Source organism: Neoarius graeffei, chromosome 6 (assembly GCF_027579695.1).
Source record: "Neoarius graeffei isolate fNeoGra1 chromosome 6, fNeoGra1.pri, whole genome shotgun sequence".
Lineage (NCBI taxonomy): Eukaryota > Metazoa > Chordata > Actinopteri > Siluriformes > Ariidae > Neoarius > Neoarius graeffei.
In genome coordinates this window covers 52,487,699-52,631,877 of record NC_083574.1, presented here as the reverse complement: position 1 = coordinate 52,631,877, position 144,179 = coordinate 52,487,699, and the positions used below count along the sequence as shown (strand labels likewise).

Here is a 144,179-nt window from a genome sequence, read left to right as displayed (position 1 = left end):
GAGGCCGCTGTTATTTCCTTTTCATGTCGTGTTTATTTTGGCCTCTAGAGGCCGCCACTGTTCCTGTGTTTTGTGTTTGTGTTAATTGCCTAATTATCTTCACCTGTGTCCTTAATTAGTTTGTCTATTTATACCCCTGAGTTCAGTCCTCTTGTCACGGAGTCTTTGTGCTGTTATGTTTATCTCCAGTTTCCTTTGTACTGTGTTTTTTGATCTTCTTAGCTTTTGTATTTTTGCACTTTGCTTTTCTTTTGGATTATACTCTTTGGTTTTTTTTTGTCTTTTGTTTTGCCCTGTATATAGTGTATATAGTTTAAATAAACCTTTTGATTCTTTTTCTACTTCCGCCTCACGCCTCTGCATTTGAGTCATCCCCCTGGTGGCCTAGTGGGGGTTTGCTGGATTATTACACCAACGAACCAGGTTCGAATCCCAGCAAAACCCTAACACCCCTATTTATACAAATAGGAGTCATTCAGGATTCAGCCATGTTTTTGCTCCGTGTTTTTGCTCGACCCAAGTTCTACAGTAGGCTAGGCGAGGCCGTCTGCTTTTAATGGAAGTAGCCGAGCCTAGGACGTTAAACCATATTTTCACGTTATTTCTTGATAAGGTGTTTTCACATTATCACATGAAAATATCATGAAATTACGTGATATGTTATTACATGATAAATATATTGTAAAAACGTGATAACTCTGTTAACAATATCTTTTCACGTAATTACTTGAGTCTAAGCCAATTTTTTTTTTGAGTGTGGCAGCAATACGCTTCCGCAGATCATAACTCGAACTCTTGCGATATTTTTTTTATTCGTTTAAAGATTTAAAACACTTATTTTATTATGATGTGTGGTATAAAGGATTCTGTGCCAAAATACTATTTTGTAAGATGTTTACTTGTGTTAATTTTTTCGAACAAAATAAAACAAATTAAGAAAAAAAAATGTTCCTACCTACCGACCTTATTTTAGTATTTCATGTTACCTGAAACACACTTTTTTTTTTTTTTGGCCTAATGTTAGCTAGGTCTGACATTAGTTTTGTGTAAAGTCGGCCACAAAAGTTAATATTGATTCACCGTCTGTCAAGGAAAACATTGCTATTGGCTGAAGCTTATGATTCAAATATTGAGGATCTTAAACATGAGTTACATCAGACGAGGAGAGTACTAGACAGAAAAAAGGGGGAACAGGAGAGTCCTACCACTCTCATGGAGTTCACTGTTTTTGGACCCATACCAAGATGATGTTGTTGTTGTTGTTGTTTTTTGAGTTGTTCAGGTTGTGTAAAATAGCGGTTGTCTTGCCTGTGAGCAGTGCATCCTGTGAACGAAGTTTTTCATCTCTCAGGCTCATAAAGACTTATTTGCGGTCGACTATGACAGAAAAGAGACTATCAAGTTTGGCTGTACTCAGCATTGAATCAAAGCGCACAAAAGCATTAGATCTTGATAAATTTGTGAAGCGTTTTGCTGAGCAACATGGAAATCGCCACATTCAGCTGTTGTAGGCATGACAAGTTCATGTTATGCTCACTGGTGAGCCTTTACAAAGCGTGAGGAAAAAAAACTATAAAATGTGACACTGGTGTAAATGGTTTAAATCATGCTGAACTTGAAGCAATGTTGTTATTGTTGTTTTTTAGTGTCTGTTCTTTTGCATATACAGTATAAAACTGTCCAGAAACGGTATAGACCTCATCTGAGAATGTGTGTTCTTCGTGAACAATAAAGGCATGAGATTAAGTTTATCTGTATGAGTTTGTAAATGGCAGTCTGTGCCCTTTTGTAGTGTGTACATACTATTTGTCGTCAAACTGTGATTAAATTCAGTATATATACATGTCTGTAATATGTATTTTTGTAACGTAGACTACGAAATGTACTTTTGCGCGCATGCCGTGTCCCCGTGCATCCTTCTCACCTTTTTCACCCCTGACCAGTTTGCATGCCTGAACAGGTATGTCTCGTCAAAAGTTAATTTGTGCAATTTCTTGCCTTCTTAATGTGGTTGAGTTCAAACAGTAAATTAAAAAAATACAGTAAATAGCCCTATTCCACAACTGTAGTAATCCATATTATGTCAAGAACTGCTCAGCTAAGTAAAGAGAAACGACATCCATGTTAGGACTAGGACTGTTTTGGCCTCTAGAGGCCGCTGTTATTTCCTTTTCATGTCGTGTTTATTTTGGCCTCTAGAGGCCGCCACTGTTCCTGTGTCTTGTGTTTGTGTTAATTGCCTAATTATCTTCACCTGTGTCCTTAATTAGTTTGTCTATTTATACCCCTGAGTTCAGTCCTCTTGTCACGGAGTCTTTGTGCTGTTATGTTTATCTCCAGTTTCCTTTGTACTGTGTTTTTTGATCTTCTTAGCTTTTGTATTTTTGCACTTTGCTTTTCTTTTGGATTTTACTCTTTGGTTTTTTTTTGTCTTTTGTTTTGCCCTGTATATAGTGTATATAGTTTAAATAAACCTTTTGATTCTTTTTCTACTTCCGCCTCACGCCTCTGCATTTGAGTCATCCCCCTGGTGGCCTAGTGGGGGTTTGCTGGATTATCACACCAACGAACCAGGTTCGAATCCCAGCAAAACCCTAACAGAAAGACTCCGTCATGACCGACTCAGCAGAGGCTGCTTCAACTGTCTACCCGGCCAACCTTCAGGGAATTATGGCAGCTTTGACACGCTTCGGAGCGACCATGGACGCTCATGGACGTACGCTCACCAGCCAACGTGAGGCCCTCGCTCGCCACGAGGAACTGCTTCAGCAAATTGGGAAAACCCTGGCACAGCTGACATCTCTGCCTGCATCTCCTGCTCCTGATCCAGTTCCTGCTCCTGATCCAGCTCCCACTCCTGCTCCAGTGCCTCCTGCAATGCTGCCTTCTTCACCTCGCGAACCCAGCCTTCCTGCACCACAGAGGTATGACGGCAAGCACAGTGAGTGCCGAGAGTTCCTTACCCAGTGTCAACTCACCTTTGAGCTTCAGCCTACCACCTACACTACGGATCGCCGCAAGATTGCCTTTGTGATCACCTTATTAGCTGGTAAGGCGCGAGCCTGGGCTACTGCTATCTGGCAAAGACAGGGACCTGAGTGCTTTGATTTCCAGCTGTTTTCTGAAGAGATGCTTCGGGTCTTCGATCAGGCAGACATCAGTACCGACGCAGCCCGAAAGCTCATGTCCATCCGGCAAGGAGGAAGCGTCGCAGATTACGCCATCTCGTTCCGAACACTCGCAGCAGTAAGTGGATGGAACGAGACTGCCCTGGTGTCAGCCTTCCACCATGGTCTGTCTGACCCCATCAAGGACGGTCTGGCCTCTATTGGATGCCCAAGTGACCTCGAAACCCTCATCTCACATGCTATTCGTCTGGACAACAGGATGAGAGAACGCCACCAAGCCTTGAGCCCCCCCAGCCTCCCTATCTCTACCTGGAGACCGTCTACCTCCTTCAGTGACTGTCCAGAACCCATGCAAGTGGGTCGTACTCGCCTCTCCGCATCTGAGAGGGAGCGCAGAAGGAGGGACAAGTGCTGCATCTACTGTGGCAAGCCTGGTCACTTCCGAGCATCATGTCCCGAACTCTTGGGAAAAGGACCGCCCCGTCCAGCCGAGGGAGGGTTGTGACGGGGCCTACCCTCTCTCCCGGACTCCCTGGCCAAGGAATCTACTTCCCGAGGTCTCCTTTCTGGGATTTATTGTACGGACAGGCCAACTCCAAATGGACCCTGCCAAGACCCTGGCCGTCCGGGATTGGCCTACTCCCAAGTCCGTTAAGGAGGTTCAGCGGTTCTTAGGATTCGCTAACTTCTACCGCAAGTTCATCAGGAACTTCAGTTCTGTGGCAGCACCCATGTCAGACCTCACCAAAGGGACAGGTGGATCTTATGGCTGGTCTCCTCAGGCAGAAAAGGCGTTCAAAGACCTCAAGGACCGCTTCTGCACGGCACCCATTCTGGTTCTCCCGGACACCTCCCAACCATTCATCGTGGAGGTGGACGCCTCGGACAGTGGTGTCGGCGCGGTGCTCTCTCAACGTTCGGAAGGAAAGCTGCACCCCTGCGCTTACTTCTCCCACCGCCTGAGTCCTGCTGAGTCCCGGTACGATGTGGGGGATCGAGAACTGCTAGCGGTCAAACTGGCCCTTGAGGAGTGGAGGCACTGGCTGGAGGGAGCACAACATCCATTCCTGGTTTGGACTGACCACAAGAACCTGGAGTACCTCCAGCAAGCCAAGAGACTGAACCCTCGACAGGCTAGGTGGGCCCTGTTTTTCAGTCGGTTTGACTTCACCCTCTCGTACCGTCCCGGCTCCAAGAACACCAAACCTGACGCACTGTCCAGGCTGTTCTCTGCCACTAACAGGGAGAATGAAGTCGGGCCTATTATCCCGGTGTCCCGGATTGTGGCCCCTGTCCGCTGGGGTATTGAGGAGGCTGTTCGACGAGCCCAACGCCAGGACCCCGGTCCTGGGACGGGGCCACCGGGCCTCTTGTACGTCCCACATCAAGCCCGGGCCAAGGTTCTCCAGTGGGGTCACTCTTCCCCTCTCACCGCCCACCCGGGAGCTCGGAGGACCCTGGACTTCCTGAAAAGACGCTTCTGGTGGCCTAACATGGAGAAGGAAGTAAGGTCATTTGTCCTGTCCTGTGAGGTTTGCACCAGAACCAAGAACCCACGACAGCGTCCCCAGGGTCTCCTGCATCCTCTGACCATTCCCCGGCGTCCCTGGTCCCACGTGGCAGTCGACTTTATCACGGGTCTCCCTGAGTCACAAGGTAACACGGTCATTTTGGTCTTAGTTGACAGATTCTCCAAGGCCTGCCGCTTCATACCACTGTGCAAACTCCCCTCTGCTCTTGAAACTGCGAAACTTTTGTTTAATCATGTCTTCCGAGTCTTTGGTCTTCCACAGGACATCGTCTCAGACCGAGGGCCCCAGTTCTCCTCCCGAGTGTGGCACGGGTTCTGCAAGGTCATCGGAGCCACTGCCAGCCTCTCCTCTGGGTTTCACCCACAGTCCAATGGTCAGACGGAGAGGCTCAACCAGGACCTGGAAACCACCCTGCGAGGCCTGGCTATGGATAACCCGACATCGTGGAGCACCTGGCTGCCATGGGCGGAGTACGCCCACAACACCCTGCAGTCATCGGCCACCAAGCTGTCGCCATTCCAGTGCCAATTCGGGTTCCAGCCACCTCTGTTCCCGGACCAGGAGGAGGACGCGGGGGTGCCCTCGGTCAACCAATATGTGAGACGGTGTCGCAAGACCTGGAGCAAGGTCAGGAAGACCCTCATACAGACCTCCAGAACCAACCAGACTCAGGCCAACCGCCATAGAAGACCTGCACACGCTTTCCGCCCTGGGCAGCGTGTTTGGCTGTCCACTAAGGACCTTCCACTGCGGGTGGAGAACCGCAAGCTTGCTCCTCGCTACATTGGCCCCTTCAAGGTGGTGCGCAGGGTGAACCCTGTCTCCTACCGGCTCCAGTTGCCCCGGACTCTGAGGATCAACCCCACTTTCCATGTTTCCCTGTTACGGCCCGTACTGACGTCTACGTATGCCCCTGCCCCTAGGAACCCCCCACCCCCCCGCATCTTCCAGGGGCAGACTGTGTTCACTGTGAATCGCCTGCTTGACTCCCGCCGGGTCCGCGGCGGGTTGCAATATCTGGTGGACTGGGAGGGCTATGGTCCTGAGGAGCGCTGCTGGGTTCCTGCTCGGGATGTCCTTGATAAAGAACTATGTCGGGACTTCCATTCGGCCCATCCGGATCGCCCTGGGAACGTCAGGAGACGCTCCTAGAGGGGGGGGTCCTGTTAGGACTAGGACTGTTTTGGCCTCTAGAGGCCGCTGTTATTTCCTTTTCATGTCGTGTTTATTTTGGCCTCTAGAGGCCGCCACTGTTCCTGTGTCTTGTGTTTGTGTTAATTGCCTAATTATCTTCACCTGTGTCCTTAATTAGTTTGTCTATTTATACCCCTGAGTTCAGTCCTCTTGTCACGGAGTCTTTGTGCTGTTATGTTTATCTCCAGTTTCCTTTGTACTGTGTTTTTTGATCTTCTTAGCTTTTGTATTTTTGCACTTTGCTTTTCTTTTGGATTTTACTCTTTGGTTTTTTTTTGTCTTTTGTTTTGCCCTGTATATAGTGTATATAGTTTAAATAAACCTTTTGATTCTTTTTCTACTTCCGCCTCACGCCTCTGCATTTGAGTCATCCCCCTGGTGGCCTAGTGGGGGTTTGCTGGATTATCACACCAACGAACCAGGTTCGAATCCCAGCAAAACCCTAACAATCCATCATTACTTTAAGATATGAAGTTGGCTTTTAGTTAATAAAATAAAGAAAAAACACTGAAAGAGAAAGTGTGTCCAAATTTTTGACTGGTACTGTATATAATGTTATGATGTACATCAGTATCCAGGGTGTGATTTGTCAAAAAAACAAGGGGGGATGGGGTTTTTTTTAATCATGAAACGTCACAAAATTAAGGTAACAATAGGCTAACAGCTCAATAACATCCGATGATATCAAATGAATAACACTAAATGAAAACGAACACTAAACCAGAGATAGTAAATTCATCTTCCTATCTCTCTGACTAAATACACGAACACTAACACACAACAAAGTTCGCATTGCTTGTCGCGTTGCTGTGATGTTTCCCTCCGGATTAAATGGACAGTGACTCGAAAATCACTGAAATACATGAATACTAAATGAACAGTTTGCTCTGATGGCGCAGTTCATGTGGCCTTTTCTGCTTTCCCGTCGGTGCGCTATCCGCCGCGTTTCGCCCTTCTTTAATCCGCATTTCTGCAAATTTCTCAGCAGGGAAGGAACACACGTCTGGCCCATTGACAGCGAGGAAAAGAAGGCTGTCAGTGTGGATACATTCATTCTGTTGCGCTCATCAGTAAGGATGTGATTCATGGTGCTAAATCCACGTTCACACTCTGATTATCTATTTGCTGGGGATGTTCGTAAGGTTACAAACTTTCTCATATCCAAATGAGGGACACTTTGTTCCGGGTGCGGACAAGTACCGGTACAGGCCCTGTACACGCACCCCAGCGCCCCAAAATAGTTACCGAATCGCCTTTAGGTGAGGGTTTCAAATGTAGGCCACTACAAATTCATTTCTAAAATAGAGCTTTTAAAAATTAATAGACCAATTAATGGATATTTTTAAGTAACTTAATGCAAAATAACAAACAATTCTAATATTATTGTCTCATTTTTCTCTTTTAAACTTTGGCCAAATAATTCATCAGGCCATATTTATAAAGGCAATGTCATAAACTGAAAAATGATTTGCTGTAGCTGTAAAACCCTGATATTTGCTTAACTGTCCATTTGAAAACCCTAAGAACCTTCTGCAATGCTTCATAGCAGCAGAAGAAGAGAGAAAGACATCACAAAGGCAGGAGTGAGGCAGAAAAGCTCCCCTTCTATAGGCTGAGGTCTATCCTGTTTCGGAAGGGTTTTTTTTAAGCTATCTGCTATCCTTATCGAACAGTTAGGCTGTATCCACTGGCTGCACCATCTGCTCTAGTTTAATTTGATGCCTATTTTGTCAGTATAGCTTAAAAATTCAGGATATGGCAACAGTGAATGGTTTTAAATCGCAGATGACCGCGACTCTCGGTAATAGCGCTTCTCACGGCAATTATGCGATTTACACCACAGCATTGGAGTGAGGGGCAGGATCTGTCCCTGACGGGACAAATTAAAATTACCCAAAAAACGGGATGTCCCGCCCAATACGGGACGGTTGGCAACCCTAGACGTTCGTGAACATCAAAGCTGCCACTTCGGGTCATTTTGAAAGTGAGTGCAATGTAGACCAGAGAAAACTGTGTCACAACATGCCTGTCATGTCAACTTTTTTTTTTGGTTTGTTTGTTTGTTTGTTTGTTTTATTGACGGGGTTGTCCCCGAGGATTTTTTTTCAGCAGAGATAAAAACCAGAGGGGGGGATGATCCCCACCATCCCCCCCAGCAAATCACACCCAGTCAGTATCTGTGACCATGAGTGACAACTAAAAGTAAGTTATATTTAGAAAAATAATTACCTAGTTGATACGAAACCAGTCATTTCTTTAGCTGGAAAGCTGAAGTTTCATTAAAAAAAAAAAAAGAATCTGAAACGTGTGTATCAAAAGGGTGATTTGTGTAAGTTTTCGACGTGGAAATTGTATTTTACATGAAGGCAGTTTTGTTCCATGTCTTTCCTCGGGTATGTGTTGACATTTAGAAACCACCTTATTAGTCACTCGGAAATACATTTCTTAAGGTAGATCCCTAAGCTAGCTAATTTGTTCAGAATAATTGGATGATTAATGGCCTGAAAATGGGTTCTCAGTAGACAAGTGTGGGACAGAGGCACTGGCGTTTATATGTGCAGGTGTTTGATATTGTATTAAGGAGTGTGTGTGTTTGAGGGCAGTGTGTGCCTGTGTGAGATGAGCTGCTCGGCGGTAACCATGTGCAGCAGTAGGTCAGTTCCTTTGTGTCAAACAAGTCAGAGGGAGAAAAAAAATGATGTCTGATTTCACCTGTGCGATCTGATCCACTGTTATTTTTGCACACAAAAGAAATAGCTTTAGCTACTCTGTGTGTTTGTGTGGCCTGCTAGAGATGTAGAGCAGAGCATATCAGTCATACAAGTGACTCGTGTGTGTGAATCCGGCTCCGGCATTATTAAGTGGCAACAGTAGGGGCAGGAGGAAGTCCCCTTGGGGTAGAGTGCAATGTGCAGGTTGTGGTGCACTGTAGTGAAACAGGACACTGCCGCAGAGAAAGGGAGAACAGGGACATGGACATGGACAGACCCTGGCTGGGTGCAGGCTTCTTGTGTAAGTGTTGGGTTATATGTGTGTGTAAGTGCGTGAAAGTGAGAGAGAGAGAGAGTGAGGTGAGGGAATCCAGGGGCAGGGCAGGGGGCCGTTTATTTGTAGCCCACTCCCAAGTGAGTTTCCTGTCTCTGGGAGGTGAGAGCTGAGAGCATATGAAGCTTTAAGACAGCCCATCTGTTAGTCTCCGGCCCTTGGAAGACTGTCAAGCGGGTCTAAAAATAAGCCACACTAAAGTGCACCAAGCGGCAAAGGTGATTTTTCATTTTGTGTTAAAAACGGAGCAGAGAGGGACAGGCCTGTGTCCTGAGAGCAAAGCTACACACACTGCTCTCTCTCTCTGTCTCTCTCTCTCTCCCACCTCCCTTCCCCTCTCTCCTACCCACCTTAGTGTTTCCTCTTCCTGGTTCTGCCCAGTCCCCAGTCCATAGCTATTAAATGCTTCTTGAATCACACAGAATGTAGAGTATGTGTGTTTAAATATGTTAGAAGAAGATTCCCAAGATTATCAACAGCAGTCATACTGAACATGTACGGAAGCCGAGAGAGGCCCTTCATATAATCCTTTTTTTTTATTCACCTTGTTATCCCGAGATAACGACATAATTAATTCAGGATCTCGAGAAAACAAAACAGTTATTTCATGATCTCGAGTAAACAGCTGAGAAATGGTTCATTCAGGTGCGCCGACACTTGTGCTGACTTTGGGGCTATTTCTCACATTCTGTATAGACGCAACTTTGGTCATTAGAATGTCTGGAATAATCGATCACCTAATAAGGCAGTATTTTGATCAGGGGTTGACACAGGGAGAGATTGCATTAAGTCTTTTAATAAGGGATAATTTCAAAATTACTCCGCGGCACCTCCGCAGAAGACTGGCCCGGCTTCGTCTCTACCGGCGGAGATACAGTGATCCAGCTGAGATCATGAAATAATTGTTTTGTTTTCTCGAGATCTCGAAATAACGGTTTTGTTTTCTCGAGATCTCGAATTAGTTGTGTTGTTTTCTCGAGATCCTGAATTAATTATGTCGTTATCTCGGGATAACAAGGTGAATAAAAAAAGATTATATGAAGGGCCTCTCACGGCTTCCGTAAACATGTGAGCACCATGGACAAGAATTTTAACTTTTTCCTGGAATGAAAAACCTGTGTCCGTAAAACTTGCTTGTAATAGAATATATTCCATTATTCTGGTTCTTGGGGTAGTCAAGTAACGTGGCAAGACATTTTTCTACAGAATGTTTTTATAAAATTCTTCAATCAAAGGTTTTTGTGAATTAAGCTTGAAATCTGTAGAATTCATCCTTTCAGCAAGGAGACTGGGGCGGCACGGTGGTGTAGTGGTTAGCGCCTCACAGCAAGAAGGTCCTGGGTTCGAGCCCCGGGGCCGGCGAGGGCCTTTCTGTGTGGAGTTTGCATGTTCTCCCCGTGTCCGCGTGGGTTTCCTCCGGGTGCTCTGGTTTCCCCCACAGTCCAAAGACATGCAGGTTAGGTTAACTGGTGACTCTAAATTGAGCGTAGGTGTGAATGTGAGTGTGAATGGTTGTCTGTGTCTATGCGTCAGCCCTGTGATGACCTGGCGACTTGTCCAGGGTGTACCCCGCCTTTCGCCCGTAGTCAGCTGGGATAGGCTCCAGCTTGCCTGCGACCCTGTAGAACAGGATAAAGCGGCTACAGATAATGAGAATGAGATGAGATGAGCAAGGAGACTCCTTTTTGTGGTTGTGTGTTATGTCGTGTGAGTTGGATGGCCCACTGACGCTGCAAGACCTTCAGGAATCTGCAAGTAACCCCAATTTCTCTATTTTTCCCCCCCTGGATTTCCCCTTTGGTATGACTTTTTCTTTAATATCAGGCTCTTCCTAAGACAGGAGTTTCTTATTTTAGGTAATATTCTAGGCCACATTACAAGTATATAAGTCTGCTTACTTTAGTAGACCAATAACGTCTGAGCATTTCATAATGGAATTAAGTTATTCCACAAAATCGAGTCGTACATGAGCTGATAGCCGATGAGGTGCGTAGCGCCGAGGTGGCTATAAGCCATGTTGTTAGGGGTGGTGAGATAAGGATCCACAAGCAGAACACAGACGGTAATCCAATAAATCAGGTGAGTTAATTCAGGGAAAAGGGCGTGGCAAAAAGGTAAACAAACGGGACAAAAACAAATGACAAAAAATAGTCCAGGGAAAAAGAGACAAAAAACTTGACAAAAACACGAGACAGGCAAGGACAAAAACGCTAGAGCAAAAAACCATAAACAAGAAAAAACCCTTAGTGCAAAAAACCATGAACTAGAAAAATAGCTTGAGCAAAAAAAACATGAAACGCAATAGAAGCACAGAAACAGCTAGAACAGCAAAGCAAGACGTTCTGGCAAAGTCAGAGTCTGAGAACGGTGTATTTATAGGCAGCGGTTAAAACCAGGAAGTGAATACAGGGGAGATGGAATTCCCGTCCCAGATCTGGATTGGCGCTGGCCTGAGAGATCCATAATCTCCGGAGTGGAAGTCCAGGGCGGAGCATGACACATGTACAATGAGACTGAGTGGAATAACTGTTTTATTCTATCCACATTCACTGGGTTTTGAGAAACAGAGCATTTTTATTTTTAGCAAATTCGATAAATAAAAACTTTATACAAAATGTCCGACAAAATCATTTCCGCTTAGAATGTAACCAAACGGGTGAAATGACAGGAGCAATTTGTGAAAAATGCGATAATAATAATTCTTGAAAAATAAAAAAAGATACATTCTAACCGTCAAAGACTTTTATTCCATATTTTGTTGCTTTTTTTTTATTTTTGGGGGTTTTGTTTTCAAGTAGAGTTTTTATTTCGTCCTCGTGGTTCAGCAACACGCTCCACCATTTTGTTTTTCTCTACTCACGGTATGTGAGCTGATAGCCTAGTAGTAGAGTAGCCAATCAGAGCATGCGATTGCTCATATCCAGTGAATGTGGATAGAATAATTGGGATTATACTGTCTGTCATGAGACAAAATGACAATGTAGAAATTTTGTTGGGAGTCTATGTGTGTGTGTGTGTGGGGGGGGGGGGGGGGGGGGGGGGTGTCAACATAGTTTGCTAAATTATTTACAAATAAAAACGTGGCATTTCTGACTGCACAAGTATTTACTCCTGCTGCTGCTATGAAATGCTATGAATTAGTTATTTTGTAAAGAGACATAGTTACAGCATCAACATTTTGACTTCCTAATGAAGAATTACATATCATTAGCATATACTGTCAGTAGCTGATTTTTTTTTTTTTTAAAGATATTTTTTGGGCTTTTTGCACCTTTATTGGATAGGACAGTGTAGAGACAGGAAATGAGCGGGAGAGAGAGAGACGGGGAGGGATCGGGAAATGACCTCGGGCCGGAATCGAACCTGGGTCGCCCGGATTTATGGTATGGCGCCTTATCCACCTGAGCCACGACGCCCCCAATCAGTAGCTGATTTTAAGGTTCTGGGTTTGTTGCTCTATTTTGCTCCCGAGTGAAATAACAGGGACTAGCCTGTGTTTTCCCCCAAATATTTCAATTGAATTGCAGTAAAATCAGGAATGAGTTGAATTTAGAACACTTTGGCGGGCCGGATTAGAACAACACACAGGTCATTTGTTTGACACCCCTCTTCTGCCCCTTTTCTACCAAAGCAGTTCCAGGGCTGGTTCGGGGCCAGTGCTTAGTTTGGAACCAGGTTTTCTGTTTCCACTGACAAAAACTGGCTCTGGGGCCAGAAAAACCGGTTCCAGGCTAGCACCAACTCTCTGCTGGGCCAGAGGAAAGAACCGCTTATGTCAGCGGGGGGGCGGAGTTGTTAAGACCAACAACAATAACAAGCCCACGAAAGATCGCCATTTTTAAGCGACGAGAAGCAGCAGCTGTACAAACGCGAAGTCAGCCATTATTATTATTATTGTTGTTGCTGCTGCTGCTTCTTCCTTGTTGTTTTTGCTTCGATATTCGCGCCAAGGTTTATGCAAACGTAGCGACGTAACCGACGTATACAGCGACGTAATGACGTGGCTTCCCTTAGCACCGCGAGCGATGGAAAAGCAAACTGGTTCTCAGCTGGCTCGCAAGTTGAACGAGTTGTGAACCAGCACCAGCACTGGAACTGATTTGGTGGAAAAGAGACATTTCGTGTTCGAGTTCTACGGTTGTAGTTTTAAATTTGTCTTATATAGTGTCATGCATATCAAACATTTATTGATGGAATTCATGGAAGAACAGCTGCCTTAGACTTGCAATATAAGTGAGTTTTAAGCAAACAGGCTTTTTATGTTTTTTCTCAATTAAGGGAAACGTAGTATTTCTTGTTTGTGGCATCTCACATATGCTACAGGTACTGCAGATAAAGATTAGGTTATACACTCACTGTATTCTAATTCTAAGATTCCTGTTCTTGGCTGCAGGAGTGGAACCCAATGTGTTCTTCTGCTGTTGCATGCTGAGATGCTTTTCTGCTCACCGCGGTTGTAAAGCGTTACTATGAGTTACTATATCCTTCCTGGCAACTCAAACCAATCTGGCCATTTTCCTCTGAGCTCTCTTATCAACAAGGCGTTTGTTTCCACCCACAGAACTGTCGCTCACTCAGTGTTTTTTGTTTTTCGCACCATTCTGTGTAAACTCTAGAGACTGTCGTGTGTGAAAACCCCAGGAGATCAGCAGTTTCTGAAATACTCAAACCAGTCCATCTGGCTCAAACCAACACCCATACTACAGTGAAAGAAAGTCACACTTCACTGTGAGATCACAATTTTTGCCATTCTGATGTTTGAAGTGAACATTAACTGAAACTCTTGGTTTGTATCGGCATGATTGTATACATTGTGCTGCTGTCAAGGGATCGGCTGATTAGAGAACTGCATAAACCAGCAGGTGGATGGGTGTAACTAATAAAGTGGCCGGTGAGTGTATAAGGATGTTGGTTAGGTTTGTTAATTATGAATGTTAGGTAATATTCTTTTTTATTATTATTATTATCACCTCCACCAACTTTGTTGAAGGAGATTATGCTTTCGACTCCCTTTGTTTGTATGTTTGTTTGTCTGGTACCAACGTAACTCAAAAATTAGTGAACGGATTTCGATGAAATTTTGAGGAAAGTGGCCAAGGAACAATTGATTATTTTGATGCAAATTTGAATATATGGCTTGGCGGAGGTATAAACTCTACCGAGTGCCTTTCTAGGTATTATATGTGAACAGTATTGGTCAAACAGTGTCTACAGCATACTGTACAGAAAGTGTGTGTGTGTGTGTTTATGTTCTGAGACCCTCATATCACAGTGAAGTCCAGTGACAGGCCTAGTTTACTTACTGGACACCAACCACATCTCCACTTCCTCCTCACGCTATCATGACAATACCTCCAATATACTCACAGCATTGTCTGTCTCTTTCTCCATCTTTTTCTCTTTGAACAGAGCTAGCCAACACATTAGTCTCACCGATACTGCACCGTCCCCAGAGGGCACCACAGAGCCAGGAGCTGGGGGCCCTGCAGTATATACACGTGCGCACAGAGGCCTGATTGAAAGTGACATGACAGCAGCTCCGGTCCGGCTGCGTGCACATGCTCATATGTGAAAAGCGGCAGTGTTGGGAAACGCAGATTTGATTTTCCTTTATCTCTCTTCCACCACCCCCCACTCCGTCTCCCACTCTTCTCGTCTCCCTCTCTCCTCCTCCCCCTTAGCGGGCGCAGCAGTCTGGCGGTCTCTGCATTAGTAATGGGACTGGGCCATATTTCCCAGGAGTGTGCAGCTCCGCAGGATTTAGCCTCTCTTTTATAACCAGTTTAGGAAAACAATGACAGCGTAGATATTGACTGAGCTCCGAAGGGCTGTTCTGCCAAGCGCACAGCCGCCACCACCCCCCCAGTCCTTGTGATGACGAGGGGGTGGAGGCGGCTGTTCTACCTGGTGGGCATCCCCCCTGCTGGAGCACAGCAGTGGCCACGCTGAGCACTTGGTGCAGATGTAGTGTAGCTGTGCGCAGCCATGCAAAACTGGGGAGATTCTTGTGAAGACCCAAGCAGGTCGTATCTCAGGATTATAGGGATATTCTGGGGGGGGGGGGGTCAGCTTACTGTCTACGTAACGTATCTGAGCGTCTGAGCGATTACCTCAGGCAAGAGAAAAGCAGCGAAAGTTATTGGGACGCTTGTTGAGTAAACAGTTTTTCTGTTTGTTTTCTCAGTACAAGGAAACATAGCGGAATCGTCTCATCTCATCTCATTATCTGTAGCCGCTTTATCCTTCTACAGGGTCGCAGGCAAGCTGGAGCCTATCCCAGCTGACCACGGGCGAAAGGCGGGGTACACCCTGGACAAGTCGCCAGGTCATCACAGGGCTGACACATAGACACAGACAACCATTCACACTCACATTCACACCTACGGTCAATTTAGAGTCACCAGTTAACCTAACCTGCATGTCTTTGGACTGTGGGGGAAACCGGAGCACCCGGAGGAAACCCACGCGGACACGGGGAGAACATGCAAACTCCGCACAGAAAGGCCCTCGCCGGCCACGGGGCTCGAACCCAGGACCTTCTTGCTGTGAGGCGACAGCGCTAACCACTCCACCACCGTACCGCCCATAGCAGAATCGTATTTGTGGTAATTGTTGTACATAAAATAGAAATTATGGAATTTGCACGATGCCTATGAAGCTGTTCAACCTGCTCGACTGTTGTATTGAAAGTACGATGGATGTACTGAAGGATTTTAGGAGAGTAGTGTAGTCCACTTTCCATAATGTTTAACTACACGTCCTCTCTCTCTCTCTCTCTCACGCTCTCTCTGCCTCTCTGAGAATATATCAATTACAGCTGCATAGCACTGATGTCATACTGCGAGTCATTATCAAATTCAGAGACACACACTATTCTAGTGATCGATCGCCTGTGGCTTGATCAATACCGCTACCCCCCGACAAGGCACTCGGATGAAGAGCGCAAACTGCAACCCGCCTAGAAACGTGTGTGTTCCAACACACTGATTAACTAATTTAAAGAAGTGTTGCTGGCATGATCGCCTCTGCATCAGCCACAAACCATGGACGCAGGCAGGCACGATGTTTGACACGGATATGTGTGTTTTCTGTTTGCGTTTTTTCGACAGAATGTACCTTGCTGGAGGTTGATGCTGAGCAGGTCTGTGTAGTGTCTGTTTCAGACGATCACTGTGTGTGTTGGTGCAAAGTGTTAAGTGTGCGTAGTATCCCAGCGGCGTATACGTTCATGTCAGAGTGCGTATGTGTGTTGTTTATTTGCTCAGCTCCCTCTGCTCGTACTGTGCAGTTTCCATCAGGCCACTGCAGTTGCGGTGTAACCCTGGGCTCCAGGGAGCCTCACTGCCTCTCAATCCCTCCTCCTGCAAATCAATAGCGCGCCACACAACCCACTGCACCTGGGGGACAAACACACACACACACGGACACCGACACACATACACTATGTGTATAAGATTCATACAACCACATATCAAGGGAAACGTAATAATTCCTCCGAATCTGATCATTACTCACAGTATGAAACTCTTCTACTGCAACAAATAACTAGCCTTTCTCACACATTTCATTTTACGTGACGTACATAAGTATGCACTTTCCCACAAAGTAGCGTTCTTCTCCTCCATCATTATCTCTGATCACTCCGCAGTTAAAACCTCTCGCACGTATTACGATAACAGAACCCTAAGATAAACCCACGGCCGTTTAGTTTCGCTGAACCACCGCTGTCCTGGAGTCCAGTTAGAAAGACAGGACTTGACGACAGGACAGGATGGTTTATTTTTGTGCAAGATGCTGCAGTCCTTCGTTTTTGTCTCCCCCTGTCCCTCGTCATTGCCCGTCGTGAGGGAACGCAGGCAGAGTTAGAAGCAACGCTGACCTCTGCTGTAAGGGGACGGTAATGCAGGCGAAGAGACGCAGCGCTAAAAAGTGGTTTGCTCTCATAATGGGGTCAGTGGCTCCCAGAGAGATACGGCTCCATGCTGGAGAGGGCCCCCTCCCTCCATCTTGTCCTCTCTTCTTTGCTCTTCTCTAAGCTGGAGGAGCAGGAGATCAGAAAGAAAGACAAACCAAATGGCTTGAACACTCCTCGGTCTGAGGTTTAAGACCCAGTGGCATGGCCCTCTTCTGAAACCACATGGCCCTCGTGCCAGCAGTCATTTACAAAAATATGTATCCTCAGATAAGAGCCATAAACTGCTTTTTGCTGCTTTATATTTCCTCATATCACAGCGGAAAAACGCAAATCTCTCTCTGTCTCTCAGAGAGATTAATCTTGTAAAGCAGCTTTGAGAGGGAAATGTGAATGAATGTCCATTCTTCGCTGGGAATTGGGTTTATGGTGCAGCTGGAGAGAAACCCACTGTCCACTGCGCCCCTGCACTTCCTGCTGCTATTCGGGCTAAACCCTTTATGATCCACTGATGAACTTGTGCACCATTCTGAACCGAGTTGGTTCACTTTGTGTTCTTGCTCATTTTCCCTTCTTTAATCAGCCTTGGCATGTGCATAATTGTAGCACAAATACGGTCCACCAGAGGTGTGATTCGTTGTGATTATAAATTTACACGCTGCACTCAAGGGCCCATAAAATGTGGGTCTCATAAGGTACTGAGATGATGCTTTAAAATATTCATAAATATGAATTTAAAAAGAGACATCCAAATAAACAAAACTGTTTTTTTTTTCCTGTGGTTGGCATGGACAAGAGGAACTTTAAAGCAAATATTAAATAAATAAAATATTAAAAATGTATCATAAATAATATGGTGTTTTCTTACCATTCTGGGAAATAGGAATAAAGAATATGTGTGTATTTAAAGATTCTCGATGTGTGATGAGCTTTGCATAATATGAAAGGCAAAAGGGGAAAAAAAAGGAAAAAGAGAGAGAAGAAAAGAAAGAAAGGCACACATGTGGCTAGAGAGCAGGTACTCCCTTATCAAAGAGGGGGTGCTGGCCCTAAGATGGACAGAGAAGCCTGGCGGGTGGCTTGAAAGAGAGATGGATGGAGGGAGGGGGTGGTGATGTGGGCACGTAGCTTATTATTTCTCTCCTCATGGGTTCTTTTCTCTTCCTGTGCAGAACCACACACTGAGCCAGCACGCGCAGTGAGCCCGAGCCCCGCAGGACTCCCGGTTCAGCCCGGAACCCCAACCCAGGCCCGGTGGGGGACGCCCATTTCAACATCACAGCCAATCAAAGTGTCATTTGCTACTCACATGTAAAACTCTAACGATTCCGCCACCAGGCGCAGCTATTACGAACGGTGGGGAACGAATATTAATGGGATATGCTATTAAAAAAAGAAAAGGAGAAGGGGGAGGAGATGAAGAAGAAGAAGAGAAAAAGGTATTCTACGTGCAGTATTTTTTATCGTCCCTGCTTCCCATTTGTGCATTTTAATTTTTTTTATGATTTTTTTTTGGTTTTGTTTTTGAACAAAAGAGAAAATGGAAAAAAGAAATTCCATCTGTCTATGATTTTAGTCTCTAGAAATGCTTCACTTCACTTACCATGTCCTCTGTTGCTTATTGTAGACTTCATTGGTGCCATTTTTTTTTCCTTTAATGCATTTTTTCCCCCCTCTTTGTTTTCGTACCTTTTATTTCTTGCAGTAAATAGGTACTTGTGCTGTGTTGTGAATGCTTGCCAGTCGTAATATCTTTTTTTTCTCCTTTCTATTATTATTATTATTATTGTTATATATATTTTCCTTTTTTTCTAATTACAGTAAAAAAAGACAAAAAACATAAATTGACAAAAACATAATGGTTTTGATGGAATTTTGCAGTTCATGGGCCTTATGGTTGTTGTAAAAATGAATATCATTGATTTTCAGTTCAACTGGATGATGTCTGCTTTTTAAATGTGAATTAACCAGATTGCAATAAAACTAGTACAGTTGAAAATAAACAAATAAATGAATCATGAATAAAGGGACAACGTGCGTCTTGTGTGTCTTTTCACAAACCACACAACAGATCTGACGCTGCAGCTCTGCAGTCTAATACCTCGGCTGCTCTCTCCTCAAGGGTTTCTTCTGTTCTCCTCTCCAAACTCCTAATCCCTTCTGCTTTCTCTTTTCACACTTAGACACTTTCGAGTCTTATATAGTTCAGGCTAAATAAAGAACATCTTATGTAGCACGAACGGACGAGCCGTCAAATACGTGACCTATGTACGCTGACAAGAACGGTCTAATTAATTAACAGTAAAGTACAGGAATTGCTGTAACACTGCGTACATCACTCGTAGTGTACATTTAAAGAAGTATGCACGTGGGTATCAGATCTGAACCAGTGTGGAAGATAATAGAAAGTTTTATTGGGTAGTTCTTCGGGAACAGAATTACATTCACAGCAAAATGTGGGCTTTTTTTTAGTTGCAGTACTCGAGATAATGGTATTAAATAAAAATTTCACACTGTATGGGGTATCTTTTGACCCTAAAAAACATAGAAAAATTGGCTATGTTTAACTCTGAATGCAAAATCTTTTACGAGGAAAGAAAAGTCAGTAACGGAATTACGTCAAAAAAAACCCTGAACTTTCATTTCTTAAAATTCAAACCAAGCTTTCTCTGACATGACATTGCTATAATTGGGGTGATGATTTTTAAATATGGTTTTCGGTACATTTTGCCTTGGATTCCATACTTTAGCAATATCACTGAGCTGACAAGTTAAGGTAGCTTTAATAATTTCATAATTTTGGCCTCTCTGCTGAAGAATAGTCCCCAAGCATAACTACATCATGACTTGTTTATTTCAATGCATTGTGGGGGATCGCCGGGGTTGGTAGTTGTGCAATATAATAGCCTAGTAAACTAGACCCACCCGCCTAGCGGCCAAACATATTTTTGCCTACGAGTGGGTCTAGCCTCGCACCATATAAACAAAAACACCCCGGGCATCAAATCGTGCCCGCCAATCACAACGCAAGGTTTTTGTTTGGATTCTTTGGCGGGCTTTTGCAGGAGTGACGACAAAGCTGCGCGACGCTGGAGAAAGCGCAACAGGAAAGATGGCTACGGCTAGTGAACAGTGCGCGTTCGACTCTGCTTTGGAATCAGTTTTAGAAGAATTAGACTTGGAGTTTTCGTTGAAACATGAGCAGGAAGAGGCTCTCCGCTCATTCCTTTTCAAGAAGGACGTTTTCGCTGTTTTGCCGACCGGCTATGGCAAAAGTCTGATCTACCAGCTGGCTCCGCTCGTAGCCAAAAGGATGGGGCTAGTTTGTGCAGTACGAAGAATTAATAAACAGCTTTGAAACATTACTTTTTGATTGTTTCTTATTTTCCCGGTATTTTAAATTTAAGGGAAATTATTTCACCAAACACCACTAAATAAAAACTCTCAAAAACAGTTTAAGCAAACACTTGAAAAACACTTGGAAAAAAAATGAGTGTATGTGGTACAGACTCCAAACTTGTGGTCATTATCTCCAAACTTCTTAATATCTAGAACCTGTTTATTAATTAATACACATTTTGAAAAATTATTTATTTCAAGGTCTCCCCCACTGCTTTCTGTCACTCTGACTACGTCACAGTCACTGTTGCGCTGATTGGTCAGAGCGTTGGCCTATACGCACAGAGACAGTTTGAAAGACAGTGGTTTGTTCCTCCCACCCCCTTCGGAAATGTCTACGGATCGAGGCCAGACTAAATATTCACATTTAGTCTGGCTTGCCAGGCTAGCAATATAGTGGATGTTAGATTAATGTGATGTGAGAGGAGCGATTTTGCCGTGCTCTGTCGTGGAAGACAATTAAATTGGGGATTTAAGGAGGTGGATAACATGTTGAGGGTTTATAGCAGGAAACACAGAATCCAAATCAAGCTTGGTGAGAAGGTAAGACATAAGTGACAAGAATTCATACAAGCTAGAGAGTCTACCATACTGTACAACAACAACATCAAATCTCAGAATGTCTTATCAGAACAAGTCTCATCTCATCTCATTATCTCTAGCCGCTTTATCCTGTTCTACAGGGTCGCAGGCAAGCTGGAGCCTATCCCAGCTGACTACGGGCGAAAGGCGGGGTACACCCTGGACAAGTCGCCAGGTCATCACAGGGCTGACACATAGACACAGACAACCATTCACACTCACATTCACACCTACGGTCAATTTAGGGTCACCAGTTAACCTAACCTGCATGTCTTTGGACTGTGGGGGAAACCGGAGCACCCGGAGGAAACCCACGCGGACACGGGGAGAACATGCAAACTCCGCACAGAAAGGCCCTCGCCGGCCACGGGGCTCGAACCCGGACCCTCTTGCTGTGAGGCAACAGCGCTAACCACTACACCACCGTGCCGCCATCAGAACAAGTGATTAGTTAAATAAAACTTGATATCAGGAAACATTACAAAAAAAAATATTTGGAAACCCGCTGATCTGCCGTATCATGTTCAGTATAAATGCTTTTTCTTCAGTAAATGCCGCTAGTGAGGTACACTGAATGTTATACAGACCCGAAAGATAACCCTTTGTGGTTTGGGAGTTTTATCGGTCCGACAGGCTCGTTCGGCTGCCAAGTGCTTCGGTATGTTGAAAGGCAAAGGCTGAAGAATGCGGCTGTGTTTTACAGGCTTTGGAATATCGCTAGCTTCAGACGATGAACAGTGTCAATTGTTATAATCTTCTATAACTGAAGGCCGTTCCACAGACCATGTGAATATTGCTGGGTCACGGTTTAAGTACGTCTTTTTCCCACCAGAGAAATGTAAGCTACAAACACTTGTCCAGTTCGATTCAGTTCAAAGGTTTCCATTGCGGATTAAACTTATCCATTTCTTTCTTCTCTTCTCCTCGACTGGCAGCTGATAAAAGCTCAAATTAGGTGTTCTCTTTGCTGTGGAGACACAGTAAGGCACATAGCAATTCACTTTAGGCACGGTTAAAACCAGTTAGACAGAACAATGCGGTGTTTAACAAAGGCGAAAGTAAACAATACGGCGGCACTGACCCCGGGTATCGCCCATATAATGCATTGTGGTAAACAAGCGATGATGTAGTTATGGATTAGGCTTATTGCCTTATTATACAGGGGGCTGCAAAAGTAGGTATACAGTAATGAAAAACAAAATATTTGCACAAAATGTTATTTTATTGATTATACAAACATATCAATAATAACATATCAATAATAAACATATTAATCCCTCAAATGTTCAAACTGTTTGCCCCCGCCATTCACACACTCCACTAGTTGAGTGTGGACACCCATGCACACTCTGGCACAAAGGTCTTTATCAGCATCAATTTCCTGACAAGCCTCCCGTATGAACTGAATCATGGCATCAACAGGGTTTTCACACGCAAGCCACGTTATCTTTTACACATCCCCAGAAAAAGAAGTCCATAGGGGTGAGATCCGGCGAACGTGGTGGCCAGTCAACGGCTCGCCGACGTCCAATCCACCTGTTGGGAAATACTTTGTCAAGCAGCGCACGCACATTGAGTGCGAAGTGCAGTGGCGCCCCGTCCTGCTGCTGCTGTTCGCGTATAATCCTTACTGTATACCTACTTTTGCAGCCCCCTGTATTTTGGAGGGAGTTGGATGCTTTTAAAAACCCTTAATGCATTTATAAGAGAATGAGGTTTTAATTCCCACACTCTTGCTCCTCTTCTTATTAAAACAGAAACATTTTATACTCTATTAGAACGTTGGAAGGATGATACACTCATTTAGCCTGCTGCTGTAATTTCAAAATTTGTGGGAATCATACGTATTTGACTGTACGAACCTATGGCTGAGAATGTTGGTTATACTTAAAGCATTACAAATTAGTTTCCATCAATGAACAGTTTATAACTTCAGCAAAATTGACTTCATGTTAAAACTGTTAATGTTATAGTCATGCTGTCTGTTGTTGCCCAAATGAGGATGGGTTCCCTTTTGAGTCTGGTTCCTCTCGAGGTTTCTTCCTCATGTCGTCTGAGGGAGTTTTTCCTTGCCACCGTCACCGCAGGCTTGCTCATTGGGGATAGATTAGGGATAAAATTAGCTCATGTTTTAAGCCATTCAAATTCTGTAAAGCTGCTTTGCGACAACACCTATTGTTAAAAGCGCTATACAAACAAACTTGACTTGAATTAAGAACTTCAGAAGGAACATGGTGTAAAATATTTGTATTAATCAGTATTTTTTACAATAAATGAAAGGAATCAAGTAATCAACATGTGCGTAAACCAATGTCCATACTATCAATGAGGAAGTCTACAATAAACAATACGAACCAGCGTCTTAATAAACATGTCGGTGGTTATTAATCGGCAAAATTCAGAACTGCGGTAAAGAAGCAGGTTGCACTGTTTACACCTGGAGTCCACAGTTCAGGACATTTCAGCATTTAGTTACAAACTAGATGTAATTACAGTTCTGCTAATTTCATAGAATTCATTTTCAGTTGAACAACTGGACTGAATAAACATTAGTCCGGGTGAATTTAGTGTTCAATTACCTTTAAACAAATGTCAGTTAATACAGTTCAATTCACTAAATACATAAATATATGTAACTGCACAGGTACATATGTATACTTACGGTATATTTAACAGTTATTCACCGATATTCACTGAGCCTGAGGCAGGCAATTGTTTTAATATAAATACACAGGTGATTATTTTTTAAAAATTATTTAAAATTTCAAAAGCAGCATGTAAATGTAATAAAGGCGCCACGCGGACTTGCGTCACTTATCTATGCCAAGTCACATAAAATACTCTGTTTTGAAACATTCATCTCATTATCTCTAGCCGCTTTATCCTTCTACAGGGTCGCAGGCAAGCTGGAGCCTATCCCAGCTAACTACGGGCGAAAGGCGGGGTACACCCTGGACAAGTCGCCAGGTCATCACAGGGCTGACACATAGACACAGACAACCATTCACACTCACATTCACACCTACGGTCAATTTAGAGTCACCAGTTAACCTAACCTGCATGTCTTTGGACTGTGGGGGAAACCGGAGCACCCGGAGGAAACCCACACGGACACGGGGAGAACATGCAAACTCCACACAGAAAGGCCCTCGCCGGCCCTGGGGCTCGAACCCAGGACCTTCTTGCTGTGAGGCGACAGCGCTAACCACCACACCACCATGCCGCCTGTTTTGAAACAAATAAAATAAATCACAATTCCACCTTACCTTTGAATGGTTTTAGACCAAACTGTCAGTGCATTTACATGCACATCCAAATCGAGCTACTGTCGGTAATTGAGCTAAGGGTCCCAGCAGGGGTGCCAGAGAAATCCAATCCTACATGCACACAAGGAAATCGAGCTATTGTGTGAGGTACATTGTGCACCCGAGCCACAGGTGGCGCTACACGCCCATCGTGTTGGTACACTTCCGGTTGTCGTCATGAAGAAGAGCTATTCAAGAGTATAAACAAAGTTATCAGTTCCGTGTTCGTTCGTTCTCCTTGTTCCTCCTGACCTCTTCTGCTGCTCGCTACTACTACTGTTGTCATGCCGACCGAGGCTGTTGTGTTTCCCGCTTGTGGTCTCGTCACTCATCACTTCCGGAAGGGGCAGTGCTGAAGTAAGTAGCTCGACTACGTAGCTCGATAGGGTTTACATGCACTAAGTAGCTCGGCAAAAATCGCATAATCTAGGTCGCATAGCTCGATTACGAGAAATCCAGTTCGGTTCGATTTCAGCCGAGCTAAGGTGTTTCCATGGCATTTAGAACTTCGATTTCAGTCGAGCTACGGCAGAAATTCGATTTTCTCTATGTGCATGTAAACGCACTGATTGTAGCATCTTTACTGCTTTTAGGAACAGCATTTTCTTTTATAATGTGTAATTCTTCCTCACTTACAGTGACAAAGCAATTGGCCGCCATTTTGCCAAGTCACTCGAGGTGATTATCGAGAAATAGTCTGAATTTCTTGACCTATCAGCAAATGCAATTTTCTATAATCACCTGCATATTTATACTAAATAAGTATATACAACTGCAATATAAATTAAGAGAACCTTAATGTAAAGCACTACCCTATTATTAAACCTTCTCCAGAACTACAGAATAATTAGTAAATATTAAATGAGTGTTATTGTTAGATTCTGTAATGGTGTGCATCCAAGTTTTGAGAACAGAAGATTGAGTCAATAATCCCTGTGTATCTGCCGCTCAGTAACTGGTTTCCTCTCAGATCCGGGAGTGACATCACTGACACAGAGACCAGTTCAGAGATGTTTCTCAGTTTATTCCAAGTCAAACAGTCAAGTCAAGTCAAGTCAAATTTATTTGTAATACATTTATTTATTTATCCCTGATGAGCAAGCCTGTGGCGACGGTGACAAGGAAAAACTCCATCAGACGACACGAGGAAGAAACCTTGAGAGGAACCAGACTCAAAAGGGAACCCATCCTCATCTGGGTGATAACAGATAGCGTGATTATAAATCACTTGCTTCTATAACTGTGTCCTATATAGTCACAAAGTACAACTGTGAAACCAGGAAATTCATTATAGTTCTAACATGAAGTCTGTTTTGTTGAAGTTATAAACTGTTCATTGATGGAGACTTGAGTGCAAAACTGTTCATGACAACCGCAGTCCTAAAGTTATCATGGCAACTGTAGTCCTCAGCCATCGTAGCAAAACTGTACGATGTGTACTTTATTTTGATTCCTTTTCCAAGTGCGACTTTTAGCACTTAGCCAGATACATGAATGTATTAGGCAGACTTGTAGTACTTGAGTCCAGGACTCGGACTCGGATCTGACTCGTGCCCTAATTTTAAGGACTTGTGATTCAACTTGGACTTGAGCACTGATGACTCAGACTCGTACATTAACTGCATTCGGACTTGTAAATTGCAGACGAGGGCTCGGATTTTTTCTTGATTTTTTTCGTAACGTCATAATAATTTGCCCTAAGATATTTATATCTACATTAATTTTGTACTAATTTTGTGCAAGAGCGTCACACCTGCATGCCTTGGCGCGTGCATCACATAGACTCTTGGGCGCGCTCCGGACAGCGCACGCACCAAGCGGACTCTCGCTATTGCACCATAAACAACTCACACCTGCACAGGATTAAGGTGTAATCAGCACGCCTATATAAAAACTGTGAAAACACACTTACATTGCGAAGTATTGAGTTGCATTGCTGACACGTTACTGAGCCTTATTTCCTTGTTTGGTTTCCTGATCCCTGATTTCCTGTTTCTTGTCTTTGATTCTGCCGAGTCTACGATAGCCTGTTTGTTCCTCGCTCAACCTATTAACTGTTTCACTGTTTTATGATTTTGCCTGTCATTCTGTATTGTTTACCGTCTTCACTTGTATTAATAAACACACCTTCTGCACTTACATCCATCTCCCAACCATCTCTGACAGAATACTTCACACTCCCTGACAAAGAGAATGCGCATTCACCTGTTCATACATCATGTTCAGGAACAAACTAATGTTAATGGCGCTAAAACAGGCACCGTCAAACGGTGCGGTTGGAGTCTTGTTCTCTGACTCAACTCAAATTTTTTTTTAATGACTTGGACTTGAACACTGGGGACTCGAGACTGGACTCGGACTCAAAGTTTAGTGACTCGACTACAACACTGGTATTAGGAGACTAAAACAAGGGCAGCACAGTGTGACGTAGGATTCTGCACGTCTTCCTCATTCCATCCTGGATCCAAGACGTTTGGCCAAGTGGCTTCATCAAGTAAAGCGAGAAAACTTTACTCCGGGAAAACACAGCAAATTGTGCAGTGATTGCTTTACAGAAGATTGTTTTGTGGAGGATTTGTATGAAAAAAAATCACTGGGAACAAGTGAGATATGAGACAGAAGCGACAACTGAAGCCAGACGTGATCCTGACTTTGTTTCACCACAAAACACAGACAGCACGACAGCATACCACGTCACGCATCAAACAGATGGAAGATAAGTAGGTAAATAGCTCATCTCATTATCTCTAGCCGCTTTATCCTTCTATAGGGTTGCAGGCAAGCTGGAGCCTATCTCAGCTGACTACGGGCGAAAGGTGGGGTACACCCTGGACAAGTCGCCAGGTCATCACAGGGCTGACACATAGACACAGACAACCATTCACACTCACATTCACACCTACGGTCAATTTAGAGTCACCAGTTAACCTAACCTGCATGTCTTTGGACTGTGGGGGAAACCGGAGCACCCGGAGGAAACCCACGCGGACACGGGGAGAACATGCAAACTCCGCACAGAAAGGCCCTCGCCGGCCACGGGGCTCGAACCCAGGACCTTCTTGCTGTGAGGCGACAGCACTAACCACTACACTACCGTGCCGCCCCATAGGTAAATATATTTTTTTTTTAAATAAACAGGCAATAAACTAGCCACTACTTTATTTTGATTCCTTTTCTAATACTGCGTTGCCATCATTTTTGTGGAAAAATGCAAACAAATTGACCAAGAAGTCACGTTAGACCATAATATTATATTATAGTCTAGTAGAGCATGCACTTGTAGACCTCCATTGTGCTCGCAGAAAATGACATCACACACAATGGAGTTATGGCGGCCTCCCTGACAAAAAATATTCCCGTCTGTTTTCATCACTTTAGCGGTTATGTCGTTAAGAACAAATTCAACACGCAGCTTTTTTATAGGGCAGCACGGTGGTGTAGTGGTTAGCACTGTCGCCTCACAGCAAGAAGGTCCGGGTTCGAGCCCCGTGGCCAGCGAGGGCCTTTCTGTGCAGAGTTTGCATGTTCTCCGCGTAGGTTTCCTCTGGATGCTCCGGTTTCCCCCACAGTCCAAAGACATGCAGGTTAGGTTAACTGGTGACTCTAAATTGACCGTAGGTGTGAATAGTTGTCTGTGTCTATTGGCCCTTTTCCACTACCCTTTTTCAGCTCACTTCAGCCCGACACGGCTCGCGTTTCGACTACCAAAAAACAGCACGACTCGGCTCGCTTCAGTCCTGCTTAGCCCCTAAAACTCGCACCGTTTTGGAGTAGGGCTGAAGCGAGCCAAACCGTGCCGAGTGAGGTTGGGGGCATGAGCAGACACTCCCCTGTGCACTGATTGGTGAGGAGGAGTGTCCTCACATGCCCACACACGCCCCGCGAGCACGCTGGGATCTGTAAACACCGCAAACCCGGAAGAAGGAGAATTACGAATTACAAGAATTTCTGAAGCCTTATGCGTCTCGCCTCATCTATACACTCTTGCCAGTATCTGTTGGCGTTGTCGGTGACAACAAGCCACAGCACCAAGACCAGCAACATTAACGACTCCATGTCCTCCATGTTTATTGTTTACTATCCGGGTTGTGAGACTACCGCTTAAAAGATCACTGATGTCACTGTTTGCGCCGCTTAACGACATCACCTGACGTCCACCCACTTTCGCTAACTCCACCCAATGTGTCCACCCACTTCCAGCCAGCACGGTTCAGCGCGGTTGTAGTCGAAATGCAACTTCAATAGCCCCACTCAGCTCGACTCAGCCCAACTCGGCACGGCACGGCTCAGCCCGACTCAGCCGCGTTTGTAGTGGAAAAGCGGCATATGTGTCAGCCCTGTGATGACCTGGCGACTTGTCCAGGGTGTACCCTGCCTTTCGCCCGTAGTCAGCTGGGATAGGCTCCAGTTTGCCTGTGACCCTGTAGAAGGATAAAGCGGCTAGAGATAATGAGATGAGATGAGACATAAAGACCGACTTTTAGCTCAATTTGTTTATTTGCAAGATATTTTCTTTTAGGAAGAAGGGAAGCAAATGTTTCACACATTGTTATAAAATATATTTCCTTACAAATTGCTAAGTAAAAAGGGTCATTCCAATCAAACATTCTTCAAAGGAACAATGTAATTCAATTAAAAAGCTGATTGGAGACGGGAAAACACATAAAGAAGTGCAGCAAATTATAGGACACTCAGCTAAAATGATCTCAAATGCTTTAAAATGGCAATAAAAACCCGAAACATGCAGAAGAAAACAAGCAACTACTGTTAAGAAAAGTCAGAATGGCAAAGATTCAGCTAATCATCACCTCCAGAAAGATTGAAGATGATCTAAAATTAGATGCAAGTACTGTTACAGTCAGAAGACGTTTGATTGAAGCTAAGATATCAGCAAGAATCCCCCATAAAGCACCAGTGGTGAAAAAACAGCTTGTGCAGAATCAGTTAAAATTTGCCAAGGAACACACCGATTGGCCCAAAGAGAAATGGCATAATATTCTGTGGACTGATGAGTCTAGTGGTCATCGATAGTATGTCAGACAAACCACAGGTACTGAATTCAAGCCACAGTACACTGAGAAGACAGTGAAGCATGGTGGCGCAAAAATATGGGGATGTTTTTTGGAGAGGGGGTATACTGTTTGTTTGTTTGTTTGTTTGTTTTTACCTCAGTCCATCCGTCCGTCCATATCTCCGTATTTCTCTGTCTGAAACACCCTTTTTCTCAGCAACCACAAATCATAGCCACTTGGTACTTGGTACCAAACTTCAGCTTGGGGTTCTATACCGTGTGTACCATTTTCAGGTCTGTCGCACATCAACTTCCTGTTTACCGACTGAATGTATTTACGAAACATATAGCATGGATTTACAAAATTTTCTTAACACTTTTCTCAGCAACTACAAATCACAACTGCTTGATATTTGGTACCGAGCTTCAGCTTGGGGTTCTATACTGTGTATACCGTTTTCAGGTCTGTCCCATATCGACTTCCTGTTTACCAACTGAATGTGTTCACAAAACATATTGGGTGGATTTTGAAGCTATTTCAAGAAGCAAAATGCTATTTCAAAATGACAGTTTACCAGGATGCTATTTGAAATCCCTGGGGAGAACACTGCTCTTTACTTACTTGTTTCAGGGTTAATTATTTGTTGAAGTCAACATTTATAATAAGCGTCCTATTCCTTCGATTGCTTGCATACTAAGCGAGAGCAAGGGGATACGTAAGTGAGCAGTAGCGCACAGTTGATCTTGTTCATACTATGGTGTTGGGCCTATTTATCGTATACCAGGGATCATGGATCAGTTTGAAGACATCAAAGTACTTGCAGAAATTATGTTGCCATATGCCGAAGAGGAAACGCCCCTGAAATGGGTGTTTCAACAAGACAACAACCCCAAACACACGAGTAAGCAGAGCATTTTTTAAGGATTTTCCACTAGGAGACCAACTGGTCTGGGCAATACAATCACAGCCCCAGAGTCCATGCGGCTGCACCGCTGCGGCATATTCTGTGATGCAAAATGGTTCACCAATCACCATACAGACAAACACACTACAGTGACTACACAGCTATCAAGAGCAATTACCAAGCACAAATGTTATATCAAAGACACTCAAAGTTACACAGTAATGACATCGGATTCTGACATCAGCCATCTCAGTAACAAAATTTTAGTTTTGTTTTTCTTAACTAACATGATCTTGCGTGTATATCTTATAACATAGATCTTCGTTTTCCTTGTTAAATGTATACTTACATGGTACTTGGTTAATTAATTGCAACTGATTGAACCAAATGATAAGACATAACTTGGTTTAAAATTTGGTCTCCCAGTGAAGCTGGTTTGGCATTGACTAGGAGACCAAATCTGGCCACTGGGAGACCATTTGGTCTCCCAGTAACTATGTTAAAAAATGCTCTGCGAGTAAGCGAGCAATATCTTGGTTCCAGGTAAAAAGGATTGAGGTAATGGAGTGGCCAGATCAATCCCCTTGACCTCAACCCCATTGAAAACTTGTGTGGTGACATTAAAAATGCAGTTTCTGAAGCAAAACCGAAAAATTCACAGGAACTGTGGAATGTAGTTCATTCATCCCGGGCTGAAATCCCTGTTTATAGGTGCCAGAAGTTATTTGACTCGATGCAATGCAGACGGCAGCAGTTATCAAAAACAATGGTTACGTAACTAAATATGAGTTCAGTTTGAGTTTGAGGAGAAAAATGTAGACACTGGAATTTTTAAACAGATGAATATTCCTTTTCTTTCTTCCTGTTAAAGAATAATGCAGACTTGATAAAATTTGTTCATGCTTTGCTTTGGAATTAATTGTGTAATGTTTCCACTACATTTGAAATATGGAAACAAAAGCTATTAAAATATTTCATGTATTCACTTTTTTTTAAATGCTGCACTGCTATTTATTTGAACACAACTGTAAAGATGACTGTGAAGAAAACAATCAAATTTCCCCACTCATTTATGATACAGGGTTGCATGTCAGGTAAAAGACCAGAGAAGATGGCAATCATTACCATAACAGTCAATGCACAGGTGTACATTGATATTTTGGACGCTTTTCTCATTCCGTTGGTAGAAAATAGTGGTGGTGGTGGTGGTGAAGTCAGTTTTCAGGTTGATAATGCATCTTGCTACAAAGCAAAGAGTGTTAAAGCTTTTCTTCAGGAAAGGCATATCATCTCAATGACATGGTGGAAATTAAAAAAAAAGGCCCATGATAAGGCTCTGTCCTGCAAAGCTGATCCGTCAACAGCTATTCGAGGATTTTGGAAGCAGCTTGATGGAGAATATTGTTTTTCATTAGTGAAGTCCCCAGGTCAGGTCAGGTCAGGTCAGGTCAGCTCACTCTGCTACTGGTAACATGTAACCCAGTACAACCTGCCGCATGGACGGGTAGTTGGCATCTAAACCGGCTCCCCCACCAGTGTTCTCCGGTTCACTGGTGAGGAGGGTGGCATGTCACCCAGCAGGACTAAAAACAAGACCTGTCAAAGGGCGGATGAGCTCCTCGTGAGCCAACGGCCAGCATGCAAAATGGGAGTCGGAGTCCCCAAGGCAGTTCGTTGTTACCTCCAACTTCGTTCTGGCAGCTCCTGCGACCTCGCTGCTGCCAAACTGTAACAGCTCTGTTGTTCCGTTGGATCCACTAGCGTCGTGGAGAGGGGGGGCATGCTACATGGGCTACAGCTTGTCCTCCATATCATTTTGCCCAGGCTTACATCCACCTGGACACTGATGTCAAGTCTTGGGAGATGATTTCAGTAGATCGCCTAAAGTGGAAACACACCCTAAACCAGCAGCTTCAAGCAGGTGAGACTAGGTTATTAGAAGAGGCAGCGGCCAGGTGGGCACACCGTCGAGAGCGCAGTGCTTTCAACCCAACAGTAACCACCTTCCTATGCAACCTTTGCGGCAGGGACTGCCACTCACACATAGGGCTCTACAGCCACAGCCATAGCTGCCAAAGTTCCATGGATAGATAGAGGACGGATGTTATCCATAGTCAAAATGTGACGACCGGCGGCCCATGATGAGTGAAGTCCATGGCATCATAAAATCCTGAGAAGGAGCAACAAAATACTAATCGTGATTTTTTTTTTTAATGAATGCATCATTTTTCCATCAACATTGAGTGATTCCATAATATTATCCTCAACTTCCATTCATTATCTAGACTCTTTATTCATTGCAGGTTACAGGAGAAGCTGAAGGCAATCCCAGCTGACTTCAGACAAGAGGTGGGGTACATCCTGGCCAGGTCACCAGTCTATCACAGGGCTAACACAGAGACAGACAGCCACCAGTTGACCTAATCCACATGTCTTTAGAATATGGGAGGAAACTGGAGTACCCAGAGGAAACCCACACAGACATGAGGAGAAACTGTAAACTCCACACAGAAAGGCCTCAGGCGGCCAGCAGGTTCGACCCCAGAACCTGCTTCCTGTTTTGATTTACTGAAGGTTTAAATTAGTTATAGTGGGGGGAAAAAAAAAAAACCAAGAACACTGAACCAACAGAAGCTACTTAGTAGACGTTTGTATAATTGTTTGTTTAACAGCTTTTGCCAGTACAAAAAGTCCAGCTATCTTCACATTTTCAGTGTTTCAGAAATATAATATCTCATCTCATCTCATTATCTCTAGCAGTTTTATCCTGTTCTACAGGGTCACAGGCAAGCTGGAGCCTATCCCAGCTGACTACGGGCGAAAGGCGGGGTACACCCTGGACAAGTCGCCAGGTCATCACATGGCTGACACATAGACACAGACAACCATTCACACTCACATTCACACCTACGGTCAATTTAGAGTCACCAGTTAACCTAACCTGCATGTCTTTGGACTGTGGGGGAAACCGGAGCACCCGGAGGAAACCCACGCGGACACGGGGAGAACATGCAAACTCCACACAGAAAGGCCCTCGCCGGCCACGGGGCTCGAACCTGGACCTTCTTGCTGTGAGGCAACAGCGCTAACCACTACACCACCGTGCTGCCCAGAAATATAATATGAAGGTGAAATTTAATCAGAGGAGAAATCTCAAAGCAGTCTAATGTTTAGGATACAAATTGTTTAAAATTATTCTAGCAACATGAGTCATGTTTCATGTTATACACTCACCGGCCACTTTATTAGGTACACCTGCTGGTTTATGCAGTTCTCTAATCAGCCGATCCCTTGACAGCAGCACAATGTATAAAATCATGCAGATACAAATCAAGAGCTTCAGTTAATGTGCACTTCAAACATCAGAACAGGAAAAATTGTGATCTCAAAGTGTGACTTTCACTGTAGTATGGGTGTTGGTTTGAGCCAGATGGACTGGTTTGAGTATTTCAGAAACTGCTGATCTCCTGGGGTTTTCACACACAACAGTGTCTAGAGTTTACACAGAATGGTGCAAAAAACATTGTGTGAGCGACAGTTCTGTGGGTGGAAACGCCTTGTTGATAAGAGAGCTCAGAGGAAATTGACCAGACTGGTTCAAGCTGCCAGGAAGGCTATAGTAACTCATAGCAACTCTTTATAACCATGGCGAGCAGAAAAGTATCTCAGCATGCAACAGCAGAAGACCACATTGGGTTCCACTCCTGCAGCCAAGAACAGGAACCTAGAATCAAGAACAAGTTCCTATTAAAGTGACCAGTGAGTGTACTGTATGTCACATGACATTTGAGATAAATAGCAACAAAAGAAAGAAGAGTCCCTGAAAAAAATAAAATAAATCCGTGTTCCCTTAACCTGGTCTCATAATAACATGATATATTTGGAGATGAGAGAATAAACCATAAATCCTACTCCCTTTCACTTAATACTGTATATGTACTCTATATGTGATATGACATGTGTATGATCTAACTAGAAATAGCAATGCAGTTTATATAGCTAAAGTGAAGCTTCAGTTGTTTTGGAAATGCAGTATTGGTATATAGGTTCTGATCCCTCCAGAGGGAACTGCAACATTTTCCAAGATCAGGTTCAATAAACCTGTTCAAAAATTTCCAATAAAACAAAAAGTTGCTTATGGCAGTCCATTGTGGTCAACGGCCCAATCCCAATTCTAATTTCTACCCCTACCCCTCCCCCTTCCCCTTCCCCTCCGCCTTCCCCTTGGCCCTTCCCCTTGAAACTGAGCTACAAGGGATAGGGCTTGAAATTCAACCCTTACGTACTGGGATAGCCCTTCAACGATCGCATACGTCATCGCGTACCTCCGTCAGCGTTTACGTTAGCAAAACGCGACCAAATGCGTCATTGGCTGCGACCAGCCGCTACAGTCAGAGCCAGAAATCTCTGCTGGCAGGGTGTGATTTGTTAACTAACACCACTGAATGGGATATCTTTGGCGCTTCGTGCACCACATCCGACAGAATGAGGTGTCAGAACACTCATGTAAACAATAAAAGCGAGAATAACAGAACAAAACGTATGCAGTAAAGCAACCGAAAACAATACTCACTCTCAAAGCTTTTTAGCAGCAGCTTGGATTTCAGAAATTGCTGCTCATTCTCAGCTCGAAAGCGAATCAAGCGGCGTGTTTCCTCTGGATAACAACTTAAAACACGTAAATAATGGAGAAAATACATTTATGACAATCTTTCGCCGCGGGAACCGCCATCTTTATGAAATCCGCATGAAATCTCGCTGAAATCCGCATGGCATTGTGGGAAATCACTCAAACCCCTTCGTTCGGAGTCTGCTCCAGGAAAATCTCCGTTTGGAGGGGTACAGAAGCCCTACCCCTTCCCCTACCCCTCCGCGTTAACTGGGATTGGGATACCCCTACCCCTTCACGTGAACGCGCAAAATGGAGGGGAAGGGCCAAGGGGTTGGTCCAAGGGGTGAAATGGGATTCGGCCAACAATGACGTTTCATCTTCCTCCCCTCCAATGTCCATCCCCTCAATGCCTTCCATGGGCCCGCATGTGAGAACGGAGACCAGTGCGGGACCCACAAATCCGGAGGCAGATGGTGCAAGGGAAGACGCCGGCTGGGGCAGTTGGGTGGAATCTTCGGGCTGCGTGCTTCTCCTCCCGGTCTCTTGTGCGCTTCTCTTCAAAGCGCTGGATTCCATTCTTGACTGTGCTCCTCCAAGTGGTCCGGTTGGAGGCAAATGTCTCAAGGTCTCCGGGAGGGATGCCGCATGCGTTCAGGGACAACTTCAGGTGGTCCTTCCATCTCTTCTTTGGGTGCCCACGGGGGCGCTTGCTTCAGCAAGTTTGCCATAGAGGACCAGGTGAGGAAGGCAAGAGGAGTGCATGCAGATGATGTGTCCAGTCCATCGAAGGACACGATGGAGGAGGACGGACTCGATGCTGGAAGATCCCACAGTGCTGAGGATCTTGGTGTGCTGGACGCGATCCTCCCAGGTGAGGCCAAGGATGTGCTGAAGGCATCGGATGTGGAAGGCTTCCAACATCTTGACTTGCCTCCTGTACAGGGTCCAGGCCTCACATCCATACAGGAGGGTAGAGACACAGACGGCATGGTAGACTGAGACTTTCGTCTTGATTCATAGGTGATGATTCGTGAAGACACATTTGCGAAGACACCCGAAAGCAGAGGACGCTTGGCAGATGCGGCTCGTGATCTCCCTGTCCAGGAACAAATAAAACAAAACAAAAAGTAGTCTACACTAAATCAACACAAGCAAAGTGCTACTGCTACCATATTTAATCTCTAATCATTTAATCACAATTAGATTGGATTCAAGCTGGGAACGTTTTACATTTTATTGAATTTCAACATTATTTTGAAATGCCTTTTATTATAGTGTAGTAAGCATTAATACTGTAACAATCCGAGTATAATAATAATATAGTCATGATGGAATCACGTTCATTAATGACAATAAACATAACATCTGTGCATAATTTTGAGTAAAAGTCATCAATTTGAATTAGACCATCAAAGCCGTGGACTTTTTTTTAATTTTAATTTTAATTTTTTTATTTTTGTCTGTTTTCGGAATGAAGTAGCAGTCACACTTTCCTTCTTCTGTCTGTTCACCACATCGATCTGGGGTGGGTTTCCCAAAAGCCTCTTAACGCTAAGAGCATCTTAACTAGGAGCGAGAGAGAGTGTTCATTGTGATGCTCGTGCGACCATTTAATGATGATCTTTGTGCTACGATGCTTTTGGGAAACCCCGCCCTGATTCTTCCCTCTTCACCTGCCTCACTACTGCAAGCGGCCAACTCAGCAAGGGAATATCAATATCTTACAAACCTAAGGGAAAATGTCAATACTGTGCTGCAAGGCAATTGAAGAAACGATATTGATATTGTCGGCAATTGTAAATGGGTCCGTCTCAGAAACTGGTCTCTCATTTGGGACAAAATTTTCTAATTTTACTTTTTTTTTTTTGCATTTACCTAACACTCAATGTTTCTTTTGTCATGTTTAATAAAAATAAAGATAGTATTTTGCTTTATCTGGCCTCCACTGTGGAATTTTTTTTTTATTACAATTCAAATGCTTTCGTAAAATTGATTTACATATAAAATAACTACATCATGAAGAATTAAAGCCCCTCCTTCACAGATGAGTGAAAATATTGAATAAATTTCCTCTTTTTGATTGCTTGGGTTAAAAATGCCAAGTTATGATGACTGAATTGATTATTCATGTAAATATGAATAATATGATACATTTTGGGTATTTGATATGGCGAAATAGGACAATAGGACATAATGGAAAAATCAAGAACACACCGGAAAGCTGAGAATAACGGCGGTGGTAAAAGAACAGCGACTGTACCGGCTGAAGGTCGCGCGGGTCTCTGCTGCAGCGCGCGAGCAACGGGACATCACTACCGCACCGGATGGAGCGCGAGGCGGGAGCGGGGCAAAATGACTGGCCGTAGATTCTATCAAAAGTTCGATCTAAATTGACCATGGTTGCAAAATATTGGCCAAAAATACACAAACACTACGAAATATGAAAGTAAGATGAAAAAGAACCATTCTATTGCCTTATACTGCAAGACTAAAACAAAATAAAACTGTCAAAACTCACCTTTTCAGTGATAATGTCTGAACAGATCACTCGCGTAACAGAGACCGCAAATGGAAGCACGATCAACTTCTAACTGTTGGAGTGGAAAATTCCATTCTACACATACAAATTGTTAATGTGTGTCCTTCCCCGCACACAAATAACATGCTACGGTAAAAAATAGACCACAACTCATTTTATAGCTCAGAAATTCATACAAGACCAGCTACCATCGTAACATATTCTGTAAGAAACATATTCTATACCTAACTTTCAGCTTTCGTTTTAAAAAACAAAATTGCAGATTTATAACTAAAGTTTTATATGGCGTAGTGAGTTTAAGTTACTACTTTTGGTGAGGTAGTGACCTTGACCCTGAGGCTTTCCGTTTAGATCAAAACACACGATCGTATTGGTTTTGGGTTTGCGGAAAATGGAGTTATAACGGTGATCAAATATTTTGCATGACGTTTTATTACAGTTATGATTATTCTGTGAGCGCACCAATCCTTAGGTGTATAAAGTTACAACTTAAAATACAATTAGTGATAACTGTAGACTTTGCAGTGGACTACAACCTTTTTAAGGGAATGTGATGTAGTCAACCATTTATCATGTCCCAGATCAAGCCGCCATTTTTCCACAAATTTGCAGAATTTTTGCCAAATTTTGAAGAGTGTTCACAAAGATTAAGTTTTATCTGTATTATTTATTTCATCATTTTATTTCAAATTAAAACCAACATCACCATTCAAAACCGTATAGTTTATTGACTGTGAGTATATTTAGTGGGGTACCCCCACAGTACCCAGTTTCTGAGACCGACCCAAATATATATGCTCTCCATCACCAGCAAGATTCTCAGCAAAGTCATCCACACAAGACTAGTACAGGCACTAGAGAGTCACATCAGACAGGAGCAGGCAGGATTTAGACCAAACCAATCCTGTGCAGACCACATTTTCACACTGCGGCAGATCCTAGAACAGAGCAAGGAGTGGAATGCCCCCATCTACGCCAACTTTGTGGATATGGAAAAGGCTTTTGATAGTATCCACCGTGACTCCTTGTGGAAGATTCTTTGCCAGTACAGCATCCCAGAGAAGGTGGTGAACATTGTGAAGATGCTGTACCAAGACTTTGTATCAAAAGTAATTTGCAACACAGAACTGACAGAGGCATTCCACGTAAACAGCGGTGTGAAGCAAGGATGCATTCTCTCTCCGTTTCTGTTTATCCTAGGAATGGACTGGATCATGAAGAAGACAGTTGCAGAGGGAAGAAGAGGAATCCACTGGACACTCACCTCATGCCTGGAAGATCTGGATTTTGCGGACGATGTAGTGCTGCTCTCACACCGACATCAAGACATGCTGGCCAAGATCACCACCATGGCAAATACAGCAGAGCAGATTGGGCTGAAGATCAGCGCCAAGAAGACCAAGCACCTCAGAATGAACAGCAGGATGGAAGCAGCCATTATCACCAATGGGAAAGAAATAGAAGATGTAGAACACTTCACTTATTTGGGATCAAAAATGAGCAGGAATGGCAATACAGAGGAGGAGATCAGAGCATGAATTTCCAAAGCCAGCCAGGTGTTTACAGCACTGAGAAGCACTTGGAGAGCGAAGAACATCAGCACCACCACAAAGATCAGGCTTTTCAAACACAACATCCTGAGCACTCTTCTGTATGGCTCAGAATCATGGAAAATGACCAATACCATCAGCCACAAATTGGAAGTCTTCCAGAACCGCTGCCTCAGAAGAATTCTGAAAATATTTTGGCCAAACACTATTCCCAATGCTGAACTGCACCAAAAAACTTCAACAAAATCCATCACACAAGAAGTTCAACTGCGCCGATGGAGATGGATTGGACACGTGCTGCGCATGCCACCAGCGTCACTACAGAGAGTAGCCCTCAGATGGACTCCAGATGGCCGGCGAAACAGGGGCAGACCAAAAGAGACCTGGAGGAGGACTGTGGAAAAGGAGATGAAGGAGCAGGGATGGACCTGGGGTTACCTAGAGAAGTGTGCTTCTGACAGACCACGGTGGCGAGCTCTGGTGGCGGTCTTATGCGCATCCATGCGTGAAGAGGATTAAGTAAGTAAATATATTTTTAAAAATTTGCTTAAAAAGAAGGCATAAATGTAAGCATAGTAGGCCAATCGCACAACTCCATCTTTTACAAAATCGAAACATTTGTGACTATCCCCAAGCATAACCAGAAGGAACCATCAAACCAGGAGGAAAAGTTTTCCAAAAATCCATCCATCCATCACCTGTAGCCGCTTATCCTGTCCTACAGGGTCACAGGCAAGCTGGAGCCTATCCCAGCTGACTATGGATGAGAGGCGGGGTACACCCTGGACAAGTCGCCAGGTCATCGCAGGGCTGACACATAGACATAGACAACCATTCACACTCACATTAGATAGATAGATAGATAGATAGATAGATAGATAGATAGATAGATAGATAGATAGATAGATAGATAGATAGATAGAACCCCGATTCCAAAAAAGTTGGGACAAAGTACAAATTGTAAATAAAAACGGAATGCAATGATGTGGAAGTTTCAAAATTCCATATTTTATTCAGAATAGAACATAGATGACATATCAAATGTTTAAACTGAGAAAATGTATCATTTAAAGAGAAAAATTAGGTGATTTTAAATTTCATGACAACAACACATCTCAAAAAAGTTGGGACAAGGCCATGTTTACCACTGTGAGACATCCCTTTTTCTCTTTACAACAGTCTGTAAACGTCTGGGGACTGAGGAGACAAGTTGCTCAAGTTTAGGGATAGAAATGTTAACCCATTCTTGTCTAATGTAGGATTCTAGTTGCTCAATTGTCTTAGGTCTTTTTTGTCGTATCTTCCGTTTTATGATGTGCCAAATGTTTTCTATGGGTGAAAGATCTGGACTGCAGGCTGGCCAGTTCAGTACCCGGACCCTTCTTCTACGCAGCCATGATGCTGTAATTGATGCAGTATGTGGTTTGGCATTGTCATGTTGGAAAATGCAAGGTCTTCCCTGAAAGAGACGTCGTCTGGAAGGGAGCATATGTTGCTCTAGAACCTGGATATACCTTTCAGCATTGATGGCGTCTTTCCAGATGTGTAAGCTGCCCATGCCACACGCAATAATGCAACCCCATACCATCAGAGATGCAGGCTTCTGAACTGAGCGCTGATAACAACTCAGGTCGTCCTTCTCCTCTTTAGTCCGAATGACACGGCGTCCCTGACTTCCATAAAGAACTTCAAATTTTGATTCGTCTGACCACAGAACAGTTTTCCACTTTGCCACAGTCCATTTTAAATGAGCCTTGGCCCAGAGAAGACGTCTGCGCTTCTGGATCATGTTTAGATACGGCTTCTTCTTTGAACTATAGAGTTTTAGCTGGCAACGGCGGATGGCACGGTGAATTGTGTTCACAGATAATGTTCTCTGGAAATATTCCTGAGCCCATTTTGTGATTTCCAATACAGAAGCATGCCTGTATGTGATGCAGTGCCGTCTAAGGGCCCGAAGATCACGGGCACCCAGTATGGTTTTCCGGCCTTGACCCTTACGCACAGAGATTCTTCCAGATTCTCTGAATCTTTTGATGATATTATGCACTGTAGATGATGATATGTTCAAACTCTTTGCAATTTTACACTGTCGAACTCCTTTCTGATATTGCTCCACTATTTGTCGGCGCAGAATTAGGGGGATTGGTGATCCTCTTCCCATCTTTACTTCTAAGAGCCGCTGCCACTCCAAGACGCTCTTTTTATCTTTTTATAGGTCATGTTAATGACCTATTGCCAATTGACCTAATGAGTTGCAATTTGGTCCTCCAGCTGTTCCTTTTTTGTACCTTTAACTTTTCCAGCCTCTTATTGCCCCTGTCCCAACTTTTTTGAGATGTGTTGCTGTCATGAAATTTCAAATGAGCCAATATTTAACATGAAATTTCAAAATGTCTCACTTTCGACATTTGATATGTTGTCTATGTTCTATTGTGAATACAATATCAGTTTTTGAGATTTGTAAATTATTGCATTCTGTTTTTATTTACAATTTGTACTTTGTCCCAACTTTTTTGGAATCGGGGTTGTAGATAGATAGATAGATAGATAGATAGATAGATAGATAGATAGATAGATAGATAGATAGATAGATAGATAGAACTTTATTGATCCCTTTGGGAGGGTTCCCTCAGGGAAATTAAAATTCCAGCAGCATCATTACAGAATAAACAGAGAATAGAAAATAGAGAAAACTTCTAGATAAATTACGTATTAACATATCTCATCACATTTCATTATCTCTAGCCGCTTTATCCTTCTACAGGGTTGCAGGCAAGCTGGAGCCTATCCCAGCTGACTACGGGCGAAAGGCGGGGTACACCCTGGACAAGTCGCCAGGTCATCACAGGGCTGACACATAGACACAGACAACCATTCACACTCACATTCACACCTACGGTCAATTTAGAGTCACCAGTTAACCTAACCTGCATGTCTTTGGACTGTGGGGGAAACCGGAGCACCCGGAGGAAACCCACGCGGACACGGGGAGAACATGCAAACTCCACATAGAAAGGCCCTCGCCGGCCACGGGGCTCGAACCCGGACCTTATTGCTGTGAGGCGACAGTACTAACCACTACACCACCGTGGCGCCCCTGTATTAACATATACAAATATAAAAAATAAAATATGAAGGGAAAAAAGAAAAAATATAGCAGGAGAGGTATTGCACATTTATATTGCACATTGTCCAGTATTGCTTTTTATCAGGCTAGGCTACTGCTCCTTCCCGTCCTCTGTCCTCCTGTTACCCCTCCTCCCCCCAGAGAGGAGTTGTACAGTCTGATGGTGTGAGGGACAAAGGAGTTTTTGAGTCTGTTCATCCTGCACTTGGGAAGGAGCATTCTGTCACTGAACAGGCTCCTTTGGTTGCTGATGACGGTGTGCAAAGGGTAACTAGCATCGTCCATGATGTTCAGTGGTTTGTCCATAGACCTCTTCTCTGCCACCATCACCAGAGAGTCCAGCTTCATGCCGGCCACAGAGCCGGCCTGCCTGATCAGTTTGTCCAGCCTGGATGTGTCCTTCTTGGATGTGCTGCCCCCCCAGCACACCACGGTGTAAAACAGGACACTGGCGACCACAGACTGATAGAACATCCACAGGAGTTTCCTGCAGATGTTAAAGGACAGCAGCCTCCTCAGGAAGTACAGCCTGCTCTGTCCCTTCCTGTACAGGTGGATGGTGTTGCAAGTCCAGTCCAGCTTGCTGTCCAGCCACAGCCCGAGGTACTTGTACTTGGAGGTACTTGGAGCCACAGCCTCCACGTCGACTACCTCGATCAGAACTGGTCGTGACCTTGTTCTGGACCTCCCAAAGTCAATGACCAGCTCCTTGGTCTTCAAGGTGTTGAGCTGCAGATGGTTCCTGTTGCACCAAACAGCAAAGTCCCTCACCAGGCTCCTATACTCCTCCTCTCTGTTGTCCCTGATACACCCCACTATGGTTGTATCATCGGCAAACTTCTGAATGTGACACAGCTCTGAGTTGTAGCAGAAGTCTGCGGTGTACAGGGTGAAGAGAAGAGGGGCCAGCACCGTGCCCTGGGGTGCTCCGGTGCTGCTAATCACAGTGTCAGACGTGATGTCCTTCAGCCTGATGTACAGTGCTCAGTGTAAATGAGTACACCCCCTTTGATGGATCACTCTCCATCCAGCATCCAGTCACTAAAAGAGGTCATTGTTGAAGAATGGAAAAAGATTGATGTTGCAAAATGTCACCAACTTGTTCATTCCATGCCTAGAAGACTTGGTGCTGTCATTAAAAATCATGGAGGCCATACAAAGTACTAGATGTGGTAGTTTTTGTTGTGGGGTGTACTCATTTTTGCACCACCCTAATTTGAGTAAAACTGAAAAATGTGTAATCTAAGTTTATATTATTAACCTTACTTTCACATTAGAAGTTAAACAGATGCTATATTAAACTTTGTCTTTTCAACCTTTTGGAAATTGTTTGTGTTCATTGAGATATTGTTTAAAATGTTACTTTTCAAAGGGGGTGCACTCATTTACGCTGAGCACTGTACTGCGGCCTGTCGGTAAGGTAGCTGGAGAGCCAGGTGACCAGGCAAGGGTCCACTTGCATCCTGTTCAGTTTGTCCTGAAGCATAAGCATTCACACCTATGGTCAATTTAGAGTCACCAATTAGCATAACCTGCATGTCTTTGTACTGTGGGGGAAACCGGAGCACCCGGAGGAAACCCACGCAGACACAGGGAGAACATACAAACGCCACACAGAAAGGCCCCTGGGCTCGAACCCAGGACCTTCTTGATGTGAGGATACAGTGCTAACCACTACACCACCATGCTGCCTGTGTTTTCCAAAAATATTGACAATAATTTACAGAGAGAAAGTTGACAAGGCAGTCTTTAAAGTGCATATCATGGGTAAATTCAGGAGCAAGATCAATGTAATTCTCCTATTTTATATTAAACTTTGGTCAAATATCTGTCACATTTTGTGCAATTTTTTTCACCTTGCACAGTACCAGAAAAATTCAGTTGAAATCAAGCCATTTGAGGCGAATTGGTCCGCCTCTGAAAAAACTTGGCATTTGGATTTCCCGGGAAACATTGATTTTCATGACGTCGCGTGCGGGACGCCTCCTTCTGAATCCTACGTCAGCGCTGGTTTGTTTATGAGAAAACGACCTGGTGTTTTTCTGCAAATTTCTTCAACATTATCGCATAATTATTAAAATGGTTAACAGATGTATCGTAGGAGGGTGTAGCAACATTACATTCTTCATCCAAAGGTGAAGTAACATTGCGCTCAGGTGACAATTCCGTATTTCAATGCAAAATCGCTTGCTGCTAAACTTGGTCTACACAGGCTGTGCACTGAAACTGCGCAAGCTCGCGCAGCCTGCTGGCGCTTCCGCAGGTAACGTCACGAATCTGGCTCCAGACTCCCTTGGGATTTTTTCAGACGTGTTTTGTTATTTTATTTTTTCCTGCTGTAGACAGATGGCCTTGTGCAAAATTGCCCTTCTGGATGAGTGTGTAAAGGGACATACTTTCATATAAAAAAAAAACAACTAATTTGCCAGAGGCTCCAACTCTCCCGCCATGGGTGGGAGATCTCCCGCTTTAGGGAACATTTAGAAAATCCTCCCGACCTCCCGCTGACAACATAAAAATCTCCTGCCTGCCCTTACTACACATGATTAGTTAAAAAAAATATATAACTTGATATACGGTATTTATGTTGACGAAAATTAATAGCTGACTTTCCACTTTTTGTGTGTCTGACATTGTATGGGTGGACTCAAGTGTGTACCCAGCGATATATGCCGATTCCCCAGTCGGTACACTGATCGACGTAACGGGGGGATTGAAGTGAATGCCAGAGGCATGCGCGCGCAGATCAAGCGCGCATATGAACTGAGCGGAATTCGGTGCGCCGCAGGGTACACACTTGAGCCCACCCAATGTCTTAGCAGTTACCGATAAAGCATACAGATGGTGCTATTAATGATACGCGCGAGAGAACGAAAAAACCCGTGACACTCAACCATTTTGTTTGTTTTTTTGCGTCTGCATTTCTCGCCTGCTCGTCTTTAACTTTATGTTCTCTTGAATGAGATAATGAAACGAAGTTCTGTTGGTGGAAATGGCGAAAGCCAAACTACAAAGAAAAAAATATCAGAAAATCACCAAGATAAAGTTCGGATCGCCCGTTGCGATGGTCGCCAGGGACGAATGGCAGACTATTTTGGACGGCAGCAAGACAACCCTATATCTGACAAGGTTAGATCACCAGACCAGACGTTAGATTCTAACCAACTTGTCTGACTTTGACTAACTTAGACATAGAAATAGAATATTATTAGAAGAACATTATCATCAGAGGGTCTACCATTGGCAATTTCATCTCATCTCATCATCTCTAGCCGCTTTATCCTGTTCTACAGAGTCGCAGGCAAGCTGGAGCCTATCCCAGCTGACTACGGGCGAAAGGCGGGGTACACCCTGGACAAGTCGCCAGGTCATCACAGGGCTGACACATAGACACAGACAACCATTCACACTCACATTCACACCTACGCTCAATTTAGAGTCACCAGTTAACCTAACCTGCATGTCTTTGGACTGTGGGGGAAACCGGAGCACCCGGAGGAAACCCACGCGGACACGGGGAGAACATGCAAACTCCACACAGAAAGGTCCTCGCCGGCCACGGGGCTCGAACCCAGACCTTCTTGCTGTGAGGCGACAGTGGTAGGTAAAATTAGGTGTTTAACAACCTGTTAAAAATGCACCAGAATGCAAGAAATGGCATCTAATTAATTAAAAATTTTCTGGGCCCCCCCCCATTAAAAATGCTTCTGATGCCCCTGATTTTATATATATATATATATATATATATATATATATATATATATATATATATATATATATATATATTAGGGTGCATCAGTTACCCTCACTTTCAAAAAATCTGATGCATTTTTGTTTGGGAGTTCCTTTTCACCAATAAAGACATCCTGTAAAATTTTTTGACCATATTCAAAAGTCTAATGGTGGCACCATGAGGTTCATTTTTTGCCAAAAAACGCTTATTTTATGTTTTCGCATAACGTTTGAATCACAATGTTGGACTCCATTTATTGATTTCTTGTGAGCCAGAGATCATGTTAAGAACCTTTGCAGGGGATTGAGAAGCATTAATGTGATTCATAATCCATTTGTATTGTTTAAAAGTAGTTGAACAATGATTCAATGAACAGCTAAAACTCAAACTGTGCTTGATAATATATTTAGAATATGTACTAAAAATGTGTATCTAAGATATTTGGTATACTCTATAAGGTGCCATAATGTTTCATGAAAAGTGATCGAAATTGTCATAAAAGTCATAAAATAGCAGCTTTTTCCAAAACTTGGAGCTCCTGGTGCCACCATTAAACTTTTGAATTTTGTCAAAATATTTCACCCAGTGCATTTTCTTACCAAAAGGAACATAAAAACAAAAACGCATCATGATCGGAGGAACTTTTCATTTTTAGGGGGCAACTGATGCATCCTAATATATATACACTACCGTTCAAAAGTTTGGGGTCACCCAGACAATTTTGTGTTTTCCATGAAAAGTCACACTTTTATTTACCACCATAAGTTGTAAAATGAATAGAAAATATAGTCAAGCCATTTTTCTGGCCATTTTGAGCATTTAATCGATCCCACAAATGTGATGCTCCAGAAACTCAATCTGCTCAAAGGAAGGTCAGTTTTATAGCTTCTCTAAAGAGCTCAACTGTTTTCAGCTGTGCTAACATGATTGTACAAGGGTTTTCTAATCATCCATTAGCCTTCTGAGGCAATGAGCAAACACATTGTACCATTAGAACACTGGAGTGAGAGTTGCTGGAAATGGGCCTCTATACTAGCCTAGTAAACTAGACCCACCCGCCTAGCGGCCAAAAATATTTTTGCCTACGAGTGGGTCTAGCCTCGCACCATATCAACAAAATACCCCGGGCATCAAATCGTGCCCGCCAATCACAACGCAAGGTTTTTGTTTGGATTCTTTGGCGGGCTTTTGCAGGAGTAACGACAAGGCTGCGCGACGCTGGAGAAAGCACAACAGGAAAGATGGCTACGGCTAGTGAACAGCGCGCGTTCGACTCCACTTTGGAATCAGTTTTAGAAGAATTAGACTTGGAGTTTTCGTTGAAACATGAGCAGGAAGAGGCTCTCCGCTCATTCCTTTTCAAGAAGGACGTTTTCGCTGTTTTGCCGACCGGCTATGGCAAAAGTCTGATCTACCAGCTGGCTCCGCTCGTAGCCAAAAGGATGGGGCTAGTTTGTGCAGTACGAAGAATTAATAAACAGCTTTGAAACATTACTTTTTGATTGTTTCTTATTTTCCCGTTATTTTAAATTTAAGGGAAATTATTTCACCAAACACCACTAAATAAAAACTCTCAAAAACAGTTTAAGCAAACCCTTGAAAAACACTTGGAAAAAAAATGAGTGTATGTTAAGTATGTGTTACAGACTCCAAACTTGTGGTCATTATCTCCAAACTTCTTAATATCTAGAACCTGTTTATTAATTAATACTCATTTTGAAAAATTATTTATTTCAAGGCCTCCCCCACTGCTTTCTGTCGCTCTGACTGTTCCTCCCACACCCTTCGGAAATGTCTACGAGCAGGGCCGTAACCAGGATTTTTCAAATACCGAGGTCAAACATTGCGATACATCTTATTTGCCAAAAAAAAAAAAAAATCCTAATATGGTGACTTTTCATACATTTTGGAAACGAGTCAAAATCACAAGCCCAACAAGATGAACATGTAGGTGAACATGTTTATTTTAACAATTTCAAAACTGCACGATCACAAAAGTATTTTGTGTGCGTGAGTGAGTGAGTGAGTGATGGAGTGTGAGTGAGTGAGAGTGACAACGCAATCTAGCCGAGCCTGAATGGACTTCAATTGCTTTTTAAAAAATATATGCCCTTTTCAATAGCAAAATACTAGACGGTTATTGGACAAAACCGACTAAAACGCCACATTCGGAGCCTGAGCCTCACTGGAGATGGGAGTCAATAAGAGGGGCGGGACAACACTTCCCGAGAGGAGGCTCATCTCCAGCTGGTGATTGGAGGAGGAGCTGTGAACGCGGCTGGGCTCTTCATGATTGACAGAAAGCAGTCAGAGGTGGTACATCATGTCGTAAATAAAATGTGAACATAATAAGTTTGCTACCCGTTTTCATTTCCGTTCGAAAATACAACCAATGATCAAAACAATAGTGTCTTGTGTTCACGTTAGCCTATAGTCTGGTAAGTTAGCAAAATAGCTCAAGTCTCGTCAGCACCCAATAACTTCATAAACAACAGGTCACGACTGTCCAGCCTTTTCTGATCTGAAACGCACCAAATCAAATCGAGAGAGAGAATAAAAGAGTTTGTGCCGCCTGGAAAACCAAAATCCTATCTAGCTAAGTGGCTTCCACTGTTGTTGCTTGAAATGCTAATTAAAATTGCACTGTTAATGATCATAAGCATTCCGGCACATAACTGTCAGTGACTGGCAAAATTAACTCCCCTTCTTCCCTCACTTGTTGACTTTCCAGAGCTGAGTTTGGTTTGTTTTAGTGTAGTAGACTTCTTCATCTTATGTCAATTTTCAGATTCCACGACTAATTGACAAACTGCCTGGCTGCGGAGCCGGACCTTGATGAGAACACTTCTCAGCTCTTGTGTATCCCGCGGTGCTGAGCTGACTATCGCGAGGCTGCCGAATATGAAATGTTTCCAATGTCGGATATTTCAGCTTCGTTTAAAAATGATTATGTGGACTTTATTTTTAGACAAACAAATGAGAACAGGGGGATGCAAGCTGAATTTAGAATTTTCCACCGATCAAAGTCAGAACGATTTTCATCATATATTAATTTCACATTCTGAGTGAAAAAAAATACCGTGGGGAAAAAATGCCGAGGACATGACCTCGGTGTCCTCAATGGTAGTTACGGCACTGTCTAGGAGCGAGGCCAGACTAAATATTCACATTTAGTCTGGCTTGCCAGGCTACCTCTATACACCTATTGCACCAAAACCCAGACATTTGCAGCTAGAATAGTCATTTACCACATTAGCAATGTATAGAGTGGCTTTCTGATTAGTCTAAAGTGATCTTCATTGAAAAGAACAGTGCTTTTCTTTCAAAAATAAGGACATTTCAAAGCGACCCCAAAGAGAGAATCTCCCTCTTTGCAATTTCCTAAGTTAGAGCCTCTGAATTCGGTCCAGGATATGCACTGGGAGGAGGAGACTGTGAAAGAAGAACGTGATGAAATGCACATACACGAGTTTATTTATGTGACGGACCGCTTGGTGCGCAGCTGTTTTAGTTCCGGGTAGGAATCAGTGTTGGCTCCGTTAGCTCTGGGCTGTAGGTGTGTCACTGTACAGCACAGCAGTGTTACTTCCTGCCGAGCGCTTCAGTGTAAAGTTGTCATTTATGTATCGCACCTGAGGAGAAGAAGCAGCAGCTCCGTGACGAGGGAGAGAGGGAATGGCGGCAGCGTTACTGTCTGAGACGGAGATCCGACACCGCTCTATGGCGGAAGAGGACCCGAACGGGAATGAGCACGGCGCGGCCGCCCGGAGTAGCGCACCGCGCTGGGGACCGCAGCACGCCGGGGCCCGTCAGCTCGCCCAGCTCTACTCGCCCGGTAAGACCAGGAACACACACACACACACACACACACACAGGAGGCATGAGAGTTTCCCAGAGTGTGTTGCCAGGGGCGCCGCCAGAAATGTTGGGCCCCATGAAAGATTAGAATTTTGGGCCCCCAACTTTGCCCACCCTCGTCACAATTGCACTATTGTCATTATTTGACTTTTGATAGCCCATGGACCTTGAGTTTGTCTTATCTCATTCATCTCATTATCTGTAGCCGCTTTATCCTTCTACAGGGTCGCAGGCAAGCTGGAGCCTATCCCAGCTGACTACGGGCGAAAGGCGGGGTACACCCTGGACAAGTCGCCAGGTCATCACAGGGCTGACACATAGACACAGACAACCATTCACACTCACATTCACACCTACGGTCAATTTAGAGTCACCAGTTAACCTAACCTGCATGTCTTTGGACTGTGGGGGAAACCGGAGCACCCGGAGGAAACCCACGCGGACACGGGGAGAACATGCAAACTCCACACAGAAAGGCCCTCGCCGGCTACGGGGCTCGAACCCAGGACCTTCTTGCTGTGAGGCGACAGCGCTAACCACTACACCACCGTGCCGCCACACCTTGAGTTTGTGACTTTTGTTATTACATTTTATGTATTAACCTACCAGGGACTAGATGAAAACTGGTCAGTGAGTAATTCTGGTGCATTTACAATCACAAATGAAAATTCAAGATTTTGCCACATGCCTTCTTGTGCTAGGACAATTGGTAGCAGTGGCAGCTGGTAGTCTTTCAAACGGGAGGCTGGTCGGTTACGATATTTCCAGATTTTAAAAGAAAAAACACATCAAAACACATCAATTTTGCCCATACTCTTGCCTCTGATTTGGCTGATTGTTGGCAGCGTCACAAACTGTGAAATAACAGGTTCTTTTGGCCCATTAGCCTACTGTCCAATATACATGATGGTGGTGTTGGGGGGGAGGGGTATATTTTAACATTTTATATTTTAAAATTGTGGCATGTTGTTTAAAAATTGATCATTATTGAAAGCAGCTCTTTGTCAGGAACCTCAGCAGTAACAGCAGAGTGTTCTGGAATAGGCACAAGCACTGACCTTGGGGAGCCAAACATAGAGCTGGGTGCCACACATTTCATTCCAGGGTTGTTTCTAGAAAAATTTAGTATGAGGGCGCTCACCATGGCGAGGGAGCGAAGCGGGGGGAGAGATGGTGCCGGTTGTCCCCCCCCCCCCGCCATGCAAAGCCTTTGAAAAATTCTCCAATGGGACATTCTGAGGCTATCTGAGAGGGAAATTGTAACAAATTGTCTGTCAACATTGAGAAAGAAAGAAGTAATCTTCTTCTGCCCCGGACAGTCTTTGGCTTTCTTCTGCTTCATGCCGCAGGATGACATCTTTAAATGCCCAAGTGTCAACAAAAACAACTCGCGAACTACTTCTGTCAAAAGCTCCGGTGCCAGTGGGTGAAAGGTCATTCAGTCTCGAGAAATCTCGCTCTACAAGTCAGCTGACCTTGTATGTAACCCATGTCAAATCTCGCGAGAGCAGCCGCGACAAGTAAACAACTAAACATAGCGCCTCAGTCTGGAAAACGCCAATTCGGATTGTTTTTGCACCGTCTGGCGGTGTATCTACTATGATTGGAATATTTTTGGAGCAATTATAACGTATTTGATGATCAGACACATTGTCACGTAGTGTTGCTGGGATGTTTTCACGGAGTCGGTAAGGGGGCGCACGCCGAGAGTAAGAGGGCGCAGCGCCCCTGTTCCCCCGTTTAGACGAAAGCCTGCATTCAATGACACTTTCCCTATATTTTACTTATTTTGACTGAGAAATGTTTTATTGACAATTTTGATAACCCTTCACTTTTAATCCAGGTCTGTAGTGTGAAATGTTCTCGGCTGTGTTTTTGTTTAAAAATGTTTTCCAAATTGTAGCTGTGTTTAATTCATATCCAGAAAAATATATATTCCAATATAATATACTAAGCATAAACATTTTAAATAGATTCTATATTTTTGGTCCATCCATGACATATTACTAAAGTAGCCTATTTACTGTTGTTGATGTGGGTCACTTGCTGTTAGCCAATTCACTTTCTCGTACCAGGAGAGCTGAAAGGAACGAGTATTATTCCCTACCTTTTTCACCAAGTCAATTTGAGGCGTTGGTCTACCCTGCTCTTTAATTTTAATTTTTTCCTCGAAAGGAAGACTGGCAAATGGCTTTGCCAAAATTAAATCAGCAATGCTTGGCCTCCGTGCGCAGCTTTCTTGCTAGCTGACTAACCCCCTCAAGTTCAAGTTCAGTCACTCAAATAAACGAAATTTCTGGAACTAAGATAGCAAACTTGACAACACTATATTTACACTTTATTTACAATGAAAATATATACAAACTAAAAAAGCTGGTAGAAACCGTATGTAATGAATGAAATCGAAATGTAAGCTGATCTCTTACAATACACCACAGCACTTGAGAATCCGCATGGGACTGAACTGAAATTCACCGCTGCCTGTCTATATTTGAAACGAGCTGTCAATCAAAGAAAATATCCGGCCGCTTTCACCAATCACCAGTCTCCTCGCGGAAACTGCCATGTCCCTCCCACTGTGAGGCTCGGAGTCCGTAGGCGGGTGTTTTCGCAGTATTTGTCCAATAACCGTCTTGCATTTTGAGATTGAAAAGCGCATAGCTCCCAAATGCCATTGAAGTCCACTGAGGCTGGGCTGCATCGCGCTGTCACGAGGGGGAAAAACTCACGCACACATTAAAGTTATAAGGGAATGATTTCGCACTGTAGTTGGGTTGAGCACATGTATTTCTATGATTCTGGATCTGAAATAGCAATGTTATAAGGTCGGCTATAACATAAGCCTAGCACAATTCATCCTACACGATGTTCGTCATTTTTAGAGGAGGCTGAGCCTCCCTCGTTGTCTTGGAGCAATCGCCCGTGATTGGTAGTGATGAGGGGCCTGGCTCTGTTATCAGCAATGCATACAAGTTAGTTAATGCATGAAAAAGTTTGATGCATTTAAATGAACTCCATACTCAGTAGCCTTACAAATGTTACCCATAAAAGACAGGAAACATTATAAATTTATTTCAAAGTGACACGGAGTGACATTTCAATTTGATCAGTTACGTACGTATTTCTTCATATGTTGTAACCTCTATCCCTCTTTTATGTGTGCTGTGCTTTCTCCAGCTCCTCAATTTGAAACCAATGGTTTAGAACGTGTGAACATTCCACACACGTAACCATGTCAAACACTTGACTGGTGCCTGTTATCAGCAACACTTTAATCTAGCAAACTGTATATGGCGCTCACTCATTAAAAACTTCAATCCTAAAGCATTTATGGGTTGTATTGCTGCTTACCTCCTTCTCCAAAGGGGGGTTCAGTGGTTTGGTAGGGCGGAGGTCCCCCTGAGGCTGAATGTGCTTATTTAGGGCACCCCATTAGTTATGAAACTGGTTATTAGCACTATTATCACCAGCATAACGTACAGTAATATTTCATCTTGTTTATCACACAAGTCAGTTCAGTTATTAAAATGGAAAAAATGTCACTGTACAAACTGTAAAAGTGTTCTCTTGATCGGCTAATCCAACCACGTTCATACTGTTCATTTACCATTCGCTAATATTTTGAACACACGTGAGCGATAGCTACCTTTCTTTGGGAAAAACTGAGTGACCAGTTGCCTGCCTCTCCGGTCCCTCTCAGCTTTCAGCTGCCTTTCTTTATGTTTTTGACAGCCACTCTTCATATTTAGCGATCATAGACTGTACGCACTCCACTGCTGGCTGGCTGCTGCACCGCGACACAGCAGCAAGTAGCGTTGCACTGATCAGCACACAGATTTAACGCATCGCGCTTCTACCAGAACTGGACCGTACCATTTCGCAAAAGGGGGAGGGTTAAATGACAATATGTTGACGAACTCAAGAAATACAGACCTGCCAACCTTTACACATTTTGCTTAGCAGATACGCATTTAGACATCAAACTACGCTGCTACGATTTAACACTTCAAAATACGCAAAAAGCCATTGATGGCTTTGAGTTCAAAGATCTTTAATATTCCGGTTCAACCGTCTGTGCATTCGTGCACTAGGTAACTCGTCTATGGGTGTAACCGCATTGACCAGCAACCTGTAGAGAAAAGAAGACTTCGACCAATCACAGCGCTAGTTTTAAACTCTTCAAATAGGCCTAGGCTATGAGGCTAAGCGGAGAGCCGAGGAACTGTCAAAACGAAAGTAACAAAATTGATTTTCATCCCTCTCGGTCGATCTTCATACTGTGACTGGTTTTACAAGGGAGGGCGGTGCTAAACACCGTTTCGAAGGTAAATGGGCAGGGCAAGGGTATTGTGAATAAAGCAAGGACAACCATCCTAACGTCATAGTTCAAAGCACAGTGTTCCGCCTTATCTGAAGGAAATATTTGTTCCAGCTTGTTTTGATATTTGACCCAGGCTTCTCAATCCAAAAAATATTGCATTGCCTAAAGTGAAAATATAGTGGCCTACTGACGTTTCCATCCAGTCAACCGATAGACGCGTTAAAATCTTCTGAACTAGGCTACTCGTGCATGTGAGATTCAATGAGCAGCGCACGAAGTGTTTTCACATAAGTGTGTGGTGGATGATGTGTTTATGTGCGTGCCTTGCAGTTAATAATACACATGATGTCAGATGAGGATACTGACAGAGAGAGAGAGAGAGGGAAGCAAATCTAAAAAGAAGCGAGTCTATGCCCCTCAGAAGTTCCTAACGAAGTATCAAGATCAATGGCCATGCCTCCGCCCCCTAAACTGCCTAATCATGCGTTTTCCACAGTGTGCAATTATGATTTTGACATTAGCCATCAAGGAAATACAGGTAATAATATTGCTAACATAGAAATGCTTGCATTTATATACATGGGCCATTATTTTTTCCAAATTAGGCCAGGTCAGTGAATATGAATATTATAAAGGCTATGTTATTGGATAGGCCAGAGTAGCCTATAATTTTTTCTGTAAGTGTGGTTATCAGTTTGCATTTACTAAATATTAATATTGAAAAATATATATTTATATAGGTACTCTGGAATATTCACTTTCGATGTTTAGTGTAGCCTAGTTCAAAGTGTAGCAAGGAGCAACAGAATCTCCTTTTATGGTCAAAACTAAATTTATGAAAAAAGGATTGTGTGTGTGTGTGTGTGTGTGTGTGTGTGTGTGTATTTTGCAGACTGCCAGCGTCTGTTTTAAAAGACATAGGCTATAGCCCTTTGGTTTTTCTGTTATCTATACAATATAATGCTAAATGTCAAAAGGGACATAGCATGCTATTTGGGATTCTTTGTTGTTTATAATTCCCAATGTATTTAAGACACAATATGCCAAAGGCAGTACATTGGTGAAAGCATTGGAAATATATTCATGCCTTTTCATGAAAAGAGTTCTTGTTTTCTTCATAGTCTACTTGTATGTTGAATAACTAGATATGGTGGTGAGTGGTTACTCTGTGCTTAGTAATACATTGTTCACATGCTCACTCATTACAATCAATACTGATCAGCAAATGTGCCTGACCTCACGCCATGCTGCGCTGCACCGACGCGATATGTTGCTACTCAGATTTTTTTGCAAGGTTGGCAGGTATGGAAATAGACAACCTTGTTCAATTAGCTCATTTTACCAGATGGAATATTGCATTGTTGTTATTTCAAAAGTCTTATTTAAATCATTAAAAGCATATTATCAGCCCCTTAAAGGGCCCCATGGCAGTGCTGGGCCCCTAAAATTGTTCTAACCTTTCCCCCCCAGCGGCGCCCATGTGTGTTGCTAAAACCAAACGCCAAATATTAGCAATGAAAAGGCCAACACAGCGAGCTTATGATACACTTTTTAGAGAGGCTGCGTTTGAGTTCACTTTCATTCAGTTTTATTCATACAGCGCTTTTAACAACAGCCACAAAGCAGCTGTGTGGATTAATGTTTTATTCAGAGCCCTAGTGAGCAAGCCAGAGGTGACTCCCTGAGAGAACATGATGGAGAAGAAGAAACATTTATTTGTCACATGCACAGTGAAATTCATCCTCTGCATTTAACCCATCTGAAGCTGTGAACACGCACGCACTCGGAGCAGTGGGCAGCCACACCAGAGCGCCCGGGGAGCAGTCAGGGGTTCGGTACCTCGCTCAAGGTACTAACGCCCCACGTTAACCTTTGGACTGCACCCGGAGAACACGCAAACTCCACACAGAAAGGCCCTCGCCGGCCACTGGGTTCGAACCTGGAACCTTCTTGCTGTGAGGCGACAGCACTAACCACTACACCACCGTGCCGCCCCTATTTATAAAACCAGTTTCTGTGACGGGGCGGCACGGTGGTGTAGTGGTTAGCGCTGTTGCCTCACAGCAAGAAGATCCGGGTTCGAGCCCCGTGGCCGGCGAGGGCCTTTCTGTGCGGAGTTTGCATGTTCTCCCCGTGTCCGCGTGGGTTTCCTCCGGGTGCTCCGGTTTCCCCCACAGTCCAAAGACATGCAGGTTAGGTTAACTCTTGGAAAAAACGCAGTTCAGTGGTAGCCGTTTTCTCCGCTTTCCCCTGTGCGCGAGGATAGTGGTGCATTATAGGATGCAATTAAAGGTATGTAGGACGTTACAATGTATTCTTTCCTAAAGTTCTGTGAAGTTTCATTGCAGTCTGAATATTCTAAGGTATATTTTGAAGCCCCTGTTTGAGGGATGTGCAAGTTGATGATCCATCCTGACAATGTGACCATAACTACGATCAATAAAATTGAATATTTCTGCCAAGGATGGACCGATTTTGAAAAATGAGGTGTCCTTTTGTTTATCTCCTGCTCCATCTTGTCATTAAAACAGATTTGTCATATTATAATTTTGAAAATATTGTTAAAGTGCGAAAGGCGGGGTACACCCAGGGCAAGTCGCCAGGTCATCACAGGGCTGATACGTAGACACACACAACCATTCACATTCACACCTACGGTCAATTTAGGGTCACCAGTTAATAACGGTTATTAACTGGTGACTCTAAATTGAGCGTAGGTGTGAATGTGAGTGTGAATGGTTGTCTGTGTCTATGTGTCAGCCCTGTGATGACCTGGTGACTTGTCCAGGGTGTACCCCGCCTTTCGCCCGTAGTCAGCTGGGATAGGCTCCAGCTCGCCTGCGACCCTGTAGAAGGATAAAGCAGCTACAGATAATGAGATGAGTTTCTGTGACACTGGGATTATAAATCACTCCTCATCTCTAACTTGTACTATAAAGACAAGTTGAAACGATGTCCAATATGAGCATGTTGTGAATAACAGTCCTGGGATAAACACAGGAAAGTCACAAGAGTAGTTCTTGGGTACGAGAGCATCCTTCCTTCCTTCCATCCATACATTAAAGCAGATACTCAGAGCCATGGCCTCACTTTTTGTTGATTTTGTTTTGTTCTTGAGGCCTCAAGAATGGCACAGGAATAGTTATGTGGTTGGTAGAAGAGAGCAACTGGACTTGCTTGAAGATTCTTGAAAACGTTTCACCTCTCATCCGAAAGGCTTCCTCAGTTCTGTCTGACTAATAGGGAGAATCTTCAAGCAAGTCCTGTTGCTCTCTTCTACCAACCACAGATTACTATGTACCTGGATGACTGAGAATCTTCACAGACACAGGAATAGTTTTAAGCGTTAATAATAAATCTAATATAGTAATTTTTACGATTAAAGTGATTCATATAGGTAGCGGGCTGAGTGACGTCCGTAACGTCACAGCAGGAAGTCTGTCGGTCTCATCGCCATTTCCGCTATACTAAAACACAGAGCTGACTGCAACTCCGATCCTCCATTTTGAGCTAATTTATCGCCATGACACGTAGATGTGTTGCTAGCCAGTGCAGCAACACAACAGAAGGTGGATTTGCGTTGCATTCATGGCCCAAGAATGTTCAAACTGCAAAGATTTGGACGCGTTTTGCGAGAAGTTCACGGGCACATTGGGCGCCTACGAAGTGGTCTCTCCTCTGCTCTGCACATTTTACTGAAGACTCGTACGAGACCTCTGATCTGTTGAGGAGCGTTGGCTATAAGCCCGTATTGAAAGAGGGTGCAGTACCAACAATTAAAGAAGAAAAGAAAAAGAAAGTATTTATTTTTTTAAAGCGAGTTGAGTTGCACCAGTTCTCCTGGAGCATGAGCCGAGGGTTGTTGCTAAAACCTGGGACGGGACATATCGCTCGGGCAGTGACCTCCCTGCGGTTGTTGCTAAAACCGGTGACATCCCGTCCCGGGTTTTAGTAATTGCCTGAGCCAAGCAGTAATGGCGGAGTACTCTGTATGGAGAGAGTGGAGCAGCTTTCTTATTTCTAAACTGGATCTTGCTGCCATCTCGCCCTTACGTGGAAGAAGTGAATGAACAGAGAACTGAACGAACAACTGAAAGTCAGATTGTTTCGAAACAATCGGCCACAAGCTCGGCCTTCAAGAAGCGAGAACACAGATGGGTAAGCTCCGACTGTCATTAGGATTTAAAAAAAAAAACTCGTCGTTTACCTGCATTTAGATTAATACATGTAACTTGTATTGTGTGTTTAAGTTACCGGTGTAAGATTATTTAATTTGCTTCAGAATGTGATTGTCTCAGTTTATCTGATTATTTAATTAGCTTTTTATGTTTTATCAGTGAAAATGCATGCATGTACATGTCTGTTGCATAAGTTATAACACCTATCCTGTTTTAATGAGAGTCAACCCACAATCAATGAAGTCAAATCAGTCTTAGTTGAGCAAGTTGGTAACGGGATTTCTTACTTTCACCATAAATTTTTATTTATATGACTTTGGTCTATAGCTGTAAAAGGCCTCGGCCTTAAAACCGGTTCCCGCTGTGACGTCACGCACTCGGGGCTGGCTGGCTCAGCGGGGCAGCTCCAATGCCAACTTTGCGGTTGGTTTTAACTCTCAAAAATGTATATTTATTTTTTATTCCCATTTATGCAGCATACAAGAGTCAAGGATGGAGATACAGGGTTTTTTCTAGAAAAATTTAGTATGAGGGCGCTCACCATGGCGAGGGAGCAAAGCGGGGAGGGGATGGTGCCAGTTGTCCCCCCCTCTCCGCTGTGCGAAGCCTTTGAAAAATTGAGGCTCCAATGGGACATTCTGAGGCTATCTGAGAGGGAAATTGTAACAAATTGTCTGTCAACATTGAAAAAGAAAGAAGTAATCTTCTTCTGTCCCGGACAGTCTTTGGCTTTCTTCCGCTTCGTGCCGCGGGATGACATCTTTAAATGCCCAAGTGTCAACAAAAACAACTCGCGAACTACTTCTGTCAAAAGCTCCGGCGCCGGTGGGTGAAAGGTCATTCAGTCTCGAGAAATCTCGCTCTACAAGTCAGCTGACCTTGTATGTAACCCATGTCAAATCTCGCGAGAGCAACCGCGACTAGTAAACAAACATGGCGCCTCAGTCTGGAAAACGCCAATTCGGATTGTTTTTGCACCGTCTGGCGGTGTATCTACTATGATTGGAATATTTTTGGAGTAATTATAACGCATTTGATGATCAGACACATTGTCACATGGTGTTGCTGGGATGTTTTCACGGAGAAAAGATTGTTTTGAGAAAGATTGCATGTTGTGCAGTAGCATATAAGTGCATGGCCTAAGTGTGACTTGGGGTTCAATCGGCATTTCGGTAAGAGGGCGCACGCTGAGAGTAAGAGGGCGCAGCGCCCCTGTTCCCCAGTTTAGACGAAAGCCTGGAGATACTATCCACTCAGAAATGTATTTAAAAATAAAGTTTCTACGGCTACGTTTACACTAGACCATATCTGTCTCGTTTTCTTCACGGATGCACTGTCCGTTTACATTAAACCGCCTGGAAACGGGAATCCGCCAGCGTCCACGTATTCAATCCAGATCGTGTCAGCTCCGGTGCTGTGTAAACATTGAGGATACGCTGTGCTGAGCTCTAGCTGGCATCGTCATTGGACAACGTCACTGTGACATCCACCTTCCTGATTCGCTGGCGTTGGTCATGTGACGCGACTGCTGAAAAACGGCGCGGACTTCCGCCTTGTATCACCTTTCATTAAAGAGTATAAAAGTATGAAAATACTTCAAATACTGATGCAAATACTGCCCATTGTGTAGTTATGATTGTCTTTAGGCTTGCCATCCTTCCACTTGCAAGTAGTAAGTGATATGCGCTGGGATCTCACACACAGCGGCTCAGTCCCGAATTGTGGCTTGTGCACTTCACTCGCGCGCTTTGTGAGCTGCGCAGGGCCGGAGTGCGCACCCTCCAGAGGGCACTCGCTGTTCAGGGCGGAGTGATTTGGAGCGCAGGATGCCTGCGGAGCCGAGCGTATCCGCGTATTGGCGTTGCTGTGTGCACGGCTAACGGTTTTAGTGTAAACGCGAATCGTTTTAAGAACGTTAATCTGATGATCCGCTGATTTGACGTAATGTAAACGTAGCCTTAGTATCTTCTTTAAGGTGAGTGTTTGGTATAAACTGTTTTCAGGAAGTCTCCATCCACAGCAATCTCCTGCTCTGAAGAACAAGAGAGAAACAAATACTGAAATACCACTGGTGAATATTTGGTGTTGCGGGTTATGCCTTCACCCTGAGCCTGACTTTTCAGGTCAGTCAGCTGGTTTATGATGGCTGTATATCTCAAGGGGCTCCTAACATACACCATTTATCACATTATTGCATATAAAAAATGGCACGGGTCTAAAACTCATGTTAACATGTAGCGTACGACTTGTCAAAATTGTATGTAATATTTGTCACTCAGCAACAACTTCTTGTTGTCTCTCTTCCTTTTCAGTACATATTGGGACGTTCCGTTTTGTTAACTCTGTTCCATCGTCAGGGAAAAATGAGCAAAATGTTTTAATCCACGTTTAAAAGCCGAATCCACTTCGGGCTTGAAAGAAAGCTCAGTTTTTATGTCGGAGGATTAGCAGTGGAAGGAAAATGTCTATTTGACTAGAGAAGGCAGCTTTCGCGTTTCCCAGTGTGCTCCTGGACCTGCAGGACCCGGAAGCAGTCCTGTTGTCTGTGGCCGGAATGGGTGGCTGCTTTTAAGTGCAGTTTAAAAAAAAAAAAAAGAGGGGAGGGGGAAAAGGTCTGTTTAATTTGGAATGCTATTAGAAGTGATAATGATCACTCCATTTTGAGACTGTTCATCTCCAGGCAGTTCAGCCAGCACATCAGGCATGTGCTGCCACTGGCAGGCCCTGTTAATTATTTGGGGAAGTGTGGGGTGGGCTAGTGCACTGCTGCTTTGCAGGGTTAATAAGTTAATTTGGTAATGCGCGTCTCTGTTGATGAGGGCAGTGGGGATGGAAATTTTGGATGAACGGAGTCACCCCCCTACCGCACCCTCTTCTGTGTGGCGGATGGTTGAAATGGTTATTTATAGAAGTGAGGCACTGTGTTTTTAACATGCCATGCTCATTCAAACATGCTGTCCTTTTTTTTTTTTTTTTTTTTTGGGTCGTTCATACTTTTCTCCGGGCTGTAGTGTTGGCAGCGTTAATTAAAGATACTTGTTGGTTTCAATTTTGTGTGTGTGTGTGTGGGGGGGTGTTGAGGTTGAGTACACCCTGAAACACATTAAATATGTTTATGCCAAAATATGTGATCATGTTTGGTGATTCTAGTGCCAGTTTGTTGGTTGCTGCTATATTTTCGTTAGATTTGTGAACAAGTTGGTGCATGCAGTTTATTAGGAGAAAGCATTTCGACCTGCTTAGATGGGGCGGCACGGTGGTGCAGTGGTTTAGCCTGGCTAACGTGACTTCAAAGCTCTACGAGCTATTGGTCTGGCCAAGATATTCAGCCCAACCGTTTCCCAGAGCCCGTGGTTGACCCGCCTCCCTGAAATGCCTCAGTTTGCTACTGGTCGAAGCCAGAAAAGGCTGTGACGAAGCTTAAACCAATCACATCACTCTTTCCTCTGACGTATGTGACGCAACGATAGGATTCTCACTGAGCCCCATTGACTGGGCTACTAGCGGGGCTAACTGGTAGATTAAACTCTTACCGAAGCCGGTCGGGAGCAAGGCGAAAGCGTCCTTCCTTTCAATAAATACCTCCAGGGCTGCTCTTTGCTCCGTTTTCAATGAGAACTTCCCGTTGAATGCTTTCAATACAGCATGATTCTGTAAACAATCTATGGCTTCCGGTCACAGTTCTACTACGTCACTGCCTTGAGCACGCCTCTACCCAGGGCCGTTGGAGATGCTCAAAGTTGATTGGCTCCCGATTTTTCGGGAGCTTGGAAGAGCTGGAGATAGCTTGCCTGGCCAGACTAAGCTCGCAACAAGCCCTCGTGTTGCGTCACGCTTAGGCTGGGCGGGCCCAGGCTAGCAGTGGTTAGCACTGTCGCCTCACAGCAAGAAGGTTCCGGGTTGAAACCTTACAGCCGACGGAGGCCTTTTCCTGTGGAGTTTGCATGTTATCCCCGTGTCTGCATAGGTTTCCTCCAGGTGCTTCAGTTTTCCCCACAGTCCAAAGATGATGCGAAATACCCAGCTACTGGGGTTGTACAAGCCAGGTTGCGTCAGGAAGGGCATCCGGTGTAAAACCTCTGCCAAATCAAATATACGGAACAGATCCGCTGTGGCGACCCCGAATGAACGGGAGCAGCCGAAAGATGATTTTCAGCTGCCTTAAACAAACATAATCAAGTTTTGCTCCTAAAAGAAAAAAAGTAAGGTAATTTTCCCGCATCATATTAATGAGAAATCTAATGTAGAAATGGAAGACCCCCAAATGTTGGCCTTAAAGTTTCAGAATGCAGGGCACCTACATGTCGGTGTACTGCATGAGACTCCATGCGATGTTCAGGGCAAGGCTGCAACTTGTAATTTCCTGCTTCCAACCAGTAAAAACCACCAGAAACACCCCTGAACATGAAATCCGGCATCATTTTGGGGTAGACTTCTCAACCGCCAGTTCCTTCCCTGTTAACGGAGCGACGTCAGACCTTCATGGCTGTGCACACTGAGCAGTGTAAAGGACCTGTTCTCTACTTCTAAACTAGTTTAAACCAGTATTGGCTTTACAGACACAATATTTGGTTAAATCTGTAACATAGCCCATGCTAATCTCTGTTTTGAGAAGGTAATCATCAACCTTCGAGTTATCGTTTATATAACTTTAGCTGGTTAGCTTACACGACTCGTTGTCTTCTGTTGTTACTGTGCTGCGATTTCAGTCCAAAATGTTGCATGATTGATTGTTTGAAATTCACTGTAGTAGAACAGTACCAATTCAGACAGCATTGTGGGTAATGTAGGAAATCTCATCTCATCTCATTATCTGTAGCCGCTTTATCCTGTTCTACAGGGTCGCAGGCAAGCTGGTGCCTATCCCAGCTGACTATGGGCGAGAGGCGGGGTACACCCTGGACAAGTCGCCAGGTCATCACAGGGCTGACACATAGACACAGACAACCATTCACACTCACATTCACACCTACGGTCAATTTAGAGTCACCAGTTAACCTAACCTGCATGTCTTTGGACTGTGGGGGAAACCGGATCACCCGGAGGAAACCCACGCGGACACGGGGAGAACATGCAAACTCCGCACAGAAAGGCCCTCGCCGGCCCCGGGGCTCGAACCCAGGACCTTCTTGCTGTGAGGCGACAGCGCTAACCACTACACCACCGTGCCGCCCCCTAATGTAGGAAATGTTTGACCAAAAAGTCAACTCTGAATTTCATTACGAAATAAATTTTGGACACCGTTAAAGATCGTACTAATTATAAAGACTAATGTGGAAGTCGTTCAGGATGGATTTTACCGTTAATTAAGGGACGCTAACTTGGATTTGAACCTTCCCATGTAAAACATCAGGGTGTTGTGTTACATTAGTGTCCAAGTATTAAACTTGGACGGTTCAGAGTGCTTAGAGAGTTCACGTCCTTGTTAAGAAAAGAGGACGGGAGTAGCCTGGACCGCTGAACATTATATAAGCAGGTACTTCAGAGATGGGGGGGGGGGGGGGGGTTGTCGTCTGTGTTACCCAGATGAGGAGGCTCAGGGGTGAGATGGGATTGATGAGGCTTTGGTCTGTTCTGTGTTGGCTCCGCGTCATTACTGCTACCCCGGGAAGGCGGAACAGCTGGACGCCACTTCCCGCCATATGCCTGCATCTCATGCACCGCTGACTGCACCGTGTGTTTCTTTAGCCCGCTTTATAGATTTAATATGAAGCAAACAACAGCCTGAGGATTATTTGTGACTTCCTCAGGATCCTCAGGCCGGACGCTGGATGTTACACACCTGGACTCCTCGAGTCTGTGTATATCGTTGTATCCATAGATCACACGCTGCTGGTGCAAAAGGCTACAACTCTTTACGTTTGCTCCACATCCATGTTCAAGTCTGCTGACTTGAGACGCGTGCATCAGGACGATTCTGTGCGACTGACCAAAAGATTTGCTGGGACACAAATCTCTCGCTTACCTCAGTACTGTCCAGAAACAAATTGTTGCTGGTGCTTACAGTTTTTATTCCTTGTGAAGGAATTCTTTTTCTTCATAATTTGGGAAACTGAGCAAACAATGTTAATGAATATTTCCAATCCTTCTGTCCACATTCACTGGATATGAGCAATCACATGCTCTGATTGGCTACTCTACTACTAGGCCATCAGCCCATATACCGTGAGTAGAGAAAAGCAAAATGGCGGAGCGTGTTGCTGAACCAACCGAGAACTAAATGAAAACTCTACTCGAAAACAAAACCCCCAGAAATGATCAAGTACACTATATTGCCAAAAGTATTTGCTCGCCCATCCAAATTATCGGAATCAGGTGTTCCAATCACTTCCATGGCCACAGGTGTATAAAATCAAGCACCTAGGCATGCAGACTGTTTTTACAGTTTGGAGCTGCCCCTTCCTCTTCCAACATGACTGTGCACCAGTGCACAAAGCAAGGTCCATAAAGACATGGATGACAGAGTCTGGTGTGGATGAACTTGACTGGCCTGCACAGAGTCCTGACCTCAACCCGATAGAACACCTTTGGGATGAATTAGAGCGGAGACTGAGAGCCAGGCCTTCTCGTCCAACATCAGTGTGTGACCTCACAAATGCGCTTCTGGAAGAATGGTCAAAAATTCCCATAAACGCACTCCTAAACCGTGTGGACAGCCTTCCCAGAAGAGTTGAAGCTGTTCTAGCTGCAAAAGGTGGACCGACGTCATATTGAACCCCATGGATTAGGAATGGGATGTCACTTAAGCTCATATGTGAGTCAAGGCAGGTGAGCAAATACTTTTGGCAATATAGTGTATGTAAAAGAAGCAGAAATGGCTGAAAGTATAGTCCGTCCGTCCGTCCGTCCGTCCCCCCCCCCCCCCCCCCCAAAAAAAAAGAAGAAAAAAATCTCCTGTTCCACACTCCAGCCCAGTCCGTGGCAATAATGCACCTTTATGTTGGTTTGCCAACCGCCAAAAAACCCTGAAGAAGCAGAACAACACAAAAAAAAACAATAAAATATAGAATAAAAGTATTTTATTTATTTTTCAAGAATTATTATTACAGCATTTTTCACAAATTGCTACTGTCATTTTGCTGGTTTGTTTACATTTTAAGCAACGGAAATGATTTTGTCGGAGGTTTTGTATAAAGTTTTTATTTATCGAATTTGCAAAAAATAAAAATGCTCGGTGCTACGTGCCTCATCGGCTCTCGGCTCATGTACGACCCGATTTTGTGGAATAACTGTTAAATATAACTAGTAGAGTAGGTGGGATTGGTCAAGAGTCCGTGGAAGAGAACTGGATTGGTCAGAAGTTCTATATATATACAGGTAAAGCTCCTTGTACAGTTTTCTGCCTCCCTGTAAGTAAGTAGCTGTACTGCACACTGATTCACTAATGCACGTGGAGCTGCCGCTTATCAGTTGTTTAAACACCGCAGTGTTTGTTTATGGTGGCTATTCTTGAGATAAGACCACTGAATGTCAATACGTTAGATTAACACAATGGTGTCAATTTCCATCTCATCACTTTGCTTGGAGAAACACTTTCTTTGTATTCTCACGTTGCGTCGAGTGGGAAGTCATTTTAAAGCTCCAGGTGGCTGTAATTGTGTTTCCCAGTACAGAACTCAGTCATTCACTGGAGTCAAATGTTCTAGTCCATTCTTAGCTCTGGTCATAAGTCAGAAGTGACAGTGTAAATATAGTCCATACTTCAGCCTGGTCTCAAACTGGCTTTCAAAAGGTCCGGAAACATTTTACAAAAGTGACTTTGAAACAAAATACAAAACGCCCATTACCAGGCACAAAGTAGCAACAAACACACATTTATGTCTAACAAATATATTTCTTGTTGATTTATTGGCAGATTTGTTTTAGATCTGTATCTTATGCCGCTTTTCCACTACCAACGCGGCTGAGTTGGGCTGAGTCGAGCTGAGTGGGGCTGTTGAGGTTGCATTTCGACTACAACCGCGCTGAACCGTGCTGGCTGGAAGTGGGTGGACACATTGGGTGGAGTTAGCGAAAGTGGGTGGACGTCACGTGATGTCGTTAGGCGGCGCAAACAGTGACATCAGTGGCCTTTTAAGCGGTAGTCTCACGACCCGGAGAGTAAACAATAAACATGGAGGACATGGAGTCGTTAGTGTTGCTGGTCTTGGTGCTGTGGCTTGTAGTCACCGACAACGCCAACAGATACTGGCAAGAGCGTATAGATGAGGCGAGGCGCATAAGGCTTCAGAAATTCTCGTAATTCGTAATTCTCCTTCCGGGTTTACGGTGTTTACAGATCCCAGCGTGCTCGCGGGGCGTGTGTGGGCATGTGAGGACACGCCTCCTCACCAATCAGTGCACAGGGGAGTGTCTGCTCACGCCCCTAGCCCCACTCGGCTCGGTTTGGCTCTCTTCAGCCCTACTCCAAAACCGTGCGAGTTTTGGGTGCTGAGCAGGGCTGAAGCGAGCTGAGTCGTGCTGTTCTGAGGTAGTCGAAACATGAGCCGTGTCGGGCTGAAGTGAGCTGAAAAAGGGTAGTGGAAAAGGGCCATTATGAACTGTGTTTAGGATTTCTCTCCCCTCAATCCCCCGCTGGCCGAAAGCCCTGAAGGGGGTTGTCATGGCGATGTCTGTCCGTCCCAGGAAATGGTTCTCACCTTCTGAAATCAGCTCCTTTCACAATTTTTGGAGGAATTTCACAAAACTTCCTAGAAGGCTTTGTTATAGGACAGTGATGCAGGGCTTTCCACTAAAGCTCATACTAGCCAGCCATGACAAATAAGTAGCCAGCCGGGGGGGGGTGTAGTAAACACAAAATAAACTCCTGTGCACGCAGTTCCCAGGATTAAATGTATTTTCCACAGACCATTTATTTATTCACTTTACTCAAATACAAAGTAAAATGGCAGTAAATCTTCTTTCTTTTCTTGCGTATTGCATCATGAGGCGTTCCTGGCTTGTAAATCTCTTATTTTCAGTGCATGACACATTCACGCAGCTGAGCATGCTATGAGTTAACAACGACACCGGTCTGCAGTGGTGGCTACACAATTACACACTCCGCGAACATTTCTCCATTTGTGTATGAAAATACACTCCAACCACTCAGTTTGGTTTCATTTACAACCAACGGTGTCTTTTGATGCCAGCACGTAATTGAACGAGAGAAGACTGGTTTACCGGAGACAAAATAAGCGTCATCTCTGCTTCTGTTCCCTCCGACGGCCCCAACACACTACTGCCTCCGCTGAGTGCGCACACACCGCATGTCGGGGCCACGGATGAGTTACTCTCCCTTGATCAACGAAGTCGGCGGGGAATTTGTGGTGGTTATCGGTACAAACAGCGCGAATTAGGGGTGGGCGATATATCGCGATTTGCGATATATCGTTATGTTTTATGAACACGAAAAAGATTTTGGCATATCGTATATATCGAGATAATGCTCTAAATTAATGATTTCGCCACTGTGCTTAATTTCCTTCACTGTGCTATGGTGCTGCCCGCCCCGCCTCCTTCGTGTGTTTGTACCCCCTCCCCTCGCGTGTAGGCGGCGTGTTAACTCATTCAACATGGCGGCGCCCACAGAAAGCCCGGAGGCGGCAGAACTCGTACCAAAAAAAGGACAAATGGCTCCATTATATGGAGATATTTTGGTTTTAAACCATCGGACGAACAACAGAAAGAGGTCTACTGCCGGAAATGCAAGAAATTGGTGGCAACCAAAGCGTCGAGCACCACGAACCTGTTCAATCATTTACAGGTACGCCACAAACTTTTGTACGAGGAGTGTGCCAGGCTGAGAGTTAATGCAGTGAGATGAGTTTGAGTTTTGTTTTTAAGGAAAAGGAAGGCAATATGTATCATTTCTATAAGTCAAATTATTCTTTATGAAATGAGTTTTTTTTTTTTTTGTTATCTTAAATGTTTAAGACACACTTTATAAGAACTGCCTACCCTCAGGTTTTATGTTTGTAATTAAAATAAGGCAATATATTACTTCCTTGGTTTGATAATTCATGTTAAAAATGGTGCACAAGCACTTTACTAGTACCTGTCTACCTCTAGGCACTTGGCTGCCTACCTGTTTGCACTTCAATAAAAAAAACACCTTGCTGAATTTGGTGTGTCTGTTTTTTGGGGGTTGTTTTTCCTGCATAGATATCGAGATAAATATCGTATATCGAGATATAGCAAAAATATATATCTTTTTTTTTTTTTTTCCTCCATATCGCGCAGCCCTAGCGCGAATCACAACTTAAATGAGTGCGGTTCAGTTTGACATTATTGTCAGTCCATTAGATAAACATTTGATTTTATTAAAATCGAAAATTAATATTTAGAGCCGGTGGGCTACAAATATAATAGTCATTAAAGTAGCCCGCTGGACTTAATTGTGTAGTCGGCTGTATGGCCGGCAGCCGGCGCTTGTGGAAAGCCCTGGTGATACGCATATTGCAATTTCGTTTGCAACATATTGTAGCAATGTATTGGCTGAGCCGGACCACTTGACCACACCGTGGCGTATGTAGTTATGTTACAGAGCCAGGAAGCGTACTACAGAGGGTAACTGAAAAAGCCAAGCGCACACATCTGGAGGGAAATTTCATACGTATTTTACAGGGAAATGGTGAGTAATTTATTCGCTGAGAATGTAAATTTCAAAATTTTCTTGGGTGGCATGCCCCAGACCCCCTTAGCATTAGCATGCCTTTGTGCTTCACCGCTGCAAATTCCGAAGCCACCCACTACTATTTTTTTTTAAAGCAAATTTAGAAAGCTGCACATGCAACAGTGTTCATACAGTATTTCAAATGTGCAGAGTTATTGTTGACCAAATACTTTCTAGTTCCTCACATGAGCTAAATCAGATGGAGAGCTATCCGTTAGGTATTGCTCCACATGTAAGTGCCTCCAAGAGCTCAAAGATACTGATTTCAGTTAGTCAGGTGGAAGCAGGTTTTCCAGCTCAGGCACATTTCCAATTCAGCAAGAGCTCAACTCTGCCCCCCTGTCAGCAACCCCTCTCCTTTCTGTTCTGCATGTGTGATGTACACTCAGCCAAGGCTATCTGAGCTGATTAATAATTTAATCTACCTCCTTTCCTCCAGACCTGCACAGCACACATTGACTGCCTCTGGATCCCTGACCTCAAAGTCAGTAGGGCATGGGTTCAGGACCCAGCTGGCTGCTTAGTTCACCTCCTGTACACCTGAACTAACCGGGTGACTCCAGCAACCGTGGCCACCATGTGTGGCTGATGTAACAAAAATATCATGATACTTGAAGGCATCATTATGTACCGTCCCCAAGATGTTGGAATGCCAAGGCCAATTGCTTTGATTTTACTCTACACTGAAGATATTTGGGTTTGAGATCAAAACATGAAGACGACCAAAGCTGGATCAGAATTTCAGCGTTCATTTCCTGATGTTTACATCTAGATGTGTTTAAACAAATTGGAATATGGCACCTGTGGTGTCGGACCACCAAACCTCTGGGTGATCAAGAGTATTGGAACAGATAATCTTACCGTAAATAGCAACACTTTGGCTGCATATCCCTTGCTTCCGGCGACCCACTGACATCAGACTGTATTCTTCTGTTGTGATGCTTTTCAAGAAGCTGTACATCAGCTTCTTTCAGTTGTTTGTTTTGAGGGTTTTCTCCTTTCAGTTTCCTCTTCAGGAGGTGAAATGCATGATCAGTTGGGTTAAGGCCTCGTGATCGACTTGGTCAGTCGAAAACCTTCCACTTTTCCCCCTTGCTGAAGTCAAAGTTGTGTTGGCAGTGGGTCTTTGGTTTGCATTTTGCTGCACGATGTTCTTCCCAATTAGATTGGATATCTTTGGCCAACCTGCTCCATGTCTGGTTGTTAGTACACCAGTGGTTTTTGTTTTCAGGACAGTCCAAATGGTTGTATTGGCTATGCCAGGGTTCTCCAGAGAATCTGAAGTAGCCTGCTAAAAAGCCTGCACAAAAAAAAAAAGTTGATGGCTCTGGAATTTGTGGTGGCGAAGGCAAAGGTGCACTAATGCTAGGGGGGTCTGGGGCATAGTTCGAATTACGTGGGAGCCAATGGGAGCTGAGCTCCCATTCCTTCAGGCTCCCATGAAAGAAGCAAACTTAATTTTCTGTGGAAGTCTCTCAAATACGTCATATATCACCATAATAAGCTTGAATAGCCTATGTCACCATATAAATATAAATAAAACTCGTTTCATTTCCAGTCACCATGCAGCCATAACTTTGTATTGAACGTGTTATTAAACCGCAACATGTACGGCTGTACTTCACCACCACACCACTATGCGCGCAAACTGAAATTGCAGCCTGCGAAATCGAATGTGAAGTTAAGTCCGAAGAAGACTTGTCCTCTATCTCACAACGATCTTCCTTTGTGTGAAAGCTGTGCACTACAGTGCGCAAAAGTGCGCTGGTCCAGGAGAGCGAGTATGCATTGCTTTTTTTTTTTTTTTTTTTTTTTTTAAATAGAGACCCCCATAGGGTCAAATTTATAATTCGAACCCTGGTCTGGGGGCATGACACCCCACCCCAGAAAATTTCGAAATTTACATGCCTTCTGATACATTCTTAGCTAATAAATTACTCACCATTTTCCTGTAAAATACTTGCAAAATATGTATGGACATTTTCTCTCCAGGTGTGTGTGTGTGCTTGGCTTTCTCAGTTACCCTCTGTAGTATGCTTCCTGGCTCTGTAACATAACTACATGCGCTACGGTGTGGTCACGTGGTCTGGCTCAGCCACTCATAGCGCGAGAATCGATCAACAAACACGGTGTCACTTCCGATCATGTTAGATCCAAATCGAAGACAATTTCTTGGTGGAATAATTGGATTTGCAGCAAATTATAGGCAGCAGAGATGATAAATCACTTGAGCATTGAAAGGAAAGGTTTTTTTTTTTTCTTTTTTCCTTCCTGGGATTGAGTAGCCATCGCAGACCATCTGTGTAGGTGGAGAAAACCGCCGGTTACCAGTGCTTGTGGACATCTCTGCTATGCCCAATGTTTGTGCAAGGGCTGTCATTAATTGTTCCCTCACTTCTCAGCTACAGAATGACCTGATTTTCTCCCACAGGCAGCTATCCGATCTTTTTTTTTTTTTTAATAAACAAAGGATGTAGTGTCGCAGGCGAAACCCGAGAGTAGACATTCAGAGCTAGTGATTGTTTAAACGGTCTAACAGGACACACCTGGCAGCAAGAAACACTTGCCTTTCATATGTTCCAGTATTGGTTGGTTCAAATGGTGCCATGTTCTAATTTGTTCAACCCCTCTAGATATAGACATCAGGAAATAACAGCTGAAGGTTTCATCTCTCGTCTCCTTCATATTTTGAGCTCAAATCCAAATGTCTTCAGTGTATAGCAAAAACAGTTGAATTGGCCTTGCAGTTCCAGTCCCTTCAGGGGGGATTGTATAGGTTTGCTAACAACCTGCCAGGAAACAGTAATCTCATCTCATCTCATTATCTGTAGCCGCTTTATCCTGTTCTACAGGGTCGCAGGCAAGCTGGAGCCTATCCCAGCTGACTACGGGCGAAAGGCGGGGTACACCCTGGACAAGTCGCCAGGTCATCACAGGGCTGACACATAGACACAGACAACCATTCACACTCACATTCACACCTACGCTCAATTTAGAGTCACCAGTTAACCTAACCTGCATGTCTTTGGACTGTGGGGGAAACCGGAGCACCCGGAGGAAACCCACGCGGACACGGGGAGAACATGCAAACTCCACACAGAAAGGCCCTCGCCGGCCACGGGGCTCGAACCCAGGACCTTCTTGCTGTGAGGCGACAGCGCTAACCACTACACCACTGTGCCGCCGGAAACAGTAATGTTACAGGAAAAAAAAAATCCATGTTGATTTTTAAATGTCTGTAAAAATAAATAGTTAAAGATTGAAATGGAGGTGAATTAAAAATGTAAAGCGTTTTCAATCAGACTTTGAAAAAGTGCAAATGTGATTTATACGAACGCCAGGGAAGCCTGCATTAAGATCTCGAATCTGTGTGCATCGTCACTAACCTACGTCTGTGTGCACTTGCGAGAGATTTCGGAGTTTGTCCTCATAAAAAAGATCCAGTATGCAGAAGTACACGTAGACAAGCCAAGACAGCCAAACACATTAGGCCTGAAAGCCCACAGCCTGCCATTAATATTTGATGGAGCACTGTATTAGCTTTTCCAAGAACTCCAGGTGACTTTGACAGTTGGGGATGGCGACTGTAGGAAACCTGCATAATTACGATTATCTGAATTCCATTTCTGAGCTTTTTACTCCCTGTGCGTTCTTCACTCAGCTCTGTATTTAGTACCAAGTTCTCAGCGAAGTGGCCCCACTGAGATTTATTTTTTTTAATTTAATACAACCCCGATTCCAAAAAAGTTGGGACAAAGTACAAATTGTAAATAAAAACGGAATGCAATGATGTGGGAGTTTCAAAATTCCATATTTTATTCAGAATAGAACATAGATGACATATCAAATGTTTAAACTGAGAAAATGTATCATTTAAAGGTGCAGTACGAGATTTTGGAATAACGGTTCCCGCAAGCCATATTTTGAAAAGAAACACGCCTGCCCTCGCCATGCTCCCTCCCCCCGCATCTCCAAAGCACATGAACGCGCATTGCCAGTTCCCGAGCGTTCATGGTTGTCGCGAGGACTGTTTGCATTAGCTCAGTGTGTTTCAACCACTGTTGGCGCGGAAGGAGAGATCATCAGGTGTGCCGTGGCGTCTTCTCAGGTAAGACTGAACAACATCGTAGTGAAAGTAACCAACTAACATGATTATCATTTCAAGAAATATTTGTCTGCATACTACATTAGAAGTTGACTTTTCACTTGTTTTCATACTTGTTATACCTAACCTAATTGTGGTAAGACTGATATGTCGGGGGTTCTGTAGCAGTCACCGCCCTAGCCCAAGCAGTGTTCATGGCTAAGGTTCATGTTGATGGCTCTAATCTGCATTTTACTATTGTTTTTTCGTGGAACAGTCCCAATTCATAAATAAATAAGAGTTATCGTTTGTGCCACGTACAGCTAAGCTAACAAATCGTTTGTATGCATGAAATAAATACCATGGAAAAACTACCATCAAGGACGTAATACGACTATACGCGTTAGTATAACAATCCGTGTCAGCTAACTTTGCAAATCATGCTAACTTAGCAAAACCTACATTGTGGTCCGTATCATCGGTTATGCTCTCGCTGCCAGGGTGTACACTTGTTAAAACGACAACACTGTCCTATCTGAAAATGTAATAAATGCATAATGTTATCTTACCTATCGAGTAGAAACAGGGCCACCATTGCATCGGTTTGAAGTCCTTTTTGTTGTTTGAGTCGCCGCCAGCGGTCGAACGCTGCGCCAACGTTCACTCTGGTCTTGACTCGTCCTTTTTCATAAAGTTTCCTGGCAGTTGCCTTTTCGAATACAGATTTTCATTTTCTTTTTTGACCAGTTGTGTGTGTCTGTTCTGCCATAGTGTTATGTAATTATTGTAGGCCAGTATCTAGATAAAATGGGCTAGTATGGTAGGCTATCTATCCGTTACTTTGAAATGGCTTAGTTCACCTGGAGTGGTCCCTGCGCATACTGTACGCGCAAGGGTGGGGGTGGCGGGCTTCAGTCTGATTGACGTGTCAGTATCCAATCATTTTGAGGTGGTTACCTCGATAGGATTTGATGGCGTTTTTCCTTTATTTTACACTGTAGACTGGATTAAAATATTTCGTTTTTGGGTCAAACCTTCTATTGTACTGCTTGCAACATGGGTGTGAGGAGCTTTTCAAGCAATATGGTAAAAAATACTCCTGAAAAAAATCTCGTACTGCACCTTTAAAGAGAAAAATTAGGTGATTTTTAAATTTCATGACAACACATCTCAAAGTTGGGACAAGGCCATGTTTGCCACTGTGAGACATCCCTTTTTCTCTTTACAACAGTCTGTAAACGTCTGGGGACTGAGGAGACAAGTTGCTCAAGTTTAGGGATAGGAATGTTAACCCATTCTTGTCTAATGTAGGATTCTAGTTGCTCAACTGTCTTAGGTCTTTTTTGTCGTATCTTCCGTTTTATGATGCGCCAAATATTTTCTATGGGTGAAAGATCTAGACTGCAGGCTGGCCAGTTCAGTACCCGGACCCTTCTTCTACGCAGCCATGATGCTGTAATTGATGCAGTATGTGGTTTGGTTTGATTGATTTGATTACTTTATTCTGAACAATAAAGAAGAAAGATATAAAAATTTAAATAAAAAATACAATAATCAAAACATCATAAACAGAATAGCGTAGCCACAAGGTAATAACATAACAATGTTCAGAAAGGATTAGGAAGAAGTAATAACTTATCCAATCCTAACCCTCTATACCACCGCTAATCAAATGTCACTTTCCACCATAATAAACTATATATATACAAAAGAAAACAAAAGCAATAAACAAAAAAGAAAACATACCAAAACATACCGACATGGTATAATATCGATCAAATCATATATACAGATACTTATGTTATGCATATAGACACACATACAATACAGTACATACATATACACATACCTATAGCTATACACTAAATACAAGAAGACCAGTCACAGACTTGCTCTCAGTTTCATCATCACCTCTATAGTCTGCCTGTCCTCATTCTCATATATTTTTATTAACATGTTTTTATATAATTTTTTAAACAGTTTTATGTTGGTGCTATTTTTGAGTTCATTATCCAGACCATTCCACAATTTCACCCCACAGACTGTTATGCACATACTTTTCATAGTTGTTCTAACATTTACTCTCTTAAAATTCATTTCCCCTCTCAGGTTATACCCACCCTGCCTTTCCATAAACGTATTTTGTACCTCACCCGGAAGAAGGTTATGTCTTGCTTTATACATAATTTGTGCAGTCTTGTGTTTAACCAGATCAGTGAATTTCAGAGTGTGTGCTTTTACGAATAATGCGTTTGTATGCTCAAGATATCCCGTATTATTGACAATTCTTATTGCTCTTTTTTGTAATGTGCATAACGGCTGCGGGTTAGATTTGTAGGTATTACCCCATATCTCCACACAGTAGCTCAGATATGGAAGTATGAGTGCATTATACAGAGTATGTAGTGATTTATAGTCCAGAATGTGTCTTGATTTCCCCAAAATTGCAGTAATCTTTGCTATTTTTGCTTTAACATGATTAATATGCGGTTTCCAGCAGACTTTATGATCAACAATCACACCCAGAAATTTTATTTCATAAACTCTTTCTATGGTTATGTTGTCAATTTTCAATTCAACTTGAGGGTTCGACTTGTATTTTCCAAATAACATAATCTTTGTTTTACTCAAATTCAATGACAATTTGTTTACGTTAAACCACCTTTTTAATTTATTCATTTCGGTTGTGATTGTTTCCATAAGCTGCTGTGCATTGTCCCCGGCGCAAAAGATGTTTGTATCATCAGCAAATAATATGCATTTCATTATACTTGATACATTACATAAGTCATTAATGTACAATATAAACAGTTTAGGACCTAAGACAGACCCTTGCGGTACTCCACATGTTATGGGCAAATACTCAGATGTGTGATCTCCAATTTTTACAAATTGTTGCCTGTTACTTAAGTAGCTCCTCACCCAGTCCAAACCAACCCCTCTGATACCATACCTCTCTAATTTTTTGAATAGAATGTTGTGATTTATTGTATCAAATGCTTTCTTTAGATCTATGAAAATTCCCATAACATGTTTTTATTGTCTATACCATTTGTGATTTTCTCAATAAGTTCCATTAATGCCAGGGCTGTTGATCTGTCTTTCCGGAATCCATATTGACTGTCAGCTAAAAGTTTATATTTTTCAATGAAGTTGTCTAGTTTTGCTGTGAACAGTTTTTCGAGGATCTTGGAGAACTGAGAGAGTAAAAAAACTGGCCTGTAATTTGTGTAATGGTGTCTATCTCCACATTTATATAAAGGTATAACTTTAGCTATTTTCATGTTGTTTGGAAATTTACCAGATTGAAAAGACATATTACATATGTGAGTAAATGGTTCTGCAATTTCTTCAATAACTTTTTTTTTATTAAACTCGTATCAATATCATTCCAGTCAGTGGAGGTTTTACTTTCACTTCTCCTTACAATGTCTATGACCTCTTTTATGCCAACTGCACCAAGGAATATAGATTTAGGATTTCACTCCCATCGAGCAGCCTCCGCCCTTCCAGGTGTGTCTGTATCTTGAATCTTTTCTGCCAAATCTGATCCCACATTTACAAAGAATCTATTAAAACCATTTACCACTTCATCCATATTATTTATTGATCTGTCATTCTGAATATAATGATCAGGGTAGCTTGTGTTTTTGTTTTTAGCTCTATTCCTAATAATACTATTCAGTACATTCCATAGCCCCTTCATATTATTTTTATTACTATCTAATAATTTATTATAATATTCCTTCTTACATGTCCTCATAATGCTGGTTAATTTATTCTTGTATTTTTTATATTTAATTTCTGCCTCAAGTTCTTTTTTTTTTATTTTTATTTTTTTTATGAATTGTCTATACAGCGTGGGTTTTTTTTTTTTGTTTTTTTTTTTTTTTACAGGCATTTTTTAATCCTTTGGTGATCCATGGACCATTTGCTTGTTTTTGTCCATCATTGTACTTCCTTACAGGACAGGTTTTATCATATAGTGTTTTAAAGATATTTAGGAATCCACTGTATGCTTTGTCAATATCTTCTTCCTCATATACGACTCTCCAGTTCTGTTTAAGTAATTCACTCTTAAGTATCCTTATGTTTTCTTCGGTTCTTACCCGTTTGTATTTCAGCTGATTCATATCCTTAGGTTTCCAGTAATTACAGTGATAGACAATAAATACAGGCAAATGGTCACCGTCATTATATAAAAGCCCACTTTCTGTATTATTTTCCATACTGTTTGTAAATATCTCATCTCATTATCTCTAGCCGCTTTATCCTTCTACAGGGTCGCAGGCAAGCTGGAGCCTATCCCAGCTGACTACAGGCGAAAGGCGGGGTACACCCTGGACAAGTCGCCAGGTCATCACAGGGCTGACACATAGACAACCATTCACACCTACGGTCAATTTAGAGTCACCAGTTAACCTAACCTGCATGTCTTTGGACTGTGGGGGAAACTGGAGCACCCGGAGGAAACCCACGCGGACACGGGGAGAACATGCAAACTCCACACAGAAAGGCCCTCGCCGGCCATGGGGCTCGAACCCAGGACCTTCTTGCTGTGAGGCGACAGCGCTAACCACTACACCACCGTGCCGCCTGTTTGTAAATATATTATCTATTAATGTGACACAATGAGAAGTAATTCTACTAGGTTTGGTGATTTTTGGGTATAAACCCATACTGTACATTGTATTTATGAAATCATCTGTCATTTTATGCTTTTTTGGATTTAACAGATCAATATTATAATCCCCACAGATAAACACAGTCTTCTGCACTGAGTTAGAAAACATATTTTCCATCCAGTTTTCAAATATATCGATACTTGATGCTGGAGTTCTGTACAAACAGCTCACAATTGTATTTTTTACTTTTTCCATACAAATTTCCACTGTGATACATTCCACCAGATTATCAACAGCTGCTGTCATACTCTCCACCACCTTATACTTCAGTCCTTTGTCCACATATATTGCCACACCTCCTCCTCTCTTTTTCACTCTGCTTATATGATTTAGATCATAACCCTCCATCTCAAAGTCCACACCTCTGTCAGTGCTGATCCATGTCTCTGAAATTGCTATGATGTTGAATGGGTTCTTAAACTGTTTCAAATATTCTTTAATATTGTGGAAGTTGGCATATAGGCTTCTGCTATTGAAGTGGATGATTGATATGTTATGCTTTGATTGGAAAGTTGCGTTGTAGTGCTCATCTGTGTAATAACTGCAGCTGTTTTCTAGATCATTGAGTAAATTGTTATCCGGATCAATATCATGTTCTATGTCCTGTATTTTATGTTCTGTATATACAAAGTTTTCTAGTCCTAATGTGTGTTTATTATCAGGAGTTGTCATGGTTATAGTTTAAGGATACCTTGTTGTTGTACGTTTTTCGTTAATATTTGCTCAGCTCCTCCAGCTCCCTGATGACTAGTACTTTGGCTTGTTCTGGTGTTCCGTTTAACTTGATGTATATTTTGCAGTTTGAAGTCCATGTAGATTGTATTTTCTTCTGTTTTCTGAGTAAACGGGCCATTCTGGCAATGTCCGCATTTTTCTTTGTCAGGTGCTCATTGATGTAAACGTCTGATCCCTTCAGCCGTCTTCCCTGTTTCAGCAGTTCGTTTTTGTGTTTTCTATTTGCAAACCGAACTATTATTGCCGGTTTTGTCTTCTCGTTTCTCCTTGGGAGCGGGTGACAGGCCTCGATGTTCTCCCTGTCTAACTCAACTCCCTTTGAGCGGAGAAACGCCGCCACCTGTTGCTCCACCGATGCCGCGTCCTCTTCACTCGGCTCCTCTCCGTTCCGCATCACCACTGCCCGTGCATATGAACGAGGTTTCACTTCCAAGCCGGTGATTATGGCTACGTTCACACTGCAGGCTGAAGTGACTCAAATCCGATCTTTTCGCCCATATGTGACCTGTATCCGATCTTTTATTGACAATATGAACGACACAGATCCGATTTTTTTCAAATCCGACCCAGGCCGTTTGGATATGTGGTCCTAATTCCGATTCCTATCCGCTCTTTTTATATGCGACTTCAGTCTGAACCGCCAGGTCGCATTCATCCGACTTACACGTCATCAACAAGCCACAAACATCACTATTCTGCACTGAAGTAGGCGGCGGGTCTCTCAAAAAAAATTACAACAACATGGCACATAATCACGGGCGCAGATAGAGGGTGGGACTCGTCCCACCCAGATTTAAATTCACCTCGTTCGGTCCCCCCCACTTATAGGGAGGAAAAAACATCTATGCTGTCTTTCTTTGCATAAGGCAAACCTCACGGAAAAATCAAAAGACTAATTACCATTCGGTTTATTGAGGTGCACAGCAGTGTATACATAGTTGCAACAACTCACATAAAACAAAGACTGATATTCGGTTGGTTGAGCTGCGCAGACTGCACAGGTTGCGAGCTCGAGCTTGGTTGCTATGGTAACCCACAAGAAGTTTGACAGGCATATCGGGGTTGGGGTTGGTTTGCTGGCAGCTTTGTCCCCCCCAGTTTTTTGTCCCCCCCAGTTTTTTGTCCCCCCCAGTTCAAAAAACGTATCTGCGCCCCTGCGCATGACATCAATGCGAGGGACGCTTCGGGCTGTGAAGGTTCTGAATCTTCTCAATGGAAGGACGCAGAGGTTAGGGAGCTGATTTCCATTTGGGGGGATGCAGCTATTCAAGCTAGATTGGATGGGTCATACCGCAACCGGGCGGTTTTACTTCCGTAAACACTGGCCATGCTCACTGCGTGTGACGTCGTCGTATCCTGCAATGCGCATGCGGAACACTTTTAGGTCGCTTTTCGTTCATACTGAGGATCACATACAAGTCGCATATATTTGTTAATGTGAACGACCTCACAAAAAAATCGGATTTCACAAAAAAATTGGATTTCACAAAAAATCGGAATTGAGCATTAAGCCTTGCAGTGTGAACGTAGCGTATGATGTCGTTCATTCTGGTATATTGCTCCAGATCGGCCACCCGGTTCTCCAGCAAGTTAATCCGCTTGTCCTTCTCGGTGATTTTTAGCCTCAAGGCTTTAACTTCCTCCACCAGGCTCATGATGGTTTTCTGCTGTTGTCTAACAGCAGAAACCTCCTCCGTCAACATGTCGAGCGATCTTTTAATATCGTCGACCTCCTCAACCTGTGCTGTATTCTTTTTTGGTGGCATGTCGCGAAGCGAGGAGCGAAGCGCAGGAAGAACAAGCGGGGCGGCAGCAGCGCGGCAGGAAAATCTGAGGCTTCAGCCGCGGCCCGGGCCCGCTCTCGGCGTGTTCCCGCATGTTTAGCATTGTCATGTTGGAAAATGCAAGGTCTTCCCTGAAAGAGACGTCGTCTGGATGGGAGCATATGTTGCTCTAGAACCTGGATATACCTTTCAGCACTGATGGTGTCTTTCCAGATGTGTAAGCTGCCCATGCCACACGCACTAATGCAACCCCATACCATCAGAGATGCAGGCTTCTGAACTGAGCGCTGATAACAACTTGGGTCGTCCTTCTCCTCTTTAGTCCGAATGACACGGCGTCCCTGATTTCCATAAAGAACTTCAAATTTTATTCGTCTGACCACAGAACAGTTTTCCACTTTGCCACAGTCCATTTTAAATGAGCCTTGGCCCAGAGAAGACGTCTGCGCTTCTGGATCATGTTTAGATACGGCTTCTTTGAACTATAGAGTTTTAGCTGGCGACGGCGGATGGCACGGTGAATTGTGTTCACAGATAATGTTCTCTGGAAATATTCCTGAGCCCATTTTGTGATTTCCAATACAGAAGCATGCCTGTATGTGATGCAGTGCCGTCTAAGGGCCCGAAGATCACGGGCACCCAGTATGGTTTTCCGGCCTTGACCCTTACGCACAGAGATTCTTCCAGATTCTCTGAATCTTTTGATGATATTATGCACTGTAGATGATATGTTCAAACTCTTTGCAATTTTACACTGTCGAACTCCTTTCTGATATTGCTCCACTATTTGTCGGCGCAGAATTAGGGGGATTGGTGATCCTCTTCCCATCTTTACTTCTGAGAGCCGCTGCCACTCCAAGATGCTCTTTTTATACCCAGTCATGTTAATGACCTATTGCCAATTGACCTAATGAGTTGCAATTTGGTCCTCCAGCTGTTCCTTTTTTGTACCTTTAACTTTTCCAGCCTCTTATTGCCCCTGTCCCAACTTTTTTGAGATGTGTTGCTGTCCTGAAATTTCAAATGAGCCAATATTTGGCATGAAATTTCAAAATGTCTCACTTTCGACATTTATGTTGTTTATGTTCTATTGTGAATACAATATCAGTTTTTGAGATTTGTAAATTATTGCATTCCGTTTTTATTTACAATTTGTACTTTGTCCCAACTTTTTTGGAATCGGGGTTGTATTAATAATAATAATAATAATACATTTTATTTATAAGCGCCTTTCAAGGTACCCAAGGACACTGAACAGTAAAAAAAAAAAAACGAACAATAAAATAACAATAATAAAATAAGAAATCAATAATAATAATGTTATTAAAAATCAAAGAGAAAAAGCCAAGCTAAAGAGATGTGTTTTAGCTGTTCTTTGAAAGAGGACAGTGTTGAGCATTGGCGCAACGCTAGTGGCAGGGCATTCCACAACTTGGGGCCATTTACACTGAAAGCCCTGTCACCCATAGAACAGAGCCGAGAGTAAGGGACTGCTAATAGGTGGGCATCTGTGGAGCGAAGCGTATTTAAAGCGTATTTAAAAATCCACTCCACTGTTCATTTTTAATCACATCACAGCATCTCGGATACAAATTCGATTCTGATGGTCAAAGTTTGCTTTTTAAATGAGGAAAACAAGCTGGAGGCAAAGCAGTAAAGGGATGCGCTAAGACGCATCTCACTGCTGAGAGTTTTGGCTGCGTCTTGGGAGCACCATGGCCTTCACTTAGGGTCAGCCTCGTCAGTCGTCACATTAATGGACAATTTTGCACAGCAAATTCAAAATCCGGAATATGAGTAAATGGAAGCAAAGGACTTTTTAGTTCTTTTTCCACTGACCTGAGACAGAGAGCTGGAACAGTACTCATTATAGCTGCAGAATGAGAAATTTATTCAAGCTCACTGGATATAAAAATATATAACCTTTGAATTTCATCCAGTTTTAGACTTGGAGGATTTTTTTTTTTTCTAAAAACAAAACACACAAAAAAAGCACGACCCTCTGGACCGTAGAGCTGGTTAAGCTGACCATGTCCGAGAACCATGGTTTATTCAAGGTGTGTTCATTCTATCGGATTTTATTCATTATTCTTGGTCAGTGGTTTTGAAATATTTGTAACTGCGGTCACCTGTCCACTTTATTAGCAACCCCTGTACAGCTGCTGGTTCATGCAGTTTCCAATCAGCAAGGAATCTGAGGTTCCAGTGGGCACAGGTTCACTGAAGACAAAGGTGACGACGGAAAAAGACCAGGCAGTGTTTTCCTTCGATGAGCTTGAGACCACTAGCCTCAGATTCCTGTTCTTAGCTGAAAGAGTCGAACCCGATCTGGTCTTGTGCTGTTGTAGCTCATCCACTATCAGTTTCGAAATGTTGTCCATCAATGTTCCCCTGGGTTCTGAAAAATATTCTCCACTTTTATCCTTGAAAAATCAAGTCAAAAGTATTCTTCACTTTTTCTGATTTGTTTTCCCCCCCTTCACTTAGTCTGTATTTTCTTAGTTATCAACTTATCAAAGTGAACTTAATGCAGGTTTATACCAACCAAACTGGCACAATTCAAATATTTGTACAGATACAGCTCGGTCTCTCCATTACAGGTAAAATTTGGGCTCCACTCCAGCCTTTAATAATAAGAGACTTGATTTTGGGCAGCCTGTGCACCATCAAGCTAAAATGTTTGAGGTTATTTTTTTTTAGAATGGCATTGTTCAAAATAGGTATTAGGACTCCCTTTAGCCTTCAACACAACTTGATTTACAGTTGAACAGAGTTGAGGAGTCTTGGACTGACCAACGACGAAGGGGATCCGATTTTCCCATCGATTTATGCACTGAACACAATGACGCTGTGTTTTACATCATACATTGCCACAGGGACTCGACACGCCACACCCTTGAAACACGGAGGTCTCTCCAGTCACTTGCTGGCTGATGGCACTTTCACTTTGGTGGTGGTGATGGGGGTTTAAACCGACCCCTGTATTACTGACTGTCCCATGTGCTCGGGGACGGTAGGGGCTCTGAGCGTGCCTCCCTCGTGGCTGTTTCAGGCCTTAAACCATTTTCAGTGCTCGAAGAAGCCCACCCAAAAACCTTCATCAGCTTAGACTGCGCCATTGTTTGGTTCATGCAGAGATAATTACACCCCCACACCAGGCCGGTTAAGACTCATTGCGATTGGTCAAAAGCTTGGCGCTCATTTGGTCATTGTGTCATCGATTTCTATTGGCCACAAGCACATACTCATTGTCGACACACTGGCTTTTCAAGAAAGGGATTTCTAGAAAAGATGACATGATAACGATGACCAATACATTCGTCACTATGACAACTGCTAGTAATTTTCTCTTCGTCACTGAATTGTTCGTCAATGATGAGCGTGACGAGCACCAACGGAAACCCTGTCTCTTCTGAGATGCTTTTCTGCTCATCACAACTGTAAAGAGTGGTAATTCAAGTTGCTGTAGCCTTCGTGTCAGCTCCTCAACAAGGAGGTTTCCGTTTACAGAACTGTTGCTCACTTTTTTTTTTTTTCCCTTTTTCCACATCTTTCTACAAAAACTCTCGAGACTGTTGTGTGAAACTCCTTATCTGGGATTATCAGAAATGCTCAAACCAGCCTGTCTGGCACCAACAACCATGCCATGGTCATTCTGATATTCGATGTGAACATTAACTGACGTTCTTGACCGTATCAGGGCTCGACATTAACAGTAGCCCGATTGCCCGGTGCAACCATTCAATAGATTCAGACAACCAGACTCTCACAAATGCTTGCCCGATCAGGCAACTACCCAAATATGTCAACTTGCGTGAAAAACGATGTTTATTCATTCATATTATGATGAAATTCCATCACGATTTGCGATTGTTTGACTCGGAAAGACCGCATCCATGTTATCATTACGGGATGTTCAACAACTAGCGGAATTCACATTTGCACATCGCGGGCTCATAATGCAGTTTCCCATTGCTAATAATTATCGCGTAGTGCATATTCAGTGTTCGATTCAGACCCTCCAGGATTTCGCGATGTTGCGATTTGCAAATTCAACCAATCCCCGCAAATTCAGGGCGATGTTGCAATTATTATGTCCAATCACCGCAACTTTCCCGCAAATTTGACCAATCGTTGGCGTCGTCTTGAGGTGACATCGACAAACTACCCTCTGCCTTACTTCCATGTATACGTTCAAGAGAAGAGTTCGGGCAACCAGATTTCTGCAAATGGTTGCCCGAATGGGCAACCATGTCTCAAAGGTTTTTTTTTTTTTTTTTTTTAATTATTTTTTTTTATTAATGAAAGATACAGTTACAAACTTAGATGAAAGACATTCGTTTTTCACTTACATTTTCCAAACTATAACCCCCTTTCCACCCCCCACCACCAACAGAACCTGTGTGTTTTTGTATGTCACCAGTCAAACAAAAGACAGTAAGTCACTTGTACAATTCTTATACAAAAACAAACAAAAAAACACATGTACATTATCCAGTAATACCAAACCATACCAGTGGTACATCAAAAAATATTGCAGACTTCTTTAGGCCTATGCCATCAGACTATCTTGGTACTTTACATGTCATTACAGAGACACAGGAAGGGTCTTAAGTTTTTCAAAATATGTTATTACAGGGTTCCAGATACCATAAAAAGGTCAACAGACCCTCTAAGTGCATACTTAATCTTTTCTAATTTCAGATACATCATAAGATCAGTCAGCCATACTGATACTTTTGGTGGGTATGGGGATTTCCAATTTAAAAGAATTTGCCGTCTGGCAATCAAAGTTGAAAAGGCTAATACATCTTTGTACCCAGAAAGTCTCACAGAGTCACCTGACACAGTTCCAAAAATTGAGGTGTACATATTGGGCTCATATTCTATTTCTATAATTTCAGATATCGTTTTATAAACCCCTGACCAAAATTGATCCAAACTTGGGCATGACCAAAACATGTGAGTCAATGTCGCTGGAATACTATGACATCTACTACAATGTTCATCCATGCCTGAAAACATTTTTGCCAATTTAGCTTTAGAAAAATGCATCCTGTGTAAAACTTTAAATTGGATTAAACTTAGACGAGCACAGGATGTAGTCCCATTGACCCTATGTACAGCTTCCTCCCATACACTATCCGGTATTGCCTCTCCAAATTCATCATCCCACTTTGGTCTAATCTTATCCAGGGTATTATCACCATGGGAAGTGATGATATTATAAATTCTAGAAATAAGTCCCTTTAAATTAAAAGACACATCCAAAATATCCTCCAAAACAGATGGATCTGGTTCATTTGGAAAATCAGTCGTATTACTACGAATAAATTGACGAATCTGTAGATATCTAAAATGATTTGAACGGGGGAGATTAAATGTTTCACACGTCATTGAAACTTACAAATACACCTTCCTTATAAAAATCTTTAAATCTGACAAGGCCTTGTCTACCCCATTTCAACCATGTCTCAAAGTTAACGTAGAGCCCTGCGTATCCACATGATTTAATACACTGTACTGCTGCCACATGACGAGCTGATTATGGGATGAATGAGCAATTCTATAGGTGTTAATGAAGATGAATGAATGAATGAATGAATGAATGAATGCGTCATAGATTCCATTTGGACTGATTGGACACTATCTTTTTTTAAAATAAATAAATCTTTATTTATAGTCAATGTCAATAAATGGATGTTCTCCAGTTTGTTCTTTTATTATGCTTATGAAAGGGACACTAACATTTTTTAGCATTGACGTTTTTAAAGCTTTTATTTATTTATTGGCCGAATTCTCCCGCATTCATAATGTTACTGTTCTAGGCTCCGGACTCACCATGGCCCTGATCGTGATAAAGTGGCCGCTGAAAATAAATGAATGAATGTTTTTGTTTTTTGGGGTGTTTACCTCTGTTTTATGGTGCGTGTGATGCAGTTTCCTGGTTGTGCTGTATTGTGCAGTGGAAAAGTGGTTTGATTTGTCACTTCCACTCTATCCATGTCTCTGTTTCTCTGTGGTAAGATGACAGCTGTGCAGTGTTGAGTCCTGTGCACACAGTACACTACAACGTATCCTGCAATTTCTCTCGAATCTCGTCACGGAGACGGTCTTTCCAAACAGACCAGGCTGCCTTTTGTTTCACAGATCAGGTAACATTCAGAATTTATACAGCAGACACAAACCGTGTCTGTGCATACGTCCCAGGTTGAGTTGTCCACTGAGATCAGATGAAAGCATCAGGGCATGTGACTGATCCATTTGTGCTAATTGGGGAATTCTTACCTCCCTCCCTTTCTTTGTGAATCTCTCTCTCTCTCTCTCTCTCTCTCTCTCTCTCTCTCTCTCTCTCTTCCTGACCCAATTTCTCCGCGTCCCCACCCAAGTCCCATTTGAAGACAGGCCTAATGAGATCTGGCCAGGGGAAATGCATGTGTCTGTCTCTTCCACAAACGCTTCACGTTTTCTGCACATTTCCAGTCCGCAGCATTTCTTTTTGCTCACATGTAGATGTCCTGCCATTGCCAAGGAGGTGAAGTGGTGAGAGAACGGCTCATTTATGGCACATTGGCAGGCTTGAAGGCTGCTATTCTGGGCCTTTGAGGCGCCTATTGTTCCATCTCTCCGGAGGAGGTAAGAGCTGCTCTTTCAGAGGCGCGGTTGTGCCGAGAACGCAGGCCACCAGCACTCCGTCAGGAGAAAAGCGCCTTTTGTTGGCTCGGGACAGAGACAGTGCCAGACACGCATCTCGACACCGTTCAAAGAACACCTCCCTTTTCACACTCGCTGACTTCTGCTGGCATGACAGCTGAGAAACTCGCAGCACACGCCCAAAGCAGGACAGCATTACACACGCTCAAAGACTGTTTCATTCTTTAGGCCTGCAAGTGCAGTTTTTCAGGATTTAGAAAATAATTTACAGGTGCAAATAACCCAAGAACAAAGTTCGTTATGGAGCCTTTTTCAGAGTTTTAGCATGATAGTTTGTATAGATGGAATAAATTTTAATATTTTACTGCAAAGTGCAGTCTCGCATGATAAAAGCACATTTTTAAGTATCCAGCCTAGGAGAACCAAGTGCTATAAACGCACGCAGCTGGTTCATGGCTTACTGAATCCACTCGATCCACTGGGCTGGTCAGGTTAACATCAACGTGATACTCTGGAAAATTATCTCGGGCTCAATGAGGTAGCATTATGTTTCAGGAAGTGGTCTACATGGGTGTAACTGTTTAGATAGAATTCAGGAAGTGCAACGTCTGAAAGTATTAACAATGCATAGCAGTTTCAAATGAGATTTGGCAACAGAGTCTCACATCAATAACTAAGAATGGCTTATTACCGAGCTCAGTATATTCTTTCACGTTGGTTATGCTTCCTCAGACCACTATGTTCAGCGTGGAGGACCCCGAAGACTGCTGGGGGCATGGTTCCCTGGAAAATTTTGAAATTAGAGACGTCAAAATGGTGCATTCTGGTGGCATCTAGGGCTGATTTAGGCACAATTCAGCATTAAAGGAACAGTCCACCGTACTTCCATAATGAAATATGTTCTTTTCTGAATTGAGACGAGCTGATCTGTACCTCTCCGAGCTTTGCGCGACTTCCCAGTCAGTCAGACGCGCTGTCACTCCTGTTTACTCCTGTTAGCAATGTAGCTAGGCTCAGTCTGGCCAATGGTATTTTTTGGGGCTGTAGTTAGATGCGACCAAACTCTTCCACGTTTTTCCTGTTTACATAGGTTTATATGACCAGTGACATGAAACAAAGTTCAGTTAAAAAAATTGAAACGTGGCGATTTTCTATGCTATGGAAAGTCCGCACTATAATGACAGGCGTACTAACACCTTCTGCGCGCTTCGGCAGCGCATTGATACCGTCACTCCTGAGCTCCATATCAATGCGCTGTCGAAGCGCGCAGAAGGTGTTAGTACGCCTGTCATTATAGTGCGGACTTCCCATAGCATAGAAAATCGCCACGTTTAAATTTGTGTAACTGAACTTGTTTCATATCACTGGTCATATAAACCTATGTAAACAGGAAAAACGCGGAAGAGTTTGGTCGCATCTAACTACAGCCCCAAAAATTACCGTTGGCCATACTGAGCCTAGCTACATTGCTAACAGGAGTGACAGCGCGTCTGACTGACTGAGAGGTCACGCAAAGCTCGGAGAGGTACGGATCAGCTCGTCTCAATTCAGAAAAGAACATATTTCATTATGGAAGTACGGTGGACTGTTCCTTTAAATTTGCTCCCCCCCCCCCCCCCCCAACCTTGTCAAATATGCAAGGGGCAAAATTTAAAGGGCAACATTAGATTTGAAATAAACACTTCATAGCACAACTCTTCATTTTCCAGTTCCCGGATGCCAGGAACAGAATCGAGGTCAAATCATGCAACACCGCCACCTAGTGACTAGCACCTGGAAGATGGTTTGATGTATGGTTGTGAATGGCAGTCAGTGCATGCAGTGAAACCCTTTTTTTCACTTCTGAGTTGAGTACCAGGATAGTCTAAACCTATTATACAGTGGTACCTCGGGTTACAAACTTGATTCGTTCTTTGACTCTGTTCGCGACCCGAATTAATTTTTCCCATTGAAATTAATGTAAATCCAATTAATCCATTCACCGGCCCCAGAAACAGGGTTTTTTTTGTAACTTTTTATGGGTTTGTGTGTGTGTGTGGGGGGGAAAATACAGAAAGGAATTAAAGAACTTTAATTATAGAAAAATACAGTAATACTAAAACAATTGTACAATACACTTTACCTTTGTGGTTGATCATTGCTGGCACACGTGGATGGAGGAGGAGCACTAGCACTTTTCACTTTCTTGGGAGCCATAATGAGGGTTAATTTAATGCAAAAAAGAAATCGTATCAACACAACACAATGACGAACAATGTTCTCAGTGCGCCACCTTGAGTACAACTGATGCTGCCACATGCCTCACGTGGCGCAGAAGCCCACCAGTTCGTGCATGGAAGCATCGTTCGCGAATTGAAGCAAAATTTGTTCGGAAATGGTGTCCGTAGCCCGATTTGTTCGCGAGTAGGGACGTTCGTGACCCGAGGTTTGACTGTATTGCAATATCTTTCTACTCCTATAGTTATTACTCATTTTCAGAGGGGAATACGAGATATTTAGGTGCAGAAAGTACTCCTGCATTGTTCATTTTATTTCACTGGGTTTTTAAAAAACATTTTTTTGTAATTTTTTGGTGTGCGAGTGACAGCGCTGTGCTGACATCACACAGTGTGGCGGAGCACCACGTATCCACGCTTTGAGGAAAGCCCTGGTAGTCAGTGGCTTGTTGTTGGTGTTGTGCTAGTCATCTTCACTCGTTCTGCAAGCTGTTTGATGCGTGATGATACAATTCTTCACTAGAAACCTTTTAATGTGGGTTCCGCAAACTTTTCAAATAACATTGGCTTGATTTCAGAGAGATGTTTTTCCATTTTCCCTTTAGTGCACATAGCAAAGTTTTGTTGACGCTTTGCATGATTGACTTGTTGTATCGGCCAGATTAACACATTAGGCTATAGCTAATCGACCAGTTCATCCTTTTTTTTTTTTTTCCCCCTTTTTCCTGCCAATTTCCTTTTTGCGAATTACCACCCACTAGCTCTCTCTTCCTTATCACACAATAGTTAGAATAGTCTCGCTATATGTCAAAGGTTGGTTCCTTTAACCGAGCAGAGGTAAGGGAGTCCCCCCCCCCCCCCCCCAGTATGCCTCGTTTGAAGGAGGCGGCCATGTTTCAATCTGCTGTAGAAGGCTGCAGATGGTAAGTGGGTGAGAGAGTGAGCAGGAACACCATTAGCATTTATAGGGTGGTGTTTGGCACTCAAGCCACCCCTCTGTGTCGAATCAGGCATTGTTGATTAATTTCAGCCTATTAGCACCCCCATCCTCCCACCTCTCTTCACCCCTCCCAGGTTAATTCCACACACCAGCAAGCAGTGAAGGGGGCCATGGGTGTGAGCGATCTTCGCAGGGGTTTGCTGGCGAGCACATCGTTGTCAGGAGTGTATTAATGAGCGTGAGGCTCAGCTCCCGCGGCCAGGGCCATGGCGGCGATGCCGGCTCTGCTGAGGCCTGGCCTAGTTTCTGCCCTCGCCGGGGAGCACGAGGATCCAGCAACTGATGCTGATCACCTGACAGTGGCCCCACTGCTGCACATGTTCATGTGTTTGTGCGCGCGTGTATGCAGGAGACGGATGGTAAGTGCAAGCATGGCTAAATGGCTCTCTTGTTTCATTTTTCTGTCTTTGAATAATATGCCGTGCGTGCAGGAATGACGGTGTCATGGATAGTGTTGAATCTCATCAGCTTTTTTTTTTTTTGGTGGATCCTCTGTGAGCATCGATTGGCCAAACTGAACAGATGTGATATTGTGCTTGGACAGTCTCTAAGGTGTTTTATAATAATAGTGACCCTGGAATAGGTCACTTGAGAAGTTTTCTATTTAAGCAACGAATGCATTTTGCATTTAATAGAAATTACAAAATTACATTCAAATAAAGTCTTGCAAGTCCATTGGATATAAAATCTATCAGTTAACCCTCCTATACCCAGAGGCATTACTCAAACATCAGAATGCATGCAGCTAACTTTATTGGGCGGCACGGTGGTGTAGTGGTTTGCAATGTCGCCTCACAGCAAGAAGGTTTTGGGTTCGAGCCCAGCAGCCAATGGGGGCCTTTCTGTGTGGAATAGATTTTGGATCCTGCCTGAGAGGATTTGCCCAGTCAAGCCATGTGAGGTGAGGTGAGGTCAGGCACTGATGTCAGATGAGGAGACCTAGAACACGGTCAACATTCTAATTCATACCAAATGTATTCGGTGGGGTTGAGGTCGGGGCCACTCGAGTTCTTCCACTCCAACTTTGTCAAACCGTAGACGTCACTTTGTTCGCGGAAGCATTGTCGTACTGGAACAGGTTTGAGCTGCTTAGTTCCAGTGAAGAGAAATTGTAATGCTGCAGAGCATACAAAGACGTTTTATACAGCTGGGTGTGATCGTGAAGTGTCCACATACTTTTGGCCATCGTGTATATTCTCCTGGACATCAGTTTCTCATTAAATTATGTATTTATATTTGGTTATTCCTGATCACTGTTTTTGGTGACAGTTTGGCATTGTGTGCATCTGTTATCTGAGGAAGAGCCTTCTCAATCACTGCTGACTACAGATTAGTGAGGCGTGCTGAAAAATATCAGTTCAGATGGATGAAATCTATGGGGTGTTTCACTCTGTAATTACCTGACATGACTGACTGAAGGAATGGGATGGTGAGAAAGAGGTTGGCACGGTCACCTCACAGCAAGAAGGTTCTGGGTTCGAACCTCACAGCTGACTGGAGCCTTTCTGTGTGGAGTTTGCACGTTCTCCCCGTGCCTGCGTGGGTTTCCTCCGAAAGACGTGCAGATTGGGTCAACTAGCTACTCTAAATTGCGCATCGGTGCGAGTGTAAATGGCCGGTGATAACCGTGTCATAGATTGACGACCTTCCCAGGGCGTACCCTGCCTCTTGCTCGAAATATGGATTACCGATAACGGATGGCTGATGGATAATTGGTATAGATCCTTGACTTGCAAGTGACGTCAAAGCAAAATGGAAACCCGGATGTCGGCCATGTTGGTGGAGATACAAATGCGAGGTCAAGCGACATTCCATACAAAACATAGTCACGCGTGCGCGACTCTGTTTGTTTTTCCGCTGCTTTAAGCGTTCTTTTAGCTATGCCATATCTTTGTGCTGTATACGGTTGTGGTCACAGCAGTACTCGTGACGGTGGTACATTCCGATTTTTTAGAATTGCGTCTGTAATTCGAAAAGAGGGCAAGGAAACTCAGGCTTAGTACGGAGAGGAGACGAGCACGGCTGAACATCAGCAGGGCTGATCTAACAGAGGCTAAAACCAAACCAGCTCGTGTTTGCAGTAATCATTTTATCTCAGGTGAGATTCAAAAGCTTTCTCAATAATATCATGGAAGAATTTTATTTCGTGTTGCTAGACTCTTGCTATAAAATGAGCGTTCTCTTGTCATGGTTCACTCGGTCGTTGTTATAATTTTAACGTGTATTACCATTTCGCTTCTAGGAGCGCCAGCAAAATTATACGATAGAAACAATCCAGACTGGGAACCCACTCAGTTTCGTCCAAGGTTGGATTTGATTCTTCAGCAACCAAACCAGATAGAACGCCATACCTGGGTACTCGATGGTCAATAGAAGCGGCTTATCTTCAGAAAAGTCTGACTTTTTTTTTAAAATAATATGGGTCAAAAACCACACATCTATCTACTCTTTGTATCGAATCTTTGCTCGACCGTTCAAATCGTGGTAATACTGAGAAAATTCAACCTCGTTTACAGACACGCTTTCAGCGGCTGCCACCCTAGTTGCTTTGCATATCCACTAGTGGTGTGTCGTTCACGAACGAACCGTTCTTTTTGAACGAGTCTTCGAAGTGAACGACTAGAACTAGTTCGCGCTGCCTCTCATTCTCGGTCGTTCGCGAATCAGCAGTCTCTGCTCGCTGGCAGCAGGGCGGTCGCTGAATCTCGGTCGTTGGCGAATCAGCAGGATCTGTTCAGTAGCAGAAGGGTGTCCAACTTGCATTTTGATCTGTGCAGAGCAGCGCCACTTCTTTAAGGGCTATCTGAGCCCTATTATCAGAGCGTTGACACATGCCAGGTCTTTAGTTTACAATTTAGAGCTCTCACTCAGCAATACATTTCAGTTCACAGCGAACGAGCTCAGCAGTTCGCGAACGAACGAACAGCCAGCAGCCAGCCTGCCTGCTGCCATACTGGGCTGGGCACATAGCAACGGTTTCCATGACTGTGATAAACAATGAAGAACGTGGCTCTGGAGATCGCGGCATACTGTGTTCGTTTTTTTAATGTTAATGCAATTTGTAATAAAGTGGTTTGTTCTTTGTAATGAGCGTTGCTGTTGAATATGAGCAAAATGGGTGTTACTTAATGGGTTTGAACAACTGCATGAAACAGTCTGCACGTGACGTCAATCGAATGTTCGTGCATAACAACCGTTTCCATGTCCATGACCAGGCCAAACAATGAATGATCATGAATGCAGCAGAGAGACATCGCAGGCTACTGTTCACTGAATACGATGACTTGTAAAGTTGTTTATTCTCTGAAATGAGTGTTGCTGTTAAATAAGCAATTTTTTTTTTTTGCTTAATGGGTTTGAGAGAACAACTGCATAGCCGGCAGACCATGGCTCTACTAAAATAAATATAATAAACATAAAAACAGCTTTATTCTCATCTACATTTAATTAACTTTCAGAGCTTTGTTTATGTAGTCTTTTTCAGATAATGCTAGGATAATGTTTTTCTTCCATCTTTTTCTCAAGCACATTGTAATGTATGAAAATCTATTGTGGATGGCACCTCTGCCGCCTCTCGTTCACTCAAGATGAACTAAACTTCGGACGACAGCCATTGTTGTGCCGCTTTGGTGTGACGTCATCAAAATGAACGAGTGAACGAACTGAACGAACGAATTTCTTTGCTGAACTGACCGACATGAACGAACTGGCGGAAATGAATCGCCATGTCCCACCAATAATATCCACCATCATGGCGGACGCTCATGACGTAGCACATTTTGATCACGTGGTTGTAAGTCATCTATAATGGATGGACTTTCACTGATCAGTGCAGATAGATTTAAGAACTCCATCGTATTTAAATACGAATTTGCTGTTTATCAGCATAAAGAATTTGCTCAGCGTTTCTTTGATTCTTGGCGTCTATGAATTTTTAGTGTTCTATATTTTTGTCTTCTGCTTTTCCTACGTAAAATATGTATATCTTATTTAATTAAGGACCATTGATAGGCTGCATGAATTGAGACTAAAAGGAAATTGTGTGCGTGTTTGTTTCGTGCTGCTGTGATTCATTCCACAAAATTCTAAATGAACCCAACTTAAAGTGCCATTCCACCATTGGATGTATTCTTTGGCATAAAATACAGTATATTTTGACAACATGTATAAATGGTGTCACTAGATAGAGAAATCTTTTAGCTTCAGAATAATATATCAAACATAATTTTTTGACAACGACAAGTATATTAATTTTGCGACCAAAGTCACCTACCCTTTTAATTTCCGTGCGTGATGTCATCGGCAGGTTCCCCTTCTTGTGTACCACGTGACGTGGCACATATTATCAGCTATGGCGGATACAACGCGATAAAAATAATACCAATGAATCTAGCTAATACCAATAAATCTAGCTAACTGAAAGATTAACTCAAAATTTTTCGCAATTTTTTTGGCCCCCATATACGAGGAGAAATGACTCTCACTTTGGGGGTTTCCTGGTCTAAAAATAGACAGACACGTGGTACACAAGAAGGGGAACCTGCTGATGACATCACGTTTCACTACCGTGCGGAAATTAAAAGGGTAGGTGACTTTGGTCGCAAAATTAATATACTTGTCGTTGTCAAAAAATTATGTTTGATATCATTTTGAAGCTAAAAGATTTCTCTGTCTAGTCATGTTGTCATAAAATATATTGTATTTTATGCCAAAGAGTACATCCAATGGTGGAATGGCACTTTAAGACATCAGTTAGCAAAGAATAACGTATTGTTGATGGCCAAATATACCAAATCTTTTTTTTTTTTTTTAAAAAGAGAAGCGTCTCAACTCTGCTAGTCCATTTATTCCATTCTCCCCTCGTCAGACATAACTTGACCACTTCTCCAGAACAGACTTTTCTGACCCGACTTTACTGTAACTGTAGTTATGGCGGCATGAACCAATAGAATTATCAAGTCCAGACCTTTTAATTCCACGAAAATGAAGTGCATCTGCGCGTAAAAATAAATTCAACATTTCTGTCCAGTCTTTTAAAAAAGCAAACTTTTCATGCTATAAGGTCTCGTTTATGATCGACATTCTGCAAACCTTGTTGGACACACTTATTTATTTATTTATTTATTTATTTATTTTTAATGCGCCACCCTACAGCAATAAGAGAGGGTGTGGTTGTGTACAGAATGAAACATGGGCTGAGCTTTGTGAAGATGCCAATGCTTGTTAATTCGCACTTGGTTTCTTCTCAGCTCACTACTGATCACTTTTTAGCATCAGGCGGACACGCTGCAGTACCATCAGCTCAGTCGGGGTCAGCGGAGAGGAGCGTTTACTCGGGTGTCAGGTGTTTGCTGAAACAGGTGTTCCATGGACGACTATTAACATGTAATAACATCTGCTTCGGTATTAGGTTCTGGAGACTTATGGAAGCCATTGTTGCAAGGTGATCATAGATGTAGTGTGGTTTCGTGTTTGTGCGCTGATGTGTTAAGTGTGTGTAATAACTGTAGCCTGGTCTATGGGTTGGATGTTGTGCTCGGAGTGAGCCAGCTTGCTGAAATTCTATAAATAACAGTTATCAATATCCTCTTCTCAACCTGCTCGAGCTCTGCATCGTCTCAAGGCGGAGTCTCTAACGGCATTAAATTTTCAGAAGAGCTGACTCCACTGTGCCACTTTATAAGAAAGAGAAGACAAAAGAGAGAGAGCAGTGAGAGAAGAAAAAAATAGTTTTCTGTCGTTAATGACTGAATATGCAAACTAATGAAAATGGAGATGGTGTGCAGGATGAAGAGACGAGATTGAAGTCCGGTGGCCAGGGCTGAATAATGTAGTAGCACCTTTTAATCGGTCTTAAATGCGCAATATCAAGTGCACAGTTGTGCCAAGGTTATTGAACCATTTAAGGTACTAAAGAGTTCTGGAACAATCCAGAACAAGAACTACATGGTACCTAGACAGGTTCTTGGTTTGCATTTCCACCACACTGCAGAGAATGTCACAATGACATTAAGTAACGGAGGTGATGCAACAGCTAGCGTAAGCACAGCAGCGTGGTGATTAGCAGTGTTGTAGTCAAGTCACTAAACCTCGAGGCCGAGTCCAGTCTCGAGTCGCCAGTGTTCGAGTCAGAGTCAAATCCAAGTCGTTGAATTTCGAGTCGGGTCCACTACTGATCCGAGTCAAGTCCGACACAAGCCCCGCCCACTATTATCAGGGCAAGTAACATGAGAGAGGGTTAACACGAGCTAGTTCATCGCTCAGCAAGCCCCGCTATCAACGGAGCAATGAACATAGCATGTCACTTCCTTCTCTGTGCGGAGTCTTGCCAAATGATTGGAGTTCGAGGTTGTCCCCATCGTCTCCTCGATAGTTCTTCTACATATGGAACACATAGCAGTGCATTTTTTTTTTTTTTTCCCCCACTGCACGAGAAGTCTGTATAAGCAAAGTGGACAACCCTAGGGCAGTGGTTGCGTTAGACTTTTTCATTGTCCGTCATTTTGACGGACAGGGTCGTAAAAATTCCGTCATTGTCCATTATTATCTGTCATTTTATTTTAACTTTTAAATAACAATGTATATAGGCTATAAATGCTATATATTTAATAACTTGTGTTTTCATGGACTCATGTTCATTTAAAAATTAATTCACAGAACAAGCTTGTATTATTTAATCATTTATTTATGTATTTATGATGCAAAAAGATGAACAGAGATTCTGACGTTCGGTCACTTGTGAACCCATTTTCCCTCCGCTAAAAACATTGCGGCTGTTGTGCTTTAACGGGCGTATGAACAATGTTATTTTACAACGTAGCAAGACAATTGCAGTTAAAATATGAACAGTCCACTACAACGATTTAAGTGACAATCTAATTTGACCTGTTTGCGTGAGCTCAAACCTTCCTTCTGGCCCGCATGGATTTAAATTGGCAGCTCGCTTGTGCATAATCAAAGTCGTCAATGGAGACTGCTGCTGAGGCAATTGTCATTAAATTTTGCGTCTTTGCCTCGGACAGACGACTTCTCATTGACGTTTTAATTTTATTCTGAAGGCTGAACCCGCGCTCTGCTGCGACACTGGAGGCTGGAATAACCAGCGCCACTTCAGCCAAAGTTCTGAAGTCGGGAAACATTTCTCCCAGGGAAGTGATCAGAAGCCGGCAAGAGCCTCTGAAAGTTGGATTTCCCGACCCTGCTAGTACTCTCTTCATAGGGAGGAAATCCTGCAGCATGCGGTCTTTCTGCACCAGTGGTGCAGCTGCACCCCGTGGTGACCCGTAGTGGTCACAGACGCGTTCCAACGCATCCAGTCCATGCCTCTTCCATGAACTACCGGTTACTTAAATTGATCATCTGTCAAAATCACGCACGGCCTTCAGATTCTTCCGTAGGCTACTTAAATTCGTCATAGTGGGGGTCGGCTCAGCTCGGCGAAGCCTGGAACCTGACACGGAAGGTCTTAAATAAAACGAAGTTATGTTTAAATGTTAGTTTGTCTACCCGTGCGCTCATTAAAATGATAGTTTAGCAGATATTCGAGCAGTGATGTTCCTAAGCTTCCTAAGCTTGCTGGGGAAGAATACAATAAATCGACATTTGTTTCATTTTAAAAACAAGAAAACAACTAGCCTAAATGAGCGCTATTGTACAGGCAGGGAAACGACACAGACAACCCGATGCATCTCTTTTTTTTTAATAGCAAAAATGACGTGTCTTCTGCAGAGAAGGGAAACATTAATACATCTCACTGTGCTAGTGGTAGAAAAGTCAGAGCGCGGTCAGGAGCGCGATGGGGGGAACAGCCTTGCGCAGTGGCTACAGTGTGTACATGAGCAGCCTATGCACTGAACATCAAGACTGCCGCAACGTCGGCTCAGATTGAACGTGACGGCAGTGAAGACTATGTATACTGTATGTAAGAAAACTCTGCCACAACTTGCCAATCATTTCAATTGTGTGTTTCATTATGTTTTATTATTGTTATTATTAGGCTGTTATTGGTAATGGTAACGGTAAACATCCGTCAAAATGACCGACGGCCTTCAGATTTTTCCGTCATAGCTAAAAAAAAATCCATCAATGACGGACAATTGTCGGTTAACGCGACCTATGCCCTAGGGGCTCCTCTCCAGGCATCTTAGCACCATTAACATTAGTTTGTTCCTGAACAGGTTTTTGTGCATTCTCTTGCACAAAAATAGTATAAAAATTTAATGTAGATATAAATATCTTGTCAAATTATTATGTTACAAAAAATAAAGAAAAAATCCGAGTCCTCGTCTCCAATTTACGAGTCTGAATGCAGTTAATGCACGAGTCCGAGTCATCAGTGCTCGAGTCCAAGTCAAGCCACGAGCCCTTAAAATTAGGACACGAGTCGGACTTGAGTCAGAGTCCTGGACTCGAGTACTACAAGCCTGGTGATTCGGCGTGTTGCGGTTTGTTTATGGGATGATGAACTAGTCTACAGTTCAGTTTCAGTGTATTGTTGGCCTATGCCTTTACACTTCCTTGTATATACGATAATGTCCATAAATACTTTGACACTGAAGAAATTGTTGTTGTAGATACCGGTTAGGTTGCATCAAAGTTGGGAAAATTTCAATAATGAGCCCAAAGTGCAGACTTTCAGTTTTAATTAGAATTTTTTTTTTTGCCTAATTGGGTGATTGGTGTAGAAATTACGATTTATTTATTTATTTTTTACCAAAAGTAATTGGACGAAATCTGACTTAAAGTTCCTGCTTGCTCTTGGTACAGTTCTTGTCCCGTGTAGAAAAATGCAGGCTGCTGTAATATGATTTGGGGGGAGTCCAGAGGGAGGGTTGCTAATTTTTGGGGACTTTCAGCCAGACAACCTCTACAATAAGGAACTTGATCAGGGAAATAAAATGAAAGGGGGATGGTAGTAGATGAAAATGTGTTTTAAAGGTGGCATATTACCCCTTTTCCACATGTAGACACTGTTCCTTGAAGTCTTAATGAAATGTCACTGACTTGCTTTGGCCAAAATCCCACAAGGATAAAGCCCCACAGCTCCCTTCTCACCCTTCCCTGTCTAAACAGCCGATTTAAGTGTCCGTTCCTTTAAATTGTAATGAGTCACTGTCTACTCCACCCCCTCTTCCACTGGCCAATCAGGTAGTACTTTCCTCAGCTGTGAGTGGAGATACTCAGATGAGGGGGCGGCATCATTCTAATGAGTTTGTGACGTAGAAAGAGGAGCCAAATTGAACGGCTTGTTGAAGCACTTGTTTTCTGAAATAGGTAGCTGAAGAGAGACTGCCTGGGTTGTCTTATTTCAGAGTTTGTGGATTGGTAGTTTGAAAAAGACAGCAGTGAGGTAACTGACCATGCACTGCAACGAACCGGAAAACTGTGGCACACAACAACCTTAAAATCAAACAAAACCCCAAAATAAATGCCATTTGTCGATCAAGGCAAGTGTCCTGATGTGCCATCCACACGATTAAATTAAAAATAAAACTTTATAATGTATCCATTTTAAGTTATGATGTTAAAAATAGGCTTATCTGAACACAACCGTTTGCACTGAAACCAGATATCCACCTGTGACGTAACCGGCATTAATACACCCGTTTCCATTCGTTACACAGAGCCATCAAATAAAGGCTTCTAATTAAAAAAAAAAATCCCCAGGAGCCACTGTGCTCGCGCTCTCTCTCTCTCTCTCTCTCTCTCTCTCTCTCTCTCTCTCTCTCTCTGTGTGTATATATGTGTGTGTGTGTGTGTGTGTGTGTGTGTGTGTGTATATATATATATATATATATATATATATATATATATATTTTATATATATATCGTGTGTGCGCGCACTCACTGCTTCAAATGAGTTGAATGCAGAGAGAATTTCACTATGCTGTAATGTGTGGGACAAAAATAAAGGCTTCTTATTTAAAAAAAAAAAACTCATCAGAAATCTTCTGTAGCCGTGTGATTTTTATTTATTTATTTATTTTAATTTTTTAATTTTTTTTTTTACTGGCAACAAAATACACGAATCAAGAGATCACTTTTATGAAGTTTAAATCTCACTAGGCTAGATAACACATGCACAGTACTGACACACACTGGTAAACAACCCCGTTGCCATAGCAACACAATTCTTGCCGTCTAAAAAGATTGCTTTTCTCAGTGAAATAAAAGCAGACAAAAGCATGTCGCATGAAAATACGTGTGTTCCCATGCTTCAATGATTGGGCTTATTTTTACACCCGAACAACACTTGGGCATCTTTAGGATTGTTTACAACAATTTAGAAGCAATGTATCCACAAGATCTTGTAGCCTCGGTAAGTCATTTAGCGTGCAAGTGACGTTACGATTTGTACTCGGATCGCAATATTTGAACCTCGGCGAGAGTGAGATGTCAGCACACAGGGACTTTTTTTTTTTTTTTTTTCTCTCCAAGATAAAATCTGTACACCGTATACGGGTACAAATATGAACAAGTGAACACTTGAACATGTCTTGTATGGATATTACCTGTCAGTATAAAGGAGTTTATTTTTGGGGTTTTGTTACTCTTTAAGCAGAAGAGGGCTTAAAGTTTCTGGAGAAAAAAAAAATCCTGGGTTTCTGAAGCTGTGCTGGAGTTGTACTATGGTAGTCTGTTTCAGGACTTCCATGTGTTTAATGCTAGTATGTATAGATCATGATAAATCAGCTTCACTTTTGTCTTGATGTGGCCAGCTGCTTTTGACCACTCCCCAAGTTCTGACTGATGTTGGCTAACATCTGGAACTCAAATGATGACGCATATTGTACATTTCACAGTGATCCTGCCACTCTAAATTATTTGTGAGATTTGTTAAATTATTAGTACAGTTGCAAATAATGGGCAGGCAAATAATATACATCTTCCCCCCCCCCCCCCTTTCTTTTTTTAACCAGTCACTATTATGTCCATATGATCACTATTAGCTTTAATCAGAGCTTTGCTTTCGTAAAGTATATGCGCTCATGGGAGCTGTATGTGTGCCGTTTATAGGAAAACGGCTGCAGGAGTGGATCTGTGTAATCTTGTGCCTCTCGCTCTTCGCTGTCAACTTCTTCTTCCTCCTCATCAACTTCTCCACAGTGCCCATCTTCAGAATCATCTTCGGCATTGGTAAGCTGCTCGCCCTGTATCTTGGCATCGTGTGTAACAATCGAGTTATAATGTTTACAGTCTGAACATGTTAAATGCTTTAGTCAAGTCAACTTTTTATTGTCAAATATGCTATACATGCTCGACATACAGCACAGATGAAATATCAGTCCTCTCTGACCCACGGTGCAAACAGGCAATGCAAGAAATAAAAATAGAATAATTGAAAAAACAAACAATATAACCAGTATAAACACTGTAAACACTGTAAATCACTTTAATCATCGAGCTGAAGAATGTACACTGAGGATTAGTCCAAATGTGTTGCATCTTTCAAGGCACTTCTGTTTACATGTATTTAGTTTGATGTAACGTGTCTAGGTCCCCTCGTTCGTAGATGCTTTTTAAAAGCAAAGTGCAGGTTTGGTTGTAATTATCCAGTATTTTAATGAACTAAACATAATCCACGTACAGATTCATATCAATGACTATTGTGTTTTTTATTAAATGAGTAAACATGGCTATTGTGTCAAAACATTCATTATAATTAATTATACCTACAATGAAACAGCTGCTTGTTAGCTGTTGGTGCTGTTATGATGCGTATACAGACAATAATTATACATGCTACTAATTGATATTTCCAAAATATACTAATGCAGAGATTATGCCTTTATTCTTTTGTGATCTTTTTTTTTCCTTAAAACATTTAAATGTGGACCATTAGTCTAACATTTTTTTTCCCTCCCATTGTCTTGCACTCCCATCAAATGTGTTTTTTTTTCCCCTTTTTTTTCCTGTAAATGTTAATGGTGGGGAAATATACTTTTTTTTTAAGTTAATAAAAACTATTAGTATTTGTTTAATAATAATAATAATAATAATAATAATAATTAACTTATTATTATTACTACTGAGAGGGGGGAGTCTCAGTGCCTTGTTGATGCCAGTCAAGCAGATTGGAGTATTTCCGAAACATAAAATGGCGCTAAAGCAAACGAACAAGAGCAACCACCCAGTGAGAGGCAGTTCTGTGGGCAGAGATGCCTTTTTGTGGAGAGAGGTCAGAGGTGAATGGCCAAACAAGCAATCCAGGCTGACCAGAAGTCTACAGTAATTCACATAATTTTTTTTTTTTCCTCCTTGCTTCCACGGAAGGCGGTCGCATTTTCTGCTCTCCCTCTCCCTCCTTTTTTTTCCCTGCTTGTGCTTCTGTGTCTTGTCTTGTCTGCTGTACTTTTTGAAGAGACTCTCCCTGCATTACTTTCTAAACTAAAAAAAGCATGGAATTGATAAACTGGTCTCCTAACGAAATTGACACAGTTTTCTCGATGAGAAGTCTGGGTTCGGGGGAACCCGTCTGTCCTGCCGGAACGTATGCGGCTGGTTACACGATGGACACGTGGGAGCGGTGGCGGGTCGTGTGCCTGGCGATTCTTTCTGTGGAGGACATTGAAGATATCTACCTATTCGGAACCATGATTACAGGACTTTTGCTGATTGGATTAGGCATTGCCCTGGTATATCGAGGAAATCAGACAACGGTGACAGCTGTTCAAAGCCCCACAAAGCTGCCCGATATGATTGGAGTGGTGGGCAAAGCTGTTGGCACTCGGACTGTGGACATTCAGAACTTTAACCACAAAATGGTTGTTATCTCGGAGCAGCTTTCAGCTTTGCAAGGAATACGTTTTTTGGAGATCAATTTGAATAGAATGGACAGATATGGACAAGCGGTGTGGACGTGCAAAGACTGCGTCTGGAAAGACGAAACAATTTATATCTTATCGACATCCGGCTCCCTGAGACAGCAACGGCATTGGTTCAGGCCGTTGCTGAGGCAACATTTCCCCCTGAAGGTCACTGCCGGGAGACACTCTCGCATTCCTTCTCTAACTTTCCACGGTCGCCATTTTTACCCCCAGTGTGACAAGCGGGTGCGTGACCAGCGCCTTCATGGCTGCAGGAGCGGACGGCTGCTTGCTTGCGCTGGATTACCTCCTCCCTTCCACCCTACCCCCTACCCCTGATTCCCCCCTCAAGTCCCGTGTTTAAAGTGTACTTGTGGTGTTGTGTGCTTATGTGCAAAGGTTTTTTAAATGTTCCCACACTGTACTCCTGACAGGAGCATAGTGGGGGGGTTCTTTTTTTCCTTATCTCTCTTCATGTGTTTCCTTTTTATCTTTATCCCTGTCTTCCTGTCCTGTCTACCCTATGTCAATTGTATGTTGTATATGTACGGACAGGTTGACGGCTAATTTCGCTGGTACATGTGACTAGTGACAATAAAGGGCATCATCATCATCATAACCACTCTACAGCTGTGGTGAGCAGAAAAGCATTGCAGAATGCACATTGAACCTTGAGGCGGATGAGCTGCGAAAGCAGAAGACCACATCGGGTTCCACTGCTGAGGAATCTGAGGCTGTCCTGGGGCTCACTGAAACTGGGCAACTGAATGAACAAGAGTTTAAGGCAATCATCGATAAAGCACTTCTGCCTAGATAGAACTGCCACTCACTGGACGTTCTGAAGTTTTGGGTTTTTTTTTTTTTTTTTTGGAGGGGTGCGCACAACTCCTGTGAACTGTTTTAAACAAAACTGTGTATGGAGAATCCCAGAACATCAGTATGTTTCCGAAATACTCAAACCAGCCTTTCTGGCATGAACAATCATTGTCAAAGTCAGAATTTTCCCAGTTCTGATGTTTGGTGTGAACATTTAACTGAAGCTCTTGACCTGTATCTGCATGATTTTATGCATTGTGCTGCTGCCACATGATTGGCTCGCTGGATAATTGCATGAAAGTGCAGGTGTAGGAGTTCCTAACGGCCAGTGAGTCGATCCCTGTGTCCAAAATCACTCGCTATATAGTGAGTTCGTCATTTTGTAGTGCTGTCCGAATGTATATTGAGAATTATTACACCCTATATAATGCACTCAAAGTATTCCACAATGCATCGTGAAAAGTAGTGTACAACCGATGGTCACTAACCAAGCAATATATACTATCATGCATCGCAGTCGTGCTGAAAAAAGTGTGTTGGGGTGAATGGACGGAGGAAGAAAACCATTATAAACAGACATTCAAATACGATTTAAAAATAGTAAGAGAATAGAAAATAAGCTGAAATAGAATAAGACGGATGAAATGCAAGAATAAAAGTTAGAGTGCCGAGTGAGGAATTAATCAAAAGCCTCAAATTTGATTTAATAAAAGGCAGCGACAAAGAAGAAAGTATTCAGCCTCGATTTGAAAGAGCTGAAAGATGCAGCAGACACCAAGTACTTTGTATTGATTAATATTGATTAAAAACTGTAAACCCCTTCACAGGGAGTCTAACTGTATGCAGGAAAGAGATGGTGAAATGGTGGTGTAAGTTGTGCAGATTCTATAATGTGTAAACTGGCTGCACATCTGGGGAGAAAGACAGGAAGTCGAACTGAAACCTCTAGGAACAGCTGTATAACTGCTATATAAAGTCCAGTTTTTGGTAAACCAACATGGTGTGTTTTTGATTGTTTTTAAATGAAGATTTTTCTGTCATTATCAACAACACAATAATTGAGTGTTTTTTCAATTTTTCTGTTTGAAAGTTTCTACAGTTTAATGAAGTTGATGGATTTTAAGGTTCCTGCTAAGACAGTAATTGTTTCAGTGATTTGTAGCTTTTCAGTTCAGTTTAATTGCACAGAAAAAGGCAAATTTCCGAAATTGCTAAATCAATTAGAAGAAAAGTGACGGGTTTCTTTTGGTTTCAGGTCCAGTTCTGGTTGTCATTTTGATGCATCACTAGATTTCAGCAGAATACAGCACACTTCTTTCTATTTGAGTTTGACCTTGACATAAGAACGCAGTTTTTAGTTCAGTAGGATTGAGGTTCTATAATAACTGCTGTCCATGTTCCTTTCTCGTGGCTCAGTGGCTGGTATCGTGACTGCAGACTTTGCCTCTGGAGTGGTGCATTGGGGAGCGGACACCTGGGGCTCTGTGGACATCCCCATCATTGGGAAGGTGAGTATGTGATCCAGAAATGACCCTGATACCCCCTTTTCAGCCAAAAGGGAACAGGTTTTTGAAGCAGTTCCATTCAGGATTCTTTGAACCTTGGTGCTAGCTAGAGAGCCAGCCCATGTTTTCACCAGTTTTTTGAACAGAACAGTCATAATCAAGGATGCGTCATGAACGGAGCGCATTGCACAATGCACAGCGGGAGTAAACGGTAGTAGCAAGATGGTGGCGCACATTGATTACCTGTGAGCTTTTGTTCGGTTATTGCAGATACAGTGCCTTGCAAAAGTATTCATCCCCCTTGGTGTTTTGTTCCATTACAAGCTGGAATTAAAATGGATTTTGGGGGGGTGTTAGCACCATTTGATTTATATAACATGCCTACCACTTTAAAGATGCACCTTTTTTTTTTTTTTTTTTATTGTGACACAAGAAGATGAAAAAACAGAAATCTGGAGTGCGCATAAGTATCTGCCCCCTTTCGTATGAAACCCCTAAAGAGCTGGTCCAACCAGTTCACTTCATAAGTCACATAATTAGTTGATTTAAGATCCACTTGTGTGCAGTCAAAGTGTCACATGATCTGACATGTGAGGTCTGTATAAATCAACCTGTTCTGGAAGGACTCTGACTCTGCAGCACTACTAAGCAAGCAACATGAAAACCAAGGAGCGCTCTAAACAGGCCAGAGACAAAGTTGTGGAGAAGTATAGATCAGGGTTGGGTTATAAAAAATATCCCAAACTTTGAATATCCTAGGGAGCACCATTAAACCCATTATAGCAAAATGGAAAGAATACGGCACCACTACAAACCTGACGAGAAGGCCGCCCACCAAAACTCACAGACCGGGCAAGGAGGGCATTAATCAGAGATGCAACAAAGACGCCAACAATAACGCTGAGGGAGCTGCAAAGATCCACAGCGGCGCTGGGAGTATCTGTCCATAGGACCACTTTAAGCTGTACACGCCACAGAGCAGGGCTTTATGGAAGAGTGGCCAGAAAAAGTCATTACTTAAAAAAAAAAAAAAATCATGTTTGGAGTTTGCCTAACGGCATGTGGCAGACTCCCCAAACACATGGAAGAAGATTCTCTGGTCATGTGAGACAAAAATTTAACTTTTTAGCCATCATGGGAAATGCCAACACCCTGAGAACACCATCCCTACAGTGAAGCATGGTGGTGGCAGCATCATGTTGTGGGGATGTTTTTCATCTGCAGGGACGGGAAAGCTGGTCAGGACTGAAGGAAAGATGGATGGCACTAAATACAGAGCAATTCTGGAGGAAAACCTGTTGGAGTCAGCCAGAGGTTTGAGACTGGGACGAAGGTTCACAGTCTAGCAGGACAATGATCCTAAACATACTGCTAAAGCTACACTGGAGTGGTTTAAAGGGAAACATTTAAATGTCTTGGAATTACTTAATCAAAGCCCAGACCTCAATCCAATTGAGAATCTGTGGCATAACTTGAAGATTGCTGTACACCAACGCAACCCATCTAACTTGAAGGAGTTGGAGCAGTTTTACCTTGAGGAATGGGCAAAAACCCCAGTGGTTAGATGTGCTAAGCTAATAGACGTATACCTCAAGAGACTTGCAGCTGTAATTGTTGCAAAAGGTGGCTCTACAAAGTACTGACTTTTTTTTTTTTTTGGGGGGGGGGGATTATTTATGCACACTCCAGATTTCTGTTTTTTCATCTTATTGTTTGTGTCACAATAAAAAAAAAAAAATGTGCACCTTTAAAGTGGTAGGCATGTTGTGTAAATCAAATGGTGCTAACCTCCAAAAATCCATTTTAATTCCAGCTTGTAATGCAACAAAACAGGACAAACACCAAGGGGGATGAATACTTTTGCAAGGCACTGTGTTTGTTTTTGGTTCTTTTTTTTTTTCCCCTGAAGATGCATCCTTTTCCCATTGCGTTCTCGATTGCTGTGCTCTGCTTCCTCTCCAAACTAATGACGCCCACTGATGTCACCGTTCACTCTGGAAAAAACAGCTATATCTTAGTTCCAGCTGAGAACTAACTTTTCAGGTTCCAAACCAATTTATTTGTGGTCGAAATGCTCTGAACGGTTCAAAACTTGGCGCACGAACCAAAATGGAACCTGTTCCCTGTTGGTCAAGAAGGCGTGCAAGAGGCCAAATTTGTTCCACTAGTGAGCCTTCTAAGTGAAATAAGTGCTGTAGCTTCACTACTTGACATTATGTACAATTTTGGTAATTTGGTTATGCCTTTTTGAATTGATTATTATTATTATTATTATTATTATTATTATTATTATTATTGACAAAGTGTAGCATGTGGCTTGGAAGTTTCAATATGGCATATACCAGTGGGTGCTCAAGTGACAAATGAGTTTTGTCTGGGTTATGTATTGTCGGCTTCAAGGGAGAACCAACTTTACTAATAACGTGATGACCACAGTCCGTCTGTTTTGTATTTCAGCCACAACAGATGCTTACTTTTCTCATTTATCTGAATTTTGCAAGTCTAAATTTGGAATTTTACACTATAATAGCTAAAAATGTATATGGACACCTGACCATCACACCTTTTTATTTGCCCATTCCAAAACCATGTGCACTACCAGAGTTGGTTGTGTGTCATGTCCTCCCCCAAACCCCCTTGCTGTTTAAAAACTTCCAGGAGCCTTCTGAGAAGGTTTTCCACTCAATTTTGGAGTGCAGCTGTGGGGATTTCTGTCCGTTCAGCCACGAGCCTTAATGAGGTTGGGCAGTGATTGTCAAATGAGAGTGCCTGGTGTTTCAGTTCATCCCAAAAATGTTCAGCAGGGTTGAGGTCAGGGCTCTGCAGGACATTGTTTCTTCCCCTCCAACCTTACCAAACCATCTATATATGGACCTTGCTTTGTGCACAGGGATACTATCTAGGGTATTATCTAGAAATTGAGAGAAGTGTGTCAGCAGGGGCGCCTGTTGGGGGGGGTCCAGGGGCACGCTCCATTGGGAAAGTTTGAAATATTGAAGCAAATTTGGGGCCCTCTGGTGCAGTCTTTGCATGAAAAAGCAGTCAGGGGACGCTCTTAAAATAAGAGTGAATTTCTGAAAAAGGAATCGGTCAACTCAAATCATTTCAAGAAAATTCTTTATTTTATAGCACGTGTAGCCTTTGTGCCTAAAGGTAAACAGATTTCACACACACCTCAGGGGAGGTTGCATGAAAAGTTCTGCAGCTTCCTCAAATGGGAAGTCCTCAAAGCCTGTCTTGGCGTAGCTTAGCCCATGTTTACATTAGACCGTATCAGCGGATCATCAGATTAACGTTTTTAAAACGATTAGTGTGCACACAGCAACACCAATACACGATTCGCGTGCACACAGCAACACCAATACACGGATACGCTCGGCTCCGCAGGCATCCTGCGCGCCAAATCACTCCGCCCTGAACAGCGAGTGCCCTCTGGAGGGTGCGCACTCCGGCCCTGCACAGCTCACACAGCGCGCGAGTGAAGTGCACAAGCTGTGATTCGGGACTGAGCCGCTGTGTGTGTGATCCCAGCGCATATCACTTACCACTCGCAAGTGGAAGGATGGCAAGCCTAAAGACAATCATAACTACACAATGGGCAGTATTTGCATCAGTATTTGCAGTATTTTCATACTTTTATACTCTTTAATGAAAGGTGATACAAGGCGGAAGTCCGCACCGTTTTTCAGCAGTCGCGTCACATGACCAACGCCAGCGAATCAGGAAGGTGGATGTCACAGTGACGTTGTCCAATGACGACACCAGCTAGAGCTCAGCACAAGCGTATCCGTGTATTCTCAATGTTTACACAGCACCGGACCAGACACGATCTGGATTGAATACGTGGACGCTGGCGGATTCCCGTTTCCCGGCGTTTCCAGGCGGTTTAATGTAAACGGACAGTGCATCCGCGAAGAAAACGAGACAGATACGGTCTAATGTAAACTTGGCCTTAGAGGAACAAGGCGGTCCAATGTACTGATACTAGGTTGATTGCGGAGGCCAACCTTTATCCTGTTGCTACAGCTGAAGACCCGTTCAGCCTCTGCATTGCCAACCAGGACAGAAAGAGATGCAGCAAACACTTCAAATAGCCCTACAAAATAATCAGTCATCCTATCACCTGCACAACAATGATCGCAAAATTGTAAATTAAAATTGCTCGTTTTTGTTTCATCATAATTTTCTCTAATAGAAGCTTTGCACCGTCACCTGACCCCATAGTAACGGTAACTACGCTGCTTTGACCAGGGCATGCTTGTAGTGCTTCACTCGGACAAGTTAGTTGTTCTTGACCAGCATGGGAAGGTTTGCTGTGTTTTTGGATGTGCAAATAAGTTTTGAACAAAATGAAGACATCAGGTTTTTTTTTAATTTACCAAAAGTAATTCGTCATGGGGGGGGGAGTGAGATTTCTAAATGTAAAGGGGGGGGGGCATTCAGCAGGACTCAGTGTTGAACGGAGAGGTCAAAAACCCAATGGTATGCTCACTTCATTTCCACGAAGGTAAGAAAATCAAATTAATAATAATTTCAGAACTGGAACAAGGTACTCATTCTTATCCAGTGAAGTGAACATGAGTGGCACAGCCTAAACTTCACTGAGACTTAAAGTACATTTGCATTCGAGGATCCTTCGGCGCATGTTGTGTACGCGCTTGGGACCCAGTCATTATGGGAAACACCGGATGCTGATTTGAGAGCAATCGGCATGTGCATATAAGGATGCAGAGGCTTTGTGAAGTATTATCATGGTCATGTTTTTTGTAGCCATGTTTTATGACTGCTTTCTGTTTCATTTTTGTAAATACCAGGCCTGCTAATAAACACACTTCCTGCACTTACAGCTGTTTGAGCGATTTATGCTCAAATCAGCATCAAGTGTTTCCCATAATGACTTGGTCCCGAGCACGCACACAATGTGCTCCAAAGGATCCCTGAAAGGGAATTTTGAAGCCTGTCATTGCAGAAAATTACCCGTCGACTTCTAGTATTGGCCGTCGAAAAGACAGGTCTCTAGATAACGCCTAGATACCATCATGCCTAAACAATTAAATCAAATTTTGTCGTGTTTTTGACGGTTGACGTGGTCACAAAGCAGTTTTACAGAAATCTGGATGTAAAATTTAAATTAAGTTTTTTTTTTTTTTTTTTTCTCTCCCCCCAGTTCAGTTTAAGTGAAGGAAAATCTTTTAACTACGTTTAACGTTTAACTACAGCATACAAATATATTTGTCTGATATTCGTGTGCTTCTGACTTTTGTGCCAACAGTTTGGGGAAGGCCCACATATGGGTCTGATGCTTAGATTACCATATACTTGTGAGCTTTATAGTAGGGGTGTAACGATGCACTCTGGGCACGATTTGATTTAATTAGATTCTCAGAATATTTTGAATAAAATTTTAGTGAAGGAAAAACTATGACTGGAAAGACCATTTCTGAATTCTAAGCAGTGCAAAACAATGTGCAGTTTTGTCTGTATAAAATTAATCATATTGCTACAGAGGTTTAATATCGTGCATTTTCTTAACTACAGAGTCACCGTATCTTAACAATAAATAAAATGTGTTTTAAATTCTGCCAAAAATGTAATTGAATTTAAAAAAAAAAAAAAAAGTCTCTGACCTGGGGAAATTATTGAAACAAAATTATGTGTACCAGTGCCTGAGGTGTCATTTTAACTGGAAATAGAGCTCCAAAGTCGGCTAAAATGCCCGACTTCCGCATTTGACTTTGTGTCATTTGGAAGCTACTGAACGCATTTTGTTTTTAATGCTTGTATGGTTGTGTAACCATGTAATCTGTGTGTGTTGGTCGATTCAGAGCGATCTGTCATTTCCCAAGTGCAGATTATTTGTGAATGCGATTATGTGAGTAGTGTACCGTCTGCTGTTCAAACAGTGCGATTAGATTGAATGCATAATTAATAGAATAATGATTTCATAATGTGAATCGCACATGTTTGCACCATGATGCATCGAATATACCCCTACCATATAGTGTACTTTTGGTGCACATTAGGTGTGGACAAATTCATTAGCTAGCACACTCGGCAAATAAAAAGCTCAAGTGCTGCCGAGTCCCATCTTTTTTTGCTTGGAAACTCACTGCACTAATAACCAGCAGCTAGTATGATGGCGAGTTAAGTGCTTTAATACAAAGGGAAATGACGTTTACAATTTTTCTCTTCTAATGTAGCACATCATGTTTGAAACTCGGTAAAAAGTCAGCAAGTTGTTGGTCAGTGTTTTAGCTATCAGGTTTGGTGTTCTGGCGTCACGTGATGTGTAAAAGATAACGATGAGAGCCAGACTTGAATGTTATTTCTCGACATGTGTTTAACGTCAAGGTAGCAGTGTGTAGTAAGCAGGGCTTTGAACCGGTTCAAGGAACGAAAACGAAAACCGGGAACTTTTTCTATTTCACATGGAACAGAAACGAAACCAGAAACTTTATTCTTTTTTATGTTCCGGAACAGAAACGCTTATTAAAAATAATGGTAACCAGTTAATACCGGTTTTTATTTCGTTCCTCAAAGTTTCCGTAGCCTACAAGTAAAAAAGTCATTCTTCTCCTGCGCAAGTTTCTATGACCCGCTGGGGTTCACTTCCTGTGTGACGTTCGCTGACTGAATGGAGAGAGCGGGAGGGTGGACTACTATCACGTCTCCACATCTTAAATAAGAGGTAAATATTGCAGTCTATTGTTATTCAAAAATGTCAATTTCAAACACGATATCAATATATTTGTCCACGTTAATGAGAGGCTCGTGAACATTAAATGACGTTAACCTCTGTTAGCCTATCAATGCATAGGGCCTGACTAGCCTTTGGTAACACACTAAACGAATTATCTTTCATTTTTGGCACTTTTTCTGTTTGTGTAGATGGGAAGACATACTGAGAATCCAAATCGCCAACATTTGAAATAATAATTTGTTTTGAATTATTTCTTGTCTTATTTAATGAAGGTTGTAATAGAATTAGCCTACATTTGGCTTAAGCTGGATGAGACAGAGACATAATTTTATAGCCATTTGTTAAACAGCTGACAGGGAACGTAATTAACCGTTCCGGGAACGAAATTTTTTTTGTTCTAACCGGTTCGGGAACGTCTATTTAATGGTGGAACCCAAAACCGGAAACGTTAAAATTCTGTTCGGAACGAACCAACAGGAAAAAAATTCTGGTTCAAAGCCCTGGTAGTAAGCAAGAGTGTCATTTTAATGGCTTCAATATAATGACGTGCCAAATGCAAAAACCAGTGTTTCGTCAGTAAGAAGTAGGAATTTTTTTTTTTTTTAATAGTTGTTAAACCCATCAGGTGAGTAAAAATATGCTTGTCCCAGGCTACTAATTTGTCCACTTCTGCTAATGTTGGGTGTAATTTGCGAGCTCCGAAATAGCAGAGATTAACATTTTAGCAAACATTTCAGCAAATGTGGATTTGCTTTTGAATCTCCTGTGGCAGATTCTGCTGTAACTGGATCCATTAACCACTTGCCCACAAAATAAGAAATTTTTCTTGTCCTTTTTTCAGTGAGGTAATATTTTCAAGATTTAAAATATGGTATTTGGTCTTCTAAAACAGCACATCATTTAAAAATACACTGAGTATATCAATAAAAGATTTTTAAAGAATACAGTTCTATTTCTTTGACATATCTGACAGACATAACTCCCATTTTAAAAATCCCTTTCATTATCCCTGTTGCTATCGTCAGTGAATTTCTGTCAGATGACCTGACGATAGACTCGACCATTATGGCTCTTTGGTAGTTATCGTGTGGAAGCAGGCTTTATCATTTTTGGGTGTCAACAGATAGAGTTGAAATAGATTAACAGCGAAAAAACTATTTCGTTCACGAGAGAAGCCCACAGTTATTTTTTAAAAATGCTATCGTCAGTCTGTCAGTCAAATGCACCTGACGATAGCAAAATTCAAGCCCTCACCACGCACATGTTGACTGACGCAAAGAGGAAATTCTACTGCGCATGATTTTTGTGACAGCAGACATTTACTTCCGGGCAAGACTTGGAGTTCTGACAGCTAGATTTCATCAAATAAATCAAGGTAAGATTTTCAGTCAGCTATCCTGACGATAGAAATTTTTGACCATAGAAACATTGAGAATATATTTGTGCATTCATATTTAAATTTTTCTGGAGGAAAACTATCGTAAGTTGAGATAAATCAGAGCCGCTTGCGACCCTTTCAGCCGACAGGCCATTTCAATGTGTTATTTCCCCTCGAAAGTGACACAGTCGTGTCTATCGTCACTGTTCTGACAATTATTATTTCAATTTTGAAAATAAATTTTATCTTTATTTCAATATTTTATTTTATTTGGTTCTAGTGATGAGGTATTTAATATCATTACTAAATTTGTCAGATTAATAATGTAAGAAACAGTTTTGTTGCTGTTGTGATCTACAGTGTCTGTCAGAATATGATGGTAGACGTTAGTCTGTCAGATTTTGATGATAGAAACCGATGTGTTTCTATTGTCATTTAGCATGTCTGTCATGTCAGGCTTTTCTTAATTAGTTACCAGGACTACTGTCCTAAAATTTACTGTGAATGTCCAAGACCCCAAATGCTACTAGAAAAACTTAATAGAATGATCAAAATAATCAATTCAGCAATTTAAGGAGATGGGACTTAACTGGCCTCTGTTATGGTAGAATCTGCCCTGTAACATTGTAATTTAATGGTGCTTATCGCCATCTTGCGATTATAACCATGTCTCTTGGATTATCCTGCAGTCTAGGACAGACATGTATCTGAGGCACTCATTACACATACAGTGTGGGCTCTTAGCATATTAGTGTGTTTGATTTTAACAAATGACCCTGTTTAATTTTCATATCAGCCTTTGCTTTATTAGTCTGTTGTGGTTTACTGGGCTCACGGCAGGGTAAAGGAAAATGCCACATGCTCCCTGGGGGGTGTCCTCCATTCCTGTTTCTTGGCGCTCCAAGTTACAACCTCCATCACTCTCGCAGACCCGCGCGCTGTACCCAACAGGGGGCAGGAATACCCAGGAGAGTCAAATTAATGCAGACCATAGTCGCCCTTTCCTCGTCCAATCAGAGAAAAGGTCACCCTCTGCCTGTCCAATTAAAAAGCGTCTGGCCCCTGCTTTTGGCGCTGGACAGGTAGGAGTGATGAATTTGGGCAAGCTTTTGTATTTCTGGTGACGGAGGTCAGTGTGTGGCTGATGGAGGTGGCATTAGGGTATGCTTATTCCCAGTAGTGCAGCTCCCAGACTCTGTTCCCCAGTGTTGCTTATTACTTTGGATAATTTTGTGCATTTGGCAAAGCTCAAGTACATTTAATGAACATGCATGAAGATAGCCAGGTCGGGAATTTCCAGTGGTTTTTTTTTTTTTTTTTTGTAGCCAAATACTCACATTTTAAAAACCAAGTAATCAAATACCTGCTATTTGAAGTAGATGGTATCGCATGCAAACATTTTATTTAACTTGACTTAGTAAGAGGCAAAAACCTGGCAGCTTGTTGATAACTTGGTGTCAGAACGAATAAACAAAGACCTCCACTGACAGAACGTACATTAGCAGTAGAGCTACACTCCGCGTTCATATTAAATACCACAGATGGTGAAATTGCCTTTGTGGCTCCTGCCTCATAGAGGCGAAGTGAGGCAGTAGCCATGATGTCATCGTGTTGTAAGAACGAGTGTAACAATAGCACACGGCGGCAAATCGTGATCTCACGATACAAACAGTTGATCTCGCGTTATCAAAGGTACACAAGAACGAGTGATGAAGCCACTATGTCATCGTGTTGTAAAAATGAGTAACAATAGCTAAACTTCGTAACCAATCGGCACTTATCCTGATCAAGTTCGATTACCCGTTCTATTTCTCGATGAACTTCGGAACCAATCAGAACCAGAAACGAACTAAGAGAAACCTCGTTATAACTTCGTAGTATCGGAAGATAATCGGCAGATAAAAAGATAAATGAAATTCACCCTGTGGTTCGCCAAGGCTACTGATTCGATGCCGAGTAAGTGGTGGTTATTTTAAGGAAATTTGCCTTTTGATTATCACAGCTTTTGTTTGGTCCTTCTGAAAGGTCAAATGAAAGGTTTTTGTAAAAAATTTTTTTTTTTTGAGCTTTTTGGCAGATGTATTGAGAAGCCGATATCAAACTTCTGCGATTCGCTTTAATTTTTTTTAAATTTAGAGTCTTTACACTACACTTGTGAAACAAAATGTGCTCATTAGAACTAAATAATGCTTCTAAGACGATTCATGAACAAGTGCTTTCTTACTATTTTGAAAATAGAGTTCACAGCACTGTATTTTGAACAAAACACAGTAAACAAAATTGGTAACCAAAATACTACAAGCCCTGATGCTGCTCACAGCTTGGTGATGCTTGCAAGAGATGAGGCGAGTAGAACTGATAACATGTATATATGCTAGATTTACTGGATGGACATGGGATCGGAAAACTCATCTCATCTCTCATCTCATTATCTGTAGCCGCTTTATCCTGTTCTACAGGGTTGCAGGCAAGCTGGAGCCTATCCCAGCTGACTACGGGCGAAAGGCGGGGTACACCCTGGACAAGTCGCCAGGTCATCACAGGGCTGACACATAGACACAGACAACCATTCACATTCACACCTACGGTCAATTTAGAGTCACCAGTTAACCTAACCTGCATGTCTTTGGACTGTGGAGGAAACCGGAGCACCCGGAGGAAACCCATGGGGAGAACATGCAAACTCCACACAGAAAGGCCCTCGCCGGCCACGGGGCTCAAACCCGGACCTTCTTGCTGCGAGGCGACAGCGCTAACCACTACACCACCGTGCCGCCCGGATCGGAAAACTATTTTATTTATAAGCAGTAGCCACATGTACCCATAGGGTACACTTTTTTTTTTTTTTTTAATAAAAACACAGGCGAGCACAAATTTATCATAAAACTTTTTTGTTTTTGTATATTTAGTTGTTTACCCACCCACCCAATCTCCCAGTTGCTTGTATTTGGGTCTGCTTTACATTTCTTACGTTACCTGGAATTCGTGCAAAATCTGCCACTTTTCATTTTTGCCTAATCTAGATCTTCCTATTAACTGTATATGCTCACTACATGGGGTATAACAGAATGGTAACATCTAACCTGTATAGGACACTACATGCCCAGTAGAATGCCAGTAGTGACTGGTGTTCACAGACTAAAGTTTTGGCACACTTGGGATGTTGAACCTTCACTGGCATGCTGGGAATAGTGCAGCGGTGCCCAACAGTGGTTCTGTTAGTTTGGAGTCGGGTTCCCCTGCTCCAGCAAACCGAAGCATGGGTCAGAGCTTTCATCATCTAAAATTGTTTACATGCGATGAATTGTCATTAAAAACAGTAGATGTAGAAGAGACTTGGATGTTAGCACCGACGCACTTGGTTAGATCCCACGGACACACAGAGAGACCTCTGACTCAGGAGCTGAGTTTAATGGCTTTTTTTTTAATGCCACTGTCTGTAACTTTATGACTGAATTAATTAAACTAAAAATAATTTAAAAAATGGTCACATGGACCCAGTGTCTGGGAATCTGAGGACAAGCTATCTTTGTGTCCTGGAGAGTAGGCAATCTGAACAGCGCGTCCAGCAGCACCCCTGTGGCCCAGGCCAGCGAGGCCACGCTCTCCACGCTTTCATCAGCATCCGTCTGTGCTGTTAAATGGCTCGATCCGCCAAGCCACAGCTAAAGGGAGGGAAGGAGAATGGCTTTCTTACGGCTCTGCAGCCACCACGGATCCTTCCACTGTCAAGAATAATTAGGACCTGCCACCTGGGAGCGAGCAGACTTCAAAAAGAGCAGGGGAATTTACGGCCCCTTCAGCGCACGGCAAACCGAGACCCGTTAACGGGCACATTAAAGGGGACACTCAGCGGACGGCTATATACAGCTTTCTGTCCACGCATTCAAACCAAAAAAGCATCAACTTGAGGGAGAGTTGCTAATGAGCATGATTAAACAGGCTCTTAAGACGAGGAAGAGAGGGAGAGGCGGACAAAATGAAACGGATTGCTCCGGTGGGTGTCGGGTTCAAAGTAGGGGGGCCAGGCTCCCATCAGCCACTGCGTTGCCAGGGCAATCCAGTGATGGAAGTCATGATTAGGCAGAAGGCGGCCAAGGCGAGGCAGGGTGTTAAACGGTGCGGGATTAGCTGCGGCGAAGCGCCAGGTGGCCATGGTGTGCTGGAAAGTCCACACACGCGCGCGCACGTCTGGAGCTTATCACACGTTTAATCTTGCGCACGGACTGAGGATGAGCAGAAGGAGAGGGAATATAATTGTCGAAATATCAGCAGATATTCCCCCTATCCTGGCACTCCAGCAGAGTTCAGCCGTGCAGTCTCGGATACAGCCATGATTGAGTTCAGGCCACATGATAATGACGTTCCCTCCCCCGTTTCTCGCCTCTGAAGCGCCGTAGCACTGCGGCTCCAAACCATTTGGTCTTTTTGTATGGCTAAATAAATTACTTTTTCATTCTTATGTGTGGTTTTTTTTTTTTTTTCTCCTCTTGCACATATACTTCTTTCCTGTGCCGTCTTTCATTTGTTGTGCCCCGTGCAGCCCTGGCCATGAGTGACATGAGCTGCTGAGCGTCAGCTTTTTCATGCTGCAGGGTGGCAGCGGTGGGGAAGTGCTGCTTTATGCCCGGTTATCGCACAGCTCCAGAACTTGTGAACTCCTGCTTCCCACCCCTGCTTTCATTAGGCTGTATCGGTCAGCATCAACCCTCCTACATTCTCCTTTCTCCTCTGACATGCAGGCGCCCTCATGCTTCAGAGCTGTTTGTTAAAGCTGACGTCCTTTGTATTTTTGCTTTCATTTTCAAAACGACCAACTTGTTCTTGAACTATTCCCCTTTTGATTTTGTTGCAATCTAGCACGGCACAATTTAAACCAGACTCCCAAGGAAGCGCATCGATTGAAACTTTGCACGAGCACCAAATTTTTTTTATTTAAATTTATTTATTTTTAAAGCCAGTCATTATGTGGTGTATGATGTGTTTTCTTTGAGCATGTATTACAGCAAGGTAATTTCTCTTATTCTCTCTTTCTGTTTTCCTTTTATCTCCCTGTCTCTGTCACACCGTGCATGCAGGCGTTTATCCGTCCATTCCGGGAGCACCACATCGACCCTACGGCCATCACGCGGCATGACTTCATTGAAACTAATGGAGATAACTGCATGATCACCATCCTGCCTCTCGCCCACATGGCCTACAAGTTCCTGTCCTACACGCCAGGTGCAAATACACAGAGACACACTTTCAATGTAGTTGGTTGCGTTTTAGTCGAACAGAAATGTGCTTAAAAGCAGTTTGTAGTATGGAGTACTCGTTTACAAGTGATTTTACAAGCGTGTAGTCCGAGCTGCGGCATCCCACGATGCACGACGGTGGTTACTTTTTCAAAGCACAAGCTGGAAAGCTAGAGTTATACTCCGGGGTGTTTTTTCATCTGAATGCTGGAGGTGACTGAATAAAATGCACTTATTACTGAAATGAGCAAATTGGTAATAACTGACACTTGTTATTCATGGCTGAATCACTTGATCAGCTTTGTTGTTGTTCATTGGTGCTGTTCAGTGTCTCATTGAACTGTGGCTTTTCTGCTTTGATGCTTTTGTTCAGCTCAGCCCAGGCCTGCGTTTTTAAGCGTTGTGTTACAGTAGAGTTGTTGGTGCGTTAGCTCAGTAGCCTTGGTTTTCAGCTTCACCAGGTGAAGGACAGTTTCAAATCGAATACTAGGGGAAATGCTCTTTTATTAAAAAACAAACTGCGTTTTATTTCCTTTTGCATAAAACTGAATCCCCACAATGTGCGTGTCTCCATGCCATAGATGCCCTTGCCGAGTCCTACCCCTGGGACTGTTTTGTGTTTGCACTTGGCGTCTTCGTGACGATGACCAATCAGATCCACAAGTGGTCGCACTCCTACTTCGGCCTGCCACGATGGGTCACTCTGCTGCAGGACTGCCACCTAGTGCTGCCCCGCAAGCACCATCGGATCCACCATGTGTCCCCTCACGAGACCTACTACTGCATTACTACAGGTACACACACATGCCCCTTTTCCACCAAAGCAGTTCCAGGGCTGGTTCGGGGCCAGTGCTTAGTTTGGAACCGGATTTTCTGTTTCCACTGACAAAGAACTGGCTCTGGGGCCAGAAAAACCGGTTCCAGGCTAGCACCAACTCTCTGCTGGGCCAGAGGAAAGAACCGCTTACGTCAGCGGGGGGGGGCGGGGTTGTTAAAACCAACAACAATAACAAGACCGCGAAAGATCACCATTTTTAAGCGACGAGAAGCAGTAGCTGTACAAACGCGAAGTCATCCATTATTATTATCGTTGTTGCTGCTGCTGTTTCTTCCGTGTTGTTTTTGCTTTGATATTCGCGCCAAGGTTTATGCAAACGTAGCGACGTAACTGACGTATACAGCGATGTAATGACGTGGCTTCCCTTAGCACTGCGAGCTATGGAAAAGCAAACTGGTTCTCAGCTGGCTCGCAAGTTGAAAGAGTTGTGAACCAGCACCAGCACTGGCCCCGAACCAGCCCTGGAACTGATTTGGTGGAAAAGGGGTAACACGCACTTCTTTAGTTTTACATTCATGTTCTACATGTTAATTGCCATGTGATCTTCTGAAGGCTCTCTCCAAACAGGTTATTTACAGGAGAGAAACTGGTTTAGCACATTGAAGCATTTAGACTGGTGATGAGGTCAAATCCCTGAACTGTAGCCGCTCGGTCTTTCAGCAAGGCCCTTGTGTAGAGTGAAATATGAACAGTAGAATAGAAATGGCCCTAATGGTTAGAGAAGCAGCTTTGGGACCAAAAGGTCGCTGGTTCGATTCCCAGGACTGGCTGAAGTGCCCTTGAGCAAGGCACCTAACCCCCAACTGCTCCGGCAAGCGTTTTGGTGTACCTTGTGTCTGAATAGCCAAAGAAAAGCTGATGATGTGATCAGTTCGGGTGGCGCCCAACTGTAACGAAAAAAAGAATAGAAATGTGTTCAGACTGTAAGAGACCTCATATCTAAAACACATATATTAACTAAAGCCTTTTCCAAAGTAAAAATACTGTCCGTTTGATTGGTTGACTATTGACTACTTTCACGTTACCCATAATGCTTTGCACCTTGGGAGGGGTAGCCAAAATATCAACAAAAGAAAACACCACAGCGTTGCACACTGACGGTAATCTTTTGAATTTAAATCTCCCTAAAACCTTCAAATAAGTGTCAAAACCAGGGCTTTGAACCGGTTCAAGGAACGAAAACGAAAACCGGGAACTTTTTCTATTTCACATGGAACAGAAACGAAACCAGAAACTTTATTCTTTTTTATGTTCCGGAACAGAAACGCTTATTAAAAATAATGGTAACCGGTTAATACCGGTTTTTATTTCGTTCCTCAAAGTTTCCGTAGCCTACAAATAAAGTCATTCTTCTCCTGCACAAGTTTCTGTGACCCGCTGGGGTTCACTTCCTGTATGACGGTCGCTGACTGAAAGGAGAGAGCGGGAGGGTGGACTACTATCACGTCTCCATGTGATAAGTGCATTACTGAGTGTCTGAGCAAAGAAGAGCCTGAACGTTGCAACCTCCCTATTGGCTGTTTGTAAAAATGTATCAGTTGTTGCCTTTCCCACGGGAATCATCGCAGGCTCGAGAGACGAGACCTGACGAGTTAGTTCGTTGGTAGCAGAACAAAATGTCTGGACACAAATCGGGTTTTCAGAAAAGGAAAGAAAATAAACGGAGGGTCGAAAATACAAAAAAGGAGGCAGAAAATGCAAAACGAGTTTTAAGGTAGGACAAATGGTTACTTTTCTGAGGCAGCCCGCCGTGGCTGCAGGCTTTCAGTTGTGTCATTGAATGGTTCCTTTTCTGAGGCAGCCCGCCGTGGCTGCCTGCAGGCTTATTTATTATAGCCCATTTAGTTAAAATAGTTGATATAAAATGTTTATAGTTATAGTTATGTGATGGTTGTCCTGATTTAGACTGTTTTTTTTTTGGGGGGGGGGTGTTGCGCGATGTTGCACCCGGGTCCAGATTAGGGCAGAACCGGCCCTGGCTACATTTCAGGTGTAGTTTGTTTTATGTATGTATGTACTTGCATAGATGTGTACTTGGTCTTCCAATATGGCGCCTAAGAAAATCTCGCGGCGCGGTGACGTCATGCGGTAGCCCTCTATAGGGCCTGACTAGCCTTTGGTAACACACTAAACGAATTATCTTTCATTTTTGGCACTTTTTCTGTTTGTGTAGATGGGAAGACATACTGAGAATCCAAATCGCCAACATTTGAAATAATAATTGTTTTGAATTATTTCTTGTCTTATTTAATGAAGGTTGTAATAGAATTAGCCTACATTTGGCTTAAGCTGGATGAGACAGAGACATAATTTTATAGCCATTTGTTAAACAGCTGACAGGGAACGTAATTAACCGTTCCGGGAACGAAATTTGTTTGTTCTAACCGGTTCGGGAACGTCTATTTAATGGTGGAACCCAAAACCGGAAACGTTAAAATTCCGTTTCTGTTCGGAACGAACCAATAGGAAAAAAATTCTGGTTCAAAGCCCTGGTCAAAACTAACTAAACCAAAGCTTCAAGAAATCTGCATAGCCTTTTCTGTGGACTTCAAGAAATCGATCGGTAAAAAAGCACTTGTAAATATCATATCGAACGCTTTGAACATCTCTACTTCCGGTGACCATCAGCAGCCGCCCTTTATCTGTCAACACAGCTGTTCCAACTATTACTGATCTGCAGAAGTTAAAAGATTGGCAGAAGAGCTTCGGAAGATTGACACTGATCATAGAAGAATCCACAGTGAAATCGTTTCTGCTGGATACGACGAGAAAGCCGTAAGAAAATACGAAACGCTTTGTGCACGGGAACACAAGCGAGGAATTCACTCAGTCAAGTCAGTACTGTAAACACAGCAGAACTGTCAAATTAATTTTAAGTTGATTTTGATTTCCTTCACTCTGATTTTCCTCGAGTTCATACGCTACCAGATTACGACAATCTTTGGGCTGTTAGAGGACGCTGTTAGGACAACAGGGTTAAATACTCCATTCGATCTACCGACATAAACATTTAAAGGGGAAGGACATGGAAGCTTACTGACACTGCATCGTTTGCGCTTTTGTTTTGGGAGTTGATCCTTCAATAAAGTTGTCCTTTTCAGTTCTTTGACTTCTTGTTTTTTCGGTTTTCACACTTTCTATGACTAAACACAAAGACAGAGGGGTTGTAGCCTTCGTGACTTGGATCATCAGACTTTACTCCACCACCAAAGTGTGCAGAACAGTCACGTGTTGTCGGTCAGTGTAAAATTTTGATGGCGAATTCTGTCTAACGCATGCTTGGCCTCTTTAGGTATTCTATAAAACTTTAAATCAGGATTCCTTGTACAGTTATTTGAACAAGTTGGTGCACAGCAACAGTCTGGTCCCCGCCCGTGTGAATTTGAAGAAATGATGGAGGTTGTGACAAGGCCAATTTATGCTGACAACCCAGTCCTCGCAGATGGCGTCGCAGATGGCGTCTGCGAAGCCCTCCCCCCTTCGCAGACGCTCTGCGCGCACCTCCCAAAAATTGTGACCACCGCAGACAGCGTCGCAGACAAGAGGGCTCTGATTGGTCCACTCTACATCCGCTGTACACGCACTTCCGCTTCCTTACTTTCCCAGTTTGTTTTGTTTTCATGACCGCCATTTTTAAAAACACGAGCGAAGATGGAGCAGCACGAAGAGCGGTTGATCAAGGAAGTGAGGAAGTACAGACATCTATACGACTCCAGTTCTAGTCATTATAAGCATAATTATAAGTAACCGGAGGATAAACACTCCACTAACCACACCCACCAACTACTCCTAGCGACTTCGTGCCCCCTTGCGTTGTGGCGGTGAATAACATCGCGCACGCCTATTACTCCCCGCTCAACGATAAATTACAACTGCCTGCGAAAAGCTATCTGCGAAAGCCTTGTCGCAAGAGCATGCAGAGGCCTTCAGAATGCATGTGTGTCAATGAGAATGGGGATGAGAGTGTAGTGAAGATGCAAGGAGTAGACGTGAAGAAAGTGAGGCGAGGAAGAGAGTGCAGGCAGGGTGGAGCAGTTGGAGAAGGAGTTCGGGAGTCATGTGTGATAGGAAAGTCCCAGCAAAAGTGAAAGGTAAGATGTATAAGACAGTAGTGAGACCAGCTGTGATGTATGGATTGGAGACCGTACCCTTAACGAAGAGACAGGAGGCAAAGTTGGAGGTGGCGGAGTTAAGGATGTTAAGGTTTGCGATGGGAGGTCGGACAGGACAAGGGACGGCACATGTGGAGAGCTTGGGAATGAAGTTAAGAGAGATGAGACTGAGATGGTATGGGCACATCCTGAGAAGAGATGCAGAGCATGTTGAGGATGGAGCTGCCAGGCACACGACAACGAGATACATGGATGTGGTGAGAGAGGGCATGAAAGTGGCAGGTGTGGCAGAGAAGGATGCGTAAGACAGGGAGCAATGGAGACAAAAGGTCCGCTGTGGCGACCCCTAATCGGGAGCAGCCAAAAAGATGACACGAGTGTGCAGAGTAAGAAATTATTCAGGTTTAAAAAAAAAAGGCATATAATGCAAAGATGCTTTGCTTGCTATGAAAAAACCAGTAGGATAAAAACCTACTGGAAAATGTACTCCTCGACCAAATGTAACGTATGAGCTCCAAGGGTTTTGAACTGCAATCTTGATATTTCAAACAGTTTTCTGGTTACAAATGTTAATTGTTCAACAAGCTAGTGGACTAATAAAACTGTTTTGACTAGTTTTATATGAAACTGTTGTGAATATTTTCTGTAAAATGTGTTCGTGAATAATCCCACTTTTTTTTTTTAAGCGTTGGATTTAAAAACTCTAATGTAAATAAAGATACAAATTTTGTTGCCAGGTGTATGAGAGACGTTGCCTTGCACTTATGATCGGGTTCCCTGTGGTGGTACACGGACATCATTTGTACATACGGACGTTGTACGGTCGTAAAAGCCATCAACAATCTGTTCGTTGCGTTCCCATATTCTCGAGTATGGAGCTGTTTTGTTGTTGTTACTGTGTATGTTAAACATGATCGTTTTTAACCAGGGCTTTGAACCAGAATTTTTTTCCTATTGGTTCGTTCCGAACAGAAACGGAATTTTAACGTTTCCGGTTTTGGGTTCCACCATTAAATAGACGTTCCCGAACCAGTTAGAGCAAACAAATTTCGTTCCCAGAACGGTTAATTACGTTCCCTGTCAGCTGTTTAACAAATGGCTATAAAATTATGTCTCTGTCTCATCCAGCTTAAGCCAAATGTAGGCTAATTCTATTACAGCCTTCATTAAATAAGACAAGAAATAACTCAAAACAATTATTATTTCAAATGTTGGCGATTTGGATTCTCAGTATGTCTTCCCATTTACACAAACAGAAAAAGTGCCAAAAATGAAAGATAATTCGTTTAGTGTGTTACCAAAGGCTAGTCAGGCCCTATGCATTGACAGGCTAACAGAGGTTAACGTCATTTAATGTTCCCGAGCCTCTCATTAACGTGGACAAATGTATTGATATCGTGTTTGAAATTGACGTTTTTGAATAACGATAGACTGCAATATTTACCTCTTATTTAAGATGTGGAGACGTGATAGTAGTCCACCCTCCCGCTCTCTCCATTCAGTCAGCGAATGTCACACAGGAAGTGAACCCCAGCGGGTCATAGAAACTTGTGCAGGAGAAGAATGACTTTTTTTATTTGTAGGCTACGGAAACTTTGAGGAACGAAATAAAAACCGGTATTAACCGGTTACCATTATTTTTAATAAGCGTTTCTGTTCCAGAACATAAAGAATAAAGTTTCTGGTTTTGTTTCTGTTCCATGTGAAATAGAAAAAGTTCCCGGTTTTTGTTTTCGTTCCTTGAACCGGTTCAAAGCCCTGGTTTTAACAGAAGGGTTTGTGGATAGTGGTGCAAATTTTGCCTTTTTCAGACAAGACACACTATATGGCCAAAAGATCGCGGACACCTGGCCATCACCCTCATGTTCTTTTTGAACGTCTCATTCCAAATTTAGTCTCCTTTTGCTGTTGTGAAAACCTCCACTCTTCTGGGAAAGCTTTCCACTAGATTTTGGATTTGTGCTCCTTCAAATCCAAAATAAGAGCATTAGTAAGGTCAGACAGTGATGTTGGGTGAGGAGGCCTGAGCTAGTCAGTGTTCTAGTTCATCCTAAGGGTGTTCAGTAGTATTGAGGTCAGGGTTGTGTGCAGGACACTCAAGTTCTTCTACTCCAGCCTTGGCAAACCATGTCTTTTATGGCGCTCGCTTTGTGCACAGGAGCATCGTCACGTTGGAAATCTTAAAGGGGAACTGAAGGCAAATTGTATTATCAAAATTCTATTTCTCATTTTATTAAATATATATGTGCATTTCTGACAGCTATTTTGTCACTGCTGTAGCAAGTTATGAATGTTTTGAAATGTGCTCTGTTATATATCAGTCCATATGTCAAAGCAATGGCTGTAAACGAGATTCGCTGAGACCTGTGCGAGACATTGTAGGACGGAAGTAAAACGTACAGCGGAAATCAAAGTGACCCAACATCTGCCAGCGTTGTCAAAAGACGCGCACGCCCTCCTTCGAATGCTGACGTAATCGAGCCGGAAGTTTTTCCTGTGTCTGAAATCGCTCCCTACTCACTATATAGTGGGGACGCCATTTTGTAGTGCTGTCCGAAACCTTAAGCCAGTATCTCACTGGGCTGCGACAGCTTGCAACAAATTGCGAACGTCATTCATGAGAGAGTTTCAAAAGTGTCTTGAAACGTTCGCGGGGCTTCTCAATTTCCTCGCATGAGTCGCAAAGTGTCGCTCCTCCGTTGCTGAAATTTTGAACATGTTCAAGAAATTCGTGCGACAAAATTTCTCTCAAAATAGCCGCAAATGCGTCGCTGGTGTTGCAAAGCTGTCGCGAACCCTTCTCAAGTCAGTTTCCGTGAGGCTTCCTCTACTTCCCTGCCTGCAGAGGGAAAGCCGGGCCGCGACAGCCTGCGACTAGTTGGAGACACAATTACGGTAAAATATGCGAATATCAATTCAGTGTGATTCCAAGTGAAAATTGTCACTAATTTGCATATTTTATCACAATTATTGTCTCTCCAACTATTCCCAGGCTGTCGCAGCCCAGTGAGATACTACCCTTAGTGAGGATTATGTGGGAAATGTGCTCAGTATAATATATGTATTTATCACAAAAATACACGTGTCTATTTTATTATTTTGAAAATCCACCAGCCGCCTGATTTGGCATGTTTTAATTGTGCGACAGTAATGACGTTAACAGCGCGACGGACTAGTCCTGATCCTGTCGTCTTTCCAACTCTTCTCTACTCCACATTGGTTCGAAGTCGTATGGAATAATCTCCATCACTGATGAAGCGGGCAAATCTTGAAATTGATCTAAATTGGAATGATATGGCGATCTGGCCGCTGTGTAAACAGCTTTCAAAATGGCGGCGCTGACACTTTACGTGTGAAGTCTCGCACAAGTCTCGTGAAGATTGTGCGGATAAGCGACGCCTGCCGTGGACCAAATGAACTACGTTCAACATGGCTACAAACTGAAAAGGCCGATAAGTGTAATGCAATATGCCAATACGAGTCACGATATAAGGTTCATAAAACCGAAAACGTAATTGAATAACACGTTAAGAAATAAAGCAAGTTTAAAAATGACTTCAGTTCCCCTTTAAAACTACAGCATACAAAGACATTAGAGAAAATTGCATGCTTCCAATTTTGTGGCAACAGTTTGTTGAAGGCTCTTTTATTACCAGCATGTGATCAGGTTTCCATATACGTTTGGCCATATAGCGCACGTATTATATGATACTGTTAAGCACAGGTGCAATTCAATTTAAGTCCGATCCAGTTCTTAAGTTTTACATGTATTGTTGTCTCCTAGTTTTTACTCTGTAACAATTTTGAAACCGTTCTTCGTTGTGTTTTTGCTTGATAATTACTACTTTTTTTTTGTTTGTTTTTTGGTATTATGTTGATTTGTCTGTAAATTTTCATTTTTTCATACAGTGCGAGGATAAACTGACGACTCAGCATTGCGTATCTGGCTTCTATCATGGCTATCATGTCCGAGTCCAACATTGTTCTGTAGTGTGACGGGCTGTGTGTCCCTTGCAAATTAATTTATTCCTTTTTGGTTATTGCCTTTAATAGGCTCAAAGTGTGTGTGTGTGTGCTTGCTCGCTCACTCATCCACACAAACAAGGGAGTGTGCATCAATTTTCAATGGTAGTAACGCTTTTTAACCATTTTGCAAACCGTTGTGGCCATATCAGGAACTTCTGGACACATTTCCTCATATGTAATCATTTTCTTTACACTTTTTCTTTTGCGTCATGTAACTTACGAACAGTATTAGTGTTATATAGTCCCAGCCCTCCATCACAGTGCACGTTTCTCCATCACAGTGCACATGACACTTTTTTTTTTTGATGGAATAAAAACGTGTTCTATTCCCTTCCAGCAGGTTTCATTCATTTGGTTTGATAGCATGCAATATTGTTAGCACATCGCTTACCCTATGTGTATTATGTCACTCTACCCAATGGAGAATGAGCGTTGAATATGGTTTACGATATTGCATGGGGGTGGCACGGTGGTGTAGTGGTTAGCGTTGTCGCCTCACAGCAAGAAGGTCCGGGTTCGAGCCCCGTGGCCGGCGAGGGCCTTGCTGTGTGGAGTTTGCATGTTCTCCCCGTGTCCACGTGGGTTTCCTCCGGGTGCTCCGGTTTCCCCCACAGTCCAAAGACATGCAGGTTAGGTTAACTGGTGACTCTAAATTGACCGTAGGTGTGAATGTGAGTGTGAATGGTTGCCTGTGTCTATGTGTCAGCCCTGTGATGACCTGGCGACTTGTCCAGGGTGTACCCCGCCTTTCACCCGTAGTCAGCTGGGATAGGCTCCAGCTTGCCTGCGACCCTGTAGGACAGGATAAGTGGCTACAGATGATGGATGGATATTGCATGGTTGTCAAGACAACATGACGTCACACGTTGGAGCTGATGTGACTATTCAATGAGAGTTTTCTGCTTCGCATGTGCAGAAGCGTTTCTTTGTTCTCCGGGAAACAAAGACGTGCTGAACACCCGGAAGTCAAGTTTGTTTGTATAGCACTTTTAACAGTAGACATTGTCCCAAAGCAGCTTTACAGAATCTGAATGACCCAAGACATGAGTCAATTTTATCCCCAATGAGCAAGCCCATGGCGCTGTTGGCAAGGAAAAACTCCCCCAGATGACACGAGGAAGAAACCTCGAGAGGAACCAGACTCAAAAGGGAACCAATCCTCACCTGGACAACAGACAGCATGACTATAATATTAACAGTTTTAACATGAAGTCAGTTTCGTTGATGTTATAAACTCTTCATTGATGGAAACTTGAGTGCAAAACTGTTCATGACAACTGCAGTCCTAAAGTTAGCAAGCCAACTGTAGTCCTCAGCCGTAAAAGCATTACCGTAAGTGTCCAGAGCGTCTTCCAAGTGTGACTTTCAACCGTCTATATGGGGCCGTCCTCCACAGGAACGAAAGGCTGCCAATACTTCATTATGTAGTCTTCACACATACACTACGTATATTGCCAAAAGTATTTGCTCACCCATCCAAATTATCGGAATCAGGTGTTCCAATCACTTCCATGGCCACAGGTGTATAAAGTCAAGCACCTAGGCATGCAGACTGTTTTTACAGTTTGGAGCTGGCCCCTTCCTCTTCCAACATGACTGTGCACCAGTGCACAAAGCAAGGTCCATAAAGACATGGATGACAGAGTCTGGTGTGGATGAACTTGACTGGCCTGCACAGAGTCCTGACCTCAACCCGATAGAACACCTTTGGGATGAATTAGAGCGGAGACTGAGAGCCAGGCCTTCTCGTCCAACATCAGTGTGTGACCTCACAAATGCGCTTCTGGAAGAATGGTCAAAAATTCCCATAAACGCACTCCTAAACCGTGTGGACAGCCTTCCCAGAAGAGTTGAAGCTGTTCTAGCTGCAAAAGGTGGACCGACATCATATTGAACTCTATGGATTAGGAATGGGATGTCACTTAAGCTCATGTGTGAGTCAAGGCAGGTGAGTGAATACTTTTGGCAATATAGTGTATTTACAAGAGAAAAACATACCAATGGACATCAAAAAACCGGAAAAGAGACACATCAGAGATGTAAAACTTCCATGCTAGCAAGTGTGACAATTTGTAAACGAACATGGCCGCCAGATATGCGTCGTCAAATACAGAACATTTTGAGAGAATTTTGAAAGAGAAAGACGCATTGAACACCTGAAAGGAATGTGTATGTATTATAATAATATTGGCTGGCTTTTTTTTGTGGTATATCAGATTCTATTCAGCTAGCATGATATAGAGGACGTGCAGTCACGTGACCCGTCCGTGTTTACTCCGCCGGCTTCAGGATAGTTTACCTTGCGCGAGCGTAATGGATCCAGGGAGTAATCCCCAAGAAAATTCAGAAAATACCCCATCTACATCGCGCGATAACTTGTCTAAGTTTGTTCAGCATCTTGAAGGTGACATGAGGCAGCGTTACGTGGAAAAGTGTTCCAGGTTGGGGATTGCAGATCCGTACAACTTGCCGCAATCCTTGTTCAGGGAAATTCGGAGCTGCGGTGCCGGCGATTTGCCCGATCTTGCCTACCACGACATTTACAATTTTCTTGTTAATCGTGAATCGTGTTACACTGGCAAAGCCCTCAAAGCTTACAAGAGCCTGGAAGCTTATAAATATTTTGTTGCGGGATGGGTATCCCAACTATACCTCTGGAAGGTTCTGAAGAAGAATGTCTACTTGATAACCTCACGGGTAAGTGGCATTAAGACGTTTATCATAAAGAGACTATGCAGGACGTTTTATCGTAAGAATGTTCGAAATCTAAACTCAGTTCCAGATAATGACAGGGTTGTAAATATGTATATTTTTGTCTGGGAAAAAATCACAAATCACCGACTATGCAGTTATCATTCAATCCGAAAATCAACTGAACAGGTACTAGGAGTATTGAATTAGAAGATTACACCCACCTGATATGAAGTGTTCACTACAAATTCGGCTGGTAGAACTAAGGTACCAGTTTTCTCTTCGCACAGCGGATATCCATTTTGCGCGTCTCTCCTCGTCTGCGGGGAATCTATAAAATGACAGGCCCTCCTTTTGGCCCTGTCTATTGGTACAACCAAATGCTGAACAAGATATAACCTGGGTGCGATTTGCCGGGGGGGATGGTGGGGATCATCCCCCCCTCTGGTTTTTATCTCTGCTGAAAAAAAATCCTCGGGGACAACCCCGTCAATAAAACACACAAACCAAAAAAAAAGTTGACATGACAGGCATGTTGTGACACAGTTTTCTATGGTCTACATTGCACTCACTTTCAGAATGACCCGAAGTGGCAGCTTTGATGTTCATGAACGTCGCCAGCAAATAGATACATTGTAGATAATAACAATATCTTTACGTTTTATGCAGGGATGCAAACAGCGTGCCTTTTGGCGGATGCCGCCTTTTAGGGGGGGGCGTTGGAGTGTCTGATTATAGTTTCAAAGTAAATTCTGTATTAAAATTACTAAATAAGCAAATCCGTTACAGTCCATGAAACGGGAAGTATAAGGATGAGAAAAAAACAGTTTAAATCGGAAAGCTGCGCACAATGTGAACTGTGCCATCAGAGCAAACTGTTCATTTAGTATTCATGTATTTTAGTGATTTTCGAGTCACTGTCCATTTAATCCGGAGGGAGAGAAACATCACAGCAACGCGACAAGCAATGCGAACTTTGTTGTGTTAGTGTTCGTGTATTTAGTCAGAGAGATCTCATCTCATCTCATTATCTCTAGCCGCTTTATCCTGTTCTACAGGGTCGCAGGCAAGCTGGAGCCTATCCCAGCTGACTACGGGCGAAAGGCGGGGTACACCCTGGACAAGTCGCCAGGTCATCACAGGGCTGACACATAGACACAGACAACCATTCACACTCACATTCACACCTACGGTCAATTTAGAGTCACCAGTTAACCTAACCTGCATGTCTTTGGACTGTGGGGGAAACCGGAGCACCCGGAGGAAACCCACGCGGACACGGGGAGAACATGCAAACTCCACACAGAAAGGCCCTCGCCGGCCACGGGGCTCGAACCCGGACCTTCTTGCTGTGAGGCGACAGCGCTAACCACTACACCACCGTGTCGCCCTAGTCAGAGAGATAGGAAGATGAATTTACTATCTCTGGTTTAGTGTTCGTTTTCATTTAGTGTTATTCATTTGATATCATCGGATGTTATTGAGCTGTTAGCCTATTGTTACCTTAATTTTGTGATGTTTCATGATTAAAAAAAAAACATCCCCCCTTCTGTTTTTTTGACAAATCACACCCTGGATATAACCATTCTCGAAAGATCTACTCCCACACACTTGATAATTACAACGGGTTCGTCTAAGTTCTATGCGCGGCCATGCCGTCCAAGATGGCAGATAAACAAATATCACGTGACCTCGTGACGTCACGTGCATGCTCTGTATTGAACTTGTCTTCGACTTGTGAAGAAAAGCCAGCCAATATTATTTAAATGTCACATCCATTGTCATCCTACTCTGTGGTGAGAGCGGTTCACTGTTCCTTACTCGTGACTTGCTACAGGTTAACGGATGCGAAAATGGAAAATGCCCCTTTTCACCATTTGTTTCATTGTCCTCTGTGTGGAATGCTTTATTGTTGCAAGTCTTTTTTTTTTTTTTAATCACAGCAAGTTTTATGTTTTAGTACTGTTTTGCTGGCACTTTAGTAGGAAAGCAACAGTAAAACTAAATATCGTGGTAAGTATTTTTGTCATATTGGCCGCCCGTGTGTAATTCCATAATTTCCTTTCTTGTAAATTTAGAAAAAATTTTTTGAAGTACAAGCTGTGTGTGTGTGTGTGTGTGTGTGTGTGTGTGTGTGTGTGTGTGTGTGTGTGTAAAGTATGAGCATTAAACCCCTGTGATGGCTGGAACACTCAGTATGCCATGTGTGTCTTTTGAGAGAGCTGAGTGGGGATGCTCGTGCGTCACCCTGTGCCCCTGTGGACAGCAGATGTGAGTGCGGGGGTGGAGCGCGTGTGTGTTTGAGAGAGACAGAGAAAGCAAGCAGGTCCTCTTGTCTGTCTGCCTTTTCTGAGATTGGTGGAGAGGCATGATGAAGAGGAAAGGGGAGGTCTTTGTCAAACACTCATTTATCCTCTGTACCTCTCTCGCTCTCTGAGAAGTTTGTGTGTGGCTGTGGCTCCTCCACCCTCTCTGTCAGGTCCCCAGGGCCCCAGCTTGTCTTTGTATGTGCGACTGGCTGACAATCTCCATGTATATTTAATGCTAACCTGCTGTCAGTGCTAACAAACAGGTCTGCATGGAGAGAGACTGATTTGAAAAGAGGGAGACAAAGAGGAGTAATCAAACAACAAGACGCACTACACTGCTCTCCTCTTTACACAGAGAGGACCACTACAAGAGACCACACACACACACACACACAGCTAGCAAGGGACTTGACATGAGACATGGAGTAGCATGTTTAGGTTGGTGTATATCGGATGAGTGAGGACGGCTCCTGCATGCTTGATCTGTGGAGGGAAGTGAACGTGTCTGTGATGTGTTACAATGCGAGGCCTTCAAAGTTGTGTCTGCGAGGATGATAAAGGGTTCGCTGTCTGACTGATGATGATGATAATAATAATGAGAGGGTGTACCTGCATCACTGGTAAAGGTGGTGTTAGGAATGTAGTCATGAAAGTGTTCCAGAATTTTCTGGATTTTTAGATTTTTCGCTGGATTTTTTCCGCTAATGACCCGGAAATCCGGATATTTGACAACTCTTGAAAATCTCCGGCTTTCCGAATGGAAAAATTTATTTTTCGGATTTTTCGCGTTCCTAGACGCAGCGTAATACTTCGCATCGTCCTTGTATGGGCGTGGTCCTTAAACAGCCCAAACACAGTTCATTGATTAAAGACAGGTGTTCTTTGTTAACGCCGCGCGTGCCGGAGCTCATTAGGCGCGCCTTCAGGTGCACGTGCTAAGGCGCGCAGGACTGACACTGTTCTGTGCAAGCGCAACACAATTGCACTAGAAAGCATGTTCAAGCTGCCAGTGTAGCTGCAGTCTCTTTAGTTGCGAATTACGAGTATTTTCTCGTGTTAATAATTGTCCATGTCAAAACAAGCAAAACTTTCCTCCTTCTTTCGACGTGATGAGAGGTAAGCAATTTATTATATATATATTATTTATTTATTTTTCCCCATCAAAGTTGCATTTTGTGGTTTTGAAGCTAAGTTTTAGTGCCGTTTCTAGAACACAACATCAAGAAAACGTGGAAGAAACAGTAATAATGGAAGAGCCGGTTTCTAAGCTGCCTAAAACTAGCAATGGGAATTATTTTTTGTTACATAATCTACTCAGGCTGCCAGTCAGTGTGTGTCTCTCACACACACACACACACACACACACACACACACCCTGCTCCCCTGATTTACATGAGAAATTTGGTATTCATTGGTGTTTAAATTTACAGACAATACGAACTAATGTAAACACTTGGCTTCAACTCGCATAAATATGAATTGGAAATTTTTAGTTCACTTTAGCTTCTGCAAACGCACAACTCGACTAAAAGATTGATAAACGAAGCTCAACGTCCCCAACATTGAAACCTGAAAGCTTTAGAAACTCTAACAGACCTTTACTTTTTAACAGCGCTGTTTTGGGATTTTGTGGAGTTTACCTTCAACTGTCTATTTTTTATTTTTTTCAAAGTAATGAACTGTGTAGCAGGAAAATCACCTTTTTCTAAATGCACTCCTGAAAATTACTCATTAACGAGGGGAATTAAATTTGGTATTTTTGACATGTTAATCATTAATGTACATGAAAGAAAAAGGCTTAAAAGTTATAACTTGTTTTAGTGAAAATAAGTACTAAAATGCACTAGAACGCAGGGTTTTGCGTGTTATGTTATTAAAATATTTTCGGGCGACGTTGCCCCGCCCCCCCATTTCAGGGTTTTTTCCTTTGCTCCACTTTCATCTCTAGGAATGACAATCACAATACACAATTTCAGTGTTTAAGAATTTTTTTTTTAATTTATTATTAATAATAATATTTCCAATAATTCTTACATGAAATGTGTGTTGAGCGCAGCAACAAAGGGCAAAGATTTAAAGGGGAAAAGACTATCTGTGGCTTAAAGCGCATATCACGGGTAAATTCAGGAGGAAGATCAATGTAATTCTCCTATTTTACAAAAAACTTTGGTCAAATATCTAACATTCTGCATTCTCTGCTATTTTTTTACCTTGAGCAATACCAGAAAAATTCAGTTGAAATCAAGGCATTTGAGGCGAATTGGTCCGCCTCGGAAAAAACTTGGCATTTGGATTTCCCGGCAAACACTGATTTTCGTGACGTCACGTGCGGGACGCCTCCCTCTGAATCCTACGTCAGCGCTGGTTTGTTTATGAGAAAACGACCTGGTGGTTTTCTGCAAATTTCTTCAACGTTATCACATAATTATGAAAATGGTTAACAGATGTATCGTAGGAGGGTGTAGCAACACCAATCTTGATGGGATTAGTACTCATCATTTTCCAAAAGACCGGACAATGAGAGAGAAATGGGAGCGCTTGGTCTACACAGGCTGTGCACTGAAACCGTGTAAGCTCGCGCAGCCTGCTGGCGCTTCCGCAGGTGACGTCACGAATCTGGCTCCAGACTCCCTTGGGATTTTTCCAGACGTGTTTTTTTTTTTTCTGCTGTAGACAGATGGCCTTGTGCAAAATTACCCTTCTAGATGAGTGTGTACTTTCATATTTAAAAAAAAAAAAAAAATTGGTCCAGAATATGCACTTTAAGGGTAACTGTGTGTGTGTGTTTTAAAAGCCTGCAGCATTAATACAGAATGTCTTTGTACAGTACCAGTTTTGACGCCTATCCATTCATAGGCTGTTCTGTATTTTGATTCTTTTCTACACTGTAGAGCAATACTGAAAACATCAAGACCATGAAATAACATGGAACGTGTGTATGATATTACACGATTGTGTGAAGATATGAAGTTTATCTTTGAGTGGTGAATGTATACATCATGAATGAGAGAAGAGAACGAATGAAAATTTTTAACACGAGAAGATAAACTTCATATGCTATAAAGTTGCACTATTGCGTAATGTTCTTTACATTATCTGGACACATCCACAAAAAAAAAATGCAAGTTAATCAAAAGAATTTGATTTTTGAACCGCTTCGCCATTTTGACAATGTGCGTCCAGTCAGCGAGTAAACACTGGGAGTGACATCATCGGAGTGAAATATCAGAAATTATTATACCTACAGGACAATTTTTGATGGAATAAAAACGTGTTCTAGTCCCTTCTAGCGGGTTTCATTCATTTGGTTTGATAGCATGCAATATTGTTAGCATATCGCTTATCCTACGTGGATTACGTCACTCTACCCAATGGAGAATGGGCGCTGAATATGGTTTACGATATTGCATGGTTGTCAAGACAACATGACGTCACATGTCAGAAATGTAAAACTTCAGTTCTAGTGAACAACTGGAAGTTTGTAAACAAGCATGGCCGTCAGGTTTGCTTCGTTAAATACGAGAGATTTTGAAAGAGAGAGACGTATTGAACACCCAAAAAGGAATGTTTGTATGATGATGATAATGGCGGGCCTTTTTCATGGTAGATCATGTATATTCCATTCAGCTACTCGTCTTTGATGCATTCAGTATCATTCTAGCTGAATGGAACATGATATACCATGAAAAAAGCCAGCCAGTATTATTTAAATGTCACTCAGATCGCAATGCATTTTGAATGAAAAATACAAGTTTTTCAACATGAGGATAAACTTCTTATGTTCAAGCTAACGTGTGATATTCTTTTTATCATAAAGACACATTCACAACAGTTCATCGATTTCCTCACGAGTGACGTAGAGAATTATGTAATGGTTTTGGGTCTTCATGTCCCGGATGTAGCTCATATGAAAAATACGAGTGGCGTATTTCCCAGTAAAACATGTGTTCATATAATATATGGAATTATGTGGTAAACAAAAGTATCTTAAAAAATTTTCATATTTTAGATTCTTCAGCGGGCGGCACGGTGGTGTAGTGGTTAGCGCTGTCGCCTCACAGCAAGAAGGTCCGGGTTCGAACCCCGTGGCCGGCGAGGGCCTTTCTGTGTGGAGTTTGCATGTTCTCCCCGTGTCCGCGTGGGTTTCCTCCGGGTGCTCCGGTTTCCCCCACAGTCCAAAGACATGCAGGTTAGGTTAACTGGTGACTCTAAATTGAGCGTAGGTGTGAATGTGAGTGTGAATGGTTGTCTGTGTCTATGTGTCAGCCCTGTGATGACCTGGCGACTTGTCCAGGGTGTACCCCGCCTTTCGCCCGTAGTCAGCTGGGATAGGCTCCAGCTTGCCTGCGACCCTGTAGAACAGGATAAAGCGGCTAGAGATAATGAGATGAGATTCTTCAGCGTAGCCAGCGTTTACCTTGATGACGCTTTACACACTACTGGCATTATCTTAACCAGCTTCATAAGGTAGTCACCTGGAATGCTTTTTCAATTAACAGCTCTGCCTCGTCAAAAGTTAATTAGTGCAATTTCTTGTCTTCGTAATGCATTTGAGGTCAAATAGTAAATGCAGTAAATAGCCCTATTCTACAACTGTAGTAATCCATATGTCAAGAACCGCTCAGATAAATAGAGAAACAACATCCGTCATAACTTTAAGACATGACGTGTCTTTTAATTAATAAAAATAAAGAAACATTGAATTTGAAGGTATGTTCAGACGCGTGTGTGTTTTATATATTTGACAATTTTTTGGAAAATCTGCTTTAACCAGTGTAAATACTGTGTGGGACTTTTTTCTTTTCTTAAATCCAGCTCTTCCCTCCTCTCAAATTAATTCTGACCAATCCTGCACCCTCCTACAGTTATTACTTTCTTGTTTGTGAACACTCATGATTATTTGAAAAATGAAATTAGTTAGTTCTTTTCCCAAAACCAGAAACTTTATCCCTGGCCGGGATAAAGCACTTACTGAAGATGAGTGAATGCAGAGCTGGAGAAGCACCGCGGTTCATCCAGTTGCACTCCTGTTAATCAAAGTGCTGTTTCTTTTTCGTCCTGTAGGATTAGGTGCTGATCGCCCACTCCTGCCTACATAACATTTTTTTAAAAAAACATGCGCTCCCAGGGTTTTTTTATCCCCTGCTGGCCGAAAGGCCCGAAGGTGGATTGTGTCATGGCGATTTCCATCAGTCTGTCTGTCCGTCCGTCCCGGGAAGGCTACTCGCCTTCTGAAATCAACTCCTCAAGTTTTGGAGGAATTTCACAAAACTTGACCAGGTTCTTTACATGTTGATAATACGCATATTCTAATTTCATTCAATTCCATTGCATTTTACCAGAGTTACAGCCCTTGATTACCAAACTTGTACTTTGACAATTTCATGAGTGTGCTGGTCTTGTGAAATGAACTCCTCTCGCAATTCTTGGAGGAATTTCACCAAACTTGGCAAAAGGCTTTGCTATATGTTGGTAATACACACGTTGCAATTTACACTAAGTAACTTTAAAAACGCACATTGATAAAACTTGAATTCATGCTGAGTTTATCTCAAGAAGAAAAGAAATATATCACAATGGAAAAATAACTTCGTTCCGCCCGAATAAGTTCCAAATCTGTGCTCAAATCAGAATTTAAGGGAGTTGTACTCAATAACGTACAATATGACTCGGGTAGTCAATGACATGGACAGGCTTTAATTTTCAAACAAATTTTGCATACACTGTACACACAATCTTGCCTATAAATACCCGGGGGAAATGATGGGAAAATTGTCATTATTGAAGATGCCACGCCTAAGCCAAAATCAACGTGAACAGGCCATCGGGATGCTGCGTGCCGGAAGTTCACAGACAGAGGTCGCCCGGCACTTCGGTGTTCATCATTCGACCATTTCCCGTTTGAGTCAGCGTTACAGACAGACAGGGAGCACCAGGGATCGTCCACGCCCTGGTCAGCCTCGAGTCACGACGCCAGTTCAGGATCAGCACATCAGGCTAGCTCACCTCCGTGACAGATTCCTGACACCCTCAGTCACTGCTGCTGAGACCCCTGGACGACACAGACCCAGAATCTCCAGCATGACGGTCCGAACAGGGACCAACTGTCACTTTGAATTTTTTTATTGTGAATTAATTCTTGAGTTTGACGATAAATGTCCTTTATCGATGTTTCAAGATGTGTGTGCATTACATACAATATCATAAATTTCAAATATATGCATGGATCTAAAGTGATATCCTGTTGAATTCCATTGTGCATTTTTAAAGTTACTTAGTATAGTTCAATTTGGTCTAATTTTTTCAGAGTTATGGCCCTTGATTACCAAACTTGTACTTTGACAATTTCATGAAAGTCTTCTGAAATCAACTCCTCTCTCAATTTTTGCAGGAATTTTCCGAAACTTAGCAAAAGGCTTTGTTCTATATCGATAAAGCACATATTACCACGTCATTCGATTCGGTCACATTTTACCCGAGTTATGGCCCTTGATTACCAATCTTGTACTTCAACAATTTCATTAAGCACTTATAGCATAGATATAATTGGCAGCAGGGGATATTGTGTCCCCCATCCTGACTAGCCTATTAGCTGTTCTTGTTCCAAGAAACATTTTGTCTGTCAGCTGTACTTCTTCAAGAAATAAATTTAGTATTTTTCTTCTTTTAGGGGACACAGAAATATCTCTCTCTCTCTCTCTCTTTCAGGCTGGCTGAACTACCCTCTGGACCGAATAGGTTTCTGGAGGAGGATGGAGTGGTTGGTCGAAAAGCTAACCGGACAGAAGCCACGCTGTGATGACATGGCCTGGGCCAAAAAGACCGAGTGAGATGAAAACGGGTCTACAGCACCATCATCCCTCATTCCTCTCCTCCTCTGAGCTGAGGAAGCGCCTCCTTGGAGGGAGAAAAGCAGAATATGGGCCTTACCTCTGACCTCTAATCTGCCCTTAATGCCCCCCCCTTCTCTCAATCACTATAGCACAGAAAATTTCCGCTGCTGAGGCCTTCACCTGTCTCTAAAGTCTGCGCCACACGAGCCGTCTCTGACTCCTTCGTGTCTCATCTGACGGGTTTCATTCACTCATTTCACTCCGTCACACAGAGCAGAGAGAGAGAGGGAGCTGAATTTAAGGCATGCGTCTAGCAGCACAGCACTAACAATTTTAGTGATGAGTAATAGTCGATTAGTAATAGTGAATAATTTTGTACTAATTTTTCCTCGGTCTGCTTGTCGTAGTGGCTTTCTCGTATCACAAATGTTCACACTCTGGAGGTTGGGCTCTCCAGGGGCCAAGAAATAGCTCTATTTTTATCGTATTTGCTTACTGTTATTTGATTTGGGGTCAGTCGGGAATCAGTTTTCTGTATCAGCACTTCATTTGTCCAGACATGCAGCTGCTTTTCTTTAGATGTTACACGTCCTCCGTATTTGTCTGAAAATGACATCTGTGAGTTTTTAAGTAGAAGGAAGTGAGTTTCGTTGGGGGGGGATTTCTCCTTAGGTCAGTCGTGTGATCTGTACTTTGGTGAGTGTTTTCCATGTCTATACGTACCACAGGCCAGGAGCATTTAAGACCTCTGAGTAAGGATGCCGGATTCATTTCTGGACTAGCTGTAGCAGTGCAGCTAATTTATTTAAAAAAAAAAAAGTTTTGGAAGCTTGCACATAGTTTGTCAGTGAATTCACAGCGGCGCTGCTGCTGCTGCTGTGAGGGAACCAGAGCAGCGGCGGAGGTGGTTAGATGATCCTTAATTCTGTACACGTGATCATAACTGGTTCTTGAATCCGTGAAGCAGAAGGAAGGGCAAGCTTCATGTTGGTTAGCTGGTACCAAGCTAACGCTGACTAATCCTGCTGTATTTAAAGCCAGTCCCAGTGTTCCCACGTCATCTCTGTCCACCGCAAACGTAGCATATGCAGTTGTAACAGACAGGAACGTCGACACGTTTTCCTGTACTGAGACGACGTTAAAATGTGACGGCTTGAGGCAAAACTGTTAGATTTTTAACCATAAAGTTATTTAACTTGAAGCGGATCTTATCCAAGAAGCAATATTTTTAGAAGTCCTTCTGATTTTTCCTTGCACTTTTCCAAAGGTTGTGTGGTAAAAGTGTGAGGAATCATCTGATATTTTTCCTTCTTCATGCGCTAAAGATGCGATTAGATGTAGATTAGGTTTTTTTTTTTTTAAAGATATTGTGGTTTAGAAAAAGGTCAATTTAAATATGTTGGCGTGCTTTATTTTTATTTTTTTTAACCAAACTTGCTTCACACTGTACTTAACCAATGATATATATTTAGTGAAATGAATTGGAGATTTAAAAATAACACGCACAACCAAATACTTTCCTACCTTCACCTTTGTCCAAACTGTCCTGATGATGTGTTTGACTGTAAACTGCAGGTCGATGGTGAGAGTAAACAGCCATAGAACATTTCTTCCATCTGTCTTTCATTTTTATAGCTGCACTCGTTGTGTTCCTTCTCTCTTTGGCTTTATAATGTTTCTATTTTTTACTAAGCAATCAGCCTTGTATTTTATTCGTACTGTCCATCTTGCAGCTAATGCTTGCTGCTAGTCTGCCTTAAATCAACATTTTTATTAGCTGTTTGATTTAATAAAGAACTAGTAAGTTACATTTTACGCTTTGTCAGTTTTTTTTTCATTACTTGACTTTTTTTTTTTTCTTTTCAGAACTTTTCCCACATTTAACTTCTTAAGTATGAGTCATTCTGTATAATTGCGACTTCATTTATAACAAAGAAGAATGGTGGCAATAACAGGAAAGCTGCAGTATTCTGAGAGGAGCTCGGCACTGAGTCATGGCACCCTGTTATTTATTTCACAGATGATTGATTAGACCTTTTTATATAGGTGCAATTTTGGTGTAGAAGTGTTACTTCAAGGGCTGTTTAAACCTGCTCCCTGTAGGCAGAGGCGTAACGGAGATGTATGACTGAGGACGTCTTGGCTCCCTCCAGTGGTTGAATGGTGTCTACATGAAAGCATTAATCCATATTTTGAAGTCTGGCTTTAGTCAGATACATCTCAGACATGATGTATAAATATTCTGGGGAAGGTTTCCTGATAGCATTGCACTTTAGGGCTAAAGAGTGACTTTAGAGACTGAAGCAACGAACGTGGTCTTTGTATGCGGTTTTCCCAAACTCGCTCGTAAGAAGGAGTCTTAAGAGCATCTTGGCAATGTGCGTCCTCAACATGGGCATTAGTAGTTGCTAAATCCAGTCGATGAGGTCACATGGGGCTCGTTTTTAACCAAAAAACAATGAAATATAAAGTGTTTAAAATATGTTCATATATTGTATTGTCATTTAAGCATTACATACAGTGGTGCTTGAAAGTTTGTAAACCCTTTAGAATTCTCTATATTTCTGAATAAATATGATCTAAAACATCAGATTTTCACACAAGTCCTAAAAGTAGATAAAGAGAATCCAGTTAAACAAATGAGACAAAAATATTATACTTAGTCATTTATTTATTGAGGAAAATGATCCAATATTACATATGTGAGTGGCAAAAGTATGTGAACCTCTAGGATTAGCAGTTAATTTGAAGGTGAAATTAGAGTCAGGTGTTTTCTATCAATGGGATGACAATCAGGTGTGAGTGGGCACCCTGTTTTATTTAAAGAACAGGGATCTATCAAAGTTTGTGGAAGTGTATCATGGCACGAACAAAGGAGATTTCTGAGGACCTCAGAAAAAGCGTTGTTGATGCTCATCAGGCTGGAAAAGGTTACAAAACCATCTCTAAAGAGTTTGGACTCCACCAATCCACAGTCAGACAGATTGTGTACAAATGGAGGAAATTCAAGACCATTGTTACCCTCCCCAGGAGTGGTCGACCAACAAAGATCACTCCAAGAGCAAGGTGTGTAATAGTCATCGAGGTCACAAAAGACCCCAGGGTAACTTCTAAGCAACTGAAGGCCTCTCTCACATTGGCTAATGTTAATGTTCATGACTCCACCATCAGGAGAACACTGAACAACAATGGTGTGCATGGCAGGGTTGCAAAGAGAGAGCCACTGCTCTCCAAAAAGAACATTGCTGCTCGTCTGCAGTTTGCTAAAGATCACATGGACAAGCCAGAAGGCTATTGGAAAAATGTTCTGTGGACGGATGAGACCAAAATAGAACTTTTTGATTTAAATGAGAAGCATTATGTTTGGAGAAAGGAAAACACTGCATTCCAGCATAAGAACCTTATCCCATCTGTGAAACATGGTGGTGGTAGTATCATGGTTTGGGCCTGTTTTGCTGCATCTGGGCCAGGACGGCTTGCTATCATTGATGGAACAATGAAATCTGAATTATACCAGCGAATTCTAAAGGAAAATGTCAGGACATCTGTCCATGAACTGAACCTCAAGAGAAGGTGGGTCATGCAGCAAGATAACGACCCGAAGCACACAAGTCGTTTTACCAAAGAATGGTTAAAGAAGAATAAAGTTAATGTTTTGGAATGGCCAAGTCAAAGTCCTGACCTTAATCCAGTGGAAATGTTGTGGAAGGACCTGAAGCGAGCAGTTCATGTGAGGAAACCCACCAACATCCCAGAGTTGAAGCTGTTCTGTACGGAGGAACGGGCTAAAATTCCTCCAAGCTGGTGTGCAGGACTGATCAACAGTTACCGGAAATGTTTAGTTGCAGTTATTGCTGCACAAGGGGGTCACACCAGATACTGAAACCAAAGGTTCACATACTTTTGCCACTCACAGATATGTAATATTGGATCGTTGTCTCATTTGTTTAACTGGGTTCTCTTTATCTACTTTTAGGACTTGTGTGAAAATCTGATGTTATAGGTCATATTTATGCAGAAATATAGAAAATTCTAAAGGGTTCATAAACTTTCAAGCACCACTGTAAATAATGTGGTCATTAATAATTAAAACTATTTTACTTTTTTGGACAATATTTTTCCCCAAGTGTGGGTGTTTTTTTAATTTATTTATTTATTTATTTTTAATTAACTGAACAAACATTCATACAAAAGAATGAACAAAAACTAAATGATTCAGTAAATGTTTTCCCTGTATCTGCTTATTTGATTGCTACCCAATCATGCAGTCATGATGATTATCTCCCTGGCATATAATGGGGGGGATATAGCTATCGCTCTGTCCGTCCGTAAACATTTTAGTTTCTGGAGCATGACTCAAAAACTACTAGGAATTTTTTCACGAAACCTGACAGTTATGTTAAGTGACTAGAGGAGTTGTACCTTCAGTGTTGCCAGATACTGCTGACGTTTTCCAGCCCAAAATATGTTCAAAACCCCACCAAAATGCACTTAAAAGCACCCAATCTGGCAACACTGTGTACCTTGTGAGATTTCTGTGATTTTCTTTTTCCTGTATTTCCATGGCAACCAATTCAACTTAGGAAAATTTGGAGTGGGGTTTCATGTCCAGTGGTGGTGAGGGATAAGTCATGTCCTGATGACTACACTCTCTCTTACAGGTGCCAAGACGTCTCATGACACTAAATGAGATAATCACTCACGTAATGGAGTTAACTTTGATTAAAATGTGGTGATATCAATGTGACATTACGATATCCATGCGCAATTCCAGAACATATTGAAAAATAATAATGTTTTGCATATATGTATTTAATAATTAATTCAAGTCAAGTTTATTTTTATAGCGTTTTTAACAATAGACATTGTCATAAAGCAGCTTTACAGAATTTTAATGACTTTAAACATAAGTTAATTTTATCCCTAATCTATCCCCAATGAGCACGCCTGTGGCAACAGTGGCAAGGAAAAACTCCCTCAGACATGACTATAACATTAACAGTTTTAACATGAAGTCAGTTTCGTTGATGTTATAAACTCTTCATTGATGGAAACTTGAGTGCAAAACTGTTCATGACAACTGCAGTCCTAAAGTTAGCAAGTCAACTGTAGTCCTCAGCCATAAAAGCATTACTGTAAGTGTCCAGAGCGTCTTCCAAGTGTGACTTTCAACTGTCCTCAT

The 144,179-nt window shown here is 42.8% G+C and overlaps 2 protein-coding genes across 4 annotated transcripts in view; both read left to right on the top strand.

Moving 5' to 3' along the window:
* The window catches only part of znf423 (zinc finger protein 423), a 334,445-nt gene extending 315,612 nt beyond the window's left edge, over positions 1–18,833 (top strand). For all 3 annotated transcript variants that reach the window (XM_060923838.1, XM_060923836.1, XM_060923839.1), the window contains one exon: positions 17,984–18,833. In XM_060923838.1, the coding sequence (XP_060779821.1) occupies positions 17,984–18,013 (30 nt within the window). In that variant the 3' untranslated portion in view covers positions 18,014–18,833. The remainder of the gene's footprint in view (positions 1–17,983) is intronic.
* Positions 18,834–49,087: 30,254 nt separating this feature from the next.
* si:ch211-212o1.2 (uncharacterized protein LOC492735 homolog) lies at positions 49,088–140,812 on the top strand. The gene is made up of 6 exons (XM_060923835.1): positions 49,088–49,412; positions 100,763–100,882; positions 104,785–104,876; positions 118,030–118,174; positions 118,770–118,982; positions 138,873–140,812. Exons 1-6 carry the CDS (start codon positions 49,253–49,255, stop codon positions 138,992–138,994), a joined length of 852 nt encoding a protein of 283 aa, XP_060779818.1. The 5' UTR covers positions 49,088–49,252; the 3' UTR covers positions 138,995–140,812.
* The last annotated feature ends 3,367 nt before the right edge of the window (positions 140,813–144,179 follow it).

Coding starts and splice junctions, on each gene's coding strand:
- si:ch211-212o1.2 (XM_060923835.1), top strand. CDS start 49,253: ATGGCGGCAGCGTTACTGTCTGAGACGGAGATCCGACACCGCTCTATG. Junction 100,883..104,784: donor CAGAATCATCTTCGGCATTG/GTAAGCTGCTCG, acceptor CTCGTGGCTCAG/TGGCTGGTATCGTGACTGCA. Junction 118,175..118,769: donor GTTCCTGTCCTACACGCCAG/GTGCAAATACAC, acceptor TCCATGCCATAG/ATGCCCTTGCCGAGTCCTAC.